The following is a 140015-nucleotide window of genomic DNA, read 5'->3' on the forward strand; positions in this document are numbered from 1 at the left end:
GCAATTCTTATTGGACTGAATGGACACCATTTTGGGTCCGGTATCCAGCTCAATACATCCATGGTGCATCATGGATGTATAACAAGAGCTGGATAGGGCGCTGCCACTCAGCCTTGCAGCCAATTTTTCCCAGTGGTCACTCACGGTATTGCAACGAAAAATCCCCCTGTGGCCCAAAAAGAATTTTCCCCATAGACCACCACTGTAAAAGAGACGTCTGTAAAACTGTTGACAGGACACCTTGGAATTCAAACAAGGTAATACATCCATGTGGTGCTTATGCCAAAAAAGTTTCTAGCTTTTGGGTTTACTTCCGGGGATATGCGGCCCACTGAATATGCGCAGAAGTGTTTCTCCTGCTGGCCCCGCCAATGAGTTCCCGCTTGGGAACTCATTGGCGGTGACATTGTGGTGACGTCACAGATTTTTAAATCACTTTTCTCGGATCGACAAATATAATACCCCATGGATCAAAGGGTCATGATTGACCTTGTTTGTAGTTCAAGGTGTCCTGTCAACAGTTTTACAGGCATCTCTTTTACACTGGTGGTCTATGAGGAAAATGCCTTTTGGGCTGCAGGGTGATTTTTCGCTGCAATACTGTGAGTGGCCTCTGGGAAAAATTGGCTGCAAAGCTGAGCGGCAGCACCCTATCCGGCTCGTATCATGATGGTTCAGTTTACACCACTAACAATTTAGATACTTTTATCATATCAATAATAATAATAAACCTGATCAAAATATAAGAATGCATATTAGTTAGTCATGGAGACACACATTAGTCTAAGTATTTTGTTAGTATCAGAGATTCTGCTGTGTAGTCTGACTTCTGGCTATAGGACAATGTAGTTAGTGAGATGTGCCACTGCTGAGTGCATATCTTTTCAAACATCTTCCAGGAGTGTTCTTTTGTGACTGCAATTGTGTAATAACTATTGTGCAATGGAGGAAGAAATATTCACATCCTTTACTTAAGTAAAAGTAGAAATATTGTAGTCTAAAAATGCTCCATTACAAAGCAAAAGTACAGAAGTATTATCAGCAACTCATCAAAAGTATCAAAAGTAAAAGTGGCTTTTTTCAAGTATTATAATATTATAGTATATTATATTGTCACTAAAAAAATACATGTAAAAGTATTTATTTTACTGTTGTAGTTTATCAGTGTGGAGCCAATTTTAGATACTTTAGGTAGATTAATAGTAATGGTTCTGCATCATATTATATGTGTATCATATGTTTTTTTTTAAAAAAAAAAAAAAAATAATAATAATAATAATAATAATAATTATAATAATAATAATACATGTTATTTATTTAGCACAAACACATTTAAAAAAGATAAGCACATACAATTTAAACAACAATTAGAATATTAAAATATATTATTTTATATAAAATCTTAATCTGAAAAGTAACTATAAGTGTCGAATAAATGTAGTGGAGTAAAAAGTACGAAGTAGCATGAAATGGAAATACTCAAGTAAAGTACAAATACATCAAAAATTGTACTTAAGTACAGTACTTGAGTAAATGTTTAATTACTTTCCACCACTGCTATTATGAATGCACTGTTAGAGATGTAGCATTGGTTCAACATAATGGACAATGAATGGAGGAATTACATGCTTTGATTATTGATATTTAACTCGTGATCTCGAGGTAATATCATTTTTAAAAAAAAATAATTGCAAGCATGGCCGCACTCGGCTTCCATACTCTGTCTACCCGTTACCTTTAATTTGAAGGTAAGAACCGGAAGTAGCATTTCCTACTTCGGCCAGCTTGAAGCCGTTGGCGTTGATTGGACGAGAGACATCCTGTGGAAGTGTCCCGACGGCAGTCAAACTAACAGTTTTCAGCGTCAGTTAAAGGGTCAACACGTCAGTATGTCAAGTTTCTTTTTGACGGTTGAAGAGGCAACTGTTCTGTGATGATGAAGATGATGAAGATGACGATGGCGGTCGTCACGGTCCATCATGGCTAAACTGAAAACTTGAGGAGCAAAGTTTGTAACGAGGAGTCTTCTCCCAGACTTTCCCTGTCTAACGTGAACCAGCAGCACCATGGCGCACTCTGTCTCCGTCTGGGCATTTGCTTTCAGTTTATGCTTCGGCGTGACCAACTGTTACTTTTCTATTCCGCTTAAAATATACACAGGGAAATACAACTTATCCTCCGACGTGGATCTGACTCCTCTTCGCCTGGGAGCTTTAACGTCTGATGGAAACAGCCTCTCTCTGGCCTCTGACCCAACCGGTAAAGTCAACTTTCTGGACATGGTAAACAACTTGCAAGGGGACTCTGGAAGAGGCTACTACATAGAAATGTCAGTTGGTACTCCTGGCCAAAAGGTAATGTATCATAAACCTCGTTACTGTGTGTTCATGTCTGTTGTGTTGGTTTCATTATGAACAGGGTAAATATTAAAGGTGCCTTTCCTTTCCCTTCTTTCGTTTCTCTACTTTCCTTCTGAGTCACCGGATCATGTGTTTACATTCGGTCACTGATGGCAGGTCTGTTGTGTGAAGAGGGGCCGGGTCTGTCCACCATGTGATCCACTGAAGATTGTGTTTGTCGCATCCCCAAGGCTCTGTCTGAGACACCAGAACTATCTATTTGATATTTAAATATATGTCACGACTGTTTGATATGACCCCAGCAGCATATTATAATATCACTGTCCTTTATACAATAAAATCAGCTGTTTATTCTCCCAAAGCCTGCCTGCTTGCCTGGGACCGTCATGGCAGGATAGTATCATGGCTGTGGGGTGCAGCAGCTGGCTCAAGTCTCTTGCAGCCTTGGGGTCTGTAGGTAGACTAAACCCCCGCTCACATGCCCTCACATGATGCTGCCTGTGAGGACCACTGTTTCTTAGCAGGCAGCTGACAGGGATTATGAGGCTCCCAAGGAGCAAAGAGCAGCCCCAGAGTTGTACAAAACAGCCAATAGCCCTGGCTCAGGCATATTTGCTGCTTATTTTCCTCTGGTTGCACGGAAAGATGTGTGTGTAATTTATTGTTATCCTTTCATACTGCTGGTTATGTAAAGTGCCTAACGAGATCATATTAATGATTAAGTAGGACTAAATGGTCCCGGAAGGGTTGGAAGAAGGATTCTTCCCCGTCACTATTAAAAATACATGATGCTTTAAGGGTGTTGGAGGTTTAAGGCTACGCTTCGCCATTGTGTTGTAAGTAGATGCGTTTGAAATAGGGCTTAAACTAAAGGTGAATTATCTCATTAGTAAATTGACTTGGTGTTCTTTGGCCTCTCAAGTTAAACAGATCAGAGCTTTTAAGACTCTTGGGTGGCACAGCTCAGTTTCTCAGGCTCACAGAGGCTTATCAGCACTGCCTGCCATGTCACTGCCCTGTGTCAACCTATGAGAGGATAATAAAGATGGATAATGCCAGTGTACACTTCCCACACAACTTTACAACCAGATCAAAGTTGTTCTCATGAAAAATGGGCTTAACATCTGTAGTTTTAAGGACATACCAAAGATAAAGGTGTTGCCCAAATGAGGGCATTTCCCAAACTTAATATTTGGTTAGATAACCATGTATTCACTGCAACATTTCATTCCTATTCAACCTTCCTCATGCTGCATAAAGAGTAAATAGTAACTATGCTTACCTACGCAACAGACAACAGGTGTGGCTCCCAATTAGTCTTAACAATGCTTCAGCTGTTTGATAAAGAGTCATATATAAACACTTTGTGTCTATCTATAGCTAAGTTTTCCTACTGTTGGAACTTTTATTGATTTATAGGTATTATTATTTTGTGTTTGTACAACCTCTCTGATTACCTTTTTATAAAACGAACAATAAGATTGCCAAGGGAGCCTCACCAGTTTTGCCATTTTGACTTGCCATAGCAGGGAAAGCACAGGTGTAACGTAGCGATGTGTCCCAGTCATTCCAGTGAGCCAGAAAGCACAATATCAGAGCCCTGAGACCAGTTCGCCCACAATCAAGACTATAACTTTTGTTGAACAGTAGCCTGTGTGGGATTAGTAGCTTTCACAACATAGTATAAGAATTGTCAACAGGCCAGCCATTCACTTGTAGAGATATGTTATACAACATGATAGCCACCATTAGCTACTGGTCTTACCAGACCAAATAAGGCTTTAGCAGCAAAACCTTTGAGTGTACTGAGTTGAGCAATGGTGCATTTTGTTGCTTAAAAGTTCGATTTTTTTTACTTGTAACAGGAAGAATATGTTATTTCCTCTTTCAAAGCTGCATAGTCAAGGTAAGGCAGTAGGTATTAATGTTACTGGTCATACCTGTGTTTGTTTGCTGCAATGACATGTCTAAATATCTGCCATGTAAAATGACATAATTTGGTGTTTATGTACTGAAGGCAAGTGTGGCACTGGCTCTCCATACAGCCTGAGGAAGCTCAAGAGGAATGAAATTTTGATGAGACTATTAATCTCAGATTACTTTGAACATTGCACTCATAGTCAATGGGAAATATGTTGCAGTCTATGTTTGCAATGATTGTCTCAAAAGGTAATTTACTTAATTTCTAGCATGTAAACGCTGTAGATGTGAGATGTACAGAAAGACAGGGTGTCATCAGAATTGTTTGTATATTACAACTTTTTTTAATGGCTCAGGAATGAGCTGAATTATAATAGAGGAGGGAGAGTGTAATGTATAGATAGAGAAGACCGTTACACCTCTTAACATTCCTCTAACATTACAGCCTTTACACTCTTGTAGTCTGTGCATACATTGAAAGCTTCATATCAGTTTCTCACATCAGCAGAGCTCAATCCACTTTGGTTCAGATTGGTTATGCAGTGCCAAAATGTCCTGTAACCCGATACTGTTGAGTAATACTCTCAATATTTTTCTAACTAAATGATGATGTGATTACAGGGCCGTGGTGTTAAATGAGGCACTATTCAAATGAGCCACTAATTGCCGCATCTGTTAGCATGTGGCACAGCCAGGCTGAGGTGTCGGCTGGAGAGCCTCACATCTGCTAATTGGTACAAACAGGTAGCAGATGCATGTTGTTGCCACGGAGCCACCGCCAATTAGACAGCGAGCGCTCAACTGCGGGCGACTGCAGGCTGCCTCAGCAGCGGGGGGAAGAGATTTGCCCGAGGCTCAACAGCCGAGCTCAGAGAGGAGTGTGACTAGAAATGATAGGTGGCGTGGGGATAAGGAAATGCCCCTGCTCCCCCTCCTCCACCTCGAGGTTCCAGTATTTTCCAATCTGGCCTGTTTGGCAGGTTCCGGCCTTGTGTGAGTGGACTGATGCCATCTGCCAGGCAGCAGTGGGGTTTTAGATGGCACAGTCACAGTGATGGGACCAGGGCCAGTCCAATGAGGAGGAACTGATAAGCCTGTCTCCTGTGGACAGGCCAACAGGGGCTTCCCGTGCCTGAACCAGTCTGTAACACATGGTTGATAATTACAGAATTGTTTCATAATGACTTCATGCCCACCTGAGCGTGACAGTGGGATGTTGGCTTTGAGGAATAATTTATGATACTTCTGGTTTCTCAGCAAATACAGTATGTATAATGATAAACAGACTCTAGTTACCGTTTAGCTTTTGGCTGAAGGGCTTGAGGAAGTAAATGTCTTCTTGTTATGCATGGAATGACTTGTTTGGCTGTCCAATTCATTTGCATTGTAAATAAACAACTTCCTGCTGGTCTGGTCTTTCTTAAACAGTGGCAGCTGCAGAGGAGTGATGATGGATTGATTGTTGCAGTCAGTGTTCATGAGTATGCTGAAGGAATACTTAGTATAGACAGTGCGACATAAGTGACGAGTCACCGTATAGACCTCTTTAAGTCATCAGGTGAATGTGGGGTATTAGGTTTATGTCCCCTGTCGTGGTGAGGAACGCTTGCTTGCAAGTGCTAATGTGGCCACCGCTCAGTAGTAGAGGTGACAGAAATCTTCTGGCTAATTAGTTCCTGCTTGTTGACTTGATAGAATATAATAGAAACAGTAATTAAAAATAGAAAAGAGTTCAAACTAGCTAAATATATAAATATAATATCCATATTTAAAAAAAAAAAAAAAAAAGCTGCTGAGATATTCTTCAGGATATAATTGATGCCTTGAAGGCAACATTATCTCAGCCGCTGTTAGCTGGTCCCCACTGTGCACATGACACATACCAGGACAGCTGGAGTGGGTCATGTCAGTAGCTAGAGGCTATCATGTTCAACTCACAGATCACACTTTAGAGAGTAATTATATCAGAGATGCATAGCAGTGTTTGCCCAATGGTAAAGCTCTTTACACCCAGAGATCATCTGTAATAGTTCTGTGTGACAGTGGAAAGCTCCGCATTAAGAAAAAAATAATTACAAAACACTGACCAAAAAGTGACTGTTATTGGCTGTCACTGTCATTTTCCAGTTAAATAACTTCACATGGCAGATATTTAATAGCCGCTTGTTAACTTGCACACATGCAACATTGCTAAGTCGTGGATAATTTCCATTTATGTCACATATTTGACAACAGGCATTCCAGTTAATTAAATATTCCTCCATCAGGCTGAATATGGATCAGAGAGTCCCTAAGAAAGAAAGATATCCTTCTGTTTTGTCTGTTTTCTGTGTGTGTGTGTGTACCATCTTTTGTTCCCTCGTCAGTGTTTCCAGTTTAATTTGTTTGCTTTTTTTTTGTTTGTTTTTATGATTTGTAAGGAATGTAGTTTTTCCTGCTCTTCTCCCTCTTCTGCAACAGCTTTTCATCCCCTAATTATTATTATTATTATTACTACAAACACACATTTTAATGTGTTGATTCAATTTTAAAAGCTAAAAGTCTACTTCTTAATGTATTAACGCTGTGCTGCACCTGTCTCTTATTTTTTCACTGTGTAACTCGGGAACTCTGTGAGTCAGGGTGGGGTTGGTTTGCCGTTGTTAAAGCAAATGCTTCCTTGTGTTTTTCAGCTGAACATCCTGGTGGATACAGGCAGCAGTAACTTTGCCGTGGCTGCGGCTCCACACCCATTTATTACTCACTACTTCAACACTGCACTGTGAGTGGCCCAAACACTTGATGTAATCCGACGCACACGCTCGGTCTGCAAATGTCTTGTTACTATTGTGTTACAACTTTTAGTTCTAATTTTTACTATTACCTGATCTCCATCATCCACAGTCTCTTATAGCTGACGTAGGATTTATTGATGACATACTATCAGAAATCAAAGGTTTTTAACAGATAATGTTTCTATGTTTAGTATATTTTGTAAAATATCATGGATCACTTAATCTTTGCTATTTTATTCATTTACATGTGTGTCATAAAAAGGTTTAACTTAGTTTTAAAGTGATGAATTTGTCCTTTCATAATTTTTTCTTGCCTTATGCTTATTTTTTTTGCCGTAGCCCCTTTATTTTAGCCTTAAATCTAATTAGCACTGATTTAGCTTTTTATCTCACCACAGTGCCACAGGGCTTTATAAGTGTTCTCAATGTGTACCTCAGTCACGTCTTAATCGAGCTTCTTCCTCTGTGTTTTAGCTCCAGTACCTACAAGTCAACTGGCCGCACTGTGAGTGTCAGGTACACTCAGGGCAACTGGGAAGGTGAACTGGGTATCGACCATGTCTCCATCCCTAAAGGCCCCAACGGGACCATCACCATCAACATAGCTGCCATCCTGTCGTCTGACGGCTTCTTCCTTCCTGGGGTGAACTGGCAGGGCATCCTGGGACTGGCCTATCCCATGCTGGCAAGGGTGAGACACACAAACAAGCTCTTAAAAATCTGAAATGACTGTCTCACTGATTTTACTGGTAATTGAGTGTAATGTTAAGTACCAAAGCAGCAGATCTACACCTGAAATATAATGAAACAAAATATTTCCATGGCCAGGAATATTCAGGTATCATCGATAATAGTGTAGAAGTGAAATGTAGAAATCAGAAAAAGGGATAATCAATTGTGAAACAGCACTTTTCTTCTTTATTCTGGGGTATATTTATGACAGTAGTGATATCTGATTACTGCTCATGGATGATTATGGATTTTTTTTTGTTTATTGTTTCTTAGTAATTAAAAAAACCCAACATTGAATAAATCAATGGGACTATTTTAATTCCGCGGCCTCCTTTGTTTATTAAGCAATTAAAAAAATACTATTATCTCTCTCTAGCTCTGATGTTTTAGGGCTCATATATTTTACACCTGCACCTGAAGTTGGTCGTACATGTTTAGAGAAAAAGACCTAAAATAAATGAAACACAGTATTTTTACAAACGTGTACGTTTTTAAGTCCTGAGTTTGTTTATTGATCACTGTGGAATATGTCATAAAGTAATTGGGTTATTCTTTGTTGCAAAAAACAAGGAGCGGTACATTTAAATTACATTTATTATATAACCTTTCCACAAAGCCCCAAGCTTTTCGATACATGTAACCGGCAAATGAGACTTAAGGAAGCAAAACTTCTGTAGAAAGCGTAGGCTGCACAGAGAGGAAAAATAAGGCATTCGATGATATCAGGTTTAAACAAGTTAATCAAGCAGCACTGCATAACTTCCTACTGCCCCACATCTTTTTTTTTTTTTTTTTTTTTTTTTTACAGCACTGAAAAACATTTGAAACTGAGATCTTATCTGTGTGTAGTCACGGACATTTCACATGACAACAGAAAAGTTTCGTGTCTATGATTTTATTTTCGGAAGCCAAGGGTGGGAAGCTCCTGTGTAATGCTCATCTCATTTCTTTTCTTTTTTTTCCACACTGAATATTAGGCAAGAATGACAAAAGTATTACCCAACATAGTGTACTATTTCAGTAAATTACTTTTATCGTCATGTTTATTAATGGAGCTAGAGCAGCCGTTTTAATTGGATACAACTGAATATGATTATCTGTTCTCCTGATTAAATAAATCTAAAATCTTTCAGTGTAGAAGAAGCACAGTTAGTCGATTTTAATTCATTTTCAGGAGCCAGAGAAGAACATTCTTAAGTGCGGAGTGTGACGGTCGCCCAATGTCAGCTGTCTTTAACATGACTTTAACATGATAATTTGGTGAATTATCATGTTAAAGAATGACGTCAGCTTAAAAAGGCACAATACATTCCTTCATTCTGTGCTGACTACAGCAACCTTTGGGATCTAATGGCAGTGATTGAAGGGCAGATAGGCTCACACTGACCACTTTGTGCTGCTGGTGTCTCCTGAGCGTTCAGATTCAACTCGCCAGAGGGACGTTTTGTCATTCGTGACATCATGATAACACCTGTCTGAGAAAAAGAGGAGAGAGAACATCCTTTCAAAGGTCATACCACGGTCTCGTACCGTACTGAACATTGTTTCAATCTTTCAAAACACTTTTTTATCTGTTTTGAAAAGTCAGTAAAGAAAATCAGTTGTCTATTGAAACATTTAAATAATTAAACATAAACCAACAGTATCAGGAGTAAGTCTATCAGCCCGCCAGCAGTTAACTTTGCATATATCTCGTGTTTTAAGTGTAAGTATTTTAATGTGTACAGGAGAGCTGCTTCCCCAGAAACAATTTTTCTGCTTTTTGCAATTAAAGTCATATCCTCAAACAAATCTTAGTTCTACAATTGACTGGTGTATCTTTTGTTCTCCTTCTTACTCCCCAAGTCTTATAAACTTCCAAAATATATTTTTTTTTTTTCTTAGAGACCCAAGTCATCCCATGTAGTCAGTGTTGAGATACAGGATCCATCACACAATGAGGTTTTTTTTTTTGTACAGTTGATTTTTTTCCAGAATTTACACAAAACATTTTTGGAATGAGATCTTTCATTCCTTAAATATTTTTTCTGAACTTATATTGGATTATTTTGGTTTTTTTGCATAAGCTGAAAATGAAATAAACTTGCATATTCATACAAAATAAAAACTTCAAATGCAAAAGCTCAAATCAATTAACACGAATGAACGATGACACATTTTCTGTCTCTCAATCAGCCGGACTCGTCTGTGGAGCCCTTCTTCAACTCTGTGGTGGATCAGCTGGGAATTCCTGATATCTTCTCCCTCCAGATGTGCGGTGCTGGACTGTCAGCCAGCAGCACAGCGGACCCTGCGGGAGGCAGTCTTGTGAGTAGTCAGGAGGGGCTGCTCAGGGAGGACTTTGATAAAATGAACATATGAAAAATGTTTGGTTGTAGAGTTTGCTTAAAGGCAAAGAGGGTTTTTTTCATCTTTGGACACTTCTTATATGTTCTGCATCTAACTTTTGTGATGCAGTATGCGTGTAACATTTGCAGTATCCATTACGTACTTCAATACGACAGTCCTGGGATGTGGTTGAGCACTCTCTTCTTCTCACACTAAATCAAATCCCTCACTAGTGGGTCAGACAGAGGAGCATTTTGGAGACATAATAGCTGGCATCCTCCTCGTCACCGCGGTTTCCCCATCGCAGGCCCAGTCTAGTTAGAGTGTAGCTAATTAAGCTAAGATAGTATCCTGCTGAGAGCAGGTCTGTCGCTGTTATACGAACGGCCTCGATGCCTCGCTCGCTGCATCTCCATCATGTGACCCACTGATATAGACAGATGGAGAAGATGGCAGGGTGCTTGTGCGTGTGTGTGTTTATGTACTTTGCCAAAATTTGGAGGGATAAAGCTTTTACTACAGCGTACCCTTGTTGGATTTTCACTGTATTGTTGTGTTCACAGATGACCCAGTGATGAATGATGATATAATGAGTGTTTTGGCGGTTTTTTTTTGTTTCTTCCTCAGATCATGGGAGGGGCTGAACCAACTCTGTATCGGGGGTCGATGTGGTACACCCCTATAATAGAGGAGTGGTACTACCAAGTGGAGGTTTTGAAGCTGGAGGTCGGAAACCAGAATCTGGACCTGGACTGCAGAGAGGTAAACTTATCATCATATGATATCTGAAACTGCTAAACACTACCCAACACCATGCAATGAGGTTGATTAAATGGAAGTAAATCATATTGTTAAATCATAAGCAGAGAGCAGTGCTGGTCAGATAACAGACATATTCTGGTTGATATTCTTGCATGATGAGCTGCTTATTTGAAGGTTACAACACGGAAATGAAACGGTATGAGAGAAGGGGAATTCAATCCAGTTTGTCTGCTCATGAAAGAATTTCCTCATTTTCTATTCTTTTGTTTGCTCAAGGTCTTCAGTAGGAGCCCCGTTGAACTGAGAGAAACCTTACTGCACTTCACTCTTTCTCTCTTTCTTTTCAGTACAACATGGATAAAGCTATAGTCGACAGTGGGACGACACTGCTGCGACTTCCTGTCAATGTCTTCAACGCGGTGGTAGAAGCCATCACACGCAGCTCTCTGGTACGCTGCCGTCTCTCCACAGACAATGATGAAACGTGTTGTCAGAGTAAAGAGATGCAGGGGAGGATAGGACACACACACTGTTCAAGGACATAGTAGCTTTGAGAAGAAGCATCAGGAATTTTTCTTCTATAAAAATATGTGTGTGCCTGTGGTTTTGTTTGGGGTTTTTTTTTCTACTCTATGTTACACGTTTTCCACCTTTTTACAACTGTACACAAACAGAATTCAAGGTTAATTTGAACCTGGAAGCAACATTTTCAATTAATGTACCAACATCCTTGCAGATTAATCCCAAGCGGGTGAGGTTTCAACTCAGTAAAGGAAAATGAAAGAGAACAGCAAAGCCTGTTTTTGCTGCACTGACCTTCTGTTTCCCTTCGTCTCCTCCTCCATGTATTTGTCTCCTTGGTTCAGATCCAGGACTTTTCCTCAGGGTTCTGGGATGGCACCAAGCTTGCATGTTGGATGAAGGGAGAGACCCCCTGGAGGTTTTTCCCCAAGCTGTCCATCTATCTAAGGGCCACAAACACCAGCCAGTCCTTCCGCATCACCATCCTGCCTCAGGTACATAAACACATAAACACAAAAACATCCCTGAAGAGCTCCTCCATCCAGCTGAGAGACATAAACTCTTAGCAATCATCATTCTCCTCTGTTCATTTTCTCTTGTGCTGCAGCTGTACATCCAGCCAATCACAGATGTGGACGGCACGCTGGACTGCTTCCGTTTCGGAGTGTCTTCCTCTGCTAACGGCCTGGTGATCGGCGCTACCGTTATGGAAGGTTTCTACGTGGTGTTCGATCGTGCTCAGCGGAGACTGGGCTTCGCGCTCAGCAACTGTGCAGGTGAGGGTACATACCTGGCCAATCAAGGTGCTTGTGGAGTACTGCTAACTCACTAAGAATGGTAGGAGTTTGTCTTTATGCCTGTGACCGTTACAAAGACAGAAATGTATGTACAACTCAACATATCAGATACGACCTCCAAACAAAGCAGTTCACTGTGTATCTTAAAACACTGGTTTGTATCATCAACTGCATTTTTGTACACAGCTTAAAATGCGTGTTGCTTTTTTTTTTGGTAATTTTATTTCCCAATCTCAATGTACTATATTTATCTCAATGTACTATATTTATCTCAATGTACTATATTTATCTCAATGTACTATATTTATTGGGTGTGTTTGTACGAAGTGCTGAAGTCGTGCTGAAGTAATTCACATCAGAAAAACTGATGTTTGCACAAGAAAGCTCACTCACACTCAGTACACGTAATATTGTAATAACTCAAACACAGGAAGGAACACATACAGGAAGTATGAAGTAGCAATAAATACTACTTCAACTGTTTCTTCCAAACTTGTATTTATTTATTGACTGTTATGGTGCGTGTGTAAAGAAATAAAACAACCAAAGGAAAGAGGGAACCCCTCAAGAGCAGCTAATATAAGCGCTTTCATTAATGGCCAATAGGTTTAATTTCTATCATATGGTTTCAACTGATAATAGAAATCAACAAAATGTCAGGAAATGACATTTATCTTTAGAAAATGTATTGCTTCAACACTGCAAGATTTTAAACAGAAAAAGAGAAAACACAGTCCGGGCATTTAATTTAGATAAATTGATAACTTACAACAAAGCAAACTATGAAATATACTAGTGTGCTACTATACTACTTGTTTATATTTCATTTCGTAGGTTCACTAACCAAGACCACCAGACAATCCCATTCATCATCACCTTAATGGCAAAGGTTAAACCTTAAAAAGCAGCACTTCCCTGAAGTTTCGTGTAAATATGAACCTGGGCAGGGCCTCCCTGCTCTTATCTTAAAGTACAAAGATGACTTTTGTTCTGTAATAAGCAACAGACTCGGAGCAGATGTAGGCTGAAGGTTAAGGATGCAGGCTTGTGACAGTGGGGTAGCCAGAGCTGATATCCAGAGCTGGATGGTAAAATCTGGACACAGAAAGCTCTCAACTAGTGAAGCAAAAAATCTCTAATTGCTCTGATGATGCTGCTTAGTAGCTGTCAGTCAAAGACAACAAGTGAATAGACAGCTTGATAGTAATGTAGTTGTCATTTTATATCTGTAACAAGCAATTGTTCATCATCAAGTGTTTGTCTCAATCTAATCTTCACATGTCTGAAACATTAGGCTTGCTGTTTTTATCCAGCAGTGATCAAACATTTTTAGTATGCAAAAGTATTTGAGATATTCTACTTTTTCAAGGTTCGTGAGTGTTTTATTTTGCCCTGTTGATTTTCAGACACTTGACGTTTTTACTTCAGGTGTGATTCAGCTGATCAGAACAGAGTTTTGCAACGATCTGTCTTATATTTCTCTGCAGTGAATGGCGGAGTGGCTCTGTCAGAGATCGCGGGACCCTTCTCGGCGGCGGACGTGGCGGCCGACTGCTCCAGCGGGGCTCTGAAGGAGCCTCTTCTGTGGGTGATCTCCTACGCGTTGATGGCGGTCTGCGCCGTGGTCCTCATCATCCTGCTGCTCTTGCTGGTCCTGCCCTGCAGACGCAGAGACCGTTCAGGAGAGATAACCGATGAGTCCTCGCTGGTCCGCCACCGCATCAAGTGACTGAGAGGAAACGTACGGGCGAACAGGGTGAACGGGCAGGGGACCAGCGCACAGAGCCCATCCGCAGTGGTGGAGAAAGGGGTGAGGCTCGGCCTACACCAACCAACAATACTCAGCTCTGAATGTCTGACAGACTCTAGACTGCACTCATCAGCTTGGCCCGTGGAGGTAGACACAGACAGATCACCTGCCTCTTAAAGGGAAAATCCACCCTAAAAAACACTTCTATACATTTAAAAACAGCTGTTGGTGATGCATAATGCATTTATGGTTCCAATTTCTTTGTTTGGTTGTCTTATTTTCACTGATAATTGGTCAACATATGTAGACACTGTGACAAAAAACACATCCAGCTTAAAAGAACAGTTTTTTGTAATGGTTATGACTTACTTCTCTTTAACTGGAAAGCCTCGTAAGTTATCAAGCATTGCTTGATAACTTACAAGCATTGTTTTACACCCAACAGGAGAGCACTAAAATCAAGTTCAAGCTGTTTAGGACTGTCAAAAGGTATTCTTGGAAATGTAGGACATCGCTAACACAAACAAAAGGGTGAACCAAACTATGAAACACTTTATAAAACATCTTGTGACGCACACTAACCATCACACAGCAGTGATATCAAAGGGTGGAGTTACTTCCTTACAGACAATCACACCACAGCAGGTGAGGAGGACATAAGCAGTACATGCACAGCTATTCTTTAATAATTTAATAGTTGGAGATTTGACTTCCAGGCAAATTGTGTATTATTAATTTCTCAAGGGCTCACAATCTCTTAAAAAGTGCCTTTACAGTTGATCATCTGCCACCAGCAGATTTTTTAGCTTCTTTAAAGATATGAAAGCCAACTCTGTGATCAGTGAAGGAATGTCTCAAGTGCCTTCTTATACTTTAAAGTTGACCTCCAGTCTGCATTTGTAGTACAATGTGTGCCTGTGTATATTGAAGTTAAGGGGAAAAGCTGCTGAAACAATTACAGTTTCTAGGAAGAATATTCGAGGTTACACACATGTTTACAGTGCCTCTAGTGCCTTTAAGTCTCAGTTCACTGCAAACACATATTGATATACAGTATCAGCAGTGTGAGACTTACTCTGCTGAATTGCACTTTGTTTCTAAAATTGATCAAAAGTGTAATATAAAGCTAAAGATCAATATTTCTCAATCTGTTGGAGTAAAATAACAGTTATGCAATTTGTTGTAATTAATGTAATTTTACTAATTCTGTTTATGTCCAACTTTTGAATGAATGTGATTGTATTATTATTCCAAGTATTTGCTTTTTAGATGCAGTTATGACACTAGATTTGCGAGGGTAAATATTTATACTGCACATTTTATACAAATCAAACACTGAAGTAGAAGCCAAAGGACATATTGAAACATGCATCATCTGGGTACATGTGGACTAGTTAGCTTTTTAGCAAAGCTGATTGACCTGTCAGCAATAAAAATGTGCTAAATGCCATTTTACTGTCTCTTGAGACGAGCGACAGCTTTATATGTAAAAGTCAATGATACAGTGCGTGAAGCATGGTCCTCTGCTGAGGCTGTGCTGCACAGTCTGAAAGAGAAATGTGTGCTGTTTGATTCTGTTCTTGTGATACAACTCAAACTGCACTAATATCTCAACCTGCCAAAATTTTAAGTCGTCAAATTGAAGGTACACTTGAATCTTTGAATGTTCACTTATTTAAAAGTGTATTTTTCTGTTCCAAAATTGTACTTGTGTTGTAAATAAAATAACTTGTGACCAAATCAAAGATATAATGGTTACTCAGGACCGAAGCATCCTGTGAAATTGTTGTGCTTCAAGCTTGATGTGGTTTGTGAGTGACATCTTGTGTTGAGACATGGCACAACTCCATTTAATGGCTCATTTTATAACTTTTAATTAAATGGACATTTTCAGTCAAAATTATTCAGGCTAATTAAAGACCTTCTGTATCTCAAATACACAAAAATAAAACTGTAATACATAAAAAAGTATTTATGAAATAAGTTATGTTAGTGATACATACAGTATAATATTGAGACAGTGATATAAAAAAAAGTATCTGCATGCTACAAAAAATTGTAAACACCATCATCTCAGACATTTCATCTTTGGTCCCGTCATCACTCATCTTGATGTTTCTGCAAACACACAAACATTTTTTTTATTGTTTCCTGTGAACGCCTGCATCACATTTTGATTAATCATTTCTGTACAAGATTACAGTATATTATTTTCAGAATGAAACCAAGCAATGCTTTGTAAAGTCCACTGGACATGACAAAGTCCACCTTATCATAATGTCAATACTTTGAGTTGTCACACAAGTAAATAAATAGCAAGCACAAACTACATTATTAAAATATCAACTTGTATCAAGACCATAAACATACAGTAAGTATTATCACATCAAGTCAAGAAGTATTAACTTCTTATTGCATCTGCTCCTCCAAGCAGATTAAATCAAATGCTACAAATTATTTGCTCATACAATACATAGAAATTCTCAGTGTAGATTGGAGTCTGATTTAGTTTAACTGCCTTTACAAGTCCAACATTACCGTATGTTAGCTGTTGATTTTGCTGTTCTGAGTTTTTACCTTCATCTGACGGTGGATCCAGTCCAAGAAATGGGTGACGTTGCCATAAACACCTGGTTTGTTCTGCTCAGCACAGTGTTCTCCCCAAATACTGTCCCCAATGAGCCACCATACTCCATCCTTCAGTGACACCAGAGGGCTGCCACTGTCAGACTGAAAAACAGTTTGGCATTGATTGAATGTTAGTGAGCTACACATTGTACATGATACATACTCATGACTAAGACCTTTACAGTAATTTTGAGGTGAAATTGAAAAACGAACAATATTTATTCAGTTTAAGAGACATTTAAGGTCTTTAAAGGTCCATAAAAACCCTTGTATACTTAGTCAGCTGCCTCCTCAGCGCCATGACTTTACATTCATTGACTGTATAAATGGTTTGTTATAAGTCGTCAAATGAAACTGTTTATTTAAAGTTGTTACCACGTACAGAACATAGTGCAGGTCTTGTTTGAATAAACATCAAAGTAAGTTGCATAAGAGCTTGGACATGCTTTGAATTCTTTCAAGAACAGAAACTATTTCTGTCACCAGAAAATATCTGTTATTATAAAGACCATTTGTTACTACTTATGTAAAGACCAACAAGTCTTTGTGTACATTGTGATCAGTTGAGTCTGTATTTAAAGCAAATACAGCAACACATTAACCCTGAAGGCAGTCACACTGGTGCTCACTACATGAGATAAAATAAACTGCACTTTGTGTTTTATGATATCAGTTAAAAAGAGTTTTTTATCGTGTCACCAGTCGTACGTGGCATGTGTCTGATCCTGCCCCCATCTCTCTGGTGCAGAGCATGTCCTGTGATATCCTGCCATTGTAGGCGATGGAGCTGTTGCAGTCTGAAGTATCTATGAGTGAGACCTGAGCCTCCATCAGGTGTGGAGAGCCAGAATCTGTCAGAGAGAGGTGCAGCAGATGGGAATGTCACTACTTCAAGACATTTTTAAAAAGTCATGTAAATTCCCACATGCTCTTTTACAATTAAACATCCCTTTAATGCAAGTATTTGTTCACATGCATTTCAAATTATATCAGGCAAACTATCAGTGAGTAAAGCAGGATTAAAAGCCTCGACCATGGCGCCCCCCAGTATTACTTTTACAAAATACACTTCGTCTTTTAAACACCTATTCCAGTTCAGTTTCTGTTATTCACTTGTGTTTTGTGCGTTTTCCACTGATGAAGCAGAATGTTAAAGTTGTGTTCACACCACATAACCACTTGTGACCATAAGTGTCTCACCTCCATTCACCGTGCGACCAAATCGTGATATCCAGCACTTTTGAGGAGCGGTGATGTTTAGACCAACATTTGGGAGGCACACTGGTCCAATATTACTGGAGGCTGGTAAAGAAAAGAAAATGACTGTTGTTATAAATCTACAAAAGGAACATTTGATCAACTAAAATGTTTCACTGTGCTCTGTGGACATTGAAGCAGACATTTATCAGCTGGTTTCCACAGAGTAAGAGATTAATGAGGAAAAGTGTTGTGTTTTGTATTACACAAACTACAAAAATACTAAGGACAACCGTGTTTATCTGGATTCTTTGTCACTAAGAGACTTGATTTGAGTGCTGTGTTGCTGAGTGTGGATGTGTTGACATGCTGCTCTTCTTCTGGGAAATCTTTTTTTGTGTGCACCTGTCTTGTCCACAGGTTTGGAGAGCCTCATCAGAGCAATGTCATTCCTTCGAGTGAGGCCATTGTATCCTTCGTGGGCTATAATGTGGCTCACAGAGTAAGCAGGGTTAAACAGAGTGTCTAATGGATCCACAATCCCAGCATACACTGCCCAGTCTCCGGGGCTGGAGGCCCTGCAGAGAAGAGACACAGCAGAGAGTAGATTCAGGCAGAGCTCAGACTGCAACCACTGCTTTGAGAAGTGCAGTAAACAAACACTGACTTGGCCACACAGTGCGCTGCAGTGACTATCCAGTAGGGGGAAATGATTGCTCCTCCACAGCGGTGGGAGCCCGCAACCTGCAGGCTGACCTGCCACGGCCAGGCCCCGGGGGAGGCCAGCTGGCCCCTGGAGGCCCTGCTGGAGTTCACCCCACTTCCACAATCTGTGAAGAAGATTGCTGTTAGAGATTTCACAGCTAGTGAGTTTTCACGAGCAGATGTCAAAGTGTTGCCGTGTTGAAATGGCATCTGAACACTAATGTGACCTTTTTGTATAACACAATAACACAATGTGTCCATGTATACTAATATCTGATTTGTTTGGGGGGGGGGGGGGGGGCAGCTAAAATACATAAAATAAAGCATAAACGTATTATTTTCAGATTACATAATGACATACCAGTACATCGCAATGTCACCACTCTGTTGTTGGGGCAGGTTTTACTGCAGACGGCAAAAAGAAGACATTTGAGATGGGATTAGGTTCATATTCATTTAATATTAGAGTCATTTCTGCTGGCTCAGTATTACCAGTTCACTAACCTGAGGATCACCTGTTGCAATATGGGAGCCTCAGGGTTGAAATCAGACTTCACCATCAAGAATCCATCACTAGAATCAGCCTCCTGTTGGCCTGATTTAAAATATGTGCTCCTGTCAAACCACATGATGGAAAACACAATTTAAACACATAAATCATTCACACAAGCAGAGGACACACAGTCTGTGTTTGATCCAGTGAAACAGCTGAACATCTTACCTGCTGTATCCAATGTGCTGGCAGCTTGCTCTCCCCTTCTGGTCCGTCCAGCTGCGAGAACAAACATTCCTCCAGGTTTTAGTCTGAGACGTGTAAATCTGGAGCAGGAAACTGGAACCATGAAGCCTCACTGACAAAGCAAACGCAGATGATCACTTGACATTTTGCTACATGTGGAAAGTAGGTGAAGTCGGTGGGCAACTGGTGCAAAGACGTGTCAAGTAACACAAATAACTGACAACGCATCTTTTTTCACAAACTCCAACCATTTTGTATAACAAACATGAAACTAACACTTCACATTTACATTATGTAGAACTACAAGGTAGCCATGAACAGCTGTGTGTGTAATGATTGAACAGAACAATGTTTATGTAATATCTTTCAATTTTAGATTTCTGAAAGTAAAGTCATATTATATCAATGTGTTACATTTAGCTGTAAAAGACTGTGCTTCATGAAGGTGGATGATGAGACTTCAGGATTTTCAGGTGTGTTTTGTCATGTACTTCGGCCCCGAATGAGGCTGTTTACCACAGTTAGCTTCATCCTGGCCTGCTGGACAATCCGTCACCCCGTCACACCACTGGGACTCCCACACACAGCCCCCATTGCCACACTGCAGTCCGTGTATACAGGACGAGGAAACTGAGAGATAAGAGAGGACCTGGGTGTAAAATATATATACAGTAAAGTGCGTATGTTTGTGTTCGAGGTTCAGTAGGAATAAATCCTGCGCTCACAGTAATAACCGAGGAGGATTCCAGCCAGCAGCAAGAGGAGCAGCAGGCAGATCACAGCGGCCACAGTGAACTTCACACACCTCTGTTTTACACCTGAGAGGACAACACACACACACACACACACACACACACACACACACACACACACACACTGTGACTGTAGACCTGATTAGACTCAGCTTACACACTTTTAAAATGTGTTTAAAATGCACCTTTTAAATCTTTAATCTAATTACTACTATTAAATCTAATTATGTAAAAACATCTGTATTTTTGGCTTTTATTGTATACTGCAGTATTACACTAACAATTACATTAAAATACGTACAATACTATGGATATATAATCATACAGTATATAGAACAATGGCCGTCCTTAATATGGAAAGTTTATCCACATTTTTACTGTATATTTGATTATATTTGGATTATCTGTTGTTAATTTATCTAAAAAGTTCTATACCTACCGACATTTAGTTATGAGTTTGTTGTTTTTTTTAACCCAAACAAAATGGTCAATTTTTATCTGGTACATCTATATAAACATAAAAATATACTGTATAATCTTACTATAACTGTAATTAATTAAACCTCTTGGTTTGTTAGTATTTTGCTATGATAGTGAAAAGGAGACTGGGGTACCTTTGTGTTTGGGTATGGAGTGTGTGATCTCAGGTGGAGGCTTCGGGGCCTGATGGTGAACATACTGAGGCTTGACATCTGATCTGCTGAGTGGAGGAAGTTTCCTCCTCTCACCATCCCCATGAATGAAAGAAGCACCTGAATCCACATACTGAAGGTAAAGCCAGAATAAAACTTAATGATTGATGATTGAAATGAGATTGTCCTGCATTTCAAATACAAAACATTACACATTTTATTCACTTACATTTCTAAACTCTATTATTGGTATAGTATTGATAGGAATTACTCTAATTATATGTATATTATTACTTTAAGAAGTTCTCTAAGAAAACACAAAGATCATTTTAAAAGCGAAACTTACCAGATTGGTGGTCATTATTAATGGATGCAGTGGAAAAAAATGCCTTTTAATGTTTTTACTGCTCTACTCTCTCAAAAGATAAAATTCAGCCCCTCTGGCGTCTCCTCTCACATCTGCCTTGTTCTGCTTTCACTGAATCCTCACATCACAGTGACCAGGTGGAGTTTGTGTGATCGTGTGGCCACTCCTCTTCATCGGTTTGAAGTGTCTCTCTTGAGCTCACAACAAGCACAATAGAGACTGACAAGTGTTATCTGCTGAACTGTCAGTGTGGTGATTGAGTACTGCTACACTGAGTACACAATGGAAAGGTACTTCACTAACGCTGTATAGACAGGCAAACACATAAAGCTTCAAAACTTGAGTCAATGAGCAACAGAAAATGCACACAACACATTTATATCTGCAGATAAATTTGTAATGAATTAGTAGTCAGCCAAAGTACAACTCTGAGGAAAACCACAAAACAATTTTCAACAAATTGACTTCATTCTTTACTGGTGTTTATTTTATTTATTTATTTAATGACAAAGGAATCATGTTCAAGAGCAGCATCTTTTCTTTTTACAGAACAAGGAAGCAATACAAAGAAGTATAAAGCTGAACAGGTAAAAATTTTGTATATAATATAAAAAGCATAGAAGTTTTAATAAGCAGCTGCTGATAAGGAGTTAGTCAATGACATTTCAAGTACAGTTTATTTATTTCAAATGCGTGTTGCACACTCATAAGGAGTGTATTGTATTGTGTATCTATGTAAAAGTCTTCTTGGGTATTCATTAATGATAACTGATCATGAGATGATAATTGGTATGAAAATGTTCACAACTGTTACAGCAAACATGTCGTCGCCTAAACCGAACTCATCACAGCCACACACAGTTCATTGCTCTCTTTAAATACACTTCAGGATTTTGCAATTTTCAGCTTACTGCTACAAAACAACAGTTGACTGCATGTAATTTCTAAAATGGACTTCATATTCTGTTTGAGTGCAAAGGGTGTCATACAAGTTTATAAAAACTGTGGCCTTTATTTATTAAAAGCTACATAACTTTCATTTATTCACAGAATTCAAAAGAGGTATAAATAACTAATTCGGGAACATGTTTTAAGTTTGACCCACTGAAGCTCATTTGCATAGTGTCTCTCCACTTTTTTCTCTCTATGTGGTGATACAGTATCATGCCTTCAATGATTCAGAAAAGCAGCATTATTTTTGGGGCGGTGACATCTGTGGCAATTTTGAAAATGACTTGACTGGCACAAGCAAAGACTGACAAACTGTCTCTATCTATAATATAAAGGAGGAAATGAAAACATCACTTATACACTTGTTGCTTGAAGGAGGAACTTCACCAGACCAAGTGTACTCTTCCTCAGTTTTCCTCCTCTACACCCAGGCCTGCCAGCCCGGGAAGAGTCTGCTGAGGTTTTTGGGGTCCATGGCCTGTTGGATGAGCAGGTTGACCTGTCCGCCCTCGCTGAGCACCGTGCCCTCCTCCACCCCCTTCAGCTTCTCCTGCAGCCGCAGCAACACCCGCTCTGCCACCTTGTTGAAGCTCTGACTGTCACTGCAGGAGGAAGAGCATGAGACGATGACGAAGACAGGACATTATAAAACACATTTTTCATAAACTGCATGTACAACCCTGTCAGCCTCCTCTACTGTAGCACCTGGATTTACGGTGGTTGTCTAAGTCGTCTCCTCCTATCACGGAGCTGAGCGTTGCGTTGAGCTCCTGCTGCTCGTCATGCTGCAGGTAAAAGGCCTTCAGGGGGTTCATGGTCCAGTCAAACAAGGGGTCGTACAGCAGCACCTGTACAGCACGCAAACCGGCACACAAACACATCGGTACACACGAAAGTGTTGCTTAACATGAAGTCAAAAAAAACAACATGAGAAAGGCTGATTATGGACCCAAGAAGTGGCAGTGTGTGTGTGTGTTTGTGTGGATGAGGTTCGGTATGTACTCTACATACCTCTACAATAGTCAGCAGAGCTTCTTGAGAGCTCCTCATCACCTCCATGGTCTTCTCACAACACCTGACCAAAGAAAACAGGTGGAATTTGAGATAAGTAGTTTTTCTTTCTTTAAAAAAATAGTATTCTCTTTATTAATCAAAGTGTCTTTAAAATGCACCAAAAAATGTTTTAAAAACCTGCCCTGCAGGGAGCCTATATAGTTATTAGGGCTGGGTATCAGTACTTGATACCTTTAAGGTATCAACCGAAATAACCCAGTACCAAGTAGTATCAAAACTATATAATTCCCGGATCAGAAAAAAAAAGACTATTTGTATGGTTTTGTCTGCAGCCAATCACTGCAAGTGATTTAATGCGACGTGTGATTGGCCCAATACCACAGCAGCTACAACCCATACAGTCCGTGGTCATACTTCATTGTACAGTTTTGTAGTGATTTAATAAATATTTCAATAATTTGAACACTTTCAAAATGTACTTGTGTAAAATCATTTGGATGGGGAGGAGTGGTAGCATTTTACACAGCCTAATGCTTCCATTCACATGATGGGTATCAAATTAAGTAGGAAAGAAAAGGTATAGAAGGTATAGGTATATATAGGTATGAGGTACTCTATTGGTATCAGTATCACTTTAAGGTTACTGGTATTGGTTCTGATGTTGTAATTATTTAAAAAAACAACAAAGCAGTCGGGTTTCTACAAGTTCAGATACATAAATCAACATGAGAACAAACAACTACAACATACAGAGCCATTGGAAATGTTATGGGACAACAATATCAGAGCACAGTCATAATTTCCTCTTCACCTCCTGAAAACTCCCTCCACTCCAGTGATGCCCATCCCGTCCACGATGTCTCTGGACAGCCTGAAGGGGACAGTCTCGGGGGTGGGGAGGATCTTTCCCTGCTCAAAGGCCACACCTGAAGACCAAAAGCATCAAAAGGCACTATACCATCAGTGCACTTACACAAGGTTGCTTTCATGTTGCTTGATAACAACCACTGTGCCTCTGAACTTTTCTGTTTACATAAATGAATCAAATGATTTTACCTAAATCGATGTGCACCAGTTCAGCAGTCTGCTCATCAATCAGGATGTTCTGGATGTGTCGGTCGCCGAGGCCGACGATGTAGCCAACTGTGGGTACAAAACAGAGTGTTGGTAAGGCATCCAGCGTCTGCGTCAAAAGCAGATTTTCCACAAATGTAGTCAATAAGTCAACACAAAGATTTGTTACTGACATAAAGAAAAATGTCTCTAATAATGTGAACTAATAATTAGCAAATTCTCCATAATTTGAAATTGTGGCCTAAGCAGCAGCCTGGTGCAGACCTGCCTCCATATTTGTTTTGGTCAGACAAACAACCTGCTTGAATAAACAACATCAGCCCAAAGATTTCATTTCAACCCACATGTATCAAAACACGACTGAGACTCGATGTTGTGCTGTTGTGTGTATATCAATATACAGTACCGTTTTTCCATGAGTGTTTACCTATAGAGGAGGTGGCCACGCTGCGGGTGTAAGCCAGCCGTTTCTCCATCCACACCGCGGGGTCCAGGAATCGCTCCATGCAGAAATACCTGAAGACCGGCCTGAAGTTCCTGCACACCTCGCTGTAGACCTGAAGCTTCTCATCAAATGCGAACCTCTGTGCCTCCTACAATCACAGCACAACAGATTAACAGGGCAGATTACAAATGTTTGAGTTTACTGTTTCTCTTCCATTTAACATCACAGTGCTGAACAGAGTAAGCCTGAGCAGTACCATCATCTTCTTGCGGCAGGCCAAGTTAGTCCAGTCTTGAGGTCGGAAGCGTTTGTGGGCTCCTTTACTGGGATCCACCAGGAACTCTCCGATGGGCACCGTGCCGGAGCACCACTCTAACACGCCGCTACGCTGCGAGAAGGGCACCACCTGGGATGAAGTACAAGAGAGTCTCTCATATCACAGCAGTTAACCGCATTTTCAACAGCTGTGCTGCTTTATTTTAAGAAAACAAGGAGAATTACAAGTTCAAAACATAAAGATCAAAGAAAATATGCAACAGAGCAACACAGCCTTGATTTATTATTCTCTTTAAGTGAAAAAGACAGGCGAGTTAATAAAGTGTATAACCTTGTATCGTCTGATGTTGAGCTTCCTCTTGCGAGTGTCCGTGTTGCGCTGCAGCAGCATGGAGCACATGCTGAAGACCTGCTGCATCACTGCATCCTGCCGCAGGTCGTCCTGGCCCTGTTAACACAGAGAGGGCAAAGGTCAGAGAACATATAGCAGCCAGGGACCACTGAGAGGCTCATTTTAAACCTCATTTTAATGAAACAAAGAGTTGTTCCGTGCATTTTCCAGGCCTGGAAAGTCTTACATGTGATTCCTATAATTGCAATATTTAGGCATTTTATTCAAATTCACATTTTTTCCACTATGCCACATAAACAATACATTAACAAGTCACATTAACAGCATGTTGATGTATAAATACAATTCAAAGAGGTTAAAGATTAGAAAAACTGTCATTTCACCATGACTCTCCCAATAGTAAATTATTAGCCTTTAAGTGGATAACGAGTGTTTCTGTAAACACAAACATGTGCTCACACACACCCGCTGTCCCCTAAAGAATGTCCTCATTACAGAGGTGTGAAAGCATGTTTGTAATCCAACAAACTTTTTTATTTGTTCCAGCACAAAAACAGGATTAATTATTACCAAGAGCTGAGCTGAAATGGAAAAGAACTGAGGTCACAGTTAAAAGCTGTGCAGCTGGTCAGACTTTAATCAGACCTGACAGCAGCTTTAGCTTCAAAGAGCAGAGATTTGAAGAACTAACACACATACAAGAGGAAAAAAAGATGTCTTTGTACATGTTTGTAACACACACTTAACCTACTTAACTTACACAGTGCATCAAAGGCAGACTTAGAACACTTTCAGACATACATAAGATGCAAACTGAGAGATGAGAGACACACACACACACAAACACACACACACACACACACACATGCATTTACCTTGACCAGCTGTCTCCTGCTCTTGCCGTCAGAACCGACACAGTCGATGATTTTGGGCAGGTTGACTCCTCCGGCCAGGTGATAGTGGGGCAAGAAGGATCTGACAGTCACCAAGTTGTCATAGCGACCAGATGGATCAACCTATTCACACAATTGAATAACTCTTGTTATCATTACAACTGTTTGTGTTGTACTGTTGTTTAACAAGCGTGACAGTAACAGAAATATCAAAAATCATGATTATACGTCACAAAAAATAGGGTTCTTTCTGAACTGTGTGCTATTTAATGGCAACAATTGTCACAGAAATCAAAAAAATCATCATGAAATCTGTTTTTGAGTTGAAATCTATATTATTCATATGACATTCAATAAGCAGCCAATTGAAATTAAATGGGTCAATCAAACCAAGTAAATCTCCTGCTGATCTTCCATCATACACAGAAGTCGAACTACCACTTGTCACTCTCTAGTTATACTGCAAGTTGAGAAGCTCTATCATTTTTTTTCACCTTGATCTCCATTGTGGGGATAGCAACCTCGTCCAGGTCCTTGATTTGCATGATGGGCTGATCAGCAGGGATCGGAATAGCCCCTATATTTAAAACAAGGATACGAAGGATGACAAATAGCTGGACAGATGATACACACATTTAGAAAAAGGAAAAGAGAGACATAACTTTCCCTAATCAAACAAAAATAAATACTGTAGTTACCATCTACAAATCTGTTCACTGTCCATGTAGGACAATGAACAGGTGTAACGATCAGAGGATTTTTATACCAAAAAAGGAACATTACAAGTGCTGAGGAGCATTACATCTGGATAAATGTCATCCACAAAAAAAGCAGTACATGCAGCACTGCTCTGATTACTCACTCTTCTCAGTCTTGTGCTTGCTGGCGTCCATATAAGCCAGAGTGATGTAGGCATCACAGAGACGCTCGATCCCCCGGATCATCTGGCCTCTCTTTTTCCTGATCGCACTAATGATCTTGCGGGCCACATCTGAACGCTCCTGTGTGAGGAAAAACTTCACTTGTAAAACAGAGCTCAGGGTTTTTAAAGAGCTGTGCAGAGAATTAATTTAAAAAGGTGACTGAAGTGGTTTGTCTGATGATGAGGATGCGTTTTCTACTTCAAAGTGTACAACACTGGTATTAAAATAGAACTGCTGTAGAATAAAACTAATGGCTATAAAAAACAAAATCATTACCATTTGTATAAAATGTCAAAAGATGTATTGACTAATAACAGAACTATGCTGTCTTTGTTTCATTTGTAAAATGATGCAACTAATCAATACTTGATTAAAGACTATTATGAAAGTGGCAAATAAGATCTTTGGCAATCAGAAACCTCTCCTCACTGTCCTCAGTATAGGACACATCTGCGCGTTCAGACGGCTGCAAACTAAAAAGCAAACTCAAGTTCTCATTTATCAAAGTGCTTTAAACAAGTGATTTCAGTGTATTTTGTGCAGAGTTGGGAAATTTACTCACATCAATATAAGGAAAGGAAACTTGACGTTAACATTTTTTCTGCTCATCACATCTCTTTACTTTGCTATTTCACATAATAGCAAGGGTAAGTAAAAACCTTTCCCTACCAAACCCTTTTTTTGCAGTGGTGTTCAATGTTGTCAGGAGATACCTGACCTAAGAATAAATGTACAAGATTAATAATTTCAACCAAGAATTCAATGACAGTTGTCTATAATTAACAGTTGTGGATATTTGAACTTAAATAAGTATTGAGAGCTGACGGCCAACCTGTTTTCATTGTTGAAAGAATGAGCAATGACTGCTGCTACTACTGCTACTATCCACATCACAGCTAGTTCTCATCCTAAAAAAATGTGTGTATACATATATATATATATATATATATATATATATATATATATATATATATATATATATATATATATATATATATATATATATACACACACACATATATATATATCAATGAACATCATTTGACAAAAGTCCCACCAGGTCAAATGGTGACGGCTGCCGCGGAGCGCTCTTTGACAGCCGGGTTTTGCAAAAGTTCTCGTCTTTGTTGGCGTTCACCAAGGCGAAGATGATGAAGAGCGTGTGATGGGGGTGTTCGAGAGACGAACGGCAGATCAGCTGTGAGGAGAGAAAACAACTGAAGCAGAAGTAGAAGCAAAATCCTGTATTTTCCCAATCCTGAACTGTAGACTGTTATACATCAATAAAATTCTTGTATTTTCTATGAATTTGGATTTTTGAGGAATAGACCTATACAGGTTTTGGACTTTTGGTTTTCAAGAAAGTCATCAAAAAGGTAATGTGCTATTATGTATAAACAAAATGATGCATTACGTCACTGAGGACATCATGGAAGCCCACATCCTCTGTGATGCCAGTTGCCATCTTGGTTCCCATGCGAGCAGCCAGCTGATACATGAGAGGTAGAAACTTATAGGAGGGGATCTTCTTCACTCCTTTCTGAAACACAAAATAAGTAAAGATTAAAGCCTTTGATCTTTAATCTGAACATCTTGTGTCTTCAATTTTGCCCCAGAAAAATACCAGTTAACAAAAATAATCAATTCAAGGTGTCTTTGGCTAACCTTCATCATGTCGTTGACGGCCTTAACGTCGGCATTTTCCAGCCAGAGCGACGCCAGGCGGAACACCCAGGTGTCGTGCTCCTCGCCTTGCTCCAGACACTGGATGTAATTCTCTACCGCCTTACACAGGAAGCGCTGTCTGTCTGCCTGCAGGTTGGACAGGGCCTTCTCATCCAGCTCCAGCTCTCTTTGCACCTTTATTGTGTACCTGTGAATTCAGACGAAGAGCCAGTAGATTAAACGCTTCATGGTTTCTTCGAGCTGCAATCAGGGCTAGTCAAGCAGGAAATTTAAATGTGTAAAACAGACTTTCTTAGAGTGCAGACCTGTTGGACGTTACTTTACGTTCCTTCATCAAGTCCACTTCCTCTTTGGCCTTCTCCAGCAAGGCCTGCTTGTTCTCAAACTCAGAGGAGTTCATGTATTTGTCGATGCTCTGGTACTGGGCGTCCGAGAAGCGGGCCAGCGACAGGAAGGCCTCAGTCCGCTGACTCTGCAGCCTGGAGTCCTGCACTCCTGACTCACCCTCAATCACCTCCACCGCCTGAGAGAACATCACAGACAGACTTTTACTAATCTGGAAAGCTACCAGCTTCTCTCACAAAAGGAAGTTACAGTCAAAATCATCCTGATAGTTCAGCAGCAGCAGTGGCTACAAAAAAAATCCTGGAGTTGGATGGCGATGTATAGAGGCACACAAAAACATATGAATTATTTAATTTTGTCCATAGAAATCTGCCATAGCCCAAGGACATAAAGTATGAGTTTGCAGAGGTTTGGACATAAATAAATTATTCATATATGTTGGGCTGTGTGTGTGTGTCTTGCTCTCACAGTGTTTCTGCTGTGTGGTCACAGTGAGTGTGGGTAGCTGCGGGACACTGCCTGGCTGCTGGGAAATAACTCATTCATTTCTCTGAGGAAGGCATGCTACATGTGTGTAAACAAATGTGTGTGTACTTCAGGGTGTTAGAGAGTTTCATCAAGTAACGTATGTTAGAAATTTTGAGACCTTTAAGAAGCCTGTTTGCCTTCTAGATATTTTTCCACTCATATGCACATAAAAGAACTGCTCCTTCCAGAAAACAGTTCCCTTTTTTCTTAAATCCGTGCAAGACATGTGGTCCAATTCATTTGTGACAATTATTTCCAGGAACTGTGGACACCTCAGTTTGTAAGAAAAAGATTAGATTTGCTGTTTCCTGAGCAAATATTCATCGAAATACTGTCAACAACAACAAGGTTTGAACCAGGTTATCAGGATACTATTAGCTTCTTCTTACCCTCTCCAGGTACTTCTCAAGTATGATTCCAGGACTTTCCAGGCAGGTCTCAGCCAGCCAGTTACCACACAGCCTGAGGCACTCAGTGTAGACCGGGGCCAGAGCAGGGTTTAAATCCACCTGGTCAACATGTAAGAAAACAAAGAATAATTAAAGGAAGAATCTTGCCATTTTGGCTAATGCGTATTTGAATTAATCTGATGTATTTGTGTATTAGTGGATATCATTATAACATTGGGATGTTCTATAACTAAAGTATGTTTTTATTACAACAAAATGGTTTGATTTGAGTCTGTGTGTTTGTGTCTGACCTTTTCCTCGAGGTTGTTTATCATCTGTCTCAGCAGGCCCAGAGCTAGACCTTCCTCTCCCTTTGCCCAGAACACCTGGGCCTCCTCCAGTTGCCATGACAATACAGGTGATGACGCCCAGGACCCTCTACCGCCATGCTGCTTCATCTCGAACACTGCCCGCTCTGCCAGCTGGACACAGTGGATACACGGATTACAACAGAGTGAGTGTCTGGTAGGTGAAATAAAAGTAAACGTTTCCTTACATCCGACCACACACATATTCGGATGCTACCTGCGTGTTCCCAGCATTACGAGCCAGCCGGCAGAGCTCCATCAGGTGTTCAGTGAGCACAGAGGTGAGGTAGTGGGTGCCATCGGCGTCTCCCACCTTGGACATCAGCGTGTTCTGGGCGACAGAGCGAACGGCCAGAATGGGCTCCACCAATGCAAAGTCACTGTCGGTGAGCAGCTGGGAATGCTGCCGCCACTGGCTGCAAACGTCCCTCAGAGCAACATCTGAGAAGCGCCTGATACATAAAGTGAATAAAACATAAACATTAGTTAGGATTCATAAATCCACATATTCTCTGTTGTATATTGTTGCTGATGTTTGACTTCTGGCATCACCTAGAGAAGAGCTGTTTGACGCTCTCCAGCTCCCTGATGCTCTGCAGGTTCCTGAGGGCTGGGTACAGAGAAGACACGGCCTCTAGACTGCCTCTGCACAGCTCCTCCACTTCTGCACCCCTGTGGAAACACACAAGCTCATAGATGGGCAAATAATTTTGCCACAACAGAGACCTAATTACCTTATATTGGAGGTAAAACTGAGTGCCTAAATGTCTGCCATACCTGGCCTGTTTCAGAGTTTCTTCAAGTACGGAGAATTCTTTGTCTCTTAACGCTTGCAGGCCACAAAACACTGATTCATGGAAGCCAGGTTTGGATTTTTCACTCCTGATGTATCAAATTTGATTTGGAGAGAATAAAAAAAGACATGAAAAAGGCATCAAGTGAGATTTCCTCTAATCCTATGATAGCTTATACTTGCTTTTTGTGCAGTTTTTGTTTATGCCTCCCTCCACTCTCCTCCCCTCACCTCTCTGACAGGTCGCAGTCCCACTGGGTGTTCCTCCAGGCGGCCTGGAAGCGGAGCTCTCTCAGCTCAGCTCCCCACTCCATCCCTTCACTCTCCAGACCCCTCAGATAGGTAGTGAGGATGCTGCTCAGACCAAAGTTCTGGAGGCCCTGTTGGCACAATAGTGAGAAAGAGAGGAAATTAATATTAAAGAGATTGTATTAGACTATTTTATATTGGAGCTATTTCATCTGTTGTTTGTTCGCACATCTTGCCCAGTGCATCTTTCACTAACTTACCTCCACGATCCCCACTTGGCGAGTGACCTCCGGCAGAGTAGAGTGAAGGTCGTATGAGGTCAGAGCCTTCCCCCACATGGCCTCATGCTCATAAGTTCGAATCCTATAAATAAAGTATAAATAAATAAAGTCTGTGATTCTGATGATTATTCAGCACTGGAGAAAATAAGTGATAATGTCTGCAGGTCTGATCACTAGATTATTGATTACCTTGTCAGTGGACTTGTCATTGTCTCTCCTCCACAGCCATAAAGACTATCAGGCTCTCCGATGCTCCGATAGACTTCAATCAACAGCTCCTACAAACATGTAAGAGAGTGAGAAAAACAGGAACAAATGAGTGGGGAAAAAAATTATAATTAAAAAATTATATAATACAAATGACTGAAAGACGAATATAATGACTTTATATTGGATTACATGATAATCAGAAGTCAGAATACATGTTTAGGTATGTAAAAATCACAATGTCCTGTTAATTATCATCACACTGGGTAGTAAGAAATCCAACTGGAACTGTTTTTTTTCTGCTGGCATTATCAAATATCTTAGAAATTATTTATTTTGTGAGACAACTTATGATATAAAATATTATGATGGAAAGGAGAGATGATAAATAACACATATCTGACATGAAGGTCTGACCTGCAGACTGATATTAGTGTCTTCCATGCTCTTCTCAATCAGGCTGGAGATGGTGAAGTTCTGGCTGTTCTCCTCAAAATTGATCTTGCGTGTTGCTCTGGACTTGGTTCTACAGATTAGACAGAAATACATTGACAAGAAAAAGATAAAGAAAGATTAAAGAAAATCATAGGAAACAACTTTTTTTTTAAAGATGTTTAACGTAGCAGCTTATGACATACTCCCCATTTTGTTTACCTTTCTAAAAAAAAAAAGAAAAGAAAAGAACTACAAAATAATTTAAACTAATTTCGCAATTCATTGAAAAATGCATTTATGAAGTGCAGTTTTAACATTTAATGTGTTATGAAAACAAAAAGTTTGGTTAAAATTCTCACAATCACCTGCCTGTGGTTTAATCCACTGACCTCAGCAAGGTTCATAGAAAAGAACAAGACAGACAATTAAACGTTAACTAAACTCATGCATGTGTGCATACCTGCGACTTTCCTCCGTGTTAGCTTTGAGTTTGTCGACATAGATCTCAGTGTAGAGCAGAGCGGTGAAGTGAGCCGAGCAGGACTGAGCAGCTTTGGCCACCTCCAGGTAGTTCAGCTCCAGCCAGAAGTTTGAGTCACACACTGTGCCGCAGGAAGTGCTGGAAGATAGATGCAGAGTTTGTTTCCTCCACACATTGCATGTCTCACAGTAGTACAGACACATTAGTCTGACGTTGAAACACATTTCATGCAAATCACATGAAGAAAAGACATCAAGAGCCACACACATTTATTTTTATATGAAAACATATTTGATTACAATAAAAAATACAAACCTATCAGACTCCAGTGGTCTCTGCTGGTGTCTCAGATAGTCGATAACTGCCAGCATGGTACGCAGAGAGGCCTTGTCATACAAGCCCTGGCTGGCACTGTCCGACTCTGTAAGGAATAATAGACACTGATCACAAATAGTGCACAAAAAACATAAAGACTGAATCAAATGAATGCTGAACTAAGAAGGTGAAGAGAACAATAAATGATGATTATTAAATATCTTTTCTACCTGAACTTTGTTTACCAGAGTCAGAGTTGAAGGGTGTGGCAGAGCGGCTGGAGGCCTGAGCACTTCTTGAACAAAAACTGAAGAAGTCCTGGATGTGAGAGGAGAGCAACTCTCTCCATGAGCCATCTGAGTCATCCAGCAGGATGGAGTGGATGATGAGGGGCAGCAACCTCTGACAGCAGTCCACTCTCACCTGGAAGTAGGCGGGGGGGAAGACAGGTGTGGTTAGATCTGGAGCTCTGGATTAGAGACTGACACGAATAGTTCTACTATAGCTGCTTTTTGCTTTGAACCAGAGCTAACTAGATATATGTAATGCAAACACAACCATGAATGCTAATTTAACTCCCCTTATTGTTACTGGAAATGTTGATAGTTTTTTCTGCAATATTCTATTTCATCCACAGAGCTCTTATAGGTACAGATACAGAAATACATGATGCGGCTGATGTAAGCAGTCTGATAATGTTCTTTCTGTGCTCACCAGACACAGTGGTCGTGACAGTAGCAGAGCCTCGGTCCTGACTCCTCCGCTGTCCAGCAGGGCGGTGCACAGAGCCTTCAGCCAGACCTTGTGGCCACCCGCCTGAGGAATCCAAAACTCCTGGCTCTCCAGCTTCTCCTTGGCGTCCAAACTCTCCTCGGCACTCACAGCTGCCACCTGATCAGAGGCAAGAGTCAGTAATAATCGGACAGACACAGATATTTCATTGTGTACACACTCAAAATGAAATACAGCTGTGTTTTAAAGGTTTTTAGTCAGTTACTTTTGGTATGTTTTGTTAATGGTACACACATATAGTGGGCACAAACACACCCCTGACCCACCTTCTTCTTGGCCTTTCTAAAGGGGTTTAGGTAAGCAAGCATGGGGTCTCTGTTGTCTTTGTGTTGCTCCCAGAAGTCGACTCCAGACTGGGTGGCGAGGATGTTCTTCACACACTGAGCTGCTGCCTTCCTCACCTCAATACTGTCACACAACGGAAACACAGAATACAGCAATAATTGAGCTTGCTCCTTCCACAGTCACTGATTTTGATTACTGAGGTTTAAGATTCACCGTACCGTTGATGAGTGAGCGCGTCGTTCATGCAGTTGAGGATGATGTAAACACACTGTGACTCAGTGGAGGTGAAGAGAGACACAGCCTTCTCATAGAGGGGGTCTCTGCCGTGGAGCAGGGCGATGGTGGAGAAATCTACTGGACCCAGTTCTCCCAGACAGCTCCCTGCTGCCTCTGGGAGAAAAGATGTGTGTTTGTGCTTGTAGAATTTTTCAAAAAATGATAAAAACTATCCTGATGTGGCTGAGAACACAGCGTACTGTAGCCGTAGAAAGTACTTTTAACTATTGAAAGTATACCGAGAATATCAGCTCCTCCCGGGTGGTTGGCTGCCAGCTTACAGAGCTGCAGCAGACTGAGAACCAGTTTCACAAGCACACTTTCCGTAGGGTCGGCTGAGGAGGACAGAGGACAGGATTTAGAAGACATTACACATTTAACATACGTTTTTATATATATACAATCATCTCCATCTATCAGCAAACCATGGCACTCTTTGAGCAGCTCTCTGATCTGTCCCTTGTTGTCGTGCAGCTGTCTGGTCAGCTCCTTTAGCCCCTCCAGTCTGGTCAGAGGTAAGGAGTCACAGCATGTCACTGACAGGAAGTGGGATATCTCCTGTAGAAGTGGAACAAGGAGGGTGTGGTTTAGTAGTAAAATATAGATTTGTTTCTAAAACTGTTTGTATTTGTTGCTGTTACCTGTCTGAGTGTAAAAGTCCCGTTGTTATATTTGAGCATGTGCTGTACAGACCGCAGCTCTTTGAATTCAGGGAGGTCAGGAAAAGCCTCCAACCTGCAGATGGTTCCCTTCAACTTCTGCTGATTCTCTATCACGAGAAACTGCAACAGACTGAGCACCTAGAGGGCCAGAGAGAAGTAAACAATGAAAATATGTTGCTGAAAAGAGGGAGAAAAAAACAATTCACAAAAATTTCTTAAAAGGCACTTATTAAAAGGACAAATCTGTGTATGAGTTGGTTAATTTGGATCCTTTATTTTAAAAGAAATAACGGATATTATACTGAAATTGGTGCACAGCAGGTAAGTAGCAACTAGTCCATTCTTGTTTGTGTACAAAGGCCTCAAATTCTATAGATGCAAAGTCTCTTAAATGACCACAAATTAAGAAAAATGTTTGTAAAAAGGGGTTCTCCGTGCAATGTGCAGCTGAATCACATGCTTCTCAGATTTGACAACCTTAGATAGTGCTGACAAAAAACTGCTTTGTATTTAATTTAATTAATTTATTAATTAAATTATTAATTTAATTGTGGTTACTGTTGTTATTATTATGGATGTACTGTGTTTGTTTGTGCCAATTTTTTCCCCCTCTGTGTTCACAAAAAATAATAAACGCTAACAGACATTTTTTCATCAGTTTGGTCAAAAGTTGGTGCTTCTGTCCAGCAACAATTTTAGTGGACTCTAGTGGCAAATTTGGGAAACAGATGCTCACATGCATGCATAGTTTTGTAGCATTCTTCTGCATTTTCTACAGATTACATAGAATTTGTACTTATACTATATCATAATATATAAAAACCTGAATGCCAAACAGCAAAATCATTAATTTTCTACCCGTCACTTACCTGTTGTGAGATGGCGGGCCGGCTCGTCACCTGAGCTGTGAGAGTCCCAACAATGACCTGTAGGTGGCAGTCTAGAGCGTCATCGCAGAACTGCAGCGCTGCCTGACACACAGAGGTCAGCAGATCGCAGCACAGAGACAGGCTTCGGTTAGAGACCTCATCACACTGAGCTGGTCTGTGAGTGAGAGAAACACAAACTGGCTTGACTTTGTCGAGGAAGATGAGACGGATGAGTGTTTAGTTGGTGTACAGTCTGTGTGATACTCTACTGTATGTACAGTGTTCATGTATTAATTCACCTGTGAGTATTCGCATGCACCAACCTGCTGTTGATATGGTGGATGAGTGTGTAGATGATGTCCCTGAGGACAAAGGCCCAGGCTCCTCCTAGACCATCCTTCACCTCTCGGAGCAGCAGGTTGACAAAAAGGTGATACATCAGGAGGATGCGGTGGCGTTCGTAGCTATTGGTCGTCTCATCTGCCTTTTCACACACTGCCAGCAGAATCTTCTGAATAGATATCTATGATAAGAAAAAGGGAGGACAACTGTGAGAAAATCATAAAGAACAGAAACAGTTGGGCTGGTTGTAACAGTTAAAAGACCAAAAAAACCCACATAACTCAAACATCTTACCGGGGTTTTTGACAGAATGGCCACCAGTGACTTGTGGTTGGCACTGTGACACTTGCTGAGGTAGTCCAGTGTAGCTTTGATGACATAGGAGCTGAAGTATGGCGGGTTTGGTACAGGGTCCAGTTCCCTGAAGAGGTTCAACACTTGTTTAGAACATACATTTTCTTTTTCTTTTTAATTTTCACAAGACGGACAGAAAAACTAACTATTAATTCCCAGAATGAAACGGCGACGTTGTTGTAAAAAGAATCAAACAAATTATTTAATGAATAAACTAACAAACAAATAAAATTAATTAAAAATATTAAATATCAAATTATCATTACCCTGTAAAGCGTTTCAGGTCCTCTCTGTCTCCTTCAGCTCCACTTCCTTCATACAGAGTCATCAGCAGTTCTACTACTATGTCCGCCAGGTTGCTGTGGATCAGGCTGTCGATTTGCTGCAGAAACATGCCAAACATGTAGTACAGTCAAGTAAATCTGCCAGATCTAAATGTAGGCTCAAAGTTACACAGCAGTTTTTACCTGTTTGCCCAGACAGTTGGCATCTTTGAGCAGGTCGTACACCTTGTGGGCCTTCTCTCTCTGCTCCGCGACCTGTGCATCCTGACCAGACAAGGCGAAGTATGGCAGGATGTTGACCATGATCTTGGGGAAGCAGTCGGCCAACAGCTCTTTCCAGTCCTTCTCAAGATACCTGCCGATAGACTTCACCTGCTCAAAGTCATCCAGGAAGACCAAGTGGGGGATGAGCACCTGATAAGAGGAGCTATAAGAGGGCACAACAAGGATATTATAAGCAAGTGCTCATTCATCATTAAACAATGTCTATATTGTCAGAAACTACTTGGAGACATTTTGTGTAATTTCCAAACTCTTCACTCAGTGTAGGATCACTGCATAACACTGAAAGGAGAGGAAACAAAAGGGAAGGACAAATTTATTTCCTTACTTATAGAAATCTTTGACTGTGTCGTGGTCTAGGAGTGTGTAGGGGAAAGATCCAAGAGTGTAGCGGTCGTCAGACTGTCTCTGTGAGAGCCACTCAGCTACCAAGTAGTACAAGTGAGAGCTGACAAATGTTTTCACACTCCTGTAGCCCAGCGCTCTGGATACACTGCACAACATCTGTAAAGAAAAGAAGGACAAAAACACATCATCTCACTCTGTTCTTTCTATAGTTTATTGCTTTAAAGAGAAACCTTTTGATACATGAATGAACATTTAAGCTCAAACTGAAATATACAAGATGCTATATGAGATGCTTTACCTTTTTAATGAGCTGTTCCTCTATACTATTTTCCTTATAGGACTGGAAGAGGGCAAACAGGGACTGTTTTTCACAGACTGGACTACAACACAGCACAACAGACAAACTCTTCAAAAGGGTGGCCTGGCGGTTAAACATCTCATCCTGCTGGTCGTCAGAGGAGCTGCTTTTCTGCATACGATCATTAAGACACAAATAACATATGAAAAAAAACAACCTAAAACATGCAAAAAGTCAAAGAGATGTGGAAACGCACACAAACACACAATTAACTGATGTGTGTCAAGACTCAGTGATCTTACCGGGAGCTTCATTCCCTCCTGAGCTTTCAGGTAAACGTTCTCAAAAGCTGCCTGCTGGTGTTTCAATGGCAGCATCTTCCTCCTATCTGGATGTTCATGTTTCATCTCTAGAAACAACCTGGACACAAAGCAGAATAATAAAAACACTAAAATTATTAAATGTAGTGCTCCAATCACATTTTAATCATGTTTAGATTTAATATGTAATGCACATCTGTAAAGGAAACGTATTCTGATACACTATCAGTTTGTTATCATTAGTTATAAGTCAGTTCCCGGATAAAACATACCTCTCTGCTGACATGGCTACAAGCATACGGACTTGGTGATGGGCATCTGCGAGGTGAGACGGAAGGATGACGGACACTGGACGGTCCTCGTCTCTGTCAGGCCCTCTGAGACTCAGGACTGCCCACTTACAACAAGGGTCAGACTGACACAGAGGAGAAAGAGAATATGCAGAAAAGTTGACAAGAGGGTGAGACTTTCTTTTAATATGTTAGCAATAAGTGGTGCCCAAGAGACATTTGTCAATATTTAACATAATTTCATTCCTCAAAGTTTGATAAATTGTCATAAACTGTCAAGAAAACTTAAGAGCTTACCTCCAGCAGGGTGACCAGACATTGCACTAAAGCAGCTCGTACAGTAGCCATGCATTTTCCTGTTTGGCTCAGGATACTAAATCACAGCACAGTGGTTGAGATAGTATCAGAAACTGAATCACAAACATATAAACCCAATGTTTTCTGTCTGTTAACATTGTGATTTGAAATAATTAAGATCTTCTTCATTTATTGAGGATTGAAGGTTCCTACAGCAAGTGTTAAAGGTGTAAAAATAGAGTATACTACTAACCAGAACCCAGACACCACTTGTAGCAGGGATCCCTGCACATGTCTCATCTCCTCTGGTGTGTGTTGGGTCCTCCCAAGGCTCCTGATGGAGGGCAACAAACCCAGAAGCACAGCAGCACAGATCTCTTGGTCCTGACGGTAAAGAGAACACAGGTCCCTGTAGACACAGCACAACAAATTAGGTTAAATACGTGAAAACATTATTAGATTTTAAGACAAAAATTGCTGCATTGTAAAAGAAAACATCAAAGTTTTAATGTTGTCATCAGTGTATTTTATGTTGCTCTGAGCACAACATGGATATTATCAACAACTGCTCTATCAGCAACAAAATGAATTTGTGTAGCAGAAAGATTTCCTTACGCCAGAGGACGGAGCAGCGAGTCAAACTCCTCTGGAGAGAGCGTGTCCTCAGCAGGAAGCTTCTTCAACAGGACGAGATACTGCAAGAGAACCAGACATTTGTGTTCAGCAGCTGAGCTCATCATTGCCTCTGCCACCACGTCTCTTCACACCAGCTGCTACCCACCATGTTGAGGTGCAGGGCTTTGCTGAAGTCGATCTGCTCCACCAGCAGCAGCAGCCGGCGCCGCACCTCCTGTGGTTTGAAAAGTTGGCCGTGGACGGGCTGGACAGAGCCGCACTCACACAGGAACTCCAGGATCGCAAGGAGAGCCAGGTCCTGGTGGGCCAGATGATCGTCTGCTAACAGGCTTTTTGCACCTGTAGAAGGACAGAACCGTGATTCATCTACCTAAAATCAGCTGATAGACTTGAAAAAATGTGTATGTATCCTATCTTGAAACAACAGCCACATGCCATATACAGTATATACACACAGTCCTCTATCATTGCAAAATATATTCTCAAGTTCAGCTGAAGATAGCATGAGGCTTCATTAGTCTGTTGTTTGGCATCCGGTTTCCCCAAATCCAGCGATACATGATACAATTTAATCTTGAACATCCTCTAATTGATGAAATGGTTAAATATTTTTCTACTAAAAACTGTATAGTATTTTTTCTGTATTTCTAATCTAAAGCAAAGCACTGTTAATCCCTCTTTACCTGGCCCGCAGGAAGTATCAGTGTTATCTCCCTTCTGTCTGTGGTTCCCGTTGGTGCTGCTGTGAGACTCTTCATCATCATCAAACAGGTCAATGTCGTCCCCTTGTTGAGTTCTGGTCATGTCCCAGTCATCATCCGTATGATCGTCTTCATCCACAACACTAACTCTCTTAGAAACACTGCTAATCTGAGGAGACAAGGATGTAAGGCTAATTCAGTGAACAGGCTTGCTGCTCTTGACATTAAGATTTTCACTTTAAAAAAAAAACAACAAAAAAAAAAAAAAACAACATCTTGAATCTGCTTCATACAGCACTACATCTGCCACTTACCAAGAGTTTGCAGATCTCTGCCATGTCACTGAGGAGACTGGACGGCAGAATCATTATGAACAGACAGGAGGAGATATCGTCCTGCAGAAGAGAAAATAAAAGATAAAACGATTGATGATATCAATATAAAAATGTTGTATTTTTCATTTTTCATGATGATGACAAAAACATGAAGGCCTGTTTCACCTTGTTTCTTCTTGTGGCTGACAGTGTGCAGAGCTTCATGACAGACCTAAGCGTGGTCATGGTCCCTTCTTCTGTCATCTTCACTTTCACACTCGAAATAAAGCCGCTGAAGTCCTGAGCCAGGGCCTGTTAACAACACACAACCTTTATAATTTACAATTTATGACATAAAACTGCCCATTACCATGGACTAGTGGAAATATTCAAAACATCTAGCTGATATTATTATATGCATTTATCAGATAGAGTGACACATCTACTGCAGTCGAGTCTGAATGTGTACCTTAGCTTTAGTGAAGAGCTGTGAGCGGCAAGCTTCCTCCTCAGTCAGAAACCCAGTGGAGACGTAACCTGCTAGAACACCAGTCAGCAGACTAAAACAGCGCACCAGACACTCTGGAGGGGTGGACTGAGACTGCAGAGGGTGAATCAGAAAAAAAATCCACTTTGTTACTGTGACAATTATACAGACACACAGGACACATGAATACAGACGTATTAACCTCCACTCACATCAGGCGAGTAGCAGTTGAGCAGGTTGTCAGCCACACAAAGCACGGACTGCTCCAACTTGCTTTTGAGGCCGGGGAGAGCAGTGAACTGGCCGTCAGTCGATGTCCTTTTCACCGTCTCGTCGCCCCTTCGGATATCTGAGGGCAGTGTGTTGAAGCTGAACTGCAAGTGCAGCCTCTCAATCTCCTCCAGGTTGTCTCTGGTATCGTGCGATTGCTCTTGAAAAAAGGCACTTTAAAAAAAAATTAAGTAAAACTGATTTAGTTTTATTCCAAACAACATGATGATGCCAGGAAACTATTGAGACATGGATTGTGAAAGTTAATATCATACAAGTGTTTCCAGTATCCTGCTCACTCACTGATCTGTTCCCTCACCTCTCTACTCCGTCAGCACCCAGCAGAAACTTCAGGCCAGCTCTGGTGTCTTTCAAAGTCAGGGAGACCAGGATGTTCGCGATTAGATTGTGAGGAAAATCTCTGCACAGACGACCACAACAAATCAACAGTTTACACAAAGGCAGTATTGTGTAACAGTGTTACTTTAACAGAGAAATGAAAGAAAACAAGAAAGTAATTCATCTTGAGCTCACTGAAGCTTACCCTTCTTTAAAAAATGAAAACAGATCATCTTAAGATATTACAAATTAGCATGAAACCAGAATAAAACTAGACAGACAATTCCACAGTCAGCAATATGTGGTGGAAGAAAAACGCAGTACCAACCTGCAGACGATGGGGTGAGGTCTGGAGCTATCCTCCATCTCATCGCTCTGATCTGTCATCAGAAGCCAGCCTATGAGGGTCTCCTTCAGGTTGAGTGACCCAGATCCCTCTGTGACCCCTGCAAAGTCCCAGCCTGAGCTCGAGATGAGACTCTTAGGGACCGGACACTTCAGCAGGGCCTGGGCTAGACAGAGCGCAGCACTCCTGTGCATATGGAGAAAAAGAGAAAGTCAAGAAACACATGAACACACATGCAGAGACACATTTAGTACAATGACATATTTAATGTTGCACAATGAGAAAAGGCAGAGACTCACTGGGACGGTTTACACGCTGATCCAGAGAAGAGCTTCCAGAACTCTCTGTCCATAGTGATCAGTCCACCGTGGACAATGGAGGCCAGCAGGTCCAGGCTGAGGGCCTCTGTCTGGGGTGAACTGACGCCTCGCAGCGCCAGGGCCCACACTCGACCCCACAGCCTGCCCAGCTCTGCCTTGTAGACCTGGGCCCTCTCCGGGTAGCGGGCCTGGCATCGGGCCACCTCCCTCACACAGCGCAGCACGTATGGCCCCCTTTCTCCTCTCTGCTGCTCTGCTAGGAGCTGGTACAACACTGACAGTAGTGGGACCAGCTCCCGGCCGGGCACCATAGACGGGTACTTAGAGGTGAGCACTGCAGTGATCTGCAGCCTGAGAGGCAAAAATAAAACTTAAATATCTTTACATGATCAATCAAGTGGTTACAGTCAGAGAAACAACAGGATCTCAGGTTATATTATACTTCATATATACACAACTACCACAAAATAAGATAAAATTGTACACAGCATTATTTTTTTATCATCAAAATGTTTTCTTATTCATTGTGTTGTGATTTTCGTACCATGGTATGATATCAAAGTCGCTCTGCTGAGACTGCAGATGGTCCCGGAGGACCTCCCAGCCCAGTTCGATGCGCCGTCGCTTGCTGGTGGGACTGCCCATCTGGGTGGCTCTGATGGAGGCCTGCGTCACCTCCAAGATCTGGATGTCACTGTCATCACTGAACAGCTACAACATGCAGCAAACACAAGATTAAGGACCCTTAATTCATATGATTTATATAACTGCAGTAACTTTTAATTCAAGCTAAATTTTCTCTGAGCATTCCTGTCATAGATATGAAAGTTAAGTGAGATGTTGTCTCTTACCTGGTGACAGATGTCAGCTGTGAGCTCGATGAGATTGTCTTTGACGGCTATGTGTCTCGTGCCTGTGACGTACTTCCCTCTGCTGCCTATATGACTGATTTCTCTGACTAAAGCATCGTACAGGTTGTACAGCAGACTGCGCCACTTAGTCCAGTCTTCAGCATGAGCACCTAAAATATGAGATGAGGGACGGTGGGCTTTCTGTTGGTTTATTATGGGACTATATCAATGCTTTTGCATGTTTTAATCTATTACTTTTAAACCATTGTTGCCAACCATTTCCCAAAGCAAGCTAGAATAATTTTAGAGCTGCAACGAATAGTCCCTTAATCGATTAGTTGATCGACAGAAAATTAATAACTAACTAATTTGATAATCAATCAATCATTTTGGGTCATTTCTTAAGAAGAAAATTCCAAATTCTTAGGTTTTGGGAAACAGTGACTGAATTTTTGGACATTATATTTACCAAACAATTGATCGATTAATTGAGAAAATATTCAAAAGAGTAATCAATAATTAAAATAACTGTTGCAGCCCTAAATCATCAGCCAGCAACCATTTACTAATTTTAATACAGTACAAGACTTGCTAAGATAGACAATCTGTCACAAAAGGCCTTTCCTTGTTTTTTTGTACATTTTTCCCTAAAATTAATAAATTAATTAATTTATTCTTAAAACATCACAGGTCTCTGGGAATAAATCCTTTATAATATCTCTTTATGAGCTGAATGTTTACGTGCACTCTTGGAAAAAAAAAGTTCTATATGTGTAATCAGTCCAAACCTTTCCAGATAGAAATGGCAAAATACCATTAACATTTTTCAAAATAACAACAAGACAGAATCTACCTGTGTCCTGAGTCTTGGCTCCTTTAGGGTGATGGACACAAATCTGCAGGTTGCAGAACTTCACAGTCTCCTCTTTGAGAACAGCACTGGGCCTCATATCCGCCCAGACATACAGTAAAGAAGGCAGAAGCTCCTCTCCCAGCTGACACACCCTCATCCGACAGTTCATAGCCGCGGATCTCAAGAAGATGTTGAGAGCCGAGACAAGGTGCTCCAAAACAGTCAAGTGTTTCTCCTGCCTGACAGGATCATAACAGCCCATAAAAGAAATCAATAAGTTCATCACGTTTACATTAATACGTGTAACTAATGTTCTTGTCTCAATAAGTAACAGCAGATCAGGATGAATTTTTAAAAGTCTTCACCTGGCGTTAAGCAATGCTTTGGAGAAGAAGCTGAACAGAGTGTTGTCGAATCCATCGCTCTGCATACAGCAGCCCTGCACCGCCGTGTGGATGATTCTGCTCACCAAGACACGGTTGATGGACTTGGATGAAGAGTTATACAGGTCACAGTACAAGTTCAAAAGACCTGTGGATCATAAAAATAGACAGGGAGGATTTAGTGATTAACAACATGTAACTAACTGGGCAAAACAACACTACGTAATACACTGGTAAGTACAAATACAGCATGATCTTTATCAGTGTGTTAACATGTACAATGATCAAACACATGATGTTTTCATTATTTAGAGAAGTAGTCCACTGACTGTGCCACTGCTGTGGAGTGATGTCACACCAGTACTTGCGGACAGAGAGGATGTCCTTTACTAGGAGGCTGCTGTAATGTTCTCCGTAGGCTGAACAGCTAAATGAATTCTGCAGCCCCTCCATCACATGTTTCAGCAGCTCACTGCACTTTAGACGTGGCCCGCCTGCAAAGAGACACATTATAATTGCAGTCATTACGATACATTTAAACAGATTGCTACTCAGATGAATGAGTAAGGTGAAGTAATGAAAGACGATTACAATATTCAATGTCACTGCCATTTGACATAAATAATGGTGTCTAAATTTGTCCAAGCAACTAATAATAATAATAATAGTAATGATAATGGTGTCTAAATTTGTCTTGTGCATGTGTGCACTAAATTGTAACCAACTAATAATAATAATAATAATAATAATAGTAATAATAATAATACATTTAATTTGTACCACACTTTTCATTCGTAGTGAATCTCAAAGTGCTACAGCATTAAAAACATACAACACACAACATAAAGAAAATAATAAGAGTTAAATCTTCCTGAATCAAAAGGTTTTTAGGCCTTTTTTCTACTTCTACTTTGTACAAAGACAGTGTCCTTACGTTTGTTTGCGTGGCGGACGAAATATTTGATCAAACTGCACATATCAGCCATCTTCTTCTGGCGCATGGCCATCGTCGATGCTGTGACGTTGGATTTACTTGATTTAATGTTTTCTGTCTCCTTCTGGACATAACGCTGCAGAAACCTGAAAAAAAAAAGACACTAGGCAAAACAGTGCAGAACATATTTACTTATCAAGGATATTTCATCTGGCAGATAATTGAAGTTAATACAACTAAAAGATTTGGTTTACAGCTTCTTGTAAACCAACTTGAAAATAAAACAGCAATTCTAGAGATAAAAAGCCAAAAAAAAAAAAAGCCAGCAGATTTACTGTATTATACAGTATGCCAAATTTCCATTTCCTTATAGGCCACAGTAAGATCCTCGCAATCAGCCAGTATGAAGAAATGAGGAAATGAAAATGAAACTAAATTGATATGTTGAAAACAAACAAGGCACATTGTCTGAGCATGCAAGTTTAAAGTAATGAACACCAATGTTGCAAACTCACGTAAAGCTTTGGAAGAAGTGTGCATGAATTACAAAAAATGACCTGTATAATGACTTTATATCCATTTTATTGCACATGTATAAAAATGCAAATATCCAGAGGCAGATTACCTGAAAACAGCATCCCACGTGAGTTGCTTGGAGCCTTTAGCTTTAGGTCCTGAGGTGCGATCCAACTCCTGCACGATCTCTGGAGTTCGAAGGAGCCGTCTGAAGTGCTCAGATTCTTTCTGAAGGCATGAAGAGAGGACACAAGTATTAAAGCTGAAGACACATGACAGCCTTTAATTTAACTTCATATTCAGTATTTCACTTGCTGAAAAAAATGAAAGATGTGGCGATGGCAGCACAGCAATAATGGGTCAGATGTGGAAATTGCTTTTTTAAGAGTCAAAACAAAAAACTTAACGTATATATATAATCTGCACTTTTACAATAATCACTTATTAAACTTGGCTGCAGTAATGTTGACAAAAGCTTGGTGCCATATACAGTATATATATATGTATCTCATTTAATTGTTTATATGCAGGTGTGATTACCTTCCTCTCTGTGGATTTGTCACTCTCCAGCCCCTTGCAGCACATCAGCAGATCATGAAGAGCCAGACTCATGGTGCCACACAGTGGATACAGACCCAGCTTTCATCCAAGTAGAGCAGATTATTCTACCTGCCAGGACAGGATGTTGACAAAAGAGGTTGTTGTGTATTGTTCCAAATAATGCCTACACTGCAGCTAGTCAGTATCACCTCTTTCCTCCAAAGCACTAACGTTACTGTCAAACTATTATTATTGCTATTACATAAAATGACAGCTTAATTAGCTACCAGTCAAATAACTACTGCACACCACTTTATATTTAGCTTAGCCTTAACGACGAGCTACTTTAGCAACATAACATTGCTTGAACTTGATGCACGGACTTCCATTCATTAATACAAACGACCACTGCTTGTTCACCGACCTCTGATGACTGTGTTGACTGTAGTTAGAGGTGACACACATGCAGGTGTTACAGTGCTGAGAGAGCCTGCTGTACTCCTCATGACAACTTTGCAATTTTGACGTGTTGTGAACAGAGACACACGCACGCACTCCCACTCACGCAGACCACGCAGGAAATTCCCGCCCCGGCAGCGTCGCCATAAGGCACATCACTTCCGGGTCGTCGCTGGAGCCGAGTGTGTCCGTTAACTTTAGTGACAACACGAAAATAAATTTAATCTTTTATTTGATGCGATTTTATGAAAGTTTGAGATTCCCTGTAGATCCGTATTCGATAAATTATACCTGTTATATTCGTATATAGTAGCTTTTAAGCTATATTGTAGTTAGACATTTCGGACAGGACTACAACTACCAGAACTCCAAACGGCACAGTTGTTTGTAACTTCCGTGTTATACGTGCTTGAGTTCCCCGCCTTTTGAGTATGCAGCAGTGTCCTCGGGACGTCGCCTTAACAACAATATCACTGACGTTTGTTAATTTGACGCTGTACAACGGTTTTCTGAGAGACTTTATCTGAACATGTAGCTAACTACTCACTAATATACCCTTCAAATTAACCGACAGGCCGTCATGTTGCTGCCGTCCGACGTCGCTCGGCTTGTTTTGGGTAAGTCAGGTCGGTCGTGGCAAAGCTGTGAGTTAGCTGTAGCATTAGCCAACAATAAACTGTAAACACGGCGGCTTAAAGCTTACAGTCCTTAACTGTTAGATAGACATCAGTCTGCGATAAACCTTTTCCAGCTAACAGTATAGATTCACAATTTTTCAAGTCTGTCTTAATACAACAGTCAGGAGCCCAAATGAAAACTGAAAGAGATTTTCTTTTTTTGCTGTAATCATTCCTGCTGTTCATACTGACCATAAGAGGATCCCTTCTTAATGCACTTATAATGCAAGTGATGGGGGACAAAATCCACAGCTTGCTTATGTGCAAAGATGTATACAAGTTTACCTGAGGCTAATATGAAGCTTGAGCCCAAATGAGTCAAATCAAGTAGATATCGTTCAATTTTACAGTCTTTTTAGCGCCAAAGTTCCTCTTTTTCGTCACTATTTTTCCACCACAGCTCAGCAGGGAAACACAAAGTGGGATTTTGATGATACAAAGGCTGTAAACGTGGCAGAACTTGATATGACTTACTCAGACTGCTGAAGCCTCATATAAGCTTCAGATCAACTTTTAAATGCATTTTTGCACAAAATGACTGCGTGGACACACTGTTGATTTTGTCCCCCATCATTTATATTGAAAGCACATTTGAAGGGGATCTTTTAACAGCCAGTATGAGCAGGAGGAATGATTACATCAAAGAAAACCTCATTCAGTGGATACTTGATTGTTGTTTTAAGACAACAGACTATCATTTAATGTCCTTCACCAGGGTATCTCCAAGAAGAGGGACTGTCTGACACAAGCCAAGCATTCATTCATGAGAGCCCAAACCTGAAAGAGTATGCCGAGCACACCACAGGAGATGGGACGATTCCTGCTTGTGTTTTTGTAAGTTCCTGTGAGAAGCCCTATTAAACACTGTTCAGTGAATGTTATGTGCTTAAAGGTACACATTGCATGTATGATTTATTGTTTTTTTTCTCCCCACACTGTTGCAGTCTGTCTTTGGGAAGGGCCTAACAACTATCTTAAATGAGTATGTGGCTGCCAAAACAAAAGGTGAGATAACCTGACATCGTCCTCATTACTAAATTTACCATTTATAATATACACATGTTCATGTGTCATGCTTGCGTTGTTGATATTTTCTCATTATTTTCAACAGAGTCTTGTCATGAAGTACCCGCCATGATGACCTCGCTGTGGAAAAAGCTGGATTTTACACTCAACCAAATCAAGTAATTAGCTTCATATTTAATTGAAATTACTCAAACTGGTTTAAATTAAACCTGACAGTGACTGCTTTTTTATGCAAAGCTAGCTTTCAGTCAACTCTTCATCACAGATCACTGTTACATTACTTTTTATGTTTTGTATCTCTCATCAGGTCATTGCAGAATTCGCCAGCTATATCAGCATGTCAAAGTAGTAAGTCTGTTACAAGTTTATTCAGTTAGAAAAGGGGTTTTCAAGTATAAATATTTTGTTGCTTCCATGCATTCAAATCCTTTGTCTTTTAACTGCCAAATGCTGAAAGATTTGCCCCCATCCATGAATATTTTGTACTTTTGAATAAAATTTTTTTTCTTACAACTGTTTGTATGGCAATACAGCTGAAAGCACCAAGTACTTGTAGAGTCTGTTAGGATGATGTATTGATGTTCAGCTGTACATATTGGAAAAAAATCAGACTAGCTGAAAAATTGCTTCCCTCTTCAGAAGCTTATTGTGATTATGGGGCTGTTGAATAAAGCATTGAATATTGTAGCATTTAGCATCAGCATATAAACCCCAACCAACACAAGTAAATTCTCAATATGTGGTTAATACATTTAGCTTCATCCATTCTTGACACAGTAGTCAAAAAATGATTGTAGATATAAACAGAAATATAACTTTGAAATATCACTTGGATTGTCAGATATCTGTGTTTGCTGAGGGTTTATATTTAGGCTGTCTTTAATTTACCAACTTGTGTCCTTTACAGCTCGTTCACGCATTGGAGTGGCAAACATGGCTAGACAACGAATCTTGACCCTGCCTTCATCTGGCAGTGTCGTCTGCTCCACAGTCTCTGAAACAGGCTCCATCATCAGCCCTGTGCACACCTCACACAGCATGCTTGGCCACTCTACTCCTGTGAGCTTCACTGGTCCGCACACCAGAGTACTTCTTGGCAGTGGCACACACCCGCAGATCCATGATGGCAGCCGAATACTAAATTCGCCCAGTCAGTATCATAAAACATACTGTAGCTATATATATACACACACATTTATAATGTAGTTGAGGTGGCAGTTTTGTAGGTTGTGGTGATTGTCCTTAGTTTTTAGTTGCTCTTCTATAAAGGGTTAAATTATTTCTCTAAATAAATATTCACTTTTTTTTGACATTCTTAGCAGTAGTCATTTCCCTACTGTGATGATGTAACATTGCTGATTTAACACAGAAGAAATATTGATATTTTCTTTGACTAAAGGTCTGTTTTATGAACACGGATTAACAATCCAAGCAGCTAATCATTTATAGGTTGATGACTTGAGAGATTTTCCTTGTATCAGTTTATTGTATTTTTGCATCACAAGAGGTCATGAACCAAAACAAAAGCTTTTGTATAATGTGTGAAATAATGTGTCCTTTACAGGGGATTCACCCATGCAGATAATAGTTTCAGAACATCGGATAAATCCAGGCCCGATGTCTCCTGGACGACGGAAATGGTAAGGATGACTGTTGTTACAGTTACAGTCATTGATACCTGCACATTATTCAGACAGCACTGAAGAATGTCCTAGTAACCCACAACATTGGAAAAATAACTTTTTTGGGTCACTAGCTAAGAAGTGCAAAGCTATGGGTAGTGTTGTATGTTGGAATATCATAAAACACAAAAACAATACACAAAAAAATGGTAAATTCACATGATTAGAGATGTTGTTGCTATTCAGCTTTCGACCATGATGCACATTTTGAAACACAGGTGTAACCAAAAACAATTACAATTTCTGGATGTCATTTAAGTGTAGTCCTTTTTCAGGACAGACATTTTGATGTGTAATTGCAGGAAAAGCACATAAATAATATTAATGATGACTCTGTTTAATTCAGGTGTGCCAATGCCATGACAGTTAGTCAGCATGCATAATAAGAGATTTGTGGAAATGGCACACCTAAATGAAAAGGAGTCATAATTGTTGTATTTAGTTGCACCTGTGATTTTACTGCAATCACTGTTTAACCTGGCCTGGTTTAAAAAATCCAGATAAAAGCAGACATTTTGACTTGTTACAAGTACAGGTGTTACTAATAATCTTAAAGTAAAGATGGCTCAGTTTTATTTACGTGTCCCAGTAAGTTGTGACAGTGTGACTGCATGCACAAAAAGCAGCAACAGAATTCAGCCATTAAGTTTATTCTTTTCATACTGTGACATGTCAAAATATCTTCTGTGAAAAAGACTTATGTTATTATCACCTTACAGTTTGTAAATTAATAAAAATAAGACTTGTGAATCTTAATGTTTTGTTTTGTTTCACGTTATGAGAGGTGTTTTTATTGCTGTGTCCAACTTAATAATCTTTTCTGCTGCCTTTGGGGACACTACCAGGAAGAGGACTGGTGCTCCGAGTGGGTCCAGTGGACCTGGCAGATCCTCCGTGACTGTCAGTAACCTCGGCGCAGAACCGCAGCCTGAAGAGGTCATTGATGAGAACTTCCCTGTAAATAAATCTCAAATTAAGTGATTAAGTAATCATTAATGTCTCTTTGTTTGGTTCTCCTTAACATTGGTAACTTTTGTAACATTTGTTGGGCATCTTAAGTAGATGTTTTAGTTTGAGTTCAGAATGTTATAATGCTACACACAAAGAGCAATAAAGCTGTTAGACAGGACTTTAAAAGTATTTAAACTTGTTTTCAGCTCTGATTTTGGAGGGGTAAAAGAAATTAGTATTCATCTTTTTTAGATTCATGAGTTGTATATTTTTTTCACATTAAATGTGTGTCTTCACAGCAACTTGTTATACAAAATGCACGTGACAAGATTTTGGGAGACAGATCATTACAAGAGAAGCTTGCTGAAAACATAAACAAAATCCTTGCCAAGTAAGTGTTGCATTGAAACGCCCTCATTGCTTTTATGTTAGGTTTGTTGAGATTGGTGACTTCTGATTTTGTCAGTGGTATTAAAAGTTGCAGCATTATAACATAGCTGGACTTCTTCCCTGTTTCATCTTTAATCTCAGTGAGCCAACCCCCCAAACATCAAAGGCCCCGTCAAGTACAGTGGAAGCAGACCAGTCTATAGATGAAATCCTAGGATTACAGGTGCTGATATACTTAACTACTGAATATCTATAAATTTATAGTCTTTCTTTAAAAATATTCATCATTAACATTTGCCATAAGCACTCATTCACATTTAACCTATTTTCCTGTGTGTTATGTTTTCCTGACCCATGTCCTCTTACACAGGGGGAAATACATATGAGTGACGATGCCATCCATGACATTTTGGAGCAAACAGAGTCTGACCCAGCTTTCCAGGCCCTCTTTGACCTCTTCGATTACAGTAACTATTACTTACAGTGTTTTTAAAAAGCAGTCACTGTTGTGCAGAGTTCTTCTTAATCTATCACAGTTCTTTTCAGTCTACCATGTGTGATGGCATAGTTGAACAGATTTTTTATGTGTGTTTGCAGATAAAACCAAATTCACTGATGGAGAACCAGGAGATGGAGATATTAGCAGTAGCCCAGAGGAGAGTGATACTGCTGGACCGTCATCTACAGTCATACCCCTTCAGAGTGATCCAGGTATTTATTCAATTTAAAGTGGGCTCTCCTTTAAATACATTGACAATAGTTTGGGTACACTTAGATTTAGATTGTTCATTGTGTGGATTTGTGACAAAGTCAAAATTGTTACACCCTCACTGAAGACAGAGCTTTCTGAAATACACAAGTAGAGACAGAGAAATCATCGAATCTTTAATGTTATTTTGCAGGTACTACACACAGAGATGCTAATGCTTCAGATACGACACCCATCACAGCGAAGACGAGAGGTGTACAAGAGCGCAAGACCAGAAAGTCAACCGCGCCCATCTTGTTAAAGAAAACAGTTCTTGGCCCCAGCGGTAGAGCATCCAGAATCGAGAAAAGTTCGGCCAAATTATTAGTGAGTCATGCAGAGCACCGAGGTGTCTTATCTGGTGCAGCGGGCTTGAACAGAAAAGAAAAAGGCTCACTCTTCGATAGCAGTGTTGGAGTAACACCAATGGATATTGATGAACCGTTGAATACGCCTCCCCCTCCGTCAGACAGCATGGCCCCTCAGGAGGCACTCGAGCCTGCCACAAAAGACAGTTTCCCCACCTCAACAGCACTCAGTGTATCAACCACAGATACCTCATCGAGAGCTACTTCTGCAACAGATACAGCATCAACCTCTAATGGAAACAAAAGACAGGACAGTAAACAAGCACAAGGATCGAAAGAGGGACCTGCTACAGCCCTGTCTTCAGTTCTGAGTAGTCAGCCTACTTTTGTGTCTTCTGTACAAGTTGAACCAAACAACACTCCAACAATGACTGCTGACCATATGTCTCTTTCAAGCAGTGGAGGAGAAACTCAACCAGTATCTATTCTCTCTTTAACACCTGAATTTGCCTCCTCCACATTTACAGGTGCCACAGTTACAGCTGCATTTAACTTGCCCTCATCAGCTTCCACTGCTGCACCTTTTGCAGCAACACTTGGTATACCCACATCTGCTTCTACCTCTTCAACTCTTACAGCAACACCTGCCTCATCCACACATACTTCACCTCCATCCTCCTCCTCCTGTGTCCCAGTCACTGCAGCATCTGATCCAGTGATCACCAACCATAGTGCTCCAAGCAAGGCTGCAGGTGATTCCAGTAATATAGTTTCTTTAAAGATCATCATTAGTGATAACCAGGATGAAAATTCTGCCACTGACACAGCCTTGAATCAGGCAGTTCCTAGTATTTCTGGGGACAAGATACCTACGATCTACCTTTCCTCTCCAGCTAAATCCCCCAGATGCCCTGGCACACCAAAAGCCAACTTGGACGAGACTGCACAGGCAGTTAGTGGCTTACAAAGCTCTGAGGCACAGGCTAATCCTCTCAGCAGCAGTAAGGCTGGGGCAGTAGTTGCGTCTCCATTGACAGGGACTTCACAAGCCCAGCAAAGCTACATAATTCAACTACCCCTGGACGCCACTAACCCTACCCTCCAAGGAGCCACTGCCAGCTATTTCCTTGTGACTGAACCCCCGACTAATGATGCTCAAGCCAGACAGGTGCTAGTGCCTGCTGGTGTCTCAAAGGGACAGCCTTTTCACACAAGCAGCCAGTATGGTGTGACCACACCGAATCGCTCTAAAGGCTACCCTACTGGTAAGAGACAACAGGCGACAACAGTGGGTCATTGTAATAGACATTGATCTCACTCTAGTATCACTGGCTGTGCTATTGTAACTGTGACTGTTGATGTAAATTTTGTTATGTAAATTTTGTTATTTTTGTATGGGTTTGTGGTGTTCTTAAGCTCACTTTGCTCTAAACTCACTGTCGAGGGGCCGTTTTTCCCCTTCATGCAATATAGGCTTGATAAAATACAAAGTGCTGCTTTTGCCCCAATTGTAAACAGGTGATAATCCGAAGTACTCTACCTTGAAGTTGTCCACCATGTGTGTTGACATGAACATGTAGTTTTGCCGTTTGCAGTGGGGAAAAAAATCTAAATATTGAAACCTTTTAGTCATTATTGCCTGACATTGACCAGTCAGGTCAGGTTATATCGATAGACAAAATGAATAATTCTTTATGGTTTATCTCTTGCAACTGGTACAATACAATGTATTGAGGTAAACATAAGCATGCAGTAAATGAAAATTTCATTCGACCTCCCCAAACTAACATTTCAAGGACATTTTTATTGCATCTCCATTGTTGCATTTCTGTTGACAAATTACAGAAACACTAAATCTATTTATTTTGTATTTGCAAGACTGAACAATGACATTTTCAAGAGTGGAAGTAGTGCATGTATTTCCCTTTACTTACAGACAGTGCTACTTTATCAATTCTAAATAAATAAATGTAAAATGTTGAAGGCAATAACATTCAAACACATTTTTAACATTAGCAAAAAACATTACCTTTGGGCAACAGATGCCCACCAGGTTTATACGTGATGCACTTTGGAGCTGCGTACTTCCCCTATCGTGTGTTGTCCCTGTCTTTCTTGTCCGTTGCCTACAATCTGTCAAGCCTATTACTTCTATCTTTAATAATATTGGTATTATTACAAAAACAAATGTGGTGTTCTTTACTTGCAGGGTCACCACTCATCTTACCATCACCCATTAAGCCCATGATGCTTCCTGTGTCTGTTATGGGGCAGAACACTCTGTCGAAGGTCCAAATGGTGTCCAATCAGGTAACATAACTTAATCTGCAGTTCGTAAGTTGGGAGTCAAAAGGTATCGCCATTGTCAGCAGGAGAATAGAACAATCATCCCTAATCATTCTGGTGACCCTCCAACCTTTTATCCACCATTCTGCCCCTCGGAGGAAATATCTCTTTGACCAACATTTTTTTTTTTGTATTTTTGTATCTTGGAGTCTAACAGGCTGCTTTCAATTAATTTTACTGAGCACGTTCATGCTCTCTTAAGGATAACCCCATTTCTGTTTTTGGACTACTTTGTGAGCTTGCTTCTACGGCCACCCTCAGTTCAAATTGTCACCTTTATGAATTTTGGTTCCCAAAGCGCTAATAAATATTGTTGTATTTACAGCTTGTTGCAATACCAAAACCAGTGTCGGTACAGCAGCCTGAAACTGTCAAGCCCAAACCTTCCACAGTGGCAGTCAAACAGTCTACAGCTGGTGGTAAGTTAACTTGGAGCAATGCTCCCTGCCTGCTAGAGGTATTTGATGCTTAAAATGGCTGAAACCTTCTCAAACGTATCCTTGACTTATGTTACCAAATGGTTTCTAAGTGTTAGTCTATTTAATAGTTATTTCTCTGACTTAATTTCTCTTAATTCCAGGTGCTGAGCAAAATCTTGTTGGTAAGGTGATTCAACCCTTGTCGGCAGAAAACACAGGCCAGCAGACTTTGCTAAGGGGCGCCAGTCCTAGTCATAGGAGAATTTTATGTTTTGAGTCTTCTGCAGAAGTTCAACTACAGGCTGCTAAAACAACAAGGAACACCACACCCCCAGCTGTAAATACATCCACATCACAATCTGTCACACAGACTGAAAAAGATACTTCAGAGACGGGCCCTAGAACAAAGCCTACTATCCTGGGTGGTAACAAGCCCAAAAGGAGGGTCCAGACTGTCCGATGCTCAGCAGATCCTCAGACTGGAGTAGGGTTGGTAAAAGAGACAGAAAAGTCCATGCTTCCACAACAGCAACACAAAGATCCTACGAAAAAGAACTCTTGCAAACAAGATCATAACATCCATAACCAAGAACCTGATACTGCAACAACCAGCAGGGTTGATGCCTCAAAGCCTGAGTCTTTGAAAAAGTCAGAATCAGGAAGGAGATCAAAATCTATCGACAGGAAACACAATCATGATAAGAATAATGATGAAGCAAAATCTAAGGATTCTCATAGCTCTAGGTCATCGTCCTCTGATTCTGCACTGAAATCAGGAAGTAGTAAAGACAAAGATGAGAGCAGCAGGAAAGAACCTGCAGAAAAAGGTCCTGCTAAATCACGTGAGGGGCGTACAGAGAAGAGGACTCCCTCTCAGGAGATGCCAAATGTGATGGCTAACAAGGAAAATGAAATGAAGGGTAGCTTACAAGAGCAACAACAGTCAACACCTTCCTCCTCAGCACCAAGAGACTTTAGCCCTTCAGCTGTCACCCAGACTGCATCCAATCCCCAGTCTAAGGCTGCAAAAGCTCCCTCAAAGACCAGCTCTCTGGCCAAACAGGCAGCCGAGATGCTGCAGGGCATTCAGGGGCTCAACTCTCCTTCTACCCCAGTTAAGAGACCAGGAGTCAGTGGTACAGACCTTACTCTTCCTCGGACCCCGGCGACAGGCCGGAACCAGGAGGAGTCCATTGACTGTTCCAGGACTCCTTCCCGACAGAAAATGGGTAAAGATGGAGAGGGAACACCCAAGAATACCATGCCTCCCAACACCCCAGATGTCCCCAGCTGCAGCCCTGCCAGTGAGGCTGGCAGTGAAAACTGCATTAATATGGCTGCTCACACACTAATGATCCTCTCACGTGCTGCCATTGCCAGGACAGGCACTCCACTAAAGGACAGTTTGCGTCAGGAGGGAGTAAGTGAAAAGTCTCCCACAAGCTCAAAGAACTCTAAGAAGCGCAAGCAGTCTTCTCCCACAGCCAGCCCTCCTTCAAAGAAGGACTCAAAACAGTCCCCTGGCAAGAAGAAAGACCGGGTGAGTCAGGTATTTGCTATTCATTAGATGTGTTTAAAATGCTTTAAAGGTTTCTTAAAAGGTCCCTGTTTTGAATGGCTCTGCTTCAGCTGCAGGCTTTTTTCAGATGCACTTCGTCTCTAAGATTACTTGCCGGTCTAGCTGACATCATCAGCAAACATTACTAACTCCCACAACTCTACAAAGACTACCAACATGCACTAACTCTTGATGTCTTTAGTACTTTAGTTTGATATCATGGCATGTGAACATGGTAATGTTCTAAGGCTAAAGCACAGCCATAGCTTAGCTGATATAGCAGCTAAAGCCTACAGAGGACAGCTGAACCTGGCTAAGTTTAACTGAATTTCATCTATGTTGTAACCTGACAACTACAGCTCAGACTGAACATTGAGCTGAGTCAGTGATTGGAAAGACTAAATTGCCTGTAGGTGTGTCTGTGTGCCTGTGTTAGCCAATAGACAACCAAACAGCCCAGTCCCCCCCTCAATAGAGAATCAGCAGTTTAGAGAATGAATGATTTAGGTCACATTGCTTTTCTTTTGGCGCCACCCTCAGGCCAAACCTCACACTTGTCTAACAATAGTAAGGAACTCGGAATAGTGGCGGTGACCTCTAATTTACATCCATTCAGTTTTGTGTTCTGTTGTACAATTAGCATTATAACCAGATGGGGGCACTAGAATAGCTGTATAGTTTGTCATGTATGTGGGAATTTGATCAGCCTTTTGCTATCAGTCCAATTCATTGAACTCGTTAGTGAAGTTGTTATGCATGTCTAATGAACAATTCAATTAAATGAAAAGGAAAATTTGATGTCTTTTTGCTTTTTTTCTGCATGTAATTCTGATTCTTTGTTTAAATTCTGCAGGAAAAGAAGAAACTTATAGATTGCTTTCCCCATGACTTGGACGTGGATAAGTTCCTCTCTTCACTTCACTACGATGAGTAAAACCGGACACACCAACAGGAAAGGATTACCATATCACTACCTGCTTAAGTTACTATCCAGGAATAAAAACAAGCCATCTGCTAAACTGGTGCCTATGATTCCTATTAGTAACCTAGTCTGAGCCCTTATAAGCTCTAATATCTCCTTCAGCCAATGAGGGACTTTGATTCGTCTGACTAGTTTACAGTGTGGGTGATACGGATAAAATCCTGTTGGATGCAGCAGCAGTAGGACAACCATGGCAATTTCTTCCTTTTTCATCCTCATGCTCACTTCTGTTTTAATCATTGTTTTGTACTACAACATATTTAGTACAGATTTGTATTTGAGCACTTTGACATAACGGGTGGATGTTGATAAAATGGGTGACTCAAAGCATTTCCTTGGTCAATATTTGACTCCACTTTGATGAATCCAGCTAACTGTAATTTTAGTAACTGAATTAAGAGCTCTCAATATTGTATTTTAGGCAGAAACGTGTATAGTTTCACTTCTTGTTGTTTTGTTTTGGTAGAATCAGACATACTCAGCGTGAAAATGGCTGTAACTGTTCAAATTTGCCTACACAGGCTTCATTCAATGTTGTAATAAAACAAAGAAACAGTCTTGAGTGTTTTTTTCCTCAGTTTACACACATTGGCCCAGTTCCAGTGTAAAAATCTGAACCTACAGAGGCTTTATTTAGCATCACATGCGCTCTCCAAAAATGTGTGAATGGTGGAGGATGTTTGAGCCCAATATGTTGTATATGGAGTGAGACAACACTTGGAGGTAGAGTGATTTCTGAGGCCAGGAAAATGAAAGGCTTGTATTTCATATGTAGCTCAATTAAATTAGTGTCCATTGCTCACTGTCTGAATATAGTATATGGCCTATATACAGTCTGCCACAATGCAGATGTGTGAGAAATCCATCAAGCACTTGCCTTTTACACAGTCTAGAGCACAAATGGAGACAGATAGACTGAGCAACAACCCTTTGTTTAGCAAATTTTGGGAATTTACATGTAAGATTTAACATTCATATCTAGTTTTAGGCTCTACATTACTTAAGCTCATTGCCTTTTTACCTTTAAACATCCTGTTTTCTCCTCCTTCAGTATTTTAATGGAAAGTGGAATCTGAAATGTATTATTTCATTACTATCTGATAAAATACATTTGTATTTTAAGTATGTGGTTTTTGTTTCAACTGTCATACTTTGTTGGAAAATTTGGCAACCTCTGATTGGACCACAGCTCACGGAACTACGTCTTCACATCACTTCCACAATAAAAGTGTCTCCTTAATGAGCTGAAGGTTATGGGTTCAGTTTGAAGGCGAGGGGAAAATGTCATTTGTGTAATTCACTTGTACATTTATATACTTGTTTAATTCACCACATCAAATTAACTGCAAACTCGTTAGGGTAATTGTTGACGGCTGAACAGCAGCGCAGTTTTAATTTTGAAGCGTCAGACGTTTGTTTCCGGGTCAAGAGGACAGGAAAGAGGAACGGCTGTCATTCAACTTTTAACAAACACCGCTCTATTTTCCTGTTAAACAGCGTATGTTTTTGTATAATTGTAAAATCTCGGGAGCGAGGAACGGTTTTTCCATATCTCCCCACAAGTAAGACGATTTGTAATCGATTTTAAAATCTTTATTTTGATGTAGCTACTGCCAACGTCCCTAGCTGAGCCATTAGCATGTCGGCTAACCGGTTAGCGTGTGGATGATGATTTACTTGTAATTAGCATCACATTTTAACTTCACACTGACCTACAGAACAGCGGTTATTTCCGTTAACTGTACACGGTACTGTCGGTAACACGTCACCTCGCCTCATTGCTTTGTCTGTCAGTCTCTCCTTATAATCACGATGTTATTTGAATGTCAGCCGGCGTGTTGGCGAAATGTTCGCATTGGCAGATTGATATTGAGATTGATATTTTATTGCACTGGTCTGACTATAACAGAGTCTGTCATGTTATCTTTCTCAGCAGGCAAAGAAACAATAGCGGGAGGACTCTGTTGAACGAAACACCAACTTGTCGTTTCCCCCCTCTTTCGTCCCCAGACTACCTGAGCTGCTAAACGTTGATTGACATGGCAGCCAATGGAGCAAGCTGCGAACAGCCTCAGAAACGTGCAGGAGCTAAAGAAAAACAAAACGGCAAGTCTTCAGGTTAGTTTTGCTGATCTTCATGATTTTAAACGTACAGTAGAAAGGGCAATGCATCCTCTCCAAAGTGGATGCGTTGGAAAGTTCAGGTTGTGCAATCTCTGATGGCATAGAATGATAACTGTCACGTCATGGGTTGTACAAGTCATAAACAAAAACCTTGAGGCTGATTTCATTTGAGATTACTTTCAGTTTTCAAAGGTTAACACGACAGAGCAAAAGCAGAACCAGACAGTCTTGTAGCTATCTACATGTAGCATGCATTTAGAAGTGCCAATTCAGCAGGATGCAGTAATTCCAGTAGATGCAAGTATTATAGTACATCAGGGTGATTGCAATTCTGTTTGTGTTCCAGACGCGTTAATAAGAGAAAGGCGACAGAAAGATAAGGAGGAGCGCTTATCTTTGGTGTTATGGAGGAGACCTGTTACCACACTACATTACTTCCTCCAAGAGACCCTCATCAAGCTAAAGGAACTGACGTTTAAGTAAGAAGTTAAACAGGTTCTTCTAGAGCAGTTGTTTTGAATTACTTTGGCCCAGATGTCTATGCACACAGATGCTTCTGACCTTTTGTCCTATTTGTTATTCTTGTGACTCTCTACTTCTCACTAATTGTTATAGCATACCTACATCCCTAAAACATTATAAAAATGTATTTCTCTGACTCCCTGAAAAACTGTGTTTTGGACAGTAGATGGATCAAAAACATTAACATTTATGGGGTGGAAAGTAGCGGTCAGTAGCCGGACATAGGGATCTGGGCTTCTGTGATGTCAGGCAACCTTTAAACAGAGATAAGAAAAAAAACACATTTCAAAATTGTTTCACTTGATATGTTTTGAACTTATTTACCTTTTTTGTTTCACATTTTTGTTCAGGCTTTGGCAGCGACGAGGCACAGTGTTCTTAGTTTTGGTGTTATCTTCACTCTTCTCCATTGCCTACTACACTGAGGGGGCACACCAAGAAGTAAGGCTTTGCTGATTTGTTTTCTCAGAGATGTTAATAATCAACACCATTGCTCTGTCACCAGCCTGTTTAAAGGTTAATGATAAGTCACTCTTGAAAAAGCTCATGTTAATGAGGTATGTACTGTTGTCAAGTAACCCTTGATCATACAGGTAGTGGGTTGAATATTCTGTTTACAAATTCCTCTCTGCGGTGGTCTGTCACACTTAAAGGGCCACCAAGTTTTAATATAAAATCGTCTTAGATAACTCACTTATAATGATGAACTAATATATAACCTACTACAGGTAATTAGCAAATTTAAACTAAAAAAATGGCACAAAAAAGATGAAAAGACGTTTGCCTCTAAAACATTTTATAAATTATTAATTTGATCATAATCATACCATTCGCCCCCCCCCCCCCCAAATTATTTGTTTGGTTTTCTTTCTTCACTTTCTTTCACTGTAGTATGTCCGGTACCTGGAGAAGAAGTTCTTATGGTGTGCCTACTGGGTAGGCCTTGGGATCCTGTCCTCAGTAGGCCTTGGGACTGGCCTGCACACATTTCTTCTCTATCTGGTAAGAGAACAATAATGGTATGGAAATGTGTACACACATCATTTCTTGACATGGGTTTGTACTGAAGACAGAAAGACAGACATGCTCACCAACAGTATATACGTGTCGGAATAAACAAGTTTTAAAGGTGAAGCGTGTTGAATTTAGTGGCATCTAACGGAATGGACTTGTTAGAAAGGGAATATATTATTCATAAGAATGTTTTAATTAGTGTATAATCACCTGAAAATAAGAATTGTTGTGTTTTTATTACCTTAGAATGAACTTTATATATCTACACCAGGGGAGGGGGGTCCTTTAAACGCATAGACAACAGATATTTTCACATGTGAAAATAAAGTATAAATCCTCATTCTCTGTAGGAGCACATAAGATAGTGGAGCTATGTAACAGACACAATAAATATATTTAAATTTCTACTCAAACCACTTTCAGATCTAATCATCTATATGTTTTCGTTGGACAGTCATGATGGTACCTAGTACTATTTTACATATTTCCTGGAAAAGCTGGCTCAGTTGGCCCACATCTGGCCGCTATCTCAACAGTCCAAACACTGCGTAGCGATGATGGCGGTAAAGAGCAACTGGTAACCAGCATTATCTGGTCGGCTGTGCTGAGCATGGTTCGGGATGTTCTATGTGTATCTACAATATTCAGGCTGTTTTTCAGTAGTTTAGCTCCTGGTGAAGATCGAGTCCGCCATGAGCTATGTCCTTCTTGAAATATACTCACACAAAAAAAGACATAAAATTCTTACCTTAGGTTATCACATTTCTGCAAAGTCCACGTGTGTCTATTCCAGCAGTTGCCAGTGGATGGTGTCACACCCCATATTCATCGTCTTCTACCACATCAAACTGTAGTCTAAACTGTCATCTATCTGTCTAAGGCCAGCCAAGAGTTAAGTGTCAACTGACAGGCAGTCACAGAATGACTGTACGACTGAGTCAACAAAATGTGTGTCATTTGTCTTGGTTGTGGTCAAAAGGAGAATCTATCAAAGTGAAAGAGAGGATGATGATGATGTGGCTTCTGTTCTGTAGAACTTGTGCAGATGTGGGCCAACTGAGTCAGTTATTTCCATTATAATGAAATAATGGGGAATGATGTGACTGTGACCTTCCTGTTTTTTTTAAAGCCGATGTCTCACAGTAATACTCCGTAACTCACCATCTGTTCTTCTGTTCCTCTACTGTCTAGTAGTGCTCTGTTCCTTTATATACTGTGTCTAGCTGCAAAGCAATAGTAGCATGGTTCTTATATTGTTTGTGTCTCCGTGAATCATCTTGAGTAGGTGACCTAATTCCCTTCCCCCTCTCTGTGTGAGGAGGGAGAGGGAATGATGCCTACTGTTTCAAAGAGTAGGCATCATCATCTCCCCTGTATGGAACAACCTGGCCTCCTATCAAAACAGTTTTTCTCATTCATTTTAATTTATATATCTTTAAATATAATCATAATTTCCATTACTAGCACAATTCAGGACCTGTCAGAGAGATATTTTAAAAGCCACTTCTTGATAACAGTTTCCCTTTGCAGTGCATAATATTTGATGACGTAGGATATTAATGTGCATACAGTACATTATGTCACTCATTCAATCCCACATTTAACAATAGACCTGAAAATCATGGACAGTTATTAAATTCTCAGTTAAATCAATCGATGTAGGCACAGAATGGGAAACCAGTTTTCCCACAGTTCTAATCCATTGTGCTGTTTTCATCCGAGTTTAGCAAGATTATACTGTTTTGGCAATGTCACATTTTGTCAGTGGTGGTGGTGGAAAGGCTCAGGGCAGCTAGGTTGTGGGGGGTAAAGATCTACTTTGAAAGATTTTTTACACTATTAAGTGATGCATAATGATTTTTATTATCTTGACCAGCCTGTATTTTCATGCATACAAATCTATCTACGAAAGGAAGGAATCTCTGTCTGTATGTTTGTCCTTTGCGTATCTCTTGAACTGTTCACTATATTAACTCCACACTTGGCAGGTGTACAGCTGGGGACCCAAGGGAGTGCAGTGTCGAAATTGGTACAATTTGGACAAGTGATACGTTTAATATTAACAAACTTTGAATAAACCAGTGATCAATGAGCTGCTCCGCTCTGTGCAGTGTCTGGATGGAGCTTCAGGGCTCTGCCAACTGACTCCAGCATGTCAGAGAGAGACCAGAGAAAAGTGCTCGAAAGAGAGAGAAGTAGACAGCGAAAACAGAGCTTTTAACCAAGAATTGACACTCTTATCCTGTGTCTGGACAGAAAGCGTAGCACAGCACGTTTATCAGATCAGCAGCAGCAGTGAGTGAACAGTTGTGTCTACACAGGAAGTGTTCAGGTACATTGTTGAGCGTAGATCACCCGCGTTTTGAAAACGCTCAGAGCCTAATACACAGTGACTGTTGTTACGTGCATAAAACGGAGCAGATACTTTCATGGGCAGTTCAAAAGGAGTTTGTCACATATGTTCTGAGACTGTGGCAATCGTGAAGCACCACTACAGAGCACAAGTCTTTGGAGCAAACATACCCACTCAAATCTGAACTGAAGGCACAGAAAATAGGAGCAACCTAAGAGCCCAATATGATAAATCTACTTTTTTTGAGGATGCACATTATTATATTTTTAAATGCAGCCCTTATTTCACTTGAAATGAGAAAAGAACATTTATTTACTGTTAGACCACTTAGCCCCTTAGATATCATCTGTGTATAATTCATTGTTAGTTTCTTTCTTGTTGTTGGTGTATATATTCATTCACACCTCACAACAACTGTGTTAATTTTTCTACGGTTGAAGTAGCGGCCATTCAAGGGACTACTCTCATTTTGATTTAAGACACAAAACAGTGAATTACGTAGGATACAAACATAATCTGAAATTCCATGTATACACTTAAAACAATATACAAAGCACATTATTACAGCCAGTGTAAGGAAAAATATTGAATGTTTAATGTGTACACAAAAACTAACGATACTGTGTTCATTCACCCTTTTTCTCAGTATCACCTGTCTTCTGCACCAAGCTGGTGCTCTCTCTGTACACACAACATCTATTGCACATCTGTCTGTCCTGAGAGAGGGATCCCTCCTCTGTTGCTCTTCCTGAGGATTCTTCCCTCTTTCTTTTTTTCCCCGTTAAAGGGTTTTTTTTAGGGTTTTTTTCCTTATTTGAATTGAGGGTCTAAGGACAGAGGATGTATTGTTTTGCTGTGCAGACTGTAAAACCCTCTGAGGCATATTTGTGATTTTGGGCTATATAAATAAAATTGACTTGACTTGACTTGACTCTCTCACACAAATACAGGTGTCCTTTATCTTATTCCTCTTGATATTTACATTTCATTTGTCTGTTGTTGGAGTCTCCGGTTTCTCTTAGCTTCCATTTTAGATCCCCCTATTCCCTTTTAAACCCCTCCATGTCATAAAAGCATGTTTCTTATTCAGAAGAGCCTTGTGGTTGCTGTTAATCTAAGGTGTGGTAGTTGGGAATCAACATACCTGTTTGGTGAGAACGTCACCCACACAAAAGTTGATATATGGATTGGCACATTATGTTGAGCTGTCGGTGTCCTCACTTTTTTGACTCACTCTATATCCCAATCAATTTGCATCCAGAACACCCCTAAAAGTCCTTTGACCATCCTCAAAATTTTCATAGAAAAGAAAAAACATTTCCTTACATCGGGGCCCACATGATGTAAGCTGTCTGCTCATAAGAAGACTATTTCCTGTTTCTCTGTTCACTAAAACTTAGCTCATGTTCACAGCGCAACAGCTCCTATCACTACTGCCTACTCAATGTTGATATTAGCCATGGCCAGGAAACTCCTGACGTTCATTTTGAAGGGGAAAAACACGTCCCATCAGCTTAGTAACACTGAATTCACCTCAAGCCCAAAGCATTAATAGATAGCCCCACAGAGACGATTAGATCATTATGCTCATGGGAAAGGGGATTCACTGGCCAGCATGATCTTACCATTAATCATCATGTTTTTGAGTTGAACTCTAGTGCTGAACTCTAGTTATAGTATTGTGGTTCAACTAAGAACAGAGGTGTGTGGGTAGATGGTTGCTTGAACCTGTAGATTTGTCTACTCCACCAGCCAATCGATCAGATCATTAACCAGCAGTTAAAGCTTGTTTCAGTTCTTCCTCATTTAATGATGGAGCCTGAAGATTGTGATGTTGATCTGTTGCTTTGGTCAAGAACGAGATACAACTGGCCAGATTCTCATAACATTTGGTGCAGACATCTAGAGGATGATTCCTACTTTTGGCGACTCCCTCACCTTTTGTCATCACAATCCAGTCATAATTTAATCTCTACCAACTCTTTTGTCCAACTCAAGGTATCTCAAAAACTAATGTTTGGATTTCCTTGAAATTGACTGTTTGTCATGATCGACAGAGGATTGGGGTTTTTTTTTTTTTGACACATACAAGAACCACACCCAAGAATTTCCTGTTTTCACCAGCTACAGGTCAACGTGTCACAGCCATGAATTTGGCTGAGCTCATTCATGCATCCATAACACACTTAACTACTACTTGTAAGTTTCTAAGAAGTGAAAATGTGTCAGTATATTGTTTGTTGCATCCAACCATTTGGTATTTTGGGTTATAATGAACTTTACAGCTTCAAGGGTCCACTAGTAGTGCTTTTGCCAAGTAGTCTTGTTCTTAAATCAGCATGATTAGTATAAAGGTACATTTTATGGGTTCATGATGAAACCCATCGCTGAACAGTTACAGTTTCATCTGCCCGCTATGTGAAGAGTTTTGCTCTGCCGACTTGTGCGAACAAAGAAACTCACTGCAGGGCCGCTGCATCGCCTGCCTGATGACTGTATCAGAGTTTGGTTTCAAAAGTTTGAATCACTGCTTAGTTTTGTCTTGTAAGCACTTGTCATGACATGACGAAATGTCGTTGGGAGAAGTCCTGTTTGGGTTAAAAGAAACAGTGTTGTGTAAACTAAAGAAGCCCCTATAGTGCTCATACTCAGAGTGGGGTGGAGAGTTGCCGTCGAGGATCAGTCAGCGCAGAGTAATTGTGTGCTGTCCATCAGCTGTCAGTGTTGCTTGTATCAGACAGTAAGGAGGCATAATGGAGTTGCTGTGTTGTAGTTACAGGTGGGCCTCTTATGTTTTTGAGGCCAGGTGGCTCGGCCTAACCATACGTCTTTACAATGATAAATGAAGACATACCAACCTGTCAAGGACTGTGTGACTCAGCTACTGTTGGTGTGTCTGTAGCTGTGGGTGGATGACTCTATTAGTGTCTAACTATTCAATCATGTGTTTCATTCAACGTTAATACACTTGTAAGGATGTGCAGTACAATCATACATCTCTGTTTAACTTTACGCAGTTGGTAAATACAATGAGTAAATATGGACTCACATTACTAGCATCTCTAAAACCTTTCACCATTTAAAATGTGCGTTGAAGATATGAGATTGATGATCATGCAGCAAAATCTAGACGTTGAGCCTTTGTTTGTGCCCCAGTGGTTTCCCGTCTATTAAAGAAGTCTGTTGTCTTCATTTGTCACCCCTCTTTCTCTCAGGGTCCTCACATAGCATCAGTGACCCTGGCAGCATACGAGTGCGGCTCCACAGATTTCCCAGAGCCTCCGTACCCAGACCAAATTGTGTGTCCTGAAGTTGAGGGGTTGGAGGGAAGCATCTCCCTCTTTTCAATCATGTCCAAGGTCCGCCTGGAGGCCTGCATGTGGGTGAGTAATAGTGTTCATGAAGAGCAAAGCCTGTGTTCCACAATGAAAAGCGGGGGAAAAAAGAGCAAAAATGTTTGGCAGTGCTAGCAGCAGGTCACAGTGTAATAGCTGGCAACATGTGCAAGGATTAAGGTTTCATCATATTAAACAATTTCAACACGCTTTGGCAAACATCCAAAGGTATGTAAGGTTCTTCAGAAAACAGTTGCATGTATCAAAATTGAAATGGTTCTTGATGCCAATGCGTAGTCTCTCATGTGTGAAATGAATAAGCAAATCCTGATGTGGAACATTTGTTTGTGTGTGTTTTTAGGGTGCAGGCACTGCCATTGGAGAGCTACCTCCATATTTCATGGCCAGAGCAGCTCGTCAGTCAGGCGCTGACCCGGATGATGAAGACTATGAGGAGTTTGAGGAGATGCTGGAGCAGGCTGAGAGCGCTCAGGTCAGAGTTGCAAGCATATACACATCTGTTATGAGAGCCATTGGCTTGGTCATTTTCAATATTTACTCCTCTTTTAGTATATCATATTACATAAATTCAAATAACATTTTGTATAAAGATTAAAGAAGATGAGCTTTTAATTTGATGTGATTCTATGAACGGTGTATCATCTTGTGATGAATTTCAAAAGAACCCGAGTAAACTCAATGACCCCCCTTCCACTGAAAACACATGGTCACTGAAATAAAAACAACAAGAATTAAAATGAATAAAAAATCACATAAATACGCTGAAAATGAAAGTATATATCCCTCTATTTGTTTCACTTTTAGCATAGTTGTTTACACTTAATCCACCCACTCAATTTGATATTAATTTATCTGATTCGGCCTCATCTTCATAATTCACAACTGACCATGGAGCCACTGAACAGTGATTGGTCCCAAAGTGCCATGTGACTTCAGTGAAGCTCCTCCTTCCACTTCCAGTAAATCTGTCTGTTCTTGGGTGAGTCACCCTGAGCACAGCTCTCCCTTAAATCATCCTTCAGGCTTCGCTTTCTCTGCCTCCCTCCTTCTCTCTTTTCACCGGCCTCTAATTTGAATGACAGACACTTCTGTGAGGAACCAGGTTCACATGACTGGAGACTGCTGAGATCAGATGCTGAGTCAACAGAACAGAAATCAGACAAACCTGTGTACATTGTCTCACTCTCCATCACTTATTCTCACTTTCAGCCGAATAGGCCGAGGAGGCCTCACATCACATGTCTTTCATCACGGCAAAGTATTCAGGATGTATCCACATATGCATTTGTCATAGATCATCTGAAGCAACAATCTCACGGAACCAGTCAGAAGCACTTAGTGACCATTATTTTGTTTCATGACAACATGCAGAACACATGATTCATTGAAATTATTACCACACAAAGTATGTTAAAAGAGGAATCCAAAGCTTAAAAACCTGCATTGTTTTATCAACCACAAAAAGCCTAGTCAGCAGTCTCAAATCACGAAAGCAAGAAAGTGATGTAGACCAACAGGATTTAAAGCACACATAAAAGGAGAGAGCGCTTACTAACTAAGTCCTCACTGAAAGCCCAAAAAAATGTGCTGAGATTGATTTGATTGCATTTTAAGAATAACCATGGATGAATTGTTAAAGTCATTTTTAGTAGCATAGACTACATATTGACTAAAATACCTTGGCATCACTGGCAAGAGACAAGATGCATAGAAACATGAAAACACTTGTCATTGTTAAACCTCAATGCTGCATCTTTGTATTAGGATGGTTTGTGATATGTACGTACATGAGGAAAACCACTCCAACAAAACAATAAGCAAGACATGTCAATGTAAATTGCTGCCAAGTTTGACATTGGTGAGATGCCTCTAATCTCCCTCCTGCATCGGCCGTTATCCTCACCATGTAACCACACACATTCCACGCCCACAGGGGTGCAGATAGGATCAAATGTTACTTGGCACTTCTTTACCAAACGGTTTTTGATTGCCATTCCACCAAAACCAAAAGAAAAAATCTCACAGTGCACAGAAATAGCAGGTTTTTTTTACCACACTTCTCTCACCACCACTCATTTCTTGTAATAACATCGCAGACAGCACTGATGTCTGGTTTAGAATGGTTTAGTAAAGTATTGCATAGTTATTTTAAGAAAAGAAGTAAAGGGTGATTATGTGTTCAGAGACATCAATGTATGTTTAAAAGTTGCGTTGCAACTGCAATGTGTGTTTTCAAATTGTTTCCTGTCATCTTTTTTGTAGGATTTTGTCACAAGAGCAAAACTGGGAGTCCAGCGTATGGTGCAGAAAGTGGGATTCTTTGGGATCTTGGCTTGTGCCTCAGTAAGTTGAAATTTGCATCACCTTATGCACCACATGCATAATCAAACTTTGTAACTGTGGAAATTTATCAGACTATGAACATTGTTTAATGCGTGTGCTTCAGATCCCTAATCCTCTTTTTGACCTGGCTGGAATAACCTGCGGACATTTCCTGGTTCCCTTCTGGACCTTCTTTGGAGCAACTTTAATTGGGAAAGCCATCATTAAGATGCATATACAGGTCAGTAACTCAACTAAAAGGTTTGTCAGAAGTGGATAGAAACTAGCAAAGAGTCACTTCACCGCAAATTACACCAGGTTTTTTCCATTTTTTAACACAAACCATACAAGCACATACCACATACAGGCAGCATTTAGGCTTCGAATATGACTCATCTTTTGTTTTATATCATCACATTGCTGCCCTACCTGCTGCCAGCAGTGTGATAATGTATGTGAAAAAAATCCACACTAAAGAAAAAATTATATACCTTGCTGACTGATTCATTTCAAACAATTCTCACAACCTCAAGATGTGTGGGAGAGATAAGATCAAGCCTAGTGCCTAGATCATGAGTTGGTGACTGTGAGAAACTCTTAATTGTGCACTTCTGATTAACTCTTTCTGACTGTGCTCTGCATTCCTTATTCTGATTGAAGCTTTGGGATGCATCCAAACCATATACACGGGCTGCAGATGAAAGGAAGGAGACTTTTTTTTAAGAAGTCTTTAACAAGAGTTAGGATTTTTAAAAATGCACCAGATCAAAAAACTTGTTAATTAAGGAGTTTATTTTTGAGTCTGCCAAACCACTGACTAATATAAGCCTAGACTGTGAGAGGCTGTCTGTGCGTGAGTCGCTGCGTGTCCTGACAAACCTTGAGGTGAACCTCTCCATCTCTTGGTGGTACCAGCCAGTGATCTCACTCTGAGACCTTTCAGACAAAGGGGCCCGTCGGGCAGCGGCGGTTATGTAGGGAGGATGGAGATCGGACATGAGAAGGTAGACACAAGAGAAGGAAATAAGGCAGACGGTAAACGCCTGGGGGGGGGGGGGGGGGTGGTCTCTTTATTTTTTTTTTTGTTGTTTTTGTACCTTAAACCCCTTGGACCTCACGTGTCATATCCTGTCTGAATTTGTCCAGGGGGCCATGTGTCATGCTGTTTTAAAGCTGATCAGTTTCAGGACCGGAGAAGAATATTGTGGTTTTGCCCCCCGCTTTGGCGCTTTGCAAACCACACAAAGCCCCTTGCTGCCCAGAATCTAGCATATTGCCATGTTTAGGTTTTATAATGAGTGTGTTTGTGGATACTGGCAGATGTGGCCTCAATTTATCACAGCTGTACCCCTAAAAATAAGAATCATAATAACTATCATATCTATCCATCTTTGACGTTATTCTTAAATTTTTAAAATCTTTTGTTCCTTATTTTGTATCACTGTTTTTGTTTAAATGTTTGTCCTGTAAAACACTTTTCTTAAAGTTCCTAAAGTTGTCTATAAATTATGTTGATATAAGCGTGATTGTATGTTCTGTATTTTAAAATCGCTAATATGTTTCACTCTCTCTCGCTTCCAACAGAAACTATTTGTTATCATTACCTTCAGCAAGCACATAGTGGAACAAATGGTGTTACTCATTGGGTAAGTGTGTTTGTCTCGATGTGTGTGAACAGTGATCATCTTTCCCCTGGTTTTTGTGGTTAGCAGCACATTTGTAAACATTTTCAGATCCATTTTGACCACCGATGCGGGGATCGTGTCTGAATAAATGCTTTCCCTGTGGGGGTGTATGTGCATGCTTTTTGCAATTTTCCACAAAAAAATAGTCCCCTCACCCACCCACACACACGCACATGCATACAATCCATCTCTGCAGCAGCACCGGTGGTCAGGCGTGTGAGGTCCCATCCACAACATGTTGATCTGACTCACCAAGTTCAGCTTTGACTGAGACACAGTTGCCCCATTAAGGCGGGAAACACGATCACAGACAAAGCAGAAAGAAAAGTTACTGTGACTAATGTTTTAACTAATGTCAGATTTGGCTCATTTGAGCTCAAATTTCAAATGTTGCTTTTAATTAACTAAAGATATTAGATGCTAAAATTAACTATTGAAATTATTAAAAACACTCACTAATATTTATTGTGAGTCAAGTTATGAAATTTAATGAATCAAAGAGCCAAGAAAACCAGAGATTTTAGTCAGACTTCATGCTTATTTCATGATTTGGGATTAGTCGCTCAGTTTTCATTGATCTATTTGCTGTTTTAACTTACTTCCATGTATATAATTGATAAGATCAGGACCTCAGACTCTTGTCATACTTGTCTCTTTCTTATTAAACTAAAGCTGAAGGTTCTTTCCCACGATGTTGTGACAGCTCTTGGTGACTCGCTATGATGTGTGTAAATGGTACATCAATGCTAACACAGGATGTTTTTTTTGTAAATGCTGTGTGTCTTTTTATTCATGTGTTCACACGAGATAACAAGAATGAGTCAGACAGAACTAGTTAGATTTTATTTGAAATCAGCAATTACCCAGTTCCCTTTTGGTGGGTGTTTAGTAAATTGTGTCTCTTATTTTGCTTAGTCTAGTTAAGTCTAGACAGCATGTTTATGTCCTGACCAGGGACAGAATTGAATCCATGCAGCTGGAAGACGGTGTGTGAATGTCTACAGCCTGCAGTATATTTTTTTCAGTCACAGTAATGATAAGTTTGGCACCTTTTTTAGAGATAGTGTTTAAACTGTACCGCTGCTAAAATTACAGTACCAACGCGTCCTCTATATGACGTGAATTGATAAAATGGTATCTATTATGATTGGCCCCCTTGTGAGCTGATCCTCCCTGCCTAATAAGGACATGAGCACGCCCTGATTAGATGTCCTTCCACCCAGAAGGCAGTGGTGGTAAAGGTGGTGACATCATGTCGACTCACTTCCTGATTGAAGGGGCTGACACAAGCGCCTATAGAGAGCTAAGGAGTATAAAAGGAGGGCTGAAGAGTTGCTGCTTCATTCCTCTCTGCTGCCTGCTCCTGATCACTTTACCAAGTGGAGGAGATAGAAACTCTGAGATAGGATCCACATGTAGGATGGGGCCTTCAGCAGCTCTTACAAGGATGCTGGTTAACTGGTGGATAAGTGGGAGCCTTTGTGTAGTGTTCAGGGAAAGAAAAGACTTCCTGAACTGCTCTCTGAGCTTCTTTATAGGGAAAAAAGTATTTAGAGTCTGAAGCTGCGGTCTAAGGAAAGGTGCTTAAAGGGTAAGTGGAAAAAAATGTTCATCCTCTTTTTCTCTCATGTCTTCTTTTCTTTGCCGCTCTGTGGGGATCGACGTCAGGTCTGTGCCCAAAGTAGGACCATCACTCCAGAAGCCCTTCAGTCAGTACCTGGAAGCACAGAGGAACAAGCTGCACCATGCTGGGAGCAGTGCACCAGCGGTAAGAACAATCCATTATTTTACCATTTCCAAAGTAGTAGCTTTATTAATGTATTTATCTGTTAAGATTAACAACTATATGTTATGTATGTGTGCTTTAAATCACGCACTGGAAAGGTTTCATAAAATGTTCCCAATTCGCTACAAGTTAATGCACTCAGCAGCATCAGAGTTGGGAAGTTTTTTGGTACATATGTCGATATTTCAGAATTTATAAAAAACAACATTGGCTGGCTTTTAATTTTTACATAAGCACACAGAATAAACATTTTCATCACTTTAGCTCATTTATTAACAATTTACAATTTATATGTACTGAGCATTTTACATTTTACATTAGAAAGATGAACTTCAGCGCCCTCTGGTGGACAAACTGTGTAATAGCGACTGTTTCTAGATTACCTCAAACATGTTTAGCATTTCTGTACTGCAGTTTCTTATTTATTAATCAGCTGACAAATATGCAGATTTATCAGTCTAAGTTTGAGTTTACATCAGTCTTTGTCTGCTGAAAAACACATCACTTAAATTCCCTAAATTGGGACTTTTTCTCTTTATATTTGAATCCCATTTTCTCCCAACCATTTACTACTGTCATGAGTGCAGGATGCATGTAATATTCATAACATTTTACTGTCAAACCAGGATTTGTGTGCTCATGAACTGTAATGTATGACAGTAATTAATAGCATATCCACCTTCACTGTGGGTTTCCAGGATGAGAACTGGCTGTCATGGGTGTTTGAGAAGGTGGTGCTGGTCATGGTGTGCTACTTTGTCATTTCCATCGTCAACTCCATGGCTCAGAGCTACGTCAAGCGGCTGCAGCAGCAGAGGCACTCGGAGGAGAAGACCAAGTGATGACTAGACAAAGCGGTACAAACATCCAAGTGACTGAGTCTCCGCTGCCGCTGAGAGCCCTCCACTCAGCACCAGCCACTCACAACTTAACAACAAACCTCACCCTCATCCATTCTCAACGAGGCTGAACGCTCAAAAAAAAAAAAAAAAAGAAAAAAAGCAGGCACTACTTGTTGGTGTGTGTGCTTTTTGAGGATGTATGTGCTGTTTACTGTTTGTCCCTCCTTCAGGTTTTGTAGTTCTTCCTCTCATCTCACTCTCTTAGGTGTGTGTAGTGCGACTGCTGATCTTTACTTTGTTAAATTAACCCATTCATTGACCTCAGAAGTAAAGCTGCGGTTTGGTGGTGACTGCTATGTGCGGGCAGGGCCCATCAGATGCTATGCCTTATGCAAGATGGGAAGACCTGACTTCCCTTGAATATAGTTCTTGACTAATAGACTTGATTTTTATTTAATTTTGTAACGTTAATGTATGAATGGATTTGGGTTTGTTTGTACAGCGTGCTGCCAAGATAACTGCTACGGATGGTCTTTCTTTTCAGGGTTTGATTTTTTTTTTTTCCCTCATGTTTTCGTCCTGTTAGACAATAAGACCAATTAGTCTTTTTTTTGTTTCTGGAATTGTGAACTTAAAAGATGGAGAGAAAAAAAAGCAATATCAACTTAAAACATGTGGTATTGATGGTTTGCACATTGTGTAAATATCTTAATATCTTTTTGACAGTATGCTCAGATGTATTTCTATTCTAATGGTCTGTGTGGACATGAGTCAACTTGAACCAAAACAAAAAAAAGAAAAAGTGATATCATTTGTAAAGTGACATTGTACTCTCAGCTAAATAGTCCCCATTTCTATTCTGTACATTTAGGTTGGACCTTGGAATCGGATCATATATAAAACATGTCAATCGTGGCACTTTTCCAAGTCTGAGTCTGTCATTTTTTTGTATTCTCTTATAGGACGAGACCAACTTCTATGTGTCGATTCTGCTAAACCTTCTTGTGATCATGTGATGTTTAAAAACTGTTGTACGAAATGTTTAACCATCATGACAAAGCTAATGTATAACTTCCTCTTAGAAATGATCATCTTTAAGGTAAGTGAACAGTTTGGCTCTCACGGTAAAGTTTCAGTTTGCTAAAAGCTAAAAAAAAATTAACTGACTCCAAGATCCTCCCTGTTTTTTGGGGATTAGTCCTGCCTGAAATGTCATGTCACACCTGGACACTGCTTTCCCACCCCATCAGCTAGCTTATCAGACTGGTGTTGGCTGTTAAAAGTATTACGGCGACAACAGTCTGTAAGCTGGCTGAAGTTGTGGGCTTACAGCAATCATTCTGGAGCTGCTCGGCTGAGGCTGCACTTCAACCGGTCCATTTGTGGATACAACGGTCTGTCTTTAGTGCTGCTCTGATTTAATGCTGATCATCCCAATACTGGAAATACCACTATGTAAAATTAGTGAACAATAAAGTGATGAAAGTATGCAACTTTTCTTTTTTGTCATTCCTAATAATTACTGAATATCCTTTTGATATTAATTATAATTGCTGCAGGCTTCGATGATGCAGTGAATGGGTGTCCCACCAGTGGTTTGTGCAAAGGCAAATATACACATTTATTAAACAAGTGTCATCATGCAGTTTTGCAGTAAAGAAATTGCCTCAGTCAAGAAATTTGCTTTCACTAAACCAAACAATACTGTTAAAATAAACCATTTGTTTTATTTACATATTCCATTTTAATAAATCATCAGCATTGTCCCACATGATGTTATTGTCCACTTCAAGTCCAAAGGGACAGTCAAAGGTAAGGAGGTGCTCTTTATTTTTCTTCACTACTAGCACAGTTGACTGTAGCTGGAGATAACTTGCTCTAGAGATGTAAAGTTGTCGAGGAAATCCTCCTCTGAGATCCCAAACTTAGTGTACTGATGGATATAAGCCCTGTAACGTTGGGGAAAACAGAGGAGAGTCAATTAAAACGTTCTCAGCTTTTCTCATAAAGTTAAATTTGAACGTTCATATTCACTGACTGCTATATTTTGCATACTGAGTCAAAAGTGATCACTTATTTCTCCCTTTAACTTGAATGTCATCTATTAGTGCACTACACAAACTTCAGAATCTGTTTTTTACACAAATACGCTATTAAAAGGATCATTTTCTACTCATCTTTACAAAACACAGCTTTGTATACAGTAGACATTCTTATCTTAAAAGTAACATTTCATTGTCTTCTGACTGACTCACCTGGAGGCAAACATATTCCAGGCTTTTCCCACCATGTTATCCAGCGGTTTGAGCAGAGCCTGACTGTTGCTGACCAGCGTAGCAGATTTTTCATACTTATTAAAAGGCACCGGGGATTTCCACGAGTTGAAAGCTTCTCCTGACGAGAGCCAGGAGGTGTAGAGGGCTGGGTCCTCAAAGCCGCCTGTAAGCAGAACACAATTCACATCCTTTGATCTGCACAGTCTGAAAGCATTAAAATACATCAAATGGAAAAGTTGATACTTCTTTAAACCTTTTTCTGTGTTCCCTCAACTCAACATTTATCAGGTGAAATCAAAAAAAGAATCAAAGCATGACTTCATCTAGTCAGTCCATTGATTCTTTTTATAAAATCAATACATTTCAGCCATCTGTCTGACCTGTCTCTGCACTGTAGACGTCTTTGCCTCTCAGTATGAGCAGGTTGGCCAGAGAGGTGTTAAAACTGGGACCTGTGAGACTCCTGGTCCTCTCAGAGCCGGCAAGTGGACGCACCTGCCAGTCTATACCTGACAACAAACAACAATGATCCTCTAAAGCGTATCCAACAACTTAATAATTAACTTGCAATAGTATCCAGTTGAACGCGTTGAAGTGAAACTGAACAGCAAATGAAAAACTTGCCTTCCTCCATCTTGGCGTTGGAGATGAGCATCTGTCGCAGGTGTTTGAGCAGACCTGGCCAGCTGAACGTGCTGTACGCTATTGAGGAACTGGGCATCTGAGGGATGGTACACACACTGAGCAGCTTGTACTCTGGGTGGCATACAAGAGCGCTCACCAGCTCACCTGAGAGAAATCAAAAATGTCATCATAAAGGATAAGAAGTGCTGGCTTGTGATAGTGGTTTACAGTAAGCAATCGGAAATCATCTAATAAAATGTTCAACTGGACAGAACGTGGTAATTAGAACTGAAATATCTTAAAATGAATTTCCTTATTGTTATATTTTATCTAAGTAGCTTTTCCTTTATCTAGTTATTAGTTTTTTTTCCATAGTGTTTTTTAAAATTTCATAATTTTGTCAGGATGATCTCAAAATAGATTATCATTCACAATAACAACAATAAACAATGAATGTGTCAAATTTAATTTCCTTTTTCACTTGAGATCTACAATTTTTGTTATTAAATGTATTTGTAAGGGACTGTGTAAAAAAAAAACGTAAAACATCACAAATTACAATAACTACTAATTGAAAACAAAATAGATACTAACTGCTATGTACGATGAGTCTCATGGTCATATTTGTACAGTTAACATCATTTTTCTGATGAATTGAACCATCTGGGTTCCAGATGTGTTAATGTGTGACACAAGCTACAAAATGCATTCTGCTTTTTTGCTGTCAAACAAACTATTTAAGAATTTACTATTTACTTTGTTTAGGGAATGGCTGTTATTATCCCATAATATTCCAGGAAATCCAGCCCTGTGGGAAGCTGCCGTGTGTGTATGTGTAGTCCGTCATAGGCTACTTTTGGAGACAAATTTCAGACTTAGGACCAGTTAATTGGAGATGGTTTGTGCAACTGGTGACAAAAGCCATGTCCCCAATTTGGAAAAAGCTGATCTTTGGGTCAGTGGTTATTGTTTGAGTTTGGCAAGTAGTGGTTATGGTTATGGTTAGGGTTAGGTTAAGTCTCCAGGAAATGAATTCAAGTCTATGTAATGTCCCCAAAAGTGACCCTGGTCTGATATATGTGTGTGTGTGTGTGTGTGTGTGTGTGTGTGTGTGTGTGTGTGTGTGTGTGTTGGCCTTTCTCACCCAGAGGATTTCTGCTGTAGACTCCATGGGAGTCGGCAGTGAGTGCGGGCTGCAGGATGCCGCCCAGCTGCTGAGCGATAACCCTGTTGACGTCGCTGAAGGAGATTTGTTTGATGTTGAGCAGCTGACTGCAGATCCTGTGCACCGTGTCGTTCTCGTGCACCAGGATGGCGTCTGACAGCTGGTAGAGGTGTGCCAGCGTCAGCACAGAGTTGTAGTTCTGGACAATCACCTGAAAGCATGCAATTACATATAGACATTTCATTCATTACTGTATATTTGAGCAGGCTGCATATACTGCACATGACCACATCACTTTTTTTTAGCACTCCTTGCACTTTTCACACCTTTACGCTATTTGTATCCTGTTTATAGTTTCACATGTACATAGACACTGTATGTTGTTGTCCACTTCTTGTTTTTATATTTATGTATCTATTTTTACACCCACTTGTTTGTACATAATAGTGATATGTTTATCAGGGCTGGGCGATGTGGACAAAATCAAATATCACAATATATTTGACCAAATACCATTGCGACAATATGGTAGGGATGACTATTGGTGCTTTCACAAAACATTTACACAATGAGATTCTTGATAAATAATCTAGAACAGTCTTCACTTTACTATAATGCAGCCTTTAAAACAGGAAAAGACAACACTTACACCATATCACAATATTATGATATCCAAAATCTAAGATGATATCTAGTCTCATATCACAATATCGATATATTGCCCTGCCCTAATGTCTATGTTTAATTGTCTTTGTTGGGCTTGTTGTCCTTGTGTATCTTTCTGATGATTGTTGTGTGTAAGTAGATTGAGAGCCACTAAACCAGAGTCAAATTCCTTGTATGCATAAACGTACTTGGCCAATAATGATGATTCTGATTCTGAAAGAACAGAATAAGAGAAAAAGCTAATAGCAATGCTAACAAATAAGACAATAAGTCAATAGTTGAGCACACTGACAGCCGTCTCCATACCTCCCCAGTCCCGTACGGCCAGGTGAGGTGGTTGAGGATGAAGGATTTGGGGTAAATGTCTCGGAGACACTGAGTAACATAGGTGCCAACTCCGGACCCCGTCCCCCCTGCTACACTCATCATTGCCATGAGCCCAGCCAGTCTGTCACAGCGCTCCACCTCTCGCCTCACCAACTCCTCCACCGCTTCCCTGTGACAAGGACCGTGGACGCAAAACCTAATGTGAGACAAGAAGCACATAACCAGATTAGTTTTTCACCCTCGACATTCATTTCTACACACAGGATGATTGTTTTCTCGCATTTGTGTTGCTGATCACATCTGTAAAAATACACACAAGGCTAACAATGTGATTACAAGTTACTTTTGACTTGATTTGAGCAGCTCATTCTTCAGATCGGAAATAGAAGTTTGACAAAATAATCCCAACTCGAGATCCACGCACTACTAAATACTAACTGTGATGCTTATCTTAAAGGCCAACACATACGATAAGTCCTAAAAGTGTCACTGATGAAATCAGCTAACAGCTACTGAGCTCACATATCAACAGATTCATCTCCATGACAACTCAACAAATCCCACCTGCACATGAAGACGGTGTGATACAGCTGAAAGCTCCAGAAAAAACCTTGAGTTGGGATTGATTTGACGTGATGATTACAAAATGACATGATAAGGTTTGATTGACAATGTTTATCATTACTGTAACAACAGCAGTCTGATTTTGATCTGTAAACAGTGGATAAAGAGCCAGTAGTGGAGGAAACTGGGGCTGTACCTAACAAATATTTAATTATTAATTAATTATTGATTATTTTCTAATCTATTAGTTGTTTGATCCATAAAATGTCATAAAATGGTGAAAAATGTTATTCACCCAAAGATATTCAGTTAACTATAATAGAAGACTAAAGAAACCAGAAAATATTCACATTTGAGAAGCTGGAATCAGAGAATTTTGACTTTTTTTTTTTACAAAATGACTGAGAATTATTAATCAATTACCAAAATAGTGGTCAATCAATTTAATTGTTGGAAACGAAACAATTAATCAACTAATCATTGCAGCTCTAGAGGAAATAGTAAGGAAATATTTCCACTATTCTACAGAAACAGAGGGAGGAATGAAAGGTTTCCTTACCCATTAGCCCAGTTGTTTCCAGAGCCCTGCTTCTGGCTGAAGTATGAAGTGTCTCCATACTTCCACCTGCCGGACTTTGCAGCCTTGGTTAAACTCTGGTTGATGACTTTGGGCTCCATGTCTATCAGCACTGCCCTCGCCACAAGCTCTGGTTAAAAGAGAAAAACATATGAGAGATGACTTTCGAGCTTATCATCAGTCTGTTACACTAAACTGGACAAACTCCACAGTCTTGATGTGTGGCTGAATGTGTGATATTGATGCACAGTTTGTTAAATGCTTTCATCATGGTGGTACTATCCCATCTAATTGTCCAGACCATGTCTGTACATGTTGTGTTCAGTGTTATTCCTCTTGGGGGGAGGGGGGGAACTTGATAAATTTAATTTTTAAAAAAAGATGACTTTCATTATCAATTATCTATTAGATAATTTGAATAGCTGTTCAGTCTATAAAAAACAAGCCAATACTGAGAAATGCACATTGTGATTTTCATTGCTTGTTTAGTCCAACTTATAATTATATTAAACAGATTAAAGCAGCACATGCTCACATTTGAACAGCTGGAAACTTATGAACCAGTGTCATTTTGCTTGAGAAATGGCTTAAACAATTAATTATCAAAAACCAATTGATCTTCTATCAATCAACTAATCGTTTAGTCGACTGTCTCAGTCCTAATAAGTGACACATAAACACATGCACAGTATAGAAAGTCACAACACAATCCAGAGAGGAGGATCTCACCTCCCTGTGTAGTTTGATGGAAGAACCTCTCACAGCTGGCTGTACTGTATGTTTTCCTCTGCGGCTCCTGAGCATCACTGCAGATGATGTCAAACAGCTCCTGACCCACCTGGTTACCGCACTGACCGAGCTGAACTGTTACTACTGACATGTTTACACCCAAGACTCCAGTCTCCCGATCAGACTGTGAGACCAGACAGTCTGCTGCTCCCTGTTGAATCCACGATCTGGATCAAACACTTCATCACTGCAGCCACCGAGCCGACAGTTTCTATAGTAGTGTTTATGAACTGCCGCCACCGGAAGTTCTTCTTCTACTTCTGTTGAGTTTTATGGCGGCTGGTATCATATGTGTCGCGTTACCGCCACCTGCTGGACTGTAACAGCTTCACAGTGCAAAAGTGATCCCATTCATGACATTGTTCACTCTATAACCAGTGGTGGAAAGTAACTAAGTACATTTAGTCAAGTACTGTAGGCTACGTAAGTATAATTTTGAGGTAGCCTACTTGTACTTTACTTGAGTATTTCCATTTGATGCTACTTTATACTTCCACTCCACTACATTTATTTGACAGCTTCAGTTACTTTTCAGATGAAGATTTGACACAAAAGATAATATAACAAACTTTTAAATACAACACCTTGTTAAAGATGAAACCAGTGGTTTCTAACCTTTTTGGCTTTTGACATCTTACAAAAAGCAGTGTGTAGTCGGGGTAACATTTCAGACATCTATTAGTTGTTAACAGCTCCACCAAATAGTGATTTTTCCTTCTAAACTTCTCACATGGTTTCATTTCAATAAATATTCAAATGATCCAATATTTCGCCAAAAATCAAAGATTAGAGAAAAAGTCCAAAAACTGAAAACAGATTTGTGTATCAGAACTTTGTTTTTTCTTCTTTCCTCTCCCATTTATCATCTCACGACCTCTCAGATTTATCTGGTGACCCTTTGGAGGGGCAACTTTTCAGTCGATGGTGGCCAGCACATATTTTTTGCTGTGGTGTGCTGGGGAGGCGGAAACAAGGCCGGGGAGCTGTACAGCCTCAACAAGCTTGTGAGGAAGGCTAGCACTGTGTTTGGACTGACGCTGCACAGTCTGGAGGTAGTGGCAGAGAGGAGGACGAAGGAAAAAATCAATAAGATCCTGGGAAATCCCTCCCATCCCCTCTATGAGGAGCTGTGGCAGAGGCTTACTCTCCCCAGGTGCAAAACAGAGCAGCTCAGGTGTTCCTTTGTGCCAACAGCCATCAGACTATCAGTCTGTACAACAGTGTGTTTATCTTCTTGTTGTCGATGGTTACTTTCGTTATGCTATCTATCTTTGCTGCTGTGACATCACAAATGTCCTCTCTTGGGGGATCAATAAAGTGTAAACTTATCTTATCTTTCTGTTCAGAAGTTTTCAGTTTTAATTGTCTTAAAGTGCAACAACTTACTATTGACCTGTCCCTTCAAAAGTAACTGGTTAATGGGGACGCAGCCCTGTAAAATACACTTGGTGGCAGAACTGAAACTGAAAAATTCTGAACCACACCTGAAAAATTAAGCAGCAAAACTGAAAAAAAGTGACCACAAAGGTTCAGTCTTTATGGTCGTACTCTCTGAATTCTCTACCACATGAAATGAGGTCTCTACAGCAGTGTCTTCTTTTAAAAGCAGACTAAAAACACATCTTTTTTTCACAAGCTTTTAGTTAGGTTTGCAGGTTAACAGGTAAAACTTTTATTTTAGAATCAGCATCATTATTATTATTATTATTATTATTATTATTCCCTTTTTAATAATAACACCTTCTTATCTCATATGTTTTTATCTTATCTTATGTTTATGAGATGTGTGATCTTTGCCTGTTATTTATTGCTTTTTATCTTGAAGCACATTGAGTCTAATGTCCTTTATAAATAAATTTGACTTGACACAAAAGTTTTATTGTAAGTTAGAAAGAAGAAGTCCTTTCACTTTCAATTCTTTTCTTTTTTTCTTTTTTCTTTTTTCTTTTTTTTTTTTTTTTTTTTTTTTTTTGATGCTGATGAGATTTTGTTCAATTATGTCGACACAAATTGAATCCCATAGAAACCAGATCTTCCAGGTTACCGCCCCTTTCGCTAGGCGATGCAGTGCGCATGCTCGGTGTAGTAGCCGGTTATGGCGGCGGTGTGTGTTTGTCCATGAGGTGCGGGGACGCCTGCCTGCTATCTTGCGGTGTGTGACAGAGCGATCCGAGCGAAGCGCTGCCATGGCTGGAGTGTTTGACATTGATTTGGACCAGCCGGAGGAAAACGTCTCCGATGATGAGAACGAGGAGGTACTTTAAGCCAGAGTTGTCCCGGCAGAAAGTGTGTCTGCACGGCGGCGAGCTGCGAGGCTGCAGGCCTGCTGCAGCCGGAGCTCTCAGGCCTTTTGAGGCAGCGCAGCCTGCTGCGATCATTACTCAGCTGTCACTGCTTCTCTCTTCATGTCTCTCTACGTTAGCTGCTGATCAGTTTGTTAACACGGCCGCGGATAAAAACACAGTGCTGTCATGTCGGGTTGTGTAAACAAAGCCTTACTTGGCAAAAAAAAGCGGCTGCAGGGATAAATGTGGCTCCGTGTGCAACAGTTTATTTTGGCAGGACTGTCACAGAGTGTGTGTGAGTGTGTGTGTCTGTGCACACTGGAGTTTAAACGCACCAGCACCACACTGCTGCGGGTTTACACTGTGAATTTAATATATAATAATAAATCAGAATCTGTTTTATTAGCCAAATATGCAGCATACAGAGAATTTGTTTTGGTTTCTGCTCCCACAAACACAAAGGAGAATAACAATAGAACACGTGAAGTGTAATAATAATGAAATAAACAGAGTAGCACTAAAATTAAATAAAACATTTTAGAATTTAAAATCTTTTTATAGAATGGAATAATAATAGTTTTGAAATGGGATATAAAACTTAAAATATTGACAGTACAAAGAAAATATGGACCAAGAAATGGTGACATGTGCAACAATTAAATGTGACATGTTCAATAAATAATTATATATGTATATGTGTGTGTATATATATATATATATTCACAATAGTAATAATTTAACAATTTGTAAATACAGTTTTATGCAAGTGCCAAGTCTCGGTGTCTAATTACAACAAAACCATAATCACCTGCTATTACTGGAGTAGTACTGAGATTGATACGGTCATTACAATGTGCGACAATTATCACACATACACACACAAACACACACACACATACACACTCAAATACTCTCACTTGAATGGGAAAGTGGTCTCAGACTTTTGGTCCCTACTGTATATACATGTAATACAGGACTTTTAACATCTTTTGGGCTTTTTGCAAGGTTTCTTGCATCATGTTGATGTACATGTTGCATGAATTGGGCAACTATTACACCACTGCAGCTCCTGTTTGTTATTATCACATCACAGCAGTTCTGTGCCTGTGAAGTCAGAACAGGGATATATTTTAGATTAATTTGCTAGACAATATGTATTATATAGTATTAGAATGTCATCTCAAAGTTCATTTACATGTAAATGTCATTAAGATTTTAATTAGCTTGATTCCATATTTAACCTCTGTCATTAGAGTTTTTGCAACAATTTATTTGTATAGAACATTAATTATTATAACACTAGTTAAACAGATGAAAGAAGAGGGAATATAGAAATGTGCTTATGAGATTAAAACTTATTGAGGCTTATTGAATGAACAAAGTAAAAAAATAAAAAGGAAGGAAGCTAAAACAAAAACAAAGTCAATAGATCAAACAGATTTCTGACTCAGTATTGACCACAAGCAACACTTAATGCTCACGTTGTCTTTTCTGCTTTTCCTCTCAGGCACAAATCAATGACATCATGGACCAGTGCAGTGGATTTGAGTTGTAAGTATTGAACGTTACCATCTGTGCTCGCGTTCATGTGATTGAATAAGTGTGAGCACGTATCGAATATGTCTTTGCAGCAACATGGACGACTGTGAGAAGATTGAGATATCGGAGGACAACGTCAATCAGGGGACAGAGAACATCAGACCGGAGTGCTTTGAGCTGCTGCGGGTTCTGGGGAAAGGTGGTTATGGAAAGGTAACGGTGGCGCCCAAGAAGCAGTGAGACGTAAAAATATTTATTCTAACTCTTCATTTGACAAACATGTAATTCACTTTCCTCTCTGTGCAGGTTTTTCAAGTTCGGAAAGTTGTTGGCGCCGCTTCTGGCAAAATATTTGCTATGAAAGTTTTAAAAAAGGTACTTCATCTACTTTATACACAATCCTGCTCGAGTCCCATCAATTAAGAGTGATTGACAGCTGCTTCCTGTTCGTATCATGTGAACATCATTGCACGCTTGTTATTACAAATAAACATTATGGTGCTTCTGTCTGCAAATATTGGCTGTCCTTGAAGCCAGTGGTGGGGTAAGATTTCACTGCTAGTTGGTAGATTGCCATCTGCGTTCCTCTGCTGCAGCCTTAAAACACTCAGCTACACAGCCCCATTAGAGTCCGCTTGATACTCACGCTGCTTCTGCCTTATTGGCTAAAATGACCCCAGTGACACGCTGAAGACCTGCCAGCTTTCAGCCGGTCGTATCGGTCGATCAGTCGCAAAGCGTCAGGAATTTATGTGCAGCGCTGGTGGTTTTGGGATTAAGGCCAGGGCCTGTATTTATGTAGCATCTCAGGGTGGGAAATCAGTCCTAACTTGCCCAAAATTGTCAGAGTGACACATTCGTGGTCCTACATTTTCCTTTAGGAGTGAAAGCAATTCATCAGCAGTCTTATCTGAGGAAATAACTCCTGTCTGCACCACAATTTAGGAGAGCTGCTGGGTTGTTCTAACCTGTTAGGATCTCCTAGCAGGCCAACAGTAATAGGACAAATATGCAATATACATTCCCAGAGCAGTGGAAATATATTATTGGAATTCAAACTTTGATTCAAATGCATTCAGGTTTTGTCCAAGATGCATCTACAAAGAGGAAAATAACTGCTTACAATTTACTCTATATGAATAACAAGGAAATACAGACATAACAGTGATGATTTGAGACTTAACAGCAGCAGTAGCCATTATTTCACCTCACAGGTCTACTTAAATGCACAAATCTCTGCATCACAAATCAGCCATGGTGTCAAGACTTTTCAGGGCCTCTTTGTCATTTGTCATTGAGTCCTTGAACCAAAGGGCTTGTCACAGCCTCGGTCTGCCTGTTGGCACTCCGTCTGTTGTCGTTGTCCCAGCACTCAAAGCTGGGACAACACTGTTGCTGACAGGCTGCTCTTTAGCTTTCTGACAGAAGTGGTTAGCAAACATAAATGGCAGCAGAGAGGGGGGAGGGAACAGGAGGGGCTGTCTGGGCGCATATAAAACATTTTATTTATTGGCAGCATTATAGAAAGTGAATACAAATGTACATTTTATAGCATAGAAGGCTTTGACCTTGTTAAACTTTAGTGTTGCATTTCCTGCTATGAGTTAGTCATAATAAATTTTTCTGCTCTCAGTGGAAGACTTGCTTCTTGACTAATGGTGATATATGCTTTGTCGGGTTGGGGTCGCCAGGCTATGATTGTACGCAACGCCAAGGACACAGCCCACACCAAGGCGGAGAGGAACATCCTGGAAGAGGTGAAGCATCCCTTCATTGTGGATCTCATCTACGCCTTCCAGACGGGAGGGAAGCTGTACCTCATCCTTGAGTACCTGAGTGGTCAGTACAAGAAACGCGCTCACCGAGTGCAAACACACACTTTGAGTCAGTGTGAAATCTTACACATAGATGAGATAAAAACACACTCTTAACTTCTTATAACTTGTCTCCTCCAGAGAGGTCATTTACAGAAGTCAACCTTTAAGGACTAGAGACATTAGCACCCATGTTAACAGTGTGCAACATGTGTTGATCTGTGCAGGAGGAGAGCTGTTCATGCAGCTGGAGAGAGAGGGCATCTTCATGGAGGACACAGCCTGGTGTGTTTTTTTTTTTTGTTTTAAGTATTTTCATGCTGTTATGTGGCTGCTACCAAAAGTAATGTGTGTGATGCAGTTTAATTTGCTGCTGAGTGAACTATATGAAATGTTTTCTTTGTCTGTAGTTTCTACCTGGCAGAGATCTCCATGGCTCTGGGCCACCTGCACCAGAAGGGCATCATCTACAGAGACCTAAAGCCTGAGAACATCATGCTCAACAGCCAAGGTGTGTGAATGTGAAGAAAGCGGCATTTAACTTCTGACATGAGTTCCCCTAAAATCCTGTCTTTTAAACAGCTTTGTACCTTTTTACATTTCCTCGCAGGTCATGTAAAGCTGACAGACTTCGGACTATGTAAAGAGTCCATTCACGACGGCACGGTCACCCACACTTTCTGCGGTACCATTGAATACATGTAAGTCATACTCTCTCATTTTCTTCCTCACTCCTTCACTCACTAGTATCATATGCTCATATACAAATGTGCTCCCTTACACTTGCTCTCAGGGCCCCGGAGATCTTAATGAGGAGCGGACACAACAGAGCGGTGGACTGGTGGAGTTTGGGCGCTCTGATGTATGACATGCTCACAGGAGCGGTCAGTTTGACATTTTACATAAAAATAATGCTGCTTCCCTCTTTATTACTACAAATCACATAAAATATGATTCATGAGATGGCAGCGTTTGAGTGACCCCTCTCTCTCTTCCCGCTGCAGCCACCGTTCACTGGCGAAAACCGAAAAAAGACCATCGACAAAATCTTGAAGTGCAAGCTCAGCCTCCCACCCTACCTCACACAAGAAGCCAGAGATCTCCTGAAACGGGTATCGGATGTTTGTTTTTTACTTTATATTATGTTATGCTTTTATTATTCTAACATTTGACTGCTGGTTATACAGTTGCTGAAGAGAAACGCCTCATCACGACTGGGAGCGGGAGCAGGAGACGCTACAGAGGTGCAGGTGAGGACGTGAATACAGAGATAAAAAAAACACCAGTTCTAATGTTGAGCACTGCTGCATTACACTGCTTTTATATCGGATACCATATAGCTGTTTTTATGTCATATCCCATAGGCTCATCCCTTCTTTCGACACATCAACTGGGAGGATTTGCTGGCTCGGAAAGTGGAGCCTCCCTTCAAACCTTTCCTGGTGAGTATCAGATGTCAAGACCGCAGGGAAGTCTGAAGTGGATGCTACTTAAGCAGCTTTAATTCAAGTGTTTGTTTTTTGTAAGTAAAGCGGGGTTCAATTGCCGTTTCCTGCATACAAATAAACCCAGGCCCATCTCCCGTTTCACACCTCCATCCTGTTAGCTGACACATCTACTCATGTTACTGTGTCCTCACCTTCCTCTGTCCTCACCTGTGTTTGTCTCCTCTCCACCTTTGCAGCAATCAGCCGAAGACGTGAGTCAGTTTGACTCGAAATTCACCAGTCAGACACCCGTGGACAGCCCAGATGACTCAACCCTCAGTGAGAGTGCCAATCAAGCCTTCCTGGTAACTTGATAACCGACTTGCAGTTGCACAGCTCATTTGATATTTCAAATAGGCCGTGACTCTCAATCAGCACACTCTTAAAAAGTTCAAGTTTGAAAAAAGACACCACAGCGGTGTATTTCAACAGCATTTTGTCAGCAGAATTAACTGCTGAAGTTAACTTGGATCACTGTTCTGGTGTAACGCTCACAGTGCAGAACAGAGAAATATAATATATTTGTATTAATAAATATTTTTTCCTCCCACTAGCTCTGCACCAGTAGTACCTGTGTTTCCCACTAATGTTCCCTCTGTGCTCTTACAGGGTTTCACGTATGTCGCTCCATCAGTCCTGGAAAACATCAAAGAAAAGTTCTCATTTGAGCCAAAAATCCGCTCACCTCGACGGATCGTGGGCAGCCCAAGAACACCTCTCAGGTATGTCAGCCAGTCTGCAGCAGGAGCTTCAGAGACAAACACGTCTGTGGTGGAAAAATAATGTTCTTTTGCTTTGTTGCACCCAAGTTTTGTTAGGTATTGTTGACTTAAAGTTTTTTGTAAGTTTACTTCCCAATTCAAATGTAGTGCTTCACTCAGTCTGAGACCAAGAAAATAAGTCAAAGTGTTTATTGTCATATGCAGTTAAAACAGGTTTCTTTGTACAAAGAAATTCTTCCTTTGCTAAAGAAATGAAACCTACAGATTACATATTTGTGATAATGACATATCAACTAAAGCCCCAGTGGATGATGTGCCTTCATCTGTTCTGTGCAGAATACAGAAATGTTTGGCAACCTCAGGTGCTGACTACACCCCTAGCAACAACAGCTTACTGCATATTAAGTACAGAAACTGTAGTTACAGTACATGTTGTCATGACAATAATCATGTTGAGTTTTGGCTTTCTTCATCATGCACATTAATGGTTAAAATTAAGAATTTTGTTCTCCACAAATCTCAGCTCTAGTTACTGGAAAATATAAAAAAAGACAAATATGAAAACAAATCTGCCAAGTTGCTTATTGCTACAAATGCCTCTCTGTGACATCTCCCCTGGTTTCCCTCCCTTCCTCGTCCCCTTTCAGCCCAGTCAAGTTCTCAGCGGGGGACTGCTGGCCCCGGAGTGCCCTCCTCCCCGGCGGAGGACCGAGTGTCCTCCAGTCTCCTCAGGACCAGGCCATGGAGCTGTCCACCCCAGAGCAGATGGACATAACGACCAGCTCCGAGGCCTCGGCCCCTCTTCCCATCCGCCAGCCTGCCGGGATCAACCTGGCTCAGATGAAGCAGCAGGCATATCCAGTCGTGGCCAAACGGCCCGAACATCTACGTATGAACCTATGACCCACCGCGCCTCTTTAGGAGAGTTTATTTCTTGACTCTTTTTTGTTTTTTCTTTCTTTCTTTGTTGATATTTTTTAAGAAACAAAGCAAAAAGATATGAATGCTAGAGACAATGAAAATCAAGAATTGCACATCTGCACACTACATATACTGTCACAGCCTGGAGTTTGTGCGTGGGTCTGGGACTCCAGTGTGCTGCAGTTAAATGCTACCGACTACATCACCATCTCACCACGACACCTCAGGTCTCATGACCTTTTGTCTTCTGACCCCAACTTCCTGAACTGGACTAGTAGGACTGGAAATCTTTTGAGGAGCTACAGCCTTTGTGCAACCTGGAAATCAGAGGCGATAATGTATCACACAGTATGCAAGCAATTTACTCTAAAAAATGCAGTCAGTCTACTGTACAAGACGACGTCCAAAGTGCTTTGTGCTATTTGAATGAGCGCCAGTGAGGAAATTGCTTCCATTGGGAGATTTTGACAGTACTTTTTCTTAGACAATGCTTCCTGGAATGAAATGATATAAATTAGGTTTGTTATCGAAAAAGATCAAATTAATTATCATTGTGAGCAGCGGACAAGCAGAGGTTCTGCTATATAGCTTTATGTCTTATGTTTTACAGAATGGATGCATTAACTGTGCTATACATCGATGATAAATCAGAGAGCGTAAATTAAAAACAGAAAAAACAATGTTGACTTTTTACATTCTTTGGGCGCATTAGTGTTGTGGATGACTTGTGGAATGGCTTATTTGATGTGGGATCCAGCCTTCAATTATCCGCTCTTCAGGCACGCTACACTTTGGGATGTATCACTGGATTAGTTGACACGTCACCAGACATAATTCAGCTTGATGAAATTATAGCGTGACTCACTTTACCATCAACACCCCCAAAACATCAAACTGATCTCGGTGCTGCTCTGTGTGACCCCTGCCCCCCCCCCCCTACCCCCACCCCTCAGGAGTCTGCGGGCCCTGGTGGTGGGACATCAGACCCCATCTGACCCCCCTCCCCCCAACCCCCACCCCCCGGGAGTGAATTCATAATGGAGACTGTGTCGCCAGTTGATCTGGACACCGTCTGCAGTTGTGGGGTTTAATGCTCCATAAACTTGGGGCAACATTTACAGCCTCTTGCATCAGCGCTCACTTGTTTAGGAGGGAATTTTTAGAATTCCTGAAAAGCAAGAAAAATTATAATAAAATTTAAAAAATACAAAGTGCGTCGTGTCTTCTGTGTGTGACAATCATCTATACTTAAAGAAAAAAATGATGAGACCTCGGAAGTGTGCATATGTATATACATATTTTTTTTATTACATATAAGATTTGTTTCAAATCTAAATATTGCATCCTATGAATGTCAAAATTCATCACGTTCATCATCAGAACATTACGGAGCTGCTAGCATATTTAAATTTCTCACTGTCTCATCGCCATGTGCTGTCGTTTTCTTTGATGATTGGGGAATTGGAATAATTGTAAACAAAAATTGTGCAAAGCAAAATAAAAAAAATCACTAATTTACATAAAACAAAATGGCTTTTTTTAAAATAAATGTGATTTATAGGTCATGAGGTAATGTTGAAATAACGACATGTTCTGTCACTGAAATAACAAGTAGTTCACCACCAACTAAATGCTAGTTTAAAGGACTAAATAAACAATCTGAAATGTCAGTCTAAAATATAAAAACACTAAAGCACTTTACACACATCTACAGTTGTGTTTGTTGAAGAAAATCAAACCAAACATGGTGTCTTCTAGCAAAAAGGCTCTCAAGATGAATTTTGTCATATAACAGAAATGTGGCATAAATCAAAAGTTGCACTTAACATCACAGCAAAAAAAAAAAGGAAGTGAAGAAGCTGCTCACAGTGTGTGAGTTTAATGTACAGTTTAAGAGACTTTTGTGCATTTCAATGGAAAATAACTTCTACTACAGTAATCCAAATATGGTTGACCTTTTACCTGTGGTTTACAAAGTAAGCCTAAGAAATCAGAACATCAGTTAAAATGTGTCTCATCCTCTTCTGATAAGACAATGTGAACATGAAGTGAGAACAGCTTACATGAACCCTGATTGTGTACTTCAACATTTTACATTTGACAGAGCAGTTCCATCTTCAATGCTGGCTTTAGAGAAAATACTGCAACATTCAGTTTTATGTACAATATGCAAAACACAAGCCAGGATTTTACTTATCAAGTGTCTCACCAAGGCTGCTGGTCCAGGATCAGTTGTGGGAAAATCAATCAGTGTTATTATTATTATTTTTTTTTACAGGCCACTCAAAGTCCCAAAATCCCCAAATCCACTTTCTACATGTACTGTATATTTAGTGATCATCACCCTGAAACCTGAAAGTAGATAAACGTATCGTCAGCTAAAAACTTACTGGTGGCTGGTGTTGATGTCCCACTCAGATGGTGTCCTTGATCAACAATACAGATCATGACAGACTTTGTGGATGTTTAAGTGTCTAACTTAGGACTCCTGTAATAAATTGTCGCATTAACATAATAATAAAAAATAAAGCATCCATAAAACTTTGGAATATAATAAATAGGAAACCCTACTTGTGCATGGCTGAAAAAAGAAATATGCTGAATAACAAAACAACCAAAAGTAAATTGTTATCAGTGGATATTTTGATCATCAGTAGTTTTGTTCTTGCAACTTTAAAATAACTCCTCTTCCAGACCCTTTTAATAACCGAGATGTTCCGAAAGCTGCCAGTAAGTTGTCCACTATTGCTATTTAAGATCTGAATTGGTCCTGTAATGGGGAAAACTGATCAGATTTCAGGAGAAAATCTGGAAAAATAAAGACATTTGCAAAGTTACTCCAACAAAAAGCATTTCATATTTTAGACAAAAGAACATCAGTTCATTCAACCATTGTTGAGGTTTTAGAATATGTATAACACGCTGTGCAAATTTAAGTCTTCATAAGGAATGTGAACTCAGCTTGATACTCTGTAGTTTGAGAAATAACTGAAATGATAGCAGTCGTGCTGTTTTGTGTAATCTACAAAACTACTGTATATTAGTGTACTGTATATTGTAAGACCGGTGCTACTCATCAAATTCAACTGTTGCATTTATAAGTTGTCAAAAAGTTCCCTAACTCAATGATTTAATTACAGCTCAAACTAGCTTTGAAATGTTGTTGCCGGATGTCTTCAAATTCAAGCTAAACAAGGCACAAAGATGAAAAAATTACATTTAAATAATGATTTTAAAAAGAACATTGATTTAGATTTGAGTCAAACAGCAATCAAAGTTAATCTCCAAACTGGGTTTAACAAACTCAGATTACCAGATGGGTTGAGTTAAACAGCATCGGGGTAGTTAAAATAGTTTGAGCTAAGAGCACAAAATATCTCAACCTGAAAGTAATTCTTAGTACATCTTATTATATACTGTATAAATACTCCTGTTACATCAGCCAAAATATCAAAGTGAATAGTAGGTGTATGTAATCTTCAAAAAAAAGAAAATACAGTTAGTAAAAAGACGTGCATTTCTACATTTTACCTGTCTTTTCCCTTTAGTATCATTTATTATGGAATAATAAAGAATAAACATTTTTCAAGATTTCTGGATACTGGAGGACTCAAATTGCAAGAGGGTTTTTTTTGCTGCCATTTTAATCTTTAGATGATCAAATGCAACAAACCCAACCATCTCGCCATCTGTGCAGGTTAAAACAAAGTCAGAGAATAATTTATAAGTGCTATTTGACCCAGCTCTGGTTTGGTTACGCTATTTAAAGCAGTATGGTTTCAGAGCAAAAAAAAAAACCATATTAAAATATTCTACAGAAGTTCTTAACTAATATGAACAGTTGTTTCAGTTTTCTGAAGGACACTGTTACAGTCAGCACAAGTGATGATGAGGGATTTTTACCTCCACAGAAGACAAAGATGGTATATTTCTTCAGATTTATGTTTTCCAAGGTGACAGAAGTGAGAAAGAGCGAGTGTTTTCTGAATGTAGCAGCTAAAGCAGGACTGGATGGATGAAGATGGAGATACAGTTTGTCCAAGTACCGAGCTGTTTTTGGAGCAGAATATGTAGAGGTGCAACAAAAAGAGTCTGTGGTACTGATGAGAAGAGCGTCCTCACTGATTAATTCTGCACCGCCATGCAGCGGGGCTCTGGTCCTGCAGCCTTCTCATTTTCTTCCCTAACCACACCCACCAGGCTAAGCCAATCACAACACACACCACCGACTCCACGTAGTAGCCGTCCAATGTTGTCACGCACGCGCCGCCCTCCTTGACGCACAGCTGGAGATGGGAACAGGGACAAAGGAGTCAGTTTACACTTTCTAGGCGATTCAATCTGGCACATACTCCCTCACTCTTGTCCCAACTTACCCCCGCCTCCTCTGGGGAGCCACAGCTTTGCCCCACAGCTCCCTGGCACTCCTTGGAGGTCAGTGGATCCACCATCCACAGAGCCAAGGTGGAGGGCCAGTTTCCTCCTAGGTTAGTGACCGTGTTCAGCAGCGTCATGTAGGTCCCGCCAATGAGTGGGTCGCTCACTTTGGCGTGGAAGGCCATGCAGGCCACGTACATACTGTACAGTGCCACCTGGGTGCCAGAAACATGAGAAACTTCTGTTAAAGCTCCACAATTCTCAAACTTGCCATAAATTTCTCACTTTGTTGTTATCGCTTTATTGTCTGATGGCAATAATCTGAGATGAAGAAAAAAATATGCAGTACAATCAACTATTCCTTGGCCCCAGAAAACACGTCTCTGTTAAAAATGTGTTTCATGCGGCACCCTGGTGGCTTTGTCGTTCCCCATCTCTGCCCTTGTTTCCTGTCGTCTCTCTTTTGTCAACTCTCTCATAAAGGCATAAAATATTCAAACAAAAACAACTTTAAAAAAGTTTTTCATATCCTACTGAAAGACAAACAAACAGATCTCAACTTAATCTCCCTCATATAAAAAAAAAGAAAAGGCCCTGATTTTTAAGTATTCCTCTGCTGCACAGTGACATCTGGGGGCAGAGATAGGAAATGAGATTCTGTTGATAGAGGAAAAAGAAAATCCTCTCAATACTTGTTGGCTGATATGTACCTGTTTAAGACTAAGTAACTGTAATAAATTGGACATTATACTTAAAAATGAAACAGACATATTGTGATAAACCTGTCAATAGTTTACATAGATCATTTTTGTTCATGTGCAGAGGGTTAAATGATCTGTCTTTCAGGCAGTTTGCTCCAATCTGTATGTTGCTAAGATCCTGTCAATTTGAATAAATGTGCTCAGAAAAACAAGATAGTAAAGAAAAGTACAGAAATTCCAAACCTGATGCACTGCGTAGCTAAGCAGCACTATGCCATAGTAATAAACAGGGAACCCCCCCTCTTGTTTTACACTCGGGGTCCACCACACCAGCAGAGCGTACTCCAGTCCTATGATCAACCTGCAACCACACAGCAACAATGTGTAAGCTTTCAGTTTATTCAGCGTGTGTATGTGTGTGAGTTTATGTGCCTGTATGTATTACAACCTAAAAGGAAAGGCCTTGTAGAACACATCCAGAGGTCTGGGCCCTGCTGTGTATTTACTGATGACCACTGGTAGAAGGATCTGAAGAGGCACCATGGGCACTGCCAGCAATGCCAACTGCTCCTTGGGAACTCCGGCCTCCACCAGCTTCAGACCTGTCACCGCATCTGCTGCAGAGAAGCCCATCTGAAACACAAAATATTCATGTTAAGTGTATCACTTTCAAGGTATATATTTCAAAAGGTACCAAATACTTATCAAGTGAAGGTTACATACTTTAGCAGTGAGAAGCAGGACACAGAAGGTGAAGACCGTGGGCATATTGATAATAGAGAACAGCAAATTGTAGGTTTCCATGACACCCTTTGTCTCCTCCTGGACTCTCCTCCTCCCTCTGCCATGTTCATTCTCCCTTTTAAAGACAGCTACCAGCGTTGTGGAAACCAGGAACACCATTCCCCAAAAAAACAAGAAGTCTGCAGCAGAAGAAGAGAACGAATTGGATATGAAGGTTTCATTCTGCAGTCATAATGCAAATTTCAAATTGATCTGATGAACTTTCTCAAAAATGATTGACCACATTGCCTCAAAAATGATCACAAAATTACTATTTATCTTGTAAATCAGGGATGGGTGGAGGGGGGGGTTCTCCACTGAGATACCTGGCAAGGTGACGATGCCCGTGTCTTTGGGCTCTATTCTGAGGTATTTGTTGCAGAAGTCAGCAGACTCCAGAGCCAGAAAGAGAACATTCCCCAGGAAGTAGCCAGCTGTCTGTCCAACGGAGTTACATGTAGATGCGTAGCCCACATTCTGTCTGGATAACATAGTCAGAGCCCAGCCATCCACAGCTATGTCCTTGGAGGAAGAGAGGGAAGAGCCATGAGATGATTAGAGAGAAACCATCTCTCTACCTGAATGTATTGATCTTTCTGAAAATGTGTTTGTGTCACAGTGTCTACGGATGCCTACCTGTGTGGCTGCCAGAAACGCTAGCATAAAGAAGACTGCAGTAAGTGTCACCACCTTTGGTCCTCCCTCACTCTGCAGCAGTGAGTTAACCGTTACAGACAGGTAGAGCATGAAGAGGCCCAGCAGGTACTGTGTGGGCACCAGCCATGACTTCCTGCAGAAGCAGGCGGGAGATGGAGAGTGGCATTGAGATTATCAGGAAAAAAAAATGTCCATACAGACTAAATCATTAGCAAAAACAGTGTACAGGTGTCCTTCTTACCTTCTGCCAAACCTGCTGAAGTAGAGCGCATCCACCAGTGGGGCCCAAAGAAGCTTGAGACTAAATGGCCAAAAGACAAAGCTGAAGAAGGCCTGGTCTTTGTAGCTGACACTCTTACTCTGTAAGATCAGAGGGATGCTTCCAGCCAGTCCCAGAGGAATCCCCTGCAGCACGTAGAGGAACAGAAGGAGCAACACGTTCCCCAACTCGCCCCGAATCCCAGGCTGGACTCTGCGGTGCCTCCTGTCCTCTGAGTCCGACCCTCTGATAAGACCCTCTGCTTCATCGTCTACTTCTGGCTCAGAGGCACTCATGTCTCCCCTGTCAATGTCCCTCATGTTTTCAGGAGGGAGGGGAGCACCTGCCGGCTTCCTCTGCCGCCCGTTCTTATGCGTGATCAAATCTGGGTGCTCCATGTTGGAGCAGTGGGCATCAAACCTGCTGTGCCCTCAGCAAATCTGCAGAGGAGGATAAAAGGGAACTCTTGAAACAGAAAGAGGTTAAACTGACTGCTGACTACCTGCACAATCACAGTGATGGAAATACAATATACAAATGGAAAGAAAGTATAATGCACAATACAATAATGAATACACAGGTTTGTGTCATTCTGATCTTGCAGCTGCAAACAGCAAACAGTACAAGTGAAAAGACATTCAGTGAGCTACAAGCAGCAAAACACTGACAGTACTTGTTTTCTTGTTCATCCATACAAACAGCTGACCGAGTTGCCCCTTTGCCTGGTTCCTTGAATACATACAGTAAAGACTGTGTGGACACTCTACAGCCCAGTCTGTGTAACACAGGGGGGAATGGAGCACATACAGGCAGAAAACATGCAATCATTTTGAAAAGATATGAAAAATTGTGCTTTAAAATCAATGCCATGGTGACAGGTGAAAGTGAAAATGCCACGATTATTTTGATTGAAATTGAGGGCCCATAATTTATAATACTTTGTAGTTTATATACTATAGACAAGGAAAAGAGACAAACTGTCTGCAGTGTGTCCACACTTGCTGAAAGCATCACTATTTGGCAAGATTAATCAATTAAGTGACGTCAACTGAAGTTAGCAGCTGTCACATTAACATTCAAGACATCCTCGCTTAAAAAGACTCTTTAAAAAAAAAACAGCAGGCAAATAAGGGAAAATACAAAGCATATGCATGAGATGAAAAAACGATAGTGAAATCACATAAGCCATGTATGAGCGCATGCATACCTGGTGACGATGACAGTAAAAGCAACAACATGCCAATTCAAACAGCAGAAATCAAACGGCTGAATTACTGAACAATCAAAGCGAAATCGATTTGACTCTATGTTTATTCAAACGAGAACTGATGGCTTTTTATTAACGGAGAGAAACACGAGAAAGTGACTACCGTTTGACTTAAAAAAAACTGGTTACATCGGTGAAAATCAACACAGGAGAATCAGGAAGTGCCGCGTGTGTAACGTGTAAATCCGTCCGGCGCGTACGGCTGACGTGTTAAAATACAACTGAATGGAGTTCCGCTTCAGTGCAAACTAACAAGCCCGCTGGTTTTATCATTGCTTATTTGTGTAATGATCTTAGTTTATATTACATTACATGTTCTTTGGCTTTCACAATTTGTTTCCCTATAGGAAACATTTTAGGACGATTCTGAGAGCCCTTGACTAACAGGGCCCCCCCAAATATATTAGAACATTAGGTACACTAATTTCAATATTAAATTATTAACCTATCATCATTAATAGGATCATTTATTTACTACTTACTAATAAAACTGACGGTTTAACTGCAGGGGATCAGTGGGAATTTCTTTTTTTATTAATAGGAAAAAAAGAAAAATGATTAAATCCTTTCCAATGATAAGAATTGGTGGTATGCTCAGTTGGTTTGTATACTTCAAAAATCTGCTGCTGATTTTATTCTTTTGTTTGTTATATATCATTCTATAGATGATAATGTTAATTTATTTTAATTGAAGAGGTTAATGTATGTTTAAGTTATATTTAAGTTAGGTCTTTAGCATGTTTCTTATAGAGGGTATCAGTCTTGCATCAAATAGTGAATTCCACATATGCAAAATTTTGAATGTATGTCTGCAAAGTGTTATATTTTCACAGCTCACCATCAGTAAATATTGTATAGTAAGTATTGGACTAAGAGAGAGTTGCAAACCTGCAAAGGTGGTTATTTAAAGCTTTAAATGGGTTGATTGGGTTTTGGAGGTGTGGTAACAGCCATTGCACAGGGTTGGCGTGGCCTGTGGTGGTGGGGTGGTGGGGCCCAATGTGTTATCTTTTCATGGGGACCAAAATCCCTGGTGGTGCCGCTGCCTCTGGTTGTGTACTTATTTATTTATTTTTATTGTCTCTATTAACATTTAAATAATTGTCATGGACTATTTCTCATTTCATTTATTTCTCTAGACGGTGAAATAAAGGAAAAAAAGCAATATCATGCAGGGAAATAAACTACCAATAATCTAGTAATGAATGTTAGACAGACACTGAACAAAAAGCAAAACAAAACTGCGCGAGGAATAACAATTTAACACCACAAGAAAAGTGAGAAATTCAATAAGTCATCAAATTCAAGACTGAAATTTCTAACAAGAACAGTGACGTTGTAAATATTTGATCTTCACATGCTCACACACAGACATTAACGCCTGGTAATGATCCTATGGGGCATGATTAATACAGGCTGTATCCTCAGAGGTTGGAAATATCACACCAATAATTACATCAGTTCCACAAAACGCCCAATTAACAACCACAGTTTAAGTATAAATTAACAATGTGGTGAACTGTTAGTGGTGCAATGTTACTGTATCCTTTCATTGGTGTGATGTGTTACATTACATCCAAACAGTTTAAACACAGAAATTAAATTTAATTATTTAATTAAACAAATCTCACAAGCTCACAGGTGTTACTTTAATCTATATCAGCAATCTTTTCTGTCTGAAATATACTACAGTCAACCTCATAGTATATTAGTTAGTATAGTATATGGTACTTTAAAGAAGAACTGGACTTTATTTATTCATTCAATGTGAAGCCAGTTGCATTTCAGGAGGAATTGTGTTATACTTATTCATCTATTGCATAAAGTCTATCACTGTAATTACATATTGGATTTGCTTTAACAAAGACCAGCTTGTTCTAGACATGATGATCATTTACTATTCTATGTATGAATAGCAAATAATTCCCAAATCCTGATTCAGAGCAGTGAGGCAGGGTGACTTGTGACTTTGTGGTATTAGTTTGTAACTCTGAGGATCCAAATAAACGTGTACAATAAAAATATTGTGAAATAAAAATCTCAAATGTCTTTGTCCACCCCACCAGTTCTTGAACAGAAACAGCATTGAAACCTTCTCCACAATCAAAAGATCTTATGGTAAGGGTCATGATACACCCATTACACCATGTTTGAGTTAGAGGTAATGGATAACAGCACGCTCTGCCTTGTGGTTGTTGAGTGCATGTGAAGCTGCTTATCCCCACAGATGGCATGTGACAACACACAGGCATATTGGGTGGATCAGCATGTGATAACAGGAGCACTGTGGAGCTGCAGCTGTAACCCTGTCAGAGGATCTATGGAAGAGTCAAGGTGTCCTGATATAGAGAATAAGGTGTATTATTTTCCTATGTCAGGACATCACATTGTAGATTATTTGGAATTATGGTTTCTACCACAGGCAAAAAAGGAAAGCTGTGTTCAAATTGTTCCAGCTTTCATCCATGTTTAAGGTTTATTCGTTAGTTATTAGTTTAACTCATGGTCAGGGCTCAATTAGCACCTGCATTAAATAGGCAACTGCCCAATTTTACCAAATATTTGTGGGACAGTGAGCTTTTGGTCCCCTGGTGGATTTAAGGATAGTTTCACAATTCCTAAAGTCTGTCTTAAAACAACTGTCAGGTGCCCATTTGAACACTGAAAGGGGTTTTCTTCACTGTAATCACTCCTCCTGTTCGTACTGGCTATTAAAAGATCCCCCTCAAGTGTGTTTTCAATATAAGTGATGGGGGCCAAAATCCAGTGTGTCAAACAGTTGTTTTGAGTTTCCTCGGACAGTGTTTCCCTGTTGAGCTGAGTTGGAAGTATAGTAACAAAAAGAGGAACTTTGGCACTAAAAAGTTTGTAATGTTGAAAGATATCTACTTGCTTTGACTCATTTGGACGACTGAAGCGTTATATTAGCTTCAAACTTTTAAATACATTTTTGCACAGAAGGGGGACTGGCTTTTGTCCCCCATCACTTACACTGTAAGCATATTATGAAGGAATCTTCTAATGGCCAGTGTTAACAGGAGGAATGATTATGGCATGAAAAACCTATTTCAATGTTTTTTTGGGAACCTGACTTGTTTTAAGACGGACTTGAAAAATTGTGAACCCTGTCCTTCAATCTGCTCATGATTAAGTCTATTTCACCAGTAAAAGCTAACTGTAGCATTGCTGCTATAATTACTTTAATACTCTTTGCACACTGATTTGGAATAATAATTGAAGTTCATCTGGTTTTAACAGAACAGATGGTATAATGATGGTATAACTTTTTGTAAAGTGCTATTCATAACACTTTCCACATGATGGTGCTAAAATCATCACCTCTGAGTTTCCTATCATGGTAGTTCTCCACTTCTGGTTATGATCCTTAAAATGTTTTCCAACACTCAATCACAGGCATGCATAATAAATGTTTTTCCCCTTTAACCTGTAAATCATATGATCAACCTCTCAAAATATATAATATATAAACATACAGGTGTAACTAATGATATTAATGACGACTCTTTACAGCAGTTATTGCAGTGCAATGCAGCAATTAATGATGTAATTAGTTTAATCAGGAATATGTGATCTTATATAACTGAACAAAAAATATATTTACTGATTAAAGATAACTATAAGGACTACAAACCAGCTCAGCATGAAGTGGAATTTAACATTTGTCTATGTGACACTTGGAATTTGTGTCTTTGATGTGAAATTCCTATTTAACTTTCAGGGAATTCCAGGTTGAAGGTGAATCTTAAGGTTGAGGAAATCTGGCTACTGCAAATACATAATTACCCAAATAAAGAGAATACAAAAGAAAAAAACAGACAAAGACACACAAAAGCCACGTGGAGAAATCATGAGCCTGAAGGTAAATTCTGTTGTCTGCGAGGAAAGTTCCTGATGTAACCAACACTTGGAACATACAAGATGTGTTAAAGTACAGAGGGTTCCTCACACATACTTGCTGCCTCTGCCTGCCTGTAGGTTTGAGGCTCTGCTTACACTAGGTGGTATACCAACATGCCGTTCTTTAACACTGGACATTTTTAAACATTGTGTAGGGTTAATGATATGACAATATGTAACATGAGACAAAAGGAGTTTGTCAACTGTAATAAAGAGCAATCACTTTAATATGTTTGTATTAGGACATTATGGGCAGTGTTGCAAATAAATGAGCAGGACTTATACTGATAATTTATGGGATTGTTGCATCAATATGATTAAGTACTTAAAGATAGGTTCACAATTTTTCATGTCTGTCTTACAAACTTAGTCAGGTGCCCAAATGAACATTGAATCAGGTTTTTCTTGCTGTAATCATTCCTCTTGTTCATACTGATCATTAGAAGATCCCTTCATAATGCACTTACAATGTAAGTAAATCACAGTCCTCCATCTGTGCAAAAAGTATTTAAAAGTTTATCTGCAGCTAATATGAATCTTCAGCCGTCCGAATTAGTCAAATCAGGTAGATATCTTTCAACGTTACAGTCTTTTTTGTATCAAAGTCTCTGTTTTTGTTACTCCCACTGCAGCTCAACAGGGAAACACTGTCTGAGGAAACACAAAGAGGGAATTTGATGCTACAATGATTGGAAACGTGGCAGAACTTGATAAGACTAACTCAGACTGCTGAAGCCTCATATAAGCTTCAGATCAACTTTTAAAGGCATTTTTGCACAAAATGATTGTGCGGACACACTGTGGATTTTTGCCCCCATCACTTACATTGCAATCTTGGATCTTTTAATAGCCAATATGAACAAGAGGAATAATTACAGCGAGGAAATCCTCTTTCAGTTTTCATTTAGGCACCTGACTGTTGTTTTAAGACAGACTTTAAATCTCTTAATTAGTGGATGAGCAAAATACAGATAATCCCATCTAGTTATTTCTCAGTTGAATTTCCACAAAAAATGGTATATTATGATAAGTAAAAAAATACCATCATACAAAATCTTATCCATATCACCAACCCCCATTGGGCACTCATTAAACACAGATCTGTACCCCTGTACTAACTGACCGTTTTGTCTCAGGGAAATGAAATTTAGCAGAATTGTTAGTGTGGAGAAATGCATATTATACCACTGCTACAGTATGAGCTCCAGAATTATGTCATATTTTTTCAAATGAATGAACTGCATAAATTGCACTAATTCTCCCTTTTGCTAAGCCCCTAAAGCCCCCTTAGATTCACTCTGGGAATCTAAACCACTATGAAAATACCCACCTGACATAACTGCCACTATATGAAACATGTACACTGTGTATAGATAGATAGATAGATAGATAGATAGATAGATAGATAGATAGATAGATAGATGTGCTTTGTTGACCCCAAATCGGGAAATTCTTGAGTTACAGCAGGTTATTCAGACATTGCATGGGAACAGTAAATATACATATCAACACTAGAAGATAGAAATATATATCTATAGGAAAATAAACAACAAATAACTACATAAAATAGCTCAATACAAGAATATTAGAAAAAAAACCTTAGCATATACTATGAATATAATAAGATATAAACATAGGGTAACATATAGATTAGACAAGAGTGCAAAGTTGTTGAAGTTTTAAAAATGCAATGAGGTAGAGTAGGAGTATAAACCAGTCTCGTTTTCTTTCGGGAGGGGGGTTGAATTTTGTGCTCCACCCCTGACTCACAGTCACATTTAAGCAGTGTCTCTTTCCACTGTGAAAGTTATTCCCCAGCCGAAGGAGGAGAGCCAGTGACAGCCCACTCTCTCCTACCAACAACCCCAATCTGCTTTTGAAACAGTAGTCGGCGTGCTGAGGCAAGAGCTAACCTGTATCTCTCTCTCTTTCTCTCTCTCCCTCTCTCTCTCTCTCTCTCTCTCTCTCTGTCTGTCTGTGGGACATCGAGGCGAAGGGGAGAGCTCACAACACAACACGGCGGTCCTCCATGGCTCTGTGCAACGGAGACAGCAAGGTCAGTACCCGCTGCTCCGGTCCTCCTGTGTAGCCCGGTTGACTTCATGTTAAGACCCCGGTTACTGGTGTATTCCCCCCCTCTGTCGGTTAATTACGGCCTGTGTGCACCTCCGGGGGGGAAGTTGGAGAGCATGTAACGTTACCACCAGCAGCAGCAATGAGTATGTGGTTGTGTGCCTGTTGCAGCGTTACATTAACATGTTGCTCATATAGCTGCTAACTAGCCAGGCAGGATATCTCAGTTATGTTAAGCAGAAGTCATTATTTTACATATTTATGTTTTAAATGTGCTTGCTTCCCTGTTATGGTGGATCCCCTCTAAACCCTTCGCCTCCAAGCACCGCGTGGGTTTTAGCATAGCCATAACCTAGCCAGCTGCTAACAGGCTAATGATCACCGCTGTTTATACTGCCCGTGAGCTAGCATGCTACATAGGCGTTAGCCGGGCAGTCTGAATTTGTAACTGGAAGTCCTGCATTATGATTTTAGATTTTGGGAGGTTCATTTGGGGAAAGTGACATTGAGCTAATTAATTTCACTCACTTGAGAGCGGACGTTAACTGTCAGTTTGCTAACGTCGTCACTAAGCTAACTGTTCTATCAGCCAACTTGCGGTTACCGGTCTGTCAACCGGAGACACTACAGCTGATATGGTAAAGTTTGCTTTAAAACGGTACAAGTATTTTACTTAATGATAAAATAGTAATAATCGTACGTTTAATTTGTACTGCACTTGTGTATTGTGCTGCTATGATTGACGATGGCTTGTTTTTTAGCGGTTATACTCCACTTCAGATAACAAATCGGAGGTGAAGATGTTTTAAGAAACATATATACGGCGTAGCTAAGTGTTTCCACTGAACACGTGGGATCATGTTTCTCTTCCTACTTTTGTTTACGGGGGCAGACTTATTGTTTGTAGTTCATACACTGAAATTCCATTACTTCAGAGGACATTACATTGACTTATTTTCATTTCCTGGAGACTTATCCCAACCTTTACCATAACAACTACTAGCTATAACCCTAATCCTTAACCTAACCTTAACATAACCATAAAATATACGCTATAACCCTTAACTTTAATCCAAGTCTCCACCCTAAAATGAATGATTAACGTTAAGGGAGGCAAGTTTACAACATGACTATGTAAACAGATTTACGTCCCCACAACATGAGGAATATCTGGAGCACACACAAACACACATAGTTGTGTCTTAGCGTTGGGGAGACGCAGTAGACCCTGCTACAGTTTGAATAACCTTGGATAGTATTGAAATAGATCTGTCAAACATTCTCACTAATAAGTTTTGACTAACTTGTGGGACTCATGTGATTCCACTGATGAGCTGAATGGTTGCAGCACGTTTCACAAGAGTGGATGTCTGTCAGTAGTGGAGCTCACATGTCCGTAATTATGTTAGACCTTATTGAGTCACATTTGCCACAGGGAGGTCAGAGGTGGAGCACAGTAAAGTCCACTTCCTACCCCAACCAGCAACAAAGACAGTATAATGACTGTATTTTTTTGTATGTGTGAACACTTCTCCACTTAAAGCAATGACAATGTGTATTTTTCTGAATGTGTCTCTCCACAGCTGGAGATCAGCAGCGCAGAGCAGAATGGATCATGTGAGGGGGCAGTGGCGATCCTGGATGCAGGGGCCCAGTATGGCAAGGTGATCGACAGGCGGGTGCGAGAGCTGTGTGTGCGCTCTGAGATCCTTCCCTTGGAGACCCCAGCCTTTGCTATCAGAGAACAGGGCTACAGGTGAGCAAGAAGCATATAAACCAGAAATGTATTGTTTTCTTTCTTTTTATAGCAGTGTTATGACACTTTTCTTCTAATATTAAAGTGTTTCATGATACATTTTGACTTGATTGTTTTCTCTCTCTCCCCCTCCTTAGGGCAATCATCATTTCAGGAGGCCCTGCCTCTGTGTATGCAGAAGATGCACCCTGGTTCGACCCTGCCATATTCACTATAGGAAAGCCCGTCCTTGGGATTTGCTATGGCATGCAGGTATCTATTTGCATGCATACACACACAGTAAAATTCTGTAATGGGCTTCTTTTAGAATGACTAGGGAGACTTTCGCTCATCCAGGAGGCTTTTGTCCAAGAAAGCATGTGTGTTACATGCTTTCACTCTTGAGTAGCTACACTTTACTATCACTCTACTCCAGGCTGCTGTTCAGCTCCCCTGGGCCAGCTGGGACTTCACCAGCTTCTTCAAGGGCACTTTGACACTAGCTGAGGGAGACAAGAGTATTACTCGTTCACTTTTCCCAGCCAGCCTGGAAATTAAAACCAGCAGCCGTCCGTTCTCAAGCACATTTCTCTCAACCACAGGCAGTCTTAGCATGTCTGGAATCACACTAAAATGAAGTCTGTGTGTGTCCAAGTGTTAACTCTGTGCTGTTTGTGTTACAGATGATGAATAAAGTTTTTGGTGGCACAGTGCACAAGAAGAGTGTAAGGGAAGATGGAGTGTTCAGTATTGGACTGGACAACACTTGCTCCCTCTACAGGTAATGTGGTTTCTCATGTGGACAATAAGGAGTTTGTTATTACATTCTATATACATATCAGTATACAAAGTAGTTGTGATTGTTGTCTTGGAGCTGCATGTTCTTGCATATTTGTGCATTTTCTACCTTACAACTAGAAATATTTGGCAAGATAACAGACTGAGAAGAAACATACTGAGTTTGTGGCCAGAAAAACATGGCCTGACACACAGCATAGAGAGAGAATCAGTACATGGAAGACAGAATCGCTCCTACAGATCAACTAGGGTTGGGTGACAGAACAAATGGATTACAAGCTTCTAAATGTAACATCCAGTATATCCATGTGAAATCTCTTGTAAAGCCACAGTGGAACATTGTAGGTGATTTATGCTCTGAAAGAAACGGTTCAGGCATTTGCTACCCATGACTGAAGCTCAGTATTGTTGCACTGTATTCTGCATCTGATCAGCTTCTGTGACCTGATTACAAATTTCAGCTTCACAGTTTTTTGCATTGTCATATATTGTATTTTTATAGCTGCTACTAACAGAATCTGGTGGCCACAAGTGTATAGTATCACAGAATCTGACAGGCTGGAGATTTGTGCACAGTAAAATAAATCACATTTTAACTACTGATGGTGCTTACATTGTGCTTTTAGGGCTTATTGGCATATGTTTCATCTGACACCTTGAATGCTGGTCAGACAGAAACATAAACAAACTTATTTAACAGATCTAAATCAGCAAACTATCATTCTATGTAATCATCCTGTCACCCACCCTAAAAATGAACCCAAAAAAGTCACTTACAGATCTGTGAATGGACATTCAGTACCATCTCTTTCTTTTTAGTAGCTGACAACATGTTGTAGACATTGTGCTAAGCACAGCTGCTTTTTCCCAGTTGCATATTTTACTACAAGCACTACAGAAGCTTCCAATCAATTACATATTTTCTCTGGTTGTTGGATAAAACTGCAGAGTCTTTTATTACCGTCTACTTCTCTCACTTAACTCACATTCACACAGTGAAAACATGGACTGTACACATAACTATTCTATGTCATGTTATTTGACATAACACATCTTCTGACGTCTCTCTGATTGTTCATCTCATCAGAGGCCTTCAGAAGGAGGAACTGGTCCTGCTGACCCATGGAGACAGTGTGGATAAAGTGGCTGATGGCTTTAAAGTGGTGGCCCAGTCAGGGAACATCATTGCCGGTGAGAAACATGCAAGATAGACACTGTGACCCTGATTAAAGTTGCAATAAACAACATTCAGCCCTGCTAGATGTCAGCAAACAACTATTTGCTATGTAAAGATATAGTGAAGTAATGGCGACCTGGGCGGAGAATTAAGTCACATTCCTTCTGTGAGCGTTATAATCTGACCTTCTCTGTTCTTTGTTTTGGATGCTGGTCTGGCTGATAGTGCACGTGAGCGTGCATGGTAGTGCATGTGAGTCCCTCAGCGTCCATTTCCAACATGGCGGCCGCGGCACAAACGTTCTCAAATTACAGCTAAACAGTTCACAAAATATTATTATATTATATTATTATATTTCTGAAAACATCTGAGGCGAGAAATAGGCAATACAACAGAATCTTGATCCATATTTGATCAGTTCAGGGACCGCTTTCTTTTTTTCCCCAACTTTATTGAGTAAATCATATGCACGTTTGTTTTGGTCTGACAGGCTGATGCTGGTTCTAGTGTGACACCTAGTGGGGCTGAATGTCATATATTGCACCTTTAACATAACAACATTAACAAAACTAAGTTGTGGCCAAGTCCCCCCCCCCCTTCTGTTACTCAGAAAGCCTATGTGTTGACATCCAACACAGCCTCTGAGACAATTGATTACTCTGTATTTTTAGATTGTGTTTTCACTTTCATCTGACATCTTGGTTTGGACGAATATTATAATTTAAATCTATCTTGACTATTATTTTCACAAGGCATTCAGAAGAGGGTTTGATAAAAGGCAACTCAAACAATCCCCTCATCATATCTGTTTTTTTTTTTTTTGTGTGTGCTTTTACCAGGGATTGCCAACGAACAGAAGAAGCTGTACGGGACACAGTTTCATCCTGAAGTCGACTTGACAGAGCGAGGCATGGAGATGCTCCGTAACTTCCTCTTTGAGATCGCGGGATGCACGAGTAATTTCACCGTACAGAACCGCCAACAGGCCTGCATCAATGATATCAGAGAAAAAGTAGACAAGTCTAAAGTGCTGGTGAGTGAAACTGCACAAAGTGTCATGAATTTGTGTTGTTTGTGATGGCATCCAAACCGTTTTTATGGCAGAAAGATGGCTAAAAATGGAAGAAAACAGTAAGCATGTTTTATCCTGTTACATCGGTGGTAATTTGACTGAATGTGTAAAGCAGCGGTGCTGAGTATGAAGTGTGGAAGCCACTCAGGAAGTGGTGACAGCAGCAGTGGTGGGAAGTTAAGTAGAACCAATTAAACTGTCAAATTAAACAGTTCTGTCTGAAAAGTGGTAGTCGACTCCCTGAGCGCCTTCAAACTGGGCTTCATCTCAGGGGAGTGTGAAGGCGATAAATGAGCGTAGAAAACAGGCTCTACGAACAGGATTTATATTTAAAGAAGTACATGTAGCTTCTGTTTCTTGTTCCTCAACTAAAGGTTACTGAGGGTTACATCTCTTACTAGCTGTTATGTTCTTATTGAGCTGCAGCATGTTCCTGCGGCAAGTGTTGCATCTTGGTTGTGCGAGTCCCAAGAGTTGGTAGTCGGCTAATTAGATGTAAAGCAGTGTCAAAGCTGTAATCATCTCTTCCTTTTTAATGGAGTTCATGATTTAACAGCCTTCCAGCAGATGCAGCATCAGATATGTTGGAGACAACATGACTAATGCAATGACTCCAGCTTCACACAGTAGTGAATTTATTTCTCATGATGTCCTCAGGTGCTGCTGAGTGGCGGCGTGGACTCGACAGTTTGCACAGCCCTCCTCAACAAAGCTCTGAACCAGGATCAGGTGATTGCAGTTCACATCGACAACGGCTTCATGAGGAAGAGAGAGAGTCAGAGTGTGGAGGAGGCCCTCACCAAACTGGGCATCAAACTCAAAGGTAGAGGGTCTTGAATGAAGTAGACTAAGACCTTACTAGGCTGAGAAATATATTTAGCATAATGAACAAACTTAAGTTAGAATCACTCCATGAGGAAATGATAGATTGCTCTTGTAATACTTTGCTGTTGTAGAAATCAAGGTATAACAGAAATAAATAATGTGAAAACAATTTGCAGATAATGTTTTAAGAATCATACTTTTAATTGCACTCAATATATGATGGTTGATTATCATTATTACAGTTTGTTGCAGCCCTAGATATAACAAGATACTGAACTAACTATTATATTTACATGTATTTTGTCTTTGATGTGGTTTGATGTACATTTTTGTTTTGCTCATAACCCAATTCTGTCTCCTGCCTTCTTCTTTCTCTCCTCTAAAATGTTGCTCTCTCCAGTGGTAAATGCAGCTCACACTTTCTACAACGGAACGACAACACTTCCCATCTCTGAGGAAGACAGGACGCCCCGGAAGCGCATCAGCAAGACCTTGAATATGACCACCAACCCTGAGGAGAAAAGGAAAATCATTGGAGATACATTTGTCAAGGTCAGTACAAGGTTTTAGGTAATTCTTCTATGGAAAGTGCCGTAATAAAGTTTTTTTTAAAATCACACATTAATTTGAGACTATCAGCTTGCCCGCCTACAGCTTGTATACTTTCAAACTATATAAATACACAACACTATACAGTATATTTGACAGTATACCTGCTTGTTTGTTTGCCCTTGATTCGCTAGTTCAGTGTTGTGTCTGACTTTGTGGATTGTGTTGCCTCACAGGTGGCGAATGAAGTGATTGGAGAGATGAATCTGAAGCCAGAAGAGGTTTTCTTGGCCCAGGGTACCCTGAGGCCCGACCTCATTGAGAGCGCCTCTCATCTCGCCAGTGGCAAGGCAGAGGTCATCAAAACACACCACAACGACACCGAGCTCATCCGCAAACTCCGAGATGAGGTACTGCACACACACGCACACGCCTACACATCTTGTAAATTTATTTCTCTGATACATTCTGCTGCTTCAGAGTACGGACATGATACTCAGTATATATGTAAATCCACTGTGCCTTTCAAAATTGTGAACGCATGCATTTATACCGTATGTCACCCCTAGAGGCTCACTAGCTGTCTAAAAATGGAGGAAGATGGTGCCACAATGTCGAGCATATTGTAGAAAAATCAATAAATAGCTGACTTACTAGCTGGTATTGACTGATTCTACTGATAGTCATGAAACACCAGAACTACGGTCTTTCATTATACGGCACAATATACTGTGTGGTGTTCATCCACCATAATTACACATAATTACATTCCAGCAGACTCACACTTTCGTCACATCACCTCTGCACATCTTTTTCTCACTCACTGTAGTCGGAGTGGAGAATATTGCACAGTACCTGTACCTAGCAGAACACCAATTCTTGGCATTAAAAAAAATTAAATGTCTAATGAATAAAGGCCCGTAGCGGTTCGGCATACACTGAAGTACCCTGAATCTTTTACCAGAAGGTTAAAAACAGGAAATTGGAGCACAGGATATAAGTGGTGTCTGATAAGATTACTACCGCTTTGACAGAGATTTTCTTTTAAGCCCCAGTTATTGTCATAGCAGTCTGCACCAGACAAGCTATTTGATACTTAAGTTGTACAGATTATTAAACCGTGCTGTTCTTTTGTACCTTATCATGCTTTCAAGGACTTACAAGTGTAATTAACTTCTGCTCATCACTGAAAACCAGAAAACTGTGTGGGGGAAAAAAAAAAAGTATTTGCTGTTTGCATACAAGAGCAGAGGTTTTGAAAGTCACGAAGAAAGCAAAACAAAAGCAGAGCCATTATGCAGTACCTCTGAGTCACTGAAAAATAGTGTTATTGTGTGATAGTCTTCGCTTCCTATACTAGACACATATTTATGATCTCCACACAATCTGGAGAGCGTTCTTGAACTCTAGGAGGACAGCAAACACCGAAACATGATTGACTTTTTATTCAAAGTACATTTCTACATCCTTCACCCCTCAAATAGCTTCTTTATCTTAGAGAATGGTTCAGTATCACACTACACTCAAATAAGCACTGAAGCTGCTGTGAAGATAAACATTCACTCTTGACTATTATTTGGAGTTTCTGTTGTTTTCCTCAGCCTTTCTATAGAAATGCCCAACTGTGCATCTAAGCATATCTCTCTCACTCCCTCACTGTTGCAATGCTGATCTCACTTGTTTGTGGTCCTCCAGGGAAAAGTAATCGAACCACTGAAAGATTTCCATAAAGATGAGGTCAGAGCGCTGGGGAGGGAGCTGGGTCTGCCGGAGGAGATTGTCTCTCGACACCCTTTCCCTGGCAAGTACATAAACACACACACACACACACGCACACACACACACCTATGATGTGACTGCTCTGACAAAAACGTATATAAGTGATTTGCATCAACATAATGCTTAAAGATGCTGGTGTTTGATCTGTTTGTCAGTGTATCGTTTCATCATCTGTCTCTCTTTCCCTCATGCGCACAGTTACATATTCAATTATATTTTATAACTCATCACTCCTGTACTTGCTAAGACTGCTCCTCCTTCTCCTTCACATGTAGGTCCTGGTTTGTCCATCAGGGTGATTTGTGCAGAGGAGCCATACATCTGCAAGGACTTTGCAGAGACAAACAACATCCTCAAAATCGTCACAGACTTCTCTGCAAGTGTCAAAAAGGTCAGAACACTATAGATGTATATAACAAAAATTATTGACTCTAGCTGTCTGGTGTCCTGCATCTGTAGAGATACAAAACAACCCCCCCCCCCCCCTCCTCCCCGCACCAAATTGTATACGTGTTTGCAGTGAATCATGCACAGTTTGAGCACTAATTTAATCACTGCTGACTAAAACGCTCCTGAGTTAGTGTTGACTGTGAATTTCCTGACATCAGGTAGTAGTAGTAGTAGCAGATCCAAAAAAATCAGACAGATGCAGGACTGAGGGATAAACTCCCAGTCAACTCAAAGCATCACAAACTATTGGTGAGATGTCTTTAAGAAATGCACCGGGAGCATAAACAATGTGTCAACTAACATTTATTATGAAATGACACATCAGTATTTCCTGTAGATTTTGGTGATTTGGTTGATTTTTCTGATTTTATTTAATTTGCAGTGGCTGTTTGTAGCCAACCAATCAATACAGTGGAGGCTGTGCCCACTCACCAGAGGAGAAGACATTTGCTCTTCTTCTGCCTCGTTAATTAAATGGTTAATAATGTGCAACCTCTGCTGGTTCATTGGCCACATTACACAATAACCCACATTATTTGTTTTGGGTGTAATTCAAGTGATTTTAAGATTTTGTGTGTAGTTTCCACTTTGTGTGAGTTTTTCTTTTCCCAGAGTGACTAGTAAGTTCCTTTTTCTCGTATGAACAAAGAGCTATAAATAGAGCTACATGGGCTTTAGCTGTAACAAGAAAGTACAACTGAGGACTCAATAATTGGCTACACCATGAAGAATAGTTGTACACAGATAAATTATACAGGTTCAAAGTAAATTTCTACTTCAACATTACACATCATTTTTTTTGTGGCTGTATTAACAAAGCTAATGGCTGTACTGGAAAGGTCTTTATGATCCTGTGATGCTACATAGCACTTATATAGGTATGATATTAGACTTCACTTCATTTGTGGCGACGCAGTGAATCAGCTGGTGAATGACAAGTGTTCCCGAAATGACTAAAAAGTAGGTACAACATAGACAGGAGTGTATTTGTCAAACTATGAGGTTCACTTGCATATTAACATACCACCTCTCTGTCTCTCTCCTCTCCAGCCCCACGCCTTGCTGCAGAGAGTCAAGTCGTGCATATCGGATGAGGAGGAGGAGAAGCTCATGCAGATCACCAGCCTTCATTCACTCAATGCCTTCCTGCTGCCCATCAAAACTGTCGGCGTCCAGGTAATCCAGTTTGGATTTGATTAACTGAATGACAGTCAGTCACTCTGTGTCTCTGTGCTGACTGTTCACCGTCCATGTCAATCAATAATTATTACATCAAATCTTCTCTTCAGTGATTTATAACTCAAATGTATTGATCTGTAGTCAAACTAGTTTTAAAGTAGACCTGCTATGGGCCCAAGTAACATTTTAAAGGTTTGTCCAGATGTAGCGAGTTTGCTGCTAAGCTGTTGCATATTTGTGGAGAATCCTTTAGGGCGGCTGATGAATGCTCAGAGGCAGTGGAAGCTTGAAACAGTGTGTCTCACTCTTGCTGTTTGTCTCTTGTTGTGTTATATCTATAATTTAGTGGTTATCCACAAGACATGCCCATCCACACAAAGCTTCTCAGTTTCATATGTTTTGACCCTCTGAGGAGAAATCTGTTGTGGCACATGTCAGACGTTCTCAGCACCTCCGACGTCATCTCTGACGTGTACAAAACGTATATTCTGTAGAAATGTTTAAACATGGCAAAAAAAACTTTCCAATTGTAAAAACTGAGTTTCAGTGTTGCCTGGAGAGAACGACGGTCATGACTGCTTCCCCCACCCAAACATTACAGTCAGGCGGTGACTGTGTGCTGGGTGTGTTCTATTACTTCCTGTTTGAGTTTTAAATTTGGCCTAAACCTCAAATTGTGGGACAGACAGGAGACGGTAGACAAACAAAGTCGACTTTTACTGCCTGGGGAATATGTTGGAAATCTATTTATAAAAACGTCCCTGTTTATTCAACAGGAAAAACTAAATGTTAGGAAAATTACACGTGCCCACACTCATCTGTTTAAGGTTTTTTCTCCCTCATTTAATTTCATCTGTTGCTCTCTAAAGCCTGTTTTTATTAACAGCTTTGAGAACAGATTAAACTGAAGTTTCTGTCTCTCCGTCTTTCACTGTCCTACAGGGTGACTGCCGGTCCTACAGTTATGTGTGCGGCGTCACAAGTAAAGAATCTCCACACTGGGAGTCTCTCATGTTCCTGGCCAGACTCATCCCTCGCATGTGCCATAGCATCAATAGGTAACACACAAATCTTTCCTTTTTATAGTTTTTATTTTTCATATCTCCTCAGTAATTTGCCACATCAGACACTCAACATTGACGCAATGATCAGCAGCTCACAAACAGACCCATTAATTCATTCATGCTTGTTTTCTTTCCCTCCCAGAGTTGTGTATGTATTTGGGTCCCACGTGAAGGAGCCGCCTACAGACATTACCCCGACCTTCCTGACCACAGGCGTTCTGAGCACGCTTAGACAGGCTGACTTTGTAGCTCACTCTATTCTCAGAGAGTCTGGTAAGTGTCTGCGCCTCAGTGATTTCACACATTTTAAATTAGTGCTATTAGAGCATTATATATTTGGGATAATTTATGTGAATTTGGCAAACTCTGTTAATAAAATCTCTTAAGATAAATTTATCATATGTTGATGCCAGTGGTAATGTCTTATGTCTAGAAGTTATGAGTTGCAGAGATTTATTGAATTACAACAGAAAGCATAAAGTATAACGGTAGATTTTGATGTTTCTGCCCTCTGACAAGTCAATTTGGAAGAGGACCAAATAGCTTGCATTGACTGTAGTTGCTCACACATATAAGAGGGCTGAAGAATTTTTGTAGAGAAATTTAAGTGTGCCATCAAGTGGCCATATAACCTTTTGAATGAACAGTTGAATGTCAGCATATTTGTATCAGCAAGGGGAATTTCACATATTCCTGGAGACAAACTAGATATTTGTTTGAGAACATTTTCTTGTCCTCTATTGAGCAGATTTTTCTTTATTTAATATATCTGTACTTTTGTGCCTGTGACTGTGGTTACGCTTGATGTTTCATTGTGTTGATTTAAGATGTGGTTTACATTCAACATTCAACTAAAACAGCAAATTTGAAACATTGTCCATAACTTTATGCACATTTAAACAGCAAAGATGATGGAGAATCTAGTGTTGGTCCTTTACGCAGTGAAAGAGTAATTGATTTACCAGGTGATCCAGGTGAACACAAATATTATTTACTGAAGTGAGGAAATTAGAATTTAGGTATTTGTAGTGTCTATTGAACAGGTGCAGTGTGACAAACCTGATAAATATTTTCTAAACAGCAGAGAAGAGTTTTTCCAACTTTTTTAGTGATGACCACAACCCACCGTACAGATGAACAAACTAACCAAAAACATGGTTTTCAGATTCCGTCTTAGGCAGTGAAGCTTCTTTTTAACTTAAGGTTTGTGATAGCAGTAATAAACACTTTTCCTTCTCTCTGGCTATGTTTTTCTTTCAGGCTACTCTGGTAAGATCAGCCAGATGCCGGTCATCCTGACCCCTCTGCACTTTGACCGTGACCCACTGCAGAAGCAGCCATCCTGCCGGCGCTCCGTGGTGGTCCGCACCTTCATTACCAGCGACTTCATGACTGGCATCCCCGCCATGCCGGGCAACCATCTCCCTGAGGAGGTATATCTTCATTCAGCTCGGTTTGGTCTCAGTTTCTAGCAAGTTTATCAGGATCCCAACTAGGCTTGACTACCATTCCTTGCAGAAATAACTGATACTTTTTTAAGATATATTTAACATGTTTTGGTGGCTTTAGGGCTGACGAATTCTTTAGATTTTGTTAAATGTCTCAGAGAAGTAATCATCTGCTTATCTGTCTTCCCAGGTGGTGCTGAAGATGGTAAATGAGATTAAGAAGATTCCAGGCATCTCCAGAGTCATGTATGATCTGACCTCCAAACCACCTGGCACCACAGAGTGGGAATAAAACACAACATGACGTTGCACCGATAGGACACACACTCACACACAATGCACAAACACACTCAACAGATATCAGAGAGGGCTGGTGAACTCCTCTCCTTCTTTTCTGTCCTTCCTCCCTTCCTACTTTCCTTCTCCCCCCCTCCCCTCCTCTCCTCCTCCTCCTCCCTCCTGTACCTCCCCTTCCTCTCTTCAACATTCCCATGGAAGGCAGACCGTACTGTGACGGGCGCACACGCAAAGGCGCTACTACTCTGCTCTCCCCACCACTCCTCCCTGGTCTTAATATTTTTGGCGATAGGGATCGATTAATGTCGGTTATTGATAATATATTGACTTTGTTTCATTTCCATGTACAACAATTGTATTTCCTCTCTTATGATAAAAAGGTAAATTGCTGCTTCCTGTTGTGAGGTCGACTATTAAAGGCAAGTGGCCAGATGCTGTGAACGTACAGATAGTGGACTTTATTGTGCCTCAGGTTGCATTGTGGGATGAGCAAAGCATAAAAATAAGTAAACAGAAGTGTCACAAAAAAGAACAGTGGAAGGAGGGTTTTGAAAATCTTCAATTGTTTTCTGCCTTTTTTTTTTTTTTTTTTCTTTTTGGTCAAATGTTTTTGTTTTACTGTTGTAGGTCAATGTCCTCAGCCTAAGACTATCCTCTCTCTCTCTGTTCATTTTCACTTTCTGCCTGTATACTGTGCTATGAAGAAGGTTGTCTGTGCAAAGTAAAACAGACAAAACCTATGTGACCAATCAATGATTTTTAAGCTTTTTTTTTTTTGTTGTTGTTTTGTTTTGCCAAAAGTAGAATATGCTGTGTTGATATAACGTTCTGGGCTCCTCTGACGATCTTCTCCAAGCTACATTTGTTGACAAGAGGTGTTGACTGTTGCCGTCCCCATCATGGACAGCAGTTAACCAGCTGTGCAGGAGGCCAATATGATGGGTGACTTTGTACGTGCCTGTTCTATTGTTTTGTTTTGTTTTTTTCATTTGGTGTGATCTGACCTGGATCTTTCCAGAGACGAGGATATAACAGTTTCTCCTCATGCTGCAATATGTATGCTTTTTATGAAGAATAAACATGGCAAGAGGACTAACTAATAACAAAATTATAAGTACAGTAGAGTTTATAACCACAGTGTGTAAATTGCTGTCGTCATTTCAACATTATTTGGCTGCTCTTTTGCTCTGCAGGGGCGCTTTTTTTTTTTTTCTCACCCATAAAGCCTCTGTGCTTTATCAACAGAATTGTACATCCAGTGGAGACTTCACCTTATTAAGTGTTTTGCTCTGTAGTGTCACAGGTCAGGTTAGGAGTACTGTCAGTTGCCATCTCCGATGTAAATTCACTGTGTCTAAAAAAAGGCATTACTGGTTCATTTTTCTGTTCTGTCAAAACTAGTCATTCTTGTCATCTAGACCTCAGTGAATACAGCGCTCAGGTTTAACTGAGTTTTAAAAAGCGTATAAGATAGAGACATCTCACTTGGGCGTGGTGCTTCTCATGCCTCCGGAATTTGTCTCCGTGCCTCTCATCCTCTGTTACTCCCTCACCTTTAGTGGCAGAATATTCCCAATGCAAAATGAATGGTTTCCTTACTTGTCTGAACTGCTATGGTTATTAGTGTTTCTCCCTCTGTTCTGCCTTTTTATATGTGTGTATTTTATGTTTCATATGTCTCCATAGAAAACAACAGCTTGATAATAATAGACATAATTTTGTAGTTGGATTTAATTGCAATATCGATAAGATTAAGTTATGCAATTCTATGTCTGATGGGTTTTTTTTTTTTTCGTTTGTTTTGGGTTTTTTTGTTCAACAATGCTCATTCTCCTTAGTAACGTGCCTCAAACCAAGCCACTGCATGCAGTTTCAACTATGACATTTGTACAATGGAAAACTGAGCTTTAATAAAGATCTCCATGTGGAAACTTCCCACTTCTGCCGTGATCAACTTGTGTACTTTGCAGTTCACTGTACTGTATATTTGTTAGCTTCACCATCTCTAAGATACATCACATACAGGCTTCAGTGCAGAGACAGTGATTTAGATCTGAGAAGTGCATTGCTTTCATAACATGCATGTGAATTCCTAGTGCCAGTCCTTATAGATACACCATGCCAAAAATATCCATCCTTAATATTTATTTAGTCTTGTATGGACTCAATAAGGGGGGGATTTCCTGTGAAACAAACTGTAGTCTGAGTTTATTTTGCATTTCTTCCCTGTGCAGACTTATCTGTTCTGAACATTATTGTATGCAGTATAAGACAAATCATTCCTCTTGTTTTGTCAGTAATACTTCACTGTAAGTTGCCCTATTTAAAATGCATTTATAAGCAGTATGTAAACATTAGTAAATGTGTTTATAACACACTATAATGTAGTTATAAGCAGATATAAGGACATTGTAAGTGTTTATTAATGTACAGTATTTGTCAACAACTATAACTTCTCTGAAAATGTATTTTATACTTTTACAAATGTTTTACTATATTGTCATTCATTATCTGTTTATACAGCAGCATCCACTTATGGTTGCCCATAGGATGACTTATACTGTATCTGTAATATAATAACACTTATGCTTACTGCTACAGTATATTACACTGGGTTGATATACTGCTTAGAAATGCTAAATAGGAAGACAAACTGTTTTGTCTTCAAAACAAACATTGTTGCACCATATTGGAAAATCCTTCACTTTCCTTCACATTCACCAAATATTCCTCACTGTTTAGACATTATAATGAAAAAAGTTAAAAACAAACAAACGATGGAAAAAGGTTCGTCTCTGCAAGGAGCTGGCCTTTGAAATTAGTACGTTAGCATTTTTTTTGCAAATTACTGTACATAATTGATTTCTCACAGATCCCATCAGTGCCAGTCAGAAGTCTCATGTGCCTGAGACAGATCACAAGGGCTTAATTACACACACACACACACACACACAAACACATAGGTTTACTTAAGTCACTTTTGGGGTATTTATATAGACTTACATCCATTTCCTGGAGACTTACCCTAACCCTAACCTTAACCACTGACCCAAAAGTCAGCGTGTTACCAATTAGGGACACGGCTTTTGTCCCCAGTTGCACAAATTGTCCCCAATTAACCGGTCTTAAGTCTGGTTTGTGTCCCTGAAAGTGATTTAAGTCATAAGGTGATCATTTATCATCAATAATAATAATGACATATGTCAACTACAGTATAAACAGTCACATTATTGATAGAAGTTTAGAGAGTGATTTGATTTTGTGCCTATTTGTGTGATGTTACACAGCGGAGATCCCTCCCTGTGTGCTGGGGGTGCAGGTGTGTGTTTTCCCTCGCTGACTGAGAGACAAGAGCAGACAAGTTCAGTCACCCATCAACACACCACCGACCCAGACCCAGGGGACAAGGCACAATTTTGGAACAGTAGCCTCACTGCAATGTTGCGTAAAAAAACACTGTACAAGTTACCACATGCAGCTGCCAATTAACTCCTGGCCTGTGGTAGTTTGTTGTCTGCGGACGACTCGAGCACTGACTGATGGGCTGATTGCTATTTACAGGAGAACAGAGAGAAAAGAAAAGAAATTATGGGATGTTTCTTGGAGTTCATTTGATTTAGGAGTGTTTGTGTGTTTTTGCTCGTTTGGTGGTCCAGGGTCCAGTTTTTGCTCTTGGTGGGAGAACAAAACCAATGTAACACCTTTTGAATGTGACTAATGAGATAATAACACTGACTAAGATGAACAAATTTAACCATTCTTGTCAATGACAAGATTAATGTTCCCCCAGTTTCACAGTAATCCCCTGTCCTGCTTTTCATCTTTGCACTGTTGAATCTGTTCTCAGGTTACCTCGAGCAGCACATCTCCCCCGAGAGCAGATAAGACACCTGTCACACTTTGCTGTCTCCTTTGCTGCCTGCCACAGCGAGAGCTCTCCCGACTCCTTTCTGCATCCAAATAGCATGGAAATCAGTCGCTTTTTGCTCGGATTATGTGCCTTTTTCCACTTTTTCTACACTGTTTCAGCAGAGTCTACATGCAAGCTGAAGGCCAAGTTCAACCTGAGCGGTTACAAGGATGTGGAAAAGAAGAAGGTGGTCATTGGGGGGATGTTTCCCGTGCACAAGCGCATCTTGTCCAGTGATGGCAACACTTCAAGGGTGCCTGTGTCCTCGGGGTGTGAAGGGTAAGTTAAGTCATTTTCATCAGTGTGATTGTGCTGCTTTAGTCTTTCTTAAATTGGTGTTAGATTATATTTAACTCATCAGAGATGATCTCATAGGCCTCTCCAAGTCAAATGATTGTATATTTTACTGAAATTAGAATTAAACTTATTAAAATTAAACTTGAGTGACTTAATTTTGTGTTTCAAGCGCACAACGTACTCTTGAGATCCTCATCCTCATGATTTTACAACAGAAATCAAAACTAAGAAAGGCAGCACCTCAGGGGCCAATTAGCCCATATTATTATGGAGACGGGCCTTCACTGGATAGTATACAACAATAATCAGCAAGTCTGTGAACTGTCCTCCTGTGGCTAATTTAGATAATAACATCAGAAGACTAAAATACTCTGTACATCTTCCAGTCATCAACTATCTTAATTTAGTACATTTAATGAATGTGGATCTGAGTTTTCTTCTTAATATCAGTTCTCTCTTTCTTGCTTTCTCCCATCATCCTCCAGGTTTAACTTCCGTACCTTCCGCTGGACTCAGACCATGCTGTTCGCCATCAATGAAATTAACAAGAGGGATGACCTGCTGCCCGACACTGACCTGGGCTACGTCATCTATGACTCCTGTTTTACCATCTCCAAGGCTGTGGAGGGCACCCTCACCTACCTGACAGGCCAAGACGAGGCTGTACCCAACTACCGCTGTGGGACTGGGGCACCTCTGGCTGCTCTAGTGGGTGCCGGGGGCTCCGACCTGTCCATCGCCACTGCCAGGATACTGGGACTCTATCACTTCCCGCAGGTAAGGCAGTGGTGGGTAGCAGAAAGGTCATTAAGACAAGGAAAGATTAACAGAAAGAGAAAACATGTTCATCTTCTCATTTTTAGGTCAGCTACTGTTCATCATGTTCTGCCCTGGAGAGTAAGTTCCAGTTCCCCACCTTCCTGAGGACCATCCCCAATGACAAACATCAGTCTACAGCTATGGCCCAGCTGGTGCTGCACTTCGGCTGGACCTGGGTTGGCACCATAGCTGCTGACGATGATTATGGCAAGTATGGCATCAAAGACTTTAAGGAGCAGGTGGAGGAGGCCGGCGTGTGCATCTCCTTTTCTGAAACACTGCCTAAGGTAATCAGTTAAAGTCTGCTCGTATCTTTCATATACTGTTCTACTTTGCATATATTATACTGTACTCCAGTCAGTATTTCACTGCCACCCTTGTCAGTTCAATCACATCAGACAATGTCTTTTCTAGAGAGGTATGACCATGCATTATTGTTTAAAAATGAACACCCTTTTTTCACACTTCAGGTGAATTCCCCAGAGAGCATCCAGCGTATTGTTGAAACCATAGTTGCGTCCACGGCCAACATCATCGTGGTCTTCTCATCAGATGTAGACCTTAGTCCTCTCATCCTGGAGCTGCTCCACCACAATGTGACAAACCGCACCTGGATCGCCAGCGAGGCCTGGGTCACCTCCGCCCTCATCAACCAGCCTGGGGTGAGCGCTCAGTCAAGTGATGGGGATGAAAGCTCTGATGTTTGTTGCTTCAGTCAGATTGAGCAGTCACAGACGCTCCCAGGCCTCTAACCAGTGTGAACAAAATGAATAAATCACATTTTGAGCTGAGTTTGATCATGTGCATTGTTTGTGACCAGGTGAACTCAGTGCTGGATGGCACCCTGGGCTTTGGGGTGAAGAGGGCAGACATCCCTGGTCTTCAGCGCCATCTGCTGGAGCTGGACCCCTATGCTGACCCTCTCACTGAGGAATTCTGGGAGACGGTAAAACTATGTATTACACTGACCAGTTGATCTGAGGAACTTGGGGTGATGAGTTAGGGACCAGTCATCTGTCTTCATCCATCTATTTGTCATATGCAAAAAACAGGAAACCTGATTTTGACTAAAATTCAGGCAGTTCTTGTGACAGTTAACTGAAATCTTTGAGAAAGTTTGCATTTATTTAGATGATGTACAATCAGTGGTTTTCAACCACATCTTTGTCTTACAGTTGTTTAACTGCACATTGGACTATGGCAAAGCTCTTCGGCAGGCCAAACAGAAGGCCAAGGAGCTTAACGGGACACTTTCCAGGGCGGCGAGGGGGGTTGCTGATGGTCTGTGTACAGGAAGTGAGTCTCTGGGGAAGCTCAACAACACGTACTCTGACATCTCCCAGTTACGAATAACCTACAGGTCAGTTCTCATTAACACTACAGGTATTATCAATTTTCACTACTGAAACAAAATTCACCTTTTATTTTTATGCTACTGCAACTGATACTAAAATTATACATCCACCACTGGTAGCAAACCATGACCACCACTAAATGCTCAGTTCTAAGCATTGAAAAGCATAAACACTTTGTGTTATTAAGTATCCACAAGTCCTTTGTGGATACTTAATGAATTTACCGAGCACAATATGAACAGTTTTCATCAAGACTATTTCAGTTCTGTCCTTGATAAAAAAGTTGCATAGTAACCAAGACATTGTTTCTAAAAAAAGAGGGGATGTTAGTGTTGCTTAAAGCACCACAAACAAAATTCACCTCCAGTGCATTGAGGGCGGAGGGAAAAAATATAGATTTGGAGGTCTTGAAACCAAAACTGTATGTATGTAAAGATATGTTGTTGTATGCTTATAGAAATTTGGATGATGTTGTGAATGATGATGATGATGAGGATGAAGATGTCACTTCACAGTGTGTACAAAGCCGTGTACGCTGTTGCCCATGCCTTGCACAACCTGGAGCACTGTGAGCCTGGAAAGGGGCCATTCAGTGGGAATAGCTGTGCTGACATCACCAACTTTGAGCCATGGCAGGTATGTGTGTGTGTGTGTGTGTGTGTGTGTGTGTGTGTGTGTGTGTGTGTGTGTGTGTGTGTCTGTGTGTGTGTGTCTGTGTGTACTACCTTGTATATTTATGTTTGACTTAAATCTGGCTCCATCTCTCTCTTTCTTAGCTGATGTACTACCTGAAGAACGTCCGTTTTAAAGTGCCGAACACGGATGAGGAGATCTACTTTACTGAGGGGGATGTGGAGGGCTTCTATGACATCATTAATTGGCATTTCAATAGTAATGGGGAAATATCTTATGTCACTGTGGGACACTACAATGGCTCAGCCGTCCCAGAGGACAGGATGACCATAATGAACGACTCCATTGTGTGGAACAATAAGGTGTTGGAGGTCAGTAGCATATTGATTGAGACTGCCATTAACCACATGCTCTTCTAGATTATGATTAGTTGGTTCATATATACAGTATGTATATGTCAAAATCATGTAAACACATGTGTGTTTCCAGCCTCCTCGGTCAGTGTGCAGTGAGAACTGTCAGCCCGGGACCAGGAAGGGGATTCGGCAGGGAGAGCCAGTCTGCTGCTTTGACTGTATCCCATGTGCCGATGGAGAAATCAGCAACACAATAAGTCAGTATAAAACTTTTAAACTGTACCTCAAAGGCATGAAGACAAGTTTAGTCAGCATTCATGTGGTCTATCACAAGTCAGAGTACTGCTCTAATTTACTTATCTGTCCAGAATACAGATTCATGGATCCCATTTAGATTTCATTCATTTATTAAACAGGCAAAATAATGTGATAACTGCATCTGATAGAAGCTATGAGGTTAGGTGAACTGGTGACTCTTAATTGCCCACATGTGTGAATGTGAGTGTGAATGGTTGTCTGTCTCTATATGTCAGCTCTATGATTGACTGGTGAATCTCGTCTGATGTCAGCTGAGACTGGCTTCAGCTCCCCCGTGACCCTCTAGAGGATAAGCAGTAAAGAAGATGGATGGATGTTTTACTGCAATACTGAAAAAACGTTGAGAAAGTTGTGCTTCACAACCCTAGAATATGCTGCAAAACTAACCATGGCTTTCTTCAAAATCCATCAGGTTCCCCCTTTCTATTGCCATGTCACAATGCAACAATGCCAAATCAGGATAGTCTTATTATGACAGATAAATCCTGTCCTGATTTAGAGGACAATTGCATCCACTGGAACTCTTTCTTTTAATTACTGAACATTTTCAAATATCACCTATTATGGAAAATTTGAATTGGAAAAAAAACTGAGAATGTTTAAGGGACGCAAGGAAATCACCATCAGTTTAAACAACATTAGATAAATGTGACCTTGCTGGCCTCTTATCACCCTCTCGTCTCTCTGACAGACGCCCGTGAATGTATCCTGTGCAGCGGGGACTACTGGTCCAATGAAGCTCACGACACCTGCGTGCCCAAAATCATTGAGTTCTTGGCCTTTGGAGAGCCACTAGGGATCACTCTCATCGTCATCTCTGCTTTTGGAGCCCTAGTCACCATCGCTGTTGGGGTGAGATTCATAAACGGAAAAACAAACCTACCAGTGATACCAACAGGTTCCTTTTTACGGCTTTTGCAACTGACATTGATTGTCCCATCGATTACTGTCATTGTTTCCATCCAGAATGTAGTGAGTGAGGAGCTAAAATGTGGTGTAAAAAATGGTCATAGTGTGTTTCTTATCTGCTTTTCCAGGTGGTGTTTATTGTGAATATTGGCACTCCTCTGGTGAAAGCCAATGATGCTCTGTTGAGTTTCTCATTGCTCTTCTCGCTGGTGGTGACCTTCCTCTGCTCCATCGTCTTCCTCGGAGAGCCTCAGAAGTGGAGCTGCATGACCAGCCAAGTAGCTCTGGCTCTGGGCTTTGCTCTCTGCCTTTCCTCCATCATGGGTGGGTACACTGTCAAAAAAGATGCACCTCATTTGTGTTTTCACAAGTTCTATGCATTTGATGCTTGACACTGGTCCCATGAATTGTGTGTCTGTCACAGTCTGAGTATTTCCAGGGTTTTTGTAGTTACCAGTAGAAATGAGTGTACTTTCTCTTCATCATATTTCACTTTTTTACATCCCTTGGCCAAGACAAAAATATCATAATTATGAAAGGATTTTTTCTTTTCTTTCTTTCATCACTGTCTTTACTTCAGGAAAAGCGGCAGTGTTGATGATGCGAGCCCAGGCTCTGAAAGCGGCCCGCACCAGAGCCAAAGCGGCTGCCAAAGCTGCAAAGGCTGCAGCTGAGGCGGCTGCCAACAGTGGCAGTCCTGATGTCATTGTAACAAACACAAACAACAACAATGATGTCACTGCCTCTGCTAACCCTGAAGTTGACACTCTCACCTTTGCCCACCAGAGGGCGATAGCTGCTGTGGCAACATTAATACAGGTAAACAAGAAAGAAATAAATAAATAACAGGAAACCTGCACATTTGATCAGGATTAAAGGATTAACATCTTTTTGTGGGTTTATCAAAAGCAGGCATACATATTTATATTGTAAGTGCATAGGATTCTCATAAATAAGTGTCATTTTATTTTAAAAACATATAAACTATATGCAAATTAAAAAGTTGTATTATGATTATCACATGATGCTATTTTACTGAATTATCATCCTTCTACCCAGGCTGTAGCATGTACAGTGTGGCTCATCATCCTCCCTCCATACCCTGTCAAGAACACTTCCGCCCAGAATATTAAGATCATTCTTGAGTGCGACGAAGGCTCTGTGGTCTTCATCTGTTGTATCTTTGCCTACGACATCCTGCTGGCTCTGCTGGCCTTCATCTTTGCCTTCATAGCCCGGAAACTGGAGGACCACTTCAGGTAGGAAACAAAAGGTTTCAGGTAAAGGTGGAACTAAACAATACTCAATGATATTTCTTCATTATAGTTATGACTCATTGATTTTGAGTCTAGTCATGATATGCCCCAAAATATTTTGTGTTGTATTCCATATACAATAGCTAACAGGTAATAATAGTTCTGTAAAACGTAAAATTTATGGTGCAAAACTGATCTTAAAATTGTCTTTTGTCCGGAAAAAACATGAATATGACAGTAAAGTTTAGAGTAACATGTTTAGCGGAATTATTTCTTTTTCTATTTATATTATTTTTTATTGTTATTTACATCCTCATATTCTGGCTGTGTGCAGACATTAGAGGGAATTATGTTGAATTAGACAGTTGTAATATTCTGTAAAATGTCAATATGTGTAGAGCATCAAATTTATACATTTTTAAAAATTTAATTTCCAATTGTTGCTCCTTTTTATACCAACATTTCAGATTTGAAGCATTAATTCTTCTCTAGTCAAGCATTTTGGTCATAAACAACTTCTTTTTTGACACTGTAGAGACATGATGCATGTTTCTTAATCTGTCTTCCAGTGAGGCGAAGAGTATGACCTTCGGCATGCTGGTCTTCTTCATCGTGTGGATCTCCTTTGTCCCAGCTTACCTCAGCACACGTGGCAAGTTCATGGTGGCCGTCCAGATTTTCGCCATCCTGGCTTCCAGCTTTGGCCTGCTGACCTGCATCTTCCTGCCCAAGTGCTACGTTCTTTTGGTCAAACCTGAACGCAACACTGAGGAGATGATAAGGCCTCACACCAAACCACGTGATGGGACTTCAACTGGGACCTCAGCTTCACTCAATACAGCTGCTACTGAGGTCAATGCTACGGCAGTCATTGATGATTAGTGAAGAAGTGCTAAGAACTAACTGAGTCACAATAAATAAAACTGTAAACGATGCAGCTGGTGAATTTACCACTGCTTCATTTGGCAGCTGGTCCAGCTGATTAGGATTTATATTACAATCATCATGTTTTGTCTATAATTCACAGAACAATATATTATATACAAAATATTGTACATTTACTCTGATTGGACTGAAGGTGTAGCTTCACATGAGTTAGATGTAGCTAATTCAATAAGCAATATCCATGAGGAAATACAACTGCTACCTCAACGATTACTCAATATCACTAAAACGCATTAAAAATATGTTACTTCTGTCAAATCTATTGTCCCAATATGCAAAAAATACTTCAATAATTAGTCACAGTGCATGATGGGTTTCAGTTATAAGTCAGTAGTGAGTTCAGACACAAAAAATTCATGCTGCATCCTTAGAAGAGTTATTTAACTTTAACTTTACTTGCTTTACCATGATGTCTGTAAGTCATCTGATATTTTAATAAGTCTCTGATATTTTAACAAATTCAGATTCTAACTGTCAGAGATGCTTTTGTTCCTTTAGATTGTTCATTTTGTTCTGTTGTCATTTTATCTAAGAAATCTAAGTAAAAAATATTCACACATAAATAAAATGAATGTAACTCTATTGGCATAATTCATATTAACAATGTAATAAATCTTATTTTCAGTCATGAATAAGTATTGTTGTTGTCAATGCAAAAACATATTCTAGAAATACATTTTATTTAATCACTTTAAGTAATTTACTGACTGTCAAATATTTGGTAATATGCAAGTCAATATATTGTGTTGTATTACACAAATCAGAAATAATCTTCTCATAGTTCAGCTGTTTCAGTACATTGTCTGCAGACTAGAGGACTGACAGATTCAAAATAAATGACTGAATCAACAAGAAATATTAGTGCTGCTGTGTTACTCTCTAAATCAATAATGTGCCACATTATAAAGACTGCTGGTATGAGGGAGCAGTGCTGATTTAATCAACAGAGTGCTAGAGATTTGTGGCACATTTAGGGAAATTCTGTCACCCACACGTGGTGCTATTGTTTCAGTATGTGTATGTGACTCTAAACTGATTCATTTTTTATTAAAAATGAATCAAATACTGTAACGTGAAAGGAGTTGCTTAAAGTGGTGAAACCACTGAGAATATCACAAACTCTGCAGTTCTCCTCATCTCTAATGCAACCCAGTCCTCTGTGGAATATTTTATCACCTTTCAACTATTTTTTTTTTTTTGGTTTCAATGTTTGGTTCAGTCTCATTGCTCTCATCAACCTTGTTTGCAGATGCAGCAGGCAGCTGCTTTCAGCAAAAAAGCTCTGATAAACCCACTGTGTGGTACCTTCCCAGTGGCAAACAGGCAAAGTTAGTGACAAGTTGGTGAACATAGTGGAGCATTTAGCAGCTAAAGAGCCAGATATTTCCCTCAAGACTTGGTGAAAACCAAAACAGAGCTAAAAGGAGTGAAAATTAGCCTTAAATTCATCAAGTGACCAGACTCTGAATGAAAGCTAATTGTGCTCTGTTTCTGCTAGATGTGGAAATATTCAACTGTTTGCCATATGTCAATGTTTTGTGTTTAGCTTTAGCCAAATTTTGTTTTTTAAATAAATGATTTTTAACGGAGGGGATGGGTTATTATGAGGGAGAATTACACTCTACCTCTGACGTCCTTCCCCCATATCCCCCCATGTAGGTTCACTTGTTTTGTAAGATGACTCTCAGACTGCAATGATACAAAAAACTACAAGAACATCTTGAGAAAAGAATCTAATATCTTAAAAATTTATCAGCAATTTCAAGATAATTGGGAGGATGGCATGTTAACAATCAGGATGCATTTTGGTCATTTTGATAACAAGGAGGATGGCATCCCCCCTCAAATCACCAACCGAATGTAGCTTTAAGATTTAAGCAGGTGCCAACAGGATGGAACAAGAAGATAGTTGACTAGCTATGGTGTAAATGTTCATGTAAAGTAACACGTGTGCAACATTACTGTATGACCAGTAGTGCTGGTTGGCGTGATAATACTGTATATTAGCCTAGCAGACCTAGCCTGGAGGCAATTAGGAGAAGCTACAGTTAAATTTTTGCCCATGCATTCTCCATGACATGATCTGCAGGTCAGTAATCAGGAAGGTCAGAAAATGACATCCCTGGTGAATCAGGTACAGAAGGAGTGAGACAGTTAGGGTTAGGGTAAGGTCTTCTTCAAAGAATGCAGGTGTGAAAAAAACAATAACACAGACATGGTGAAGATACATCTGTGAGGTGACCAGAGAGATCCAGCAGAGCGGGGAGCTGGAAGAAGTTGCTGACTGTGGAAATACTCTGCTGATTCTGTCACCACATAAAAGTGGGTTGATGGATGGATGGATGGATGGATGATGGATGGTGATAACCATTGCAGCAAAAATGACTGAAGGTTTACTAAGTTGGTAATTGCACTGTGCATTTTCTGTTTTTATGTCTGAGAAGCTTTTTGTAAACTTGTTTTTGAAAAGTGCTGTACAAATACATTTTTTATTATTATTATTACTAATTGGAGATTTTATATACATTAAACTAAATGGAAATTCACAGGATTATCTTATTTATTGTTTTTCACGTAGTAATCTTTTGACACTTATGTTGTAAGCATCCCAAAGTTGTTCAGGCATATCATGCACTTTCAGAAATATGAAGCCTCATGAAACTTTGAATTTTTGCAGTGAGACTACTTTTATGAGCTGGAGAGAAATTAATTATGCTGAAATACATGTGATGGATGGGTTAGTGCTGAAAAGATGACAAGATGAGAGGAAGCATATTAAAAAGTGAAATAAAAAAGTACTTTATACTGCACACTAACAAGGTTGAGAGAATCATGATATTAATGTGTGTGGATGCGTTGTCTGTCTCATAAATCATGGTGAGCAATGTTAACTGAATATTGGAAAAGACAATGAAGCAATATTTTCTGTTGATTCATACAATTTGAGTAATCTTTAGTTTTTTCTCTCCTCTCAAGCATTGCCTGTATTGTTGTACGCTGTTGCTTTAGTGGTCAACTGAACTGTGAACTGCAGGTTTCCTTTTGTCTGTGTGTGTGTCTTTGTATTGTGCGCAGTTTGTAAGTGTGCTCTCGCTCATGAGCACGTGGCTTTCCAGGAATCTGTGAAGCCGTGAACTGTATCCAATCAAAGCTGACAGTGTGGACGGTAATAAATTCTCCTGGTGACAGAGCGGTGAAGGAATGTGTTTATAATTTATCGTCAGCTGACGAGAGCGGACAGGAACACTGGTGCTAAATCAAGACAAAATGTGCACACGTGCATCACTGCATGTGTGTGTGAGAGAGAGATCATTTTATGTTATGTTATGCATGTTAGTGTGTCTTTATGCATGCACTAATGTTAACCCTCAAGAGTTATTTTTTAGTTAACACTTAATTTTATCACTTTATAAAGTCATCACGCTCAGTTTACAGTTTACCTTGTAATATCTTGTCTTTTAATGTTTGTTTTTTTTCTTGTCATATTGCACGTCCGAGTGCAATATAATGAAAGTTTTTCCTTCATGACATGTTTGCTTTAAATAAGACTATGTAACAATGTGCTTGTCTATTTTCAAATGAACTTTTATGGGATGCATGACACACATCTCACTCATTAGCACAATGATCCCACCTTTTGGGATTTTCTTCCTACACTGTTCAAACACCTCTATACTATAAATTAGCATCTTCTGGACCATGTTTGCAATATATTTTAATAATAGCACACAATGCAGGACTTTGTAAGGTCTCCATTTGATTGATAAAGAGCTAAGTGAGTGTGGCACAATCCAGAGGGGCCAATAGAGCTAATGTCATTTGTTCCAGCCAGCAAACATCGCTGAGGCGAACTGTGTTTACTGAGGGCTGCTGACGGTTCGCTAAGGAACAGAAGAGAAGAATTGATCAACTTTCAATCTATGGAGACAGAAACTCTCAAGAGATGCGGAGAGGGGCCTCACTAATCACTGAGACAGGATTGTTCTGCTCGAGATTGTGTGTGTGTGTGTGTGTGTGTGCAGGGGCAGTGATTTAAAATAACTTATACTGTAGAAAAGATAACACTCCTTTGGGGTGTCCCTGCTGACTGTGAGCATGTGTGTGTTAGTTGTATGTTTGTGTTTGCTAAAGTGTTCATGTCCAACTGAAATTGAACCGCTTTGTTTTGTCTACTACAGCATTCATATCTGCTCTGGAAATCACTTGTTGTGTGTTCTGCTTTGGAAAAAAATCATAAACCAAAAGGGAGAAATTTATCATTTAAATTCTTTTATTTCATGATGGCTCTCCCTAGTTTTACATTATTTGGATGAAATATGGTTCTGCCATCCACCTACATAGCTGGAGACCTTATTTCAACACAGTAAATTAAATATTAATGTGGTATTCATTATAGTCAGAGCAGACGGTCACACTGAGCCTGACAGCATCCTGCTACACAACGCAAGAGCCACAGACTCTGAATAACCCACATTAGCTTTCCTGCTAAAGTCTCCTTCTTATCTAACTTACAGACATGAACAAATGTCTTGTCCTGCACCCTAGCTTGTTGAATGAGCCACCAAACAAACATTCATCAGGGAAAAGTGCATTGCTAACATCAGTTAGCTTGCTAGACAGCTAATTATCTGCTCAGCTGCAGCACATAAACATGTAAACGTGCCTGAAAATGTCACTTCAGTCCCGTTAGTTCATTGCTCTTCAAAATCTCTGTTAGCAACACACTGTCAGCCCATGACTTGTAGCTACAGGAGTTTGTTTACTTTCTCTGTTTACAGTGCAACACTGGTAGCTTTCCAGCTAATATCAATCAAACAAGCCTCTGACAAACTCTCACAGCCGACTGAGAAAAAAAAAGACCTTTTTTCTTTACTTATGTATAAGTAATATATCTGTAAATATATTACCAATGTAATATATTTAAACCACCAATATATTAAATAAACATTGTTTGACACTGACATTGTTTTTGACTGCAAAAAATAAGATTTCTGTTAAATTTTAAAGGAAAATTCTGGTAATTCAAACTGGTGTATTTCCCATATATGTAGCCATCGTGACAAGAGAGCTCATGCTAACTTTAGACTCGATCACCAGCTTCGTTATCAAGATTCAGCCAAAGTGGCTATATTTATGGGAAATACATCAGGTTGAAATGAACAGGAATTTTCCTTTAAAGCTTCATTCATTCAGACTGATTCAGACTGAAAAAAGATTAAGTGCAACATGTGGATAGCAAAGGGAGATGGCAGCTGATACGTGACAGTTTCTTAGGCATGTTTTAACATTAAAGCCTCAAACTCACCACAGTACATACAAATGGGTGGCAAATCAAAGGAAAAAAACAACATAAATCATCTCAAGTGTTTCTCCAGGGCAACTTCAACGCTACTCGGCACAGATTTCCCTGGGACTCTATTGGAGGACTGAACATCATCTTTCAAAAAGATATTCCCTTATTTGGTGTTTTGATGATGGTGGTGGAGAGTCGCTCCAAAATCTCCAGTATGTGTCAACTGGGTTAACATCTACTGACTGTGAAGGTCACAGCACATGATTCACATTGTTTTCATACTCATTAAACCATTCGGTGACCCTTCACATCCTGTATGGAAGCATCCGCATTTGTTATGTTTCTCAACTCATTTATTCAAGTTTTTAATTTGTCACACATCCGTATATGACAATGATCAAACACACATACATATACACCACCTGCTCATGAGGATGTTATCAAAGAAATGTCTTCACCTGCTTGTTGTGTTCACAATGCTCCAGCTGACGTCACACACTAGTGTAACACACACAGGTTGCTGTAAACAGTAAACACTATCAAGGACTTCTCATCATCCTTACCAGATCAATCACTTAGAAAATAGTCTAGTGGACATTTTGTGTTCTTCATCTTGTTCTTGTGGGCTCAAGAGTGTAAAGATCCTTGGAGCTCCTGTGTGTGTGTGTGTGTGTGTGTGCACGTCATAAGGCTATATTTAGATTCTTTGATGATTTCCTGTAATTCATAGTGATGCATTTTGTGCTCTGACGCAAAATACCTTTTCCATTTTCACTGATACCTTGTTGTATTATGTAAGGCTGTAAGGAATAAGAAGATTTGTGTGATATTGAGAACAGCGTTAATCTGACTTCAAAGAGATAGAAAAGAAGATCACACTATTGTTCTTGTCAGCACAGAGACGTAGAGTTTGAGGGGAGGAATAAAATGTCAGAAACCATATATTCTTGCTGTGGAGCAAAAAATTGCTTTCACCCAAAATGTCATATCAGAGTTTTCAAAAACGTTTCAAAACTAAAATGAACCTTTCTGAACCTTTCTGTGTCAAAACGTTTCAGAGCTGAAGAATTTACCTGACAATGGCAATGCTGTTCCAAGATTATTTTCTCTTTCAGTTTGCATTGTGTGGGAGCTGAAAGATGACAAGTAGGGCATTGTTAGATGTGTGAAACATCCCCCTTTGTCTCTTATTTTATAGATTTATTATCAGAGGAGAATTGCATGCATGCTACTCACAACTTCAACTAATAAATGAACAGGTTGAGGGTCAAAAGACTAAATAGAGGTGCAGAGGCTCAAGTTTGCTCCTCCTAATTTATTAGTGGAGGGAGCAGCTGTTCTTTTTTACTCCATATAGTTTGGCGCCTGTGTGGTTGTGTATGCATGTGTGTGTTTGTGTGTCTCTTAACTGTTTTAACTCTCTGATGCCTCCAAGTTTCCCACTCTCCTCTTTATCCTTTATCACCTTCTCACCATTCTTCACTGCCTCTCTCCCAGACATCTGCACTAATAATAAACCCTCTCACTGTCTGTGTGCATCTACTACTGATTTTCCTCCATCTGTCTTTTTCTCTTTCTGTGGATTACACAGTTGAAAAAATAAATACAAAAAGAGATTGATGAGGAAATGTGTAAATATATAAACATGAAACAAGAAAGATTCAATTTTCATGATAATATTACTGATAAGTGTGATTAGATAAGAATGATTAACTTGGCTCATGAATATGTCAGTTAGCCACACCATTACGCTGAGTGGCATGTTCCTTTGCTCTGAAGATTACAGTTGCATTAGTTTGTTTAGAAACCCGATCCAAAGACTATTAACAACGATCAAGTTTTCAGTCTCTAGGGAGTAGTTCCTTGTACGGCAGGCACCACTGTGCATATGTGGGTAAATGATTCGGTTTACAGAGCTTCGCTAGCTTGTTGTGCTACATATCACAATCTCTTGACCTCTTGGCACAACACGCTAGCAAAGCTCTGCAAATGGAACTGCATTCCCATACATGGCTGTTGTCGTACAAGGAATTACCTTCTGGAGATCGCTGTTATTCGTCTTGAGCCGTCTCTAAACAAACTAACGTGCCCATAGTCTTCAGGGCGAAGGAACATGCCACTCAGTGCAACTGTGTGACTCAATGATCTGCTTTTTATACTTTTTGGATGAAAAAAGAGGTCTTGGACAAAGAGGAATATGATATATCAGACTTTGGATACACACACAGTACTTCTAAGTAGGATGAGTTCACTGTTGGTTTAGTTCTGCACACATGTTTGTTGACACTATGCAAAATATACAAAATTGCCAGACTTATCCTTTATCTTCTTCTCATGTGAGAATCAGAATATAAACTTTGCCATTCATCATGAAGAAGGAAACCTTCACCTTTTCATGACAAAATGTTTGCAATGCAAAATGGAGTAAAATGAATTATTGCTGGAAAACTGAAGATGGAAGAAAATCTCACTCAGTTGCTGGAATCAATGCAGGAGTAAAATATATGTATGATATGTGTAAGTATCTACAATATAGGATGTTTTGTAAGAAAAATGAATGAAGAAATGAGATGAAGAAATGTTTAAAGTTGCCAACCACAGTCCTCCATACTCAGGCTGATCCAGTTCAGACCACAGACACACAGACACTGAAGCATTCAGGCTTTTATCTAGTTGTGACCTTGAAGTTAAGCAGTTATGTTTAACTTTTATGTCACTCGCATCAGCACCTATTAACGAGTATGCAGTCTTACTTGAGGCCTATAATTTCTAAAAATGGTCTCATCATAAATTAACTAAATGGATGTTCTGATTATCTCGGAACAATAAAGACAGATAGAACCTCATGAATCAAGTTCATGCAGTATCTACTTAAAAACTGTGTGATAAATTCATTTTTTGTAATACTCCTCAATTGTTATACCCACCTCTCATGTACACAACTTTATTGCAGTAGTACTGAAGTATTGTACAGAAGATTGTACAGCACTGTGTTGGCCTGTGACTGTGGTGATCACTGATAAAAGATGAAGGCTGTTATCACACCAGGTAAACTGATAGTGATAATTAGACTAATCGAACAGTATCTAGCATATTAAGAGAAAGAATTGGATATACCATACACACCTGTTGTGTGTGTGTATGTGTGTGTGTGTGTGTGTGTGTGCACGTGGAGTGTGTGTTTGCATTGTATCAGTTTGCGTCTCAGTAGGGGTTCGGAATAAAGGGACTTGAATGACTGATTTTGTCCATGCTAGAATTTCCATCTTAGTGACGACAACATCACAGACAAGTCAGATTGGATTCACTTCGTGCGATGAATCTCCTCAGGCAGCGACCTTGAGGGATGACAGGTCATCCAGTGGAGGTGCTGTGTAAACGCATGTCTGTGCCATGAAAAATATGCCATATGCTGCTTTTACTTATCGCCAGCTAGAGTCATTACGCTGCATATAACCACAGGGGAAATGAAGCCTTAACTCTGGCAGAGTTTGAACTCCAAGACAAGCAAGATCCTAAAAAAAACTAACAAATACAGTATTACTACTTCTACTTCCACTACTACTAATGTTACCTATTTGACTCAAATCTAATACTGCGGGGCATTATAGATAAAATCAGAGTACATGTAATGGTGTATGTTATTTTATACCATGATATTACTGTTATTATTATATTATATTGATACAGTCACTGGAAATTCAATTGAGAAACTATTTATAGATGAAATAATGAGACGGGACTGTCTGTTTTTCGTTAATCCAGTAATTAAATACCTAAATAATCAAGGAACTTCATGACATTGATGCAAAAATCCTTTAAATCCTAAAAGCTGTCCTACTTTATGACCAACCAGAGGTATAAATGTGAATGGACAGTTACTTTGGTACAGCAAAATCTCTGGTAGTTGACATATTTCTATCCTATCATAGTACATAATGTCATATCAGCAAGTCATACTAGATACTGCACATCTTTGAAATGTACTGCGGAACTCCAGTAGAAATTAGCAGCTGACTTACACCTGCAGACTCAGAGGTCTGTCCTCCAACACTTCAAACTATATAGTCAGCACTGACCCCGATCTTTCGCCCCAGGCCCCTCTGACATGTCCAGGGAGCTATCAGGGTCTCATTACCCTGCTGAATAATTCAGTGCTGACACTCCATCGCTGATCTATTCGCTTGACCTCCTAGGACACCGCTCTCTGGGTGTCTGCTTAGATATCAGGAGGATCCTGAGACCACATGGCTTGACCACAAGGCACACACATGTCAGGTCCGTTAACTGGTTTATCAGCCAATTAACAAACCTTGGTGGTGTCGCTGATCATTGGTTAATTGCTTTGATCAATGATTGTTTAATTGCATTGACCAGTGATTGGTTGATTGCATTAACCAATGATCAAACAATGCAGTCATCGGTTAAATTGGAGAATGAGTAAGGCAGCAGTCATTCTTTTTTTCTGCTTGCAAATGTCTTCGCACACAATCTAAGACCCTTTTGTGCATATCGGCAACACTTAACCTTTAAATGGGAAATCAATGATCATGAGTTGAATTCTCCATGGCCTACCTACCAACCAACCATCTAACTATCTATCTAACAGAAATTAAATTCAGCATTTTCAGGTATCACAAATTATATTGAACAGGATACATGATGCAATGAAGAAGATGAGAATAAAGTTCATCTCTGTACAACAATAATAACTTGAGTGAATTCAGGGAGCTTCAACAAACTCTAGACATTTAATCTTCTTTGCAGTTACACATGACAAATGTGAAATAAATTCTTTATGATGTGACTGACTTTATTTGATCTGCTCTCATTGAGTTTAAACAGTTCAGACTTTTTAATGAAGACCACAATTAAAATGCAGGAGTCCCAGCAAAGCTTTTGGTTTGGACGAGTGAGCCAGCACTTTACTTATCCAGCTTTCATAATAGATGAACTCCACACTGCGTCCAACTCCTCGCTCCGGCTCCCTCCTTCCTTCATTTACCCTCCTCTTTTTGCTTATAACACACCAACTTTGAAGCTGTGTCTTCTGCAGTACTTGACATGAATAAGCATCTCATCAGCATGCAATCCCTCTCTACCACAGCGAACGATGATTGAATGAGTGCGTCTCCCGCGTCCTTCCACTCACCTTCAGTATACTTTCCTCCTCTTTCCACAGGGCTGTTTTCCTGTTTTGTGTCCCACTCTCTGGTGCAGCCAGGCAAGAAATAAAGTTTATACGCATCTCTGGTCAGAAAAAGTTTCCAGAAGAGGTCTCTACTTGAACTTTAAGAACAGTTTTTATGATAATACTTAATAAAGTCAAGGCCAGTTTTGTTGTTTTGACAAAGGAGGATGTCTGAAATAGTACAAATATTTACCATATGTGAGTCTGTGTTCACATACTTAAATGTGTACTGTAGCCAAATGTCTGTGTGTTTCTTGTAATGTCTGGCAAAGGTGTAAATGTGTGTTTCTCCCACACCAGCCAGGAGTCTTATGACACCAGGAATGGTGCTAAGACTCCAAGACTCAGAAGTGGTCCAAGAAGTGTGTAAATATAGATTTGTCACTGGTACCAGCCCTGAAGATAAAAAGAAACAATCTTTGTGCGCCGGTGTACAAGTGGCGCGTGTTAATAATTGTTAATGTCTCCCTTTCAAACAATTTTCCACTGTGTTTATTGACTGAATCCACACTCAAATGCCCAACATCCTTTATTTTATTTCCACTTTACTACTCACACTTTACTGTTTGTGTGCAGTTTTGCATTGCGCATTTGTGTGTGCATTTAAATCATTTCACCGTATTATTCTGTATGTTGTTTTAACACTTGAATGTATCTGTGTACACCTATTGCGCAGGGTATGTGCGTGTTTGTGCGTGTACGCAGTGTCGACACCCTGGCATGTTTAGCTCCCTCCTTTTAGGCCAGTGCAGGCTGTGACGAGACAAGGAAACCAGGATCCTGTTTCAGGCTGGATGAGGCTATAAGAGACCAGAGAGCAGTCTGCACAGACAGAGAGAAAGACAGACAGACAGATAGAAAGAGGAGAAAAAGAGCAAATAGGCCTAGAGAAAGCATAAAACTTACAAAACAAAACGCAGAAAGCGACTGAAGAGATTTTGAGAACTGCAGAAGACGGCCAAAAAGTAGCTGAGAGAGCTGACTGAACACATTATCAGTCAGACAAAACAAGCTTTCCTGAGACATCCATCACTGTCTGAGGCTGGAGTGATCAGTCATCCCGAAAAAGGGGCGAAGGACTTGGAAACACTTGGAAACCCGAAGCTCTTCCTCCTCTCCACCTTGCTCTCTGAACTCCCTTGCCCTTGAGGGGAGGGGGCACCCTCTGGGGCCATGCTATCCGCCCGGAGCAGCGGTGGGGGCGTCGGCGGTGGACACCAGCCACCCCATGTGCACCGTAGACTGTCTGTGTCCTCAGTCAGTGGGCCGAAAGCCCAACGCAGCAACTCCCAGGATGTCAGGCGCAATGTCTCCTCTGGAAAGCAGGGGGCGCAGCAGCGACAGAGGGCGGCGCTGATCAGAGAGATGGAGACCAACTGGTATCTGAAAATGTTTGGATTGGGCAAAGAGGAGACAGTCGCACATAAGACTGGCATGCCCTACAGGTCAGTTAAGCCCTACATGAGTGAGTGTGAATATGTATGTGAGAGAGAGCTTAACTACCACACGGCCGTTCTTGACAAGGTGCAAACAGATTGAAGGCCTAATGTGCTGAAAAGGGCTGCTTGTTGACTTACAAAATCGTTTGACTGATGGCTCCTTAGACATATTCATCTCACAAGTACTTACACTCCACATGCATACACAGAAGTACCAACTATTTTGATTCTCTACACATCATTAACACTGCGATCAGGAAATTGGTGTGTGTGTGTGTGTGTGTGTGTGTGTGTGTGTGTGGGCGCAACATGCAGTACAGTGAGTAAGCTACACATGGTGTGTGCATCTACGCTAACAGATTACTCTGGTATTTTTGGGGAGGGCCATCAGCGATATCTGATGACAAGCGGTTCCTCCTCCTGTCCTATCATTCATTTGTGAGCATTGTGTGTCGCAGGAGTCACGTTGGTCATAATGACCCCCGGCTTAGAGTTGTGTCACCTGATCTGGACGCAGTGCTAATAGCCAGCATCTGTCTTGCTGCATTAGACTGTGTTGACATCTTCTAACGCCATGGTGACAAAACATATGGAGGCTGGAAGTTTTGATTCCTGCTTCTGTGATTGGCAGACAGAAAACACCAATGGCACTGGTTCCCAGGCTGTGACAAGAGTCACAAATTCCACTTGTGGTGATCTTTTTTCCCCCATCTCTCTCTGTGTCCTCTTCTTGTTTCTCACACATGGATATTTTCAGTTTTGGGCCAGGCTCCCCCTCCTTCGCCATGTCGTTCCTCTCTCCACTCTCCTCTTCTTTCTTGTCGCTAAATGCCTAATCCGTCTGTGTCTCATTCCAATCGTTCAAGCCTAAAGCTCCACATCCATCAGTTTGTAGTCCAGCCTTTCTCCTTCCTTCCTTCCTATCTCCTCTCTTCTCTCTTTATTCCCTGGACTCCCTGCTGGTTTTGGCTCTGCTCTCACTCTAATTTAGAAAAACAAAGCACGAGGATGACTGAGAACTAAGGGCATAGAGTGGGGACAAAATGTCGAGGTCTCTCAAATATTTATGGATCTAGTTATTTAGCAAAGCAACAAAGTACAAAAATTCATATTCAAAAGGATCTCCATAATCTAAATGTATTTGTTTGGTATTCAGAGAAACTTCTTTGGCAGGAAGTTACAGAATCACATCATGTGCTCAGCTTTGAAACGAAGCAGCAAGATATTTTTGCTTCATGTAATTTTTCTCTCCCCTAAACTTACCAAAGATCTTTTTATTGGCTTTGTTTATATTGTAAGTAACAGAATATTTTATAAATGTGGAAGATCCAAGAAGATGTTGAAACAACATTAAAACCCTCTAAACATAAGGACTTTTGGTGATGTGTCACCTGAAATAGCTGTTGTTTGTAATAACCTGC

General features: G+C 40.3%; 11 protein-coding genes and 1 long non-coding RNA gene across 21 annotated transcripts in view; 7 read left to right on the forward strand and 5 right to left on the reverse strand.

Annotated features, from left to right (window-relative positions):
* The first annotated feature begins 1779 nt into the window (after positions 1 to 1779).
* On the forward strand, positions 1780 to 14387 carry bace2 (beta-secretase 2). Its single transcript, XM_067594387.1, has 9 exons — positions 1780 to 2354; positions 6953 to 7041; positions 7529 to 7745; positions 9962 to 10093; positions 10742 to 10876; positions 11224 to 11325; positions 11743 to 11892; positions 12006 to 12174; positions 13683 to 14387. Exons 1-9 carry the CDS (start codon positions 2067 to 2069, stop codon positions 13922 to 13924), a joined length of 1524 nt encoding a protein of 507 aa, XP_067450488.1. The 5' UTR covers positions 1780 to 2066; the 3' UTR covers positions 13925 to 14387.
* A 1596-nt stretch (positions 14388 to 15983) lies between these two features.
* Positions 15984 to 19104, reverse strand: LOC137186854 (transmembrane protease serine 2-like). Its single transcript, XM_067595888.1, has 8 exons — positions 18980 to 19104; positions 18837 to 18880; positions 18438 to 18600; positions 18176 to 18348; positions 17774 to 17875; positions 17282 to 17424; positions 16523 to 16675; positions 15984 to 16063 (listed from the first exon to the last, which is right to left on the reverse strand). Exons 1-8 carry the CDS (start codon positions 19102 to 19104, stop codon positions 16046 to 16048), a joined length of 921 nt encoding a protein of 306 aa, XP_067451989.1. The 3' UTR covers positions 15984 to 16045.
* A 100-nt stretch (positions 19105 to 19204) lies between these two features.
* LOC137185881 (uncharacterized) lies at positions 19205 to 20024 on the reverse strand. The gene is made up of 3 exons (XR_010928927.1): positions 19940 to 20024; positions 19731 to 19844; positions 19205 to 19326 (listed from the first exon to the last, which is right to left on the reverse strand). It is a non-coding gene; the product is annotated as an uncharacterized lncRNA (long non-coding RNA).
* A 1406-nt stretch (positions 20025 to 21430) lies between these two features.
* Positions 21431 to 46741, reverse strand: atm (ATM serine/threonine kinase). 2 transcript variants are annotated; one of them, XM_067594390.1, is made up of 63 exons: positions 46584 to 46741; positions 46160 to 46288; positions 45729 to 45847; positions 45104 to 45249; positions 44499 to 44663; positions 44152 to 44317; positions 43787 to 44025; positions 42934 to 43103; positions 42627 to 42793; positions 42062 to 42433; positions 41745 to 41948; positions 41397 to 41498; positions 41020 to 41251; positions 40790 to 40921; positions 40507 to 40632; positions 40321 to 40401; positions 39989 to 40175; positions 39451 to 39644; positions 39285 to 39364; positions 38923 to 39078; positions 38670 to 38745; positions 38355 to 38497; positions 38065 to 38182; positions 37763 to 37933; positions 37445 to 37620; positions 37018 to 37261; positions 36817 to 36932; positions 36491 to 36617; positions 36178 to 36377; positions 35855 to 36029; positions 34965 to 35123; positions 34749 to 34881; positions 34563 to 34658; positions 34266 to 34437; positions 34029 to 34170; positions 33685 to 33861; positions 33216 to 33393; positions 32971 to 33076; positions 32635 to 32793; positions 32157 to 32265; positions 31722 to 31810; positions 31512 to 31614; positions 31234 to 31382; positions 30987 to 31091; positions 30762 to 30881; positions 30427 to 30661; positions 30153 to 30323; positions 29842 to 29961; positions 28885 to 29102; positions 28559 to 28766; positions 28308 to 28433; positions 27951 to 28091; positions 26833 to 26971; positions 26465 to 26547; positions 25953 to 26093; positions 25057 to 25173; positions 24706 to 24855; positions 24432 to 24597; positions 23987 to 24073; positions 23742 to 23856; positions 22928 to 22991; positions 22622 to 22764; positions 21431 to 22518 (listed from the first exon to the last, which is right to left on the reverse strand). In XM_067594390.1, the coding sequence occupies exons 2-63, from the start codon at positions 46229 to 46231 to the stop codon at positions 22338 to 22340; spliced, it is 9258 nt and encodes a 3085-aa protein (XP_067450491.1). In that variant the 5' UTR covers positions 46232 to 46288; positions 46584 to 46741; the 3' UTR covers positions 21431 to 22337. The 2 variants fall into 2 exon arrangements, with proteins under 2 accessions (XP_067450491.1, XP_067450490.1); XM_067594389.1 differs by having other exon boundaries at positions 33201 to 33393.
* Positions 46742 to 47018: 277 nt separating this feature from the next.
* Positions 47019 to 58262, forward strand: npat (nuclear protein, ataxia-telangiectasia locus). 2 transcript variants are annotated; one of them, XM_067594391.1, is made up of 17 exons: positions 47019 to 47235; positions 48011 to 48129; positions 48240 to 48300; positions 48407 to 48479; positions 48629 to 48669; positions 49229 to 49471; positions 49886 to 49961; positions 50849 to 50960; positions 51254 to 51345; positions 51486 to 51567; positions 51715 to 51811; positions 51942 to 52055; positions 52247 to 53665; positions 54610 to 54710; positions 55072 to 55165; positions 55327 to 56705; positions 57577 to 58262. In XM_067594391.1, the coding sequence occupies exons 1-17, from the start codon at positions 47199 to 47201 to the stop codon at positions 57655 to 57657; spliced, it is 4221 nt and encodes a 1406-aa protein (XP_067450492.1). In that variant the 5' UTR covers positions 47019 to 47198; the 3' UTR covers positions 57658 to 58262. The 2 variants fall into 2 exon arrangements, with proteins under 2 accessions (XP_067450492.1, XP_067450493.1); XM_067594392.1 differs by having other exon boundaries at positions 50849 to 50939.
* A 739-nt stretch (positions 58263 to 59001) lies between these two features.
* Positions 59002 to 75197, forward strand: vmp1 (vacuole membrane protein 1). 5 transcript variants are annotated; one of them, XM_067594397.1, is made up of 12 exons: positions 59002 to 59267; positions 59639 to 59811; positions 60176 to 60308; positions 60702 to 60792; positions 61243 to 61353; positions 66934 to 67101; positions 67415 to 67546; positions 69337 to 69417; positions 69521 to 69637; positions 70981 to 71042; positions 72750 to 72849; positions 73566 to 75197. In XM_067594397.1, exons 2-12 carry the CDS (start codon positions 59745 to 59747, stop codon positions 73707 to 73709), a joined length of 1206 nt encoding a protein of 401 aa, XP_067450498.1. In that variant the 5' UTR covers positions 59002 to 59267; positions 59639 to 59744; the 3' UTR covers positions 73710 to 75197. The 5 variants fall into 5 exon arrangements, with proteins under 5 accessions (XP_067450498.1, XP_067450499.1, XP_067450495.1 ...); XM_067594398.1 differs by having other exon boundaries at positions 59716 to 59811; XM_067594394.1 differs by having other exon boundaries at positions 59006 to 59267; positions 59639 to 59823.
* A 219-nt stretch (positions 75198 to 75416) lies between these two features.
* Positions 75417 to 80960, reverse strand: tubd1 (tubulin, delta 1). The gene is made up of 8 exons (XM_067594393.1): positions 80638 to 80960; positions 79891 to 80038; positions 78747 to 78963; positions 77754 to 77985; positions 76610 to 76774; positions 76366 to 76494; positions 75965 to 76148; positions 75417 to 75658 (listed from the first exon to the last, which is right to left on the reverse strand). The coding sequence occupies exons 1-8, from the start codon at positions 80786 to 80788 to the stop codon at positions 75553 to 75555; spliced, it is 1332 nt and encodes a 443-aa protein (XP_067450494.1). The 5' UTR covers positions 80789 to 80960; the 3' UTR covers positions 75417 to 75552.
* A 1719-nt stretch (positions 80961 to 82679) lies between these two features.
* LOC137185886 (ribosomal protein S6 kinase beta-1-like) lies at positions 82680 to 90145 on the forward strand. Its single transcript, XM_067594399.1, has 15 exons — positions 82680 to 82952; positions 84490 to 84533; positions 84614 to 84734; positions 84828 to 84896; positions 86213 to 86360; positions 86563 to 86620; positions 86746 to 86846; positions 86946 to 87036; positions 87129 to 87219; positions 87340 to 87447; positions 87523 to 87585; positions 87700 to 87777; positions 88020 to 88127; positions 88432 to 88544; positions 89192 to 90145. The coding sequence occupies exons 1-15, from the start codon at positions 82695 to 82697 to the stop codon at positions 89445 to 89447; spliced, it is 1707 nt and encodes a 568-aa protein (XP_067450500.1). The 5' UTR covers positions 82680 to 82694; the 3' UTR covers positions 89448 to 90145.
* A 1582-nt stretch (positions 90146 to 91727) lies between these two features.
* Positions 91728 to 97713, reverse strand: slc33a1 (solute carrier family 33 member 1). 3 transcript variants are annotated; one of them, XM_067594401.1, is made up of 10 exons: positions 97450 to 97694; positions 96916 to 97017; positions 96225 to 96682; positions 95963 to 96116; positions 95653 to 95848; positions 95267 to 95466; positions 94992 to 95176; positions 94787 to 94904; positions 93842 to 94057; positions 91728 to 93751 (listed from the first exon to the last, which is right to left on the reverse strand). In XM_067594401.1, exons 3-10 carry the CDS (start codon positions 96638 to 96640, stop codon positions 93584 to 93586), a joined length of 1653 nt encoding a protein of 550 aa, XP_067450502.1. In that variant the 5' UTR covers positions 96641 to 96682; positions 96916 to 97017; positions 97450 to 97694; the 3' UTR covers positions 91728 to 93583. The 3 variants fall into 3 exon arrangements, with proteins under 3 accessions (XP_067450502.1, XP_067450503.1, XP_067450501.1); XM_067594402.1 differs by lacking the exon at positions 96916 to 97017 and having other exon boundaries at positions 97613 to 97713; XM_067594400.1 differs by lacking the exon at positions 96916 to 97017.
* Positions 97714 to 103230: 5517 nt separating this feature from the next.
* Positions 103231 to 117811, forward strand: gmps (guanine monophosphate synthase). 2 transcript variants are annotated; one of them, XM_067594403.1, is made up of 16 exons: positions 103231 to 103483; positions 105084 to 105256; positions 105394 to 105508; positions 105919 to 106016; positions 107121 to 107224; positions 108050 to 108243; positions 108940 to 109105; positions 109508 to 109659; positions 109893 to 110066; positions 111352 to 111457; positions 111711 to 111826; positions 112936 to 113061; positions 114007 to 114122; positions 114271 to 114401; positions 115389 to 115561; positions 115767 to 117811. In XM_067594403.1, the coding sequence occupies exons 1-16, from the start codon at positions 103457 to 103459 to the stop codon at positions 115866 to 115868; spliced, it is 2073 nt and encodes a 690-aa protein (XP_067450504.1). In that variant the 5' UTR covers positions 103231 to 103456; the 3' UTR covers positions 115869 to 117811. The 2 variants fall into 2 exon arrangements, with proteins under 2 accessions (XP_067450504.1, XP_067450505.1); XM_067594404.1 differs by lacking the exon at positions 103231 to 103483 and adding an exon at positions 104011 to 104138.
* Positions 117812 to 119728: 1917 nt separating this feature from the next.
* Positions 119729 to 127481, forward strand: vmn2r1 (vomeronasal 2, receptor 1). Its single transcript, XM_067595769.1, is given in 14 exon segments — positions 119729 to 120062; positions 120566 to 120857; positions 120944 to 121186; positions 121370 to 121561; positions 121720 to 121845; positions 122075 to 122259; positions 122770 to 122890; positions 123031 to 123282; positions 123335 to 123500; positions 124253 to 124413; positions 124599 to 124794; positions 125051 to 125289; positions 125530 to 125729; positions 126296 to 127481. Coding segments are annotated over 14 exon segments (2910 nt in total). The 5' UTR covers positions 119729 to 119838; the 3' UTR covers positions 126609 to 127481.
* Positions 127482 to 137951: 10470 nt separating this feature from the next.
* The window catches only part of kcnab1a (potassium voltage-gated channel subfamily A regulatory beta subunit 1a), a 125691-nt gene continuing 123627 nt past the window's right edge, over positions 137952 to 140015 (forward strand). Inside the window, exon 1 of the mRNA XM_067594406.1 lies at positions 137952 to 138600. Coding sequence (XP_067450507.1) covers positions 138329 to 138600 — 272 coding nt within the window. The 5' untranslated portion in view covers positions 137952 to 138328. The remainder of the gene's footprint in view (positions 138601 to 140015) is intronic.

Source organism: Thunnus thynnus, chromosome 7 (assembly GCF_963924715.1).
Source record: "Thunnus thynnus chromosome 7, fThuThy2.1, whole genome shotgun sequence".
NCBI classification, from domain to species: Eukaryota; Metazoa; Chordata; class Actinopteri; order Scombriformes; family Scombridae; genus Thunnus; species Thunnus thynnus.

What these genes read in the sequence shown, in the direction of transcription:
- bace2 (XM_067594387.1), top strand. Translation starts at nt 2,067, where the DNA reads ATGGCGCACTCTGTCTCCGTCTGGGCATTTGCTTTCAGTTTATGCTTC. An exon ending in TGGACCTGGACTGCAGAGAG is followed by an intron (nt 10,877 to 11,223) that starts GTAAACTTATCA and finishes CTTTCTTTTCAG; the next exon opens with TACAACATGGATAAAGCTAT. An exon ending in CGCGCTCAGCAACTGTGCAG is followed by an intron (nt 12,175 to 13,682) that starts GTGAGGGTACAT and finishes ATTTCTCTGCAG; the next exon opens with TGAATGGCGGAGTGGCTCTG.
- LOC137186854 (XM_067595888.1), bottom strand. Translation starts at nt 19,104, where the DNA reads ATGTGGTTTGACAGGAGCACATATTTTAAATCAGGCCAACAGGAGGCT. An exon ending in GCAGCGCACTGTGTGGCCAA is followed by an intron (nt 18,349 to 18,437) that starts GTCAGTGTTTGT and finishes TCTTCTCTGCAG; the next exon opens with GGCCTCCAGCCCCGGAGACT. An exon ending in TGGTCGCACGGTGAATGGAG is followed by an intron (nt 17,425 to 17,773) that starts GTGAGACACTTA and finishes TCTCTCTGACAG; the next exon opens with ATTCTGGCTCTCCACACCTG.
- atm (XM_067594389.1), bottom strand. Translation starts at nt 46,231, where the DNA reads ATGAGTCTGGCTCTTCATGATCTGCTGATGTGCTGCAAGGGGCTGGAG. An exon ending in ACAGTCAAAGATTTCTATAA is followed by an intron (nt 37,262 to 37,444) that starts GTAAGGAAATAA and finishes GCCCTCTTATAG; the next exon opens with CTCCTCTTATCAGGTGCTCA. An exon ending in CTCTGCTGACTATTGTAGAG is followed by an intron (nt 22,765 to 22,927) that starts GTATGTAGAGTA and finishes CGTGCTGTACAG; the next exon opens with GTGCTGCTGTACGACCCCTT.
- npat (XM_067594391.1), top strand. Translation starts at nt 47,199, where the DNA reads ATGTTGCTGCCGTCCGACGTCGCTCGGCTTGTTTTGG. An exon ending in TTTACACTCAACCAAATCAA is followed by an intron (nt 48,480 to 48,628) that starts GTAATTAGCTTC and finishes ATCTCTCATCAG; the next exon opens with GTCATTGCAGAATTCGCCAG. An exon ending in CTTTGACCTCTTCGATTACA is followed by an intron (nt 51,812 to 51,941) that starts GTAACTATTACT and finishes GTGTGTTTGCAG; the next exon opens with ATAAAACCAAATTCACTGAT.
- vmp1 (XM_067594394.1), top strand. Translation starts at nt 59,745, where the DNA reads ATGGCAGCCAATGGAGCAAGCTGCGAACAGCCTCAGAAACGTGCAGGA. An exon ending in ACACATTTCTTCTCTATCTG is followed by an intron (nt 61,354 to 66,933) that starts GTAAGAGAACAA and finishes TCTTTCTCTCAG; the next exon opens with GGTCCTCACATAGCATCAGT. An exon ending in GCCTGGAGGCCTGCATGTGG is followed by an intron (nt 67,102 to 67,414) that starts GTGAGTAATAGT and finishes GTGTGTTTTTAG; the next exon opens with GGTGCAGGCACTGCCATTGG.
- tubd1 (XM_067594393.1), bottom strand. Translation starts at nt 80,788, where the DNA reads ATGTCAGTAGTAACAGTTCAGCTCGGTCAGTGCGGTAACCAGGTGGGT. An exon ending in GGCCGTACGGGACTGGGGAG is followed by an intron (nt 77,986 to 78,746) that starts GTATGGAGACGG and finishes GCATGCTTTCAG; the next exon opens with GTGATTGTCCAGAACTACAA. An exon ending in CTACAGCAGAAATCCTCTGG is followed by an intron (nt 76,775 to 77,753) that starts GTGAGAAAGGCC and finishes GATTTCTCTCAG; the next exon opens with GTGAGCTGGTGAGCGCTCTT.
- LOC137185886 (XM_067594399.1), top strand. Translation starts at nt 82,695, where the DNA reads ATGTCGACACAAATTGAATCCCATAGAAACCAGATCTTCCAGGTTACC. An exon ending in TGCGGTACCATTGAATACAT is followed by an intron (nt 87,037 to 87,128) that starts GTAAGTCATACT and finishes ACTTGCTCTCAG; the next exon opens with GGCCCCGGAGATCTTAATGA. An exon ending in GTGCCAATCAAGCCTTCCTG is followed by an intron (nt 88,128 to 88,431) that starts GTAACTTGATAA and finishes GTGCTCTTACAG; the next exon opens with GGTTTCACGTATGTCGCTCC.
- slc33a1 (XM_067594402.1), bottom strand. Translation starts at nt 96,640, where the DNA reads ATGGAGCACCCAGATTTGATCACGCATAAGAACGGGCGGCAGAGGAAG. An exon ending in CGTTTCTGGCAGCCACACAG is followed by an intron (nt 95,849 to 95,962) that starts GTAGGCATCCGT and finishes TCTTCCTCCAAG; the next exon opens with GACATAGCTGTGGATGGCTG. An exon ending in TACAAGGCCTTTCCTTTTAG is followed by an intron (nt 94,905 to 94,991) that starts GTTGTAATACAT and finishes GTGTGGTTGCAG; the next exon opens with GTTGATCATAGGACTGGAGT.
- gmps (XM_067594403.1), top strand. Translation starts at nt 103,457, where the DNA reads ATGGCTCTGTGCAACGGAGACAGCAAG. An exon ending in TGTGCAACGGAGACAGCAAG is followed by an intron (nt 103,484 to 105,083) that starts GTCAGTACCCGC and finishes GTCTCTCCACAG; the next exon opens with CTGGAGATCAGCAGCGCAGA. An exon ending in GTCAGGGAACATCATTGCCG is followed by an intron (nt 107,225 to 108,049) that starts GTGAGAAACATG and finishes TGCTTTTACCAG; the next exon opens with GGATTGCCAACGAACAGAAG.